We start from the raw sequence: 144179 nt of genomic DNA on the forward strand, positions 1-144179 counted from the left end.
GGGATTTTGCATCCTATGGAAGTAGAAAGATTTGCTGCAGGTCTCCTGACTATTTCCTGCTGTGGGAATGTAGAGAAATGTTTTAATCTAAACTCTAAGTCCTTGTTTGTCTCCTGCAGATGCTGAGCACTGTGAGAAGTGCCCAGAGGGTGAATATCCCAATGAGCAGAGAGATAGATGCCTCCCCAAGTTTGTGACCTTCCTGGATGTGAATGACCCTTGGGGGAAGGCAGTGACAGCTGTAGCTCTTTCACTCTCATTGCTCACAGCCCTGGTTCTGTGGGTCTTTGTGAAATTCCAAGACACTCCCATAGTCAAAGCCAATAATAGGAATCTCAGCTACCTGCTCCTCATCTCCCTTTCCTCTTGCTTCCTGTGCTCCTTGCTCTTTGTGGGCCGTCCCACCACTGCTTCCTGCCTTTTCCGACAAACAGTATTTGCAGTTGTGTTCACAGTGGCTGTTTCCTCCATTTTGGCCAAAACTATCATAGTGGTTCTGGCTTTCAGGGTTACAGGACCAGGGAGCAGGATGAGGATATTCCTTCATCCTAGAGTGCCCTATTGTGTTGTTCTCATCTGCTCCGGAATTCAAGGGCTTATCTGTGCCATCTGGTTGGGGACATACCCCCCCTTTCCAGAAGCAGACACACACTCTGAATCCAGACACATCATCCTCACATGTAATGAGGGCTCCGCCTTTGCATTTTGCTGTGTCCTGGGCTATATGGGCTTTCTGGCCCTGGGCAGCTTCACCATAGCCTTCCTGGCCAGGAACCTGCCTGATGCCTTCAATGAAGCCAAGTTCATCACTTTCAGCATGCTGGTGTTTTGCAGTGTCTGGATCTCTTTCCTCCCCACATACCAGAGCTCCAGAGGGAAAGCCGTCATGATTGTGGAGATCTTCTCCATCTTGGCCTCTAGCACTGGGTTACTGGGCTGCATTTTTATTCCCAAATGTCTTGTGATTCTCCTGACATCATGGGAAAATACCATAAAACAGAACAAGAATCAAAGGGGTTCCAGGAGCAAGGATTTTTCTTTTTTTTTAAATTTGATATCTTTATTTGCCTCAGTTTCATGTAAAACACTAATTTTATCTTTATTTTTAAAGCTTTGACTTTCACATTCTCTCCTTTCTTCCCCAACCCCAGAAGCATTGAGCTTCCACATGTGCAGTTACTATTTAAAAAGCTTCTTTCTCTGGTACCTCCTGGGACCCTCACAACAATTTGTCCCATTTTCCTACTTTCTACTCACTGTAGAGCAGAGTTCTGTCTCTCTTCCCACCTGAAGGCCTGATACAAGGTGAGGCTCTAGCCAAAATTGTTCCTGTTAGGGCGTGCCACTTGTAACTCTCTTAATGCTACCCTAACCTTGTAGCTCCCCTTTGAGGTACTCTTAATACCCATCTTTTGATGGCACGGCTAGTCCACACTTACTTGTCCTTGGGCACCAACCTGAATAACATAGAGACAGACCACCAGGAGGTAGGGTTGAAGTGAAAGAGAATTTTATTCTTAAATAGCATGTATTTATACTCCTCTGAGGATCTGGGGGAAGGGGAAGTCCTCTAGGACTGGCATAACAGTATTGGTTTGAGAAGAGAGAGGGAGGCATCCTAGGCTTTGAGAGCAGTAAAGAGGGAGATGTGGTACCTGGAGTCAGACACCACCTCTTGGACTATGCCCTATGGCTCCAGGCAGAGTGATTTGTGAAGCTGAATGTGGGAGGTTTTGGCCTTTTGCATCTCCAGTCATTTGGAGTCTCTGAAAGTCACCTTTTTGTGCCCTTTCCCAGGATTTTACCCCTTGGATTGGACCCCAGTAGGCATTATTTTTATGGAGCTAAGAATAAAAACTGTATAGGGAGGTTGCTTGTAAAAAATCCTTCTATCAAATAATCATGATAAATTCATGACAAAGGGATAACATGACTGATTTTTGGTGTTACCAAGTGGCTAAGGCATGTCAGAGTTCCCATAATTCAGTGCTTGCTTAATTCCCCCCCCCAAAAAAAAAACACCAAAATTGGAAAGTTCTAACAGTAAGATATTCATTGGACCATAGAGCTAGAGCAGGAAGGGGCTTTTGAGTCTAATCTAATTCAACCCTTTGCAGACAAGGAAACTGAGGTTTAGGCAGGGGAAATACTTGACTAAGAGCACATAGCAAAAATCTGTTTTGGACAAAGGTTCTGTCACCATATGTTCAAAATAGCTAATCTAGGTCCCTTTCACCTTCAGCACATAGCCTTTCCAGAAGGGCAATGCCTTCCATCTTCTCAAATGGAAAAAGTCATCCCCTGGGTGCTGCTTGCCCTTCCTCCTCCATAACTGGCCCTGTAAAGTAAAGTAAAGTAACTATCAATTATAAGAGATGAGTTGACTTAACCTAGTCCCCATTTCCAGGTGTGCTTCTTATCATCAGAAAGCTTAATGCAGTCCCTGAAGTGATGAGGCAAATTGCTTAATTGGTTGAAAAAATCTTACACTGGATTATTTGAATAAACTGCTTCTCCGACATATGAAATGTCAGTTTCTTTTATATCTGCCTGTGCAGGGAATTGGTGCCAAATCACTATCCTGGTGTATTTAGGCATCTGAAATGAATATCCAATTCTTTTTCATAATAGCACCGCCCATGCATCTGTTGGCGGAGCTGGAAATGGGCTTTGGGATAGCTTGATAAAGACATAAGGTTATCTGCTCCATCTCTCCCATTGTTATGTTGTCTTGGTGGGATTTTTCATTGTGCAACTCACCTTCTAAAGCATGCTCAAAGCTGTCTTGAATAACTGAAAGAGAAAGTGGAAAATGTTGGAACCTGGAAAATGCATTCATCCTATTCCCGTGAAGTATGAAAAGAAAATGGCGATCAAAACCCTTCCCATCAGGCACTTTCACAGAGCCAGGCATTTTGTTGTGTCTTTGTGTGGGGATGTGATCCCAATACAATGGCCCTATGGTAGCAGAGACCCAAAATCTTTTTATGTTTCAATTAAAGGAAATTCCTCCAAGTCACCAAAATAATCTGCCTAAGACACAGGTCTCTCTCCTACTCAAAAATATTCAGGGGCTCCCTGTTCCCTTTAGGATAAAATATACTTTTCTCCACCTGGAATTTAAAGATTTTACAATTTGGCCCCAATTTTCCACCCTGATGTTGTTCCTTATAATTCCTTTGCCAGCCAAATTGTTCTACTAGACTTTCCCTGTACTCCAATTTCTCTCTTCGGTCATGCATGATGCATTCACATAAGCCATAGCCCATACCAGGAATGTTCTCCTGCCTTATCTCTACTGTTGTCTCCTCCCTCAAAATTAGCCTGCATTGACTTTGTGTGTATTTTGTATATATTTGCCTGGGTTTGAGTCATTACCCACATTAGGATGTAAGCTCCTTAAGGTGGGGGACTGGTTTTGCTTTTTGTCTTTGTATTCTCAGAACATTTCGTATTGACCAGAATGTAACAGTGTTTAATAAATGCCCACTGTTTGATTGCCTTTCTTTAACATTTGTTACGTTTCCAAATTCTCTAGGAAGTTTGTTCTGATTCCTTTTCTAAGTATTCTCTCTCCCTCTCCCTCTCCCTCTCCCTCTCCCTCTCCCTCTCCCCCCTCTCCCTCTCCTTCAACCTCTCTCTCTCTCTCTCTCTCTCTCTCTCTCTCTCTCTCTCTCTCTCTCTCTCTCTCTCCATCTGTGTGTCTCTGTCTCTTTCTTCTCCCTTCCCCTTCTCTTCTTCAAACAATATTTCTCACATGTACCATAAGTTATTTTGCACATAAAACATCTCTTAAGGATGTAATGACTTTATCACAGAGTTTGTAAACTGAAAAGGCACCAAAAGCCAACTGGTCCAATCAATAAATAAAGGAACTTTCATTCCAATGTCCCCAACAAGAGGGCTAAGCAAATAGAGAACACCATTTTATTTAACCCTGATATTTCCTATAGATACAGATGGATGGTATCAGAAGTGTTCTCACTTAGGTGTTCCCTCTATCAATGGAAATAAAAGGTTCAATCCTTAATTAATTTGTGTGTGTATATGTGTATGTAAATATGCATATACATCATGTACATATACATATACAGAAAAGTATAGAAACATATATCTATATGCATAAGTATATATACATGTGTATATATGCATTACTTATGTATCTTGTATGGTATACATATTGTATAATCGTATATATAGTATAGTAGCAAGCTGCATTGGTACTACTATACAAAATAATATGCTATATATTCTATAAATATATACATATATACACATCCATACACATATTAGTATAGTGAATAGCAAATTTTATGGTCAGGAAGACAAGGCTTCAAGACCAGTTTTGTGAGATTGGGACTGATTGATTAATTCATTTATTCATTTAAATTCTAAGTGTTAGCTGGTAACTCTAGAAATTGCTGAGCATGCATACATCTGCATTGACAGAGACTGTTTCCTACACTGATGAAAATTTTAGATAGAGATTCCTTGTTTCTTTCCTCACATGTGTATACGTATATACAAATATATATATATATATATATATATATATATATATATATATATATATATGTGTGTGTGTGTGTGTGTGTGTGTGTGTGTATGTATATGTATACATATATATATGATACATATATATGTATACACAATCATATTTGAAAATGAATCTCTAGGTAGACTTAAATGATCTGGTAAGAGGGAGGTAATTAAGTACTGTTCTTACATGGACCTTTATGCTAAAATAGATTGGTGATCTCACAGATAGGAGCCTTATTTTTTGTTTTATTCATTTCCTTTCTTTTTTCTCTTTCCTCCCCTCCCCTCTTCTCTCCTTCCATTCTCTCTTCTCCTCTCACTTATCCTTGAGTCTCCTCTTCCCTTCTTTTTTTTCCCTTCTTTCAAAGAAATTGAGTTTGAAGGATGGCTTATATTCAACCCATTAAAGTCCATCTCAAGTCTCAGGTTCAGGGTACAGACACCCTATTCATCTTTTCATCTGCCTCCTTTTGTCTGCTTTCCCCCATCCCCAGATCCATCCCACAACTAAGAGAGAGCTCTATGCACAGCAGGTATTGAATGCATATTGTGTGAAGAGAATTGAAACTGAATGTGATTAGCTTCTACTAGGAAGATGAGCTAGTTATGAGAAGGGCCAGAGCCACTCACTACCTTGTCTTATTCTCAGAAGGCAGTGTTATTCAGCAGAACTTCCCTGTGAACCTTGTCAAATGTTTCTGCTACAGAATACATGTAGACTGGCTTTTTCTAATTTAGCCTTCTCTCTCTCTCTCTCTCTCTCTCTCTCTCTCTCTCTCTCTCTCTCTCTCTCTCTCTCTCTCTTGATTTTTAGCTCATTCATTTAAAAGCTATTTTTATTCACCTGTTTTCAGAGAACAGAGAGACATAGTTAGAGCACACATTTCCTTGTCCATCTGTAACACAGTAACTAATTCCTTTTCTTCAGTTCATTGTAATTGCCAGGAAATGGGCAGGGACTTAACAGTCCATTTCCAAAATCACTAGGGTAGAACTGAGTATCAGGACTCAGAAACCACAGAAAGAGTTACCTAGGAGATCAGATGGCATCCTCTGGAGAATGTAGGTTAGTGGTCAGAGACCAAAGAATTTTCATGATGTGATGTGATTATAAGGTGACTGACTCTCCTTGAAGCTTGATGGAATGGAGAGAATGGGAAAGAAGATTTGAATCTGAAGCTGGGCCAGCTTGGCTATTTAAGTTATTTTGGGCTGTTCAATCCCTTTTTCACTTAACTGGATGACTCAAAAAGTCCTTTTCAGCTATAAAAGTTCAAGACCCAGGAGTCTATGAAAAGGTCAGAATCAATATTCTGTCTTTTAGTGTCCATGTAGTCAGAAAGGAATCTATTAATTTTCTTCCTCTTATAGAGAATTTAACATTCAATTCTATTTACCCTCCATGAAAGGGAATTATAGAATTCATTTTAAGACTTTAGGGTATACATAAAACATATGTGAATGATAGAATATTTTCTAAGAAGATTGAGTCATAGATTAGGTCAGGGGTTTTCAAAACTACGGCCCGTGGGCCAGCCCGCTGAGGACATTTATGTGGCTTGCCAGGTTATGGCAAATGGGCTGAGGGGTGGAGACAGAGTGTGAGTTTTTGTTTTTACTATAGTCCGGCCCTCCAACAGGCCCCCTATTTAAAAAGTTTGAAGACCACTAGGTTCTAACAAGGTGGAGAATCAGTAATCATTGAGGAATTATAGAATACCTTGTTACTATACATATGTTTGTGATAGAACCGGTTTTGTAATGACATGCATAAGGTGATGCTTTTGTAGCCATAAAGCACTATGCATCATTGTAACCACATAGTAATTAGTAGATACTTTCTAATTGCAAGGTTTAGAGATGGTGCTTCTTATAAATAAAGGTCCTTATAGAATATGATGTAATAGTGTAGCAATTAAAGGTTACTTTGTCAGAGTATGTGTTGTTTTATAAAGTTGTATATGAATATTTTAATTAAACAAATTTAATAAAATAAAATAATATTTTAATAAAAAATGTAGATACTTTTTGGAAACAAAGATGGTCATAGGCTATTTTGTAACAATATAGAAAACACTTTTGTCTTTGAAACTCAGTTCTTTGTATCCTGAGAAAAGGAATCTTCAAATCATTTTGGAGAAACATACAGTAGGGTGGTCCTTCCATCAAAAAAACTGGGAAGTCTGCAAAGTTCTTCAGTCTATCTTTTATGTGTTTTTTACCCCCACCTCCTGCCCCTATAAAATTCAGTATTCAGGTAAGAGCTTTTTTTAAAAAATCAATTACACTAAGTCATAAGTGACTTACTAAGCATTCCCCTTACCTTTCCTGCAAATATTTGGTTTTTGAAATAGCCAAATGAATGAGTTTTTAATAGTATAATTTTTTTCCTAATGATTATTTTTATTGATTTCAAAAAAATTAAAAATGTATGCAAGGATATTTTTTTCATGTGACCATAAATAACATTAATTTTTTTAATAATATTATCCCTTGTATTCATTTTTCCAAATTATCCCCCCCTCCCTCTACTCCCTCCCCTTGATGACAGGCAATCCCATACATTTTACATGTGTTACAATATAACCTAGATACAATATATGTATAAATACCATTTTCTTGTTGCACATTAAGTATTAGATTCCGAAGGTATAGATAACCTGGGTAGATAGACAGTAGTGCTAACAATTTACATTCACTTCCCAGTGTTCCTTCTCTGGGTGTAGTTATTTCTGTCCATCATTGATCAATTGGAAGTGAGTTGGATCTCTTCCATCAGAATACATCTTCATACAACATTGAAGTGTACAGAGATCTTCTGTTTCTATTCATTTCACTCAGCATCAGTTGACGTAAGTCTCTCCAAGCCTCTCTATATTCCTCCTGCTGGTCATTTCTTACAGAGCAATAATATTCCATAACCTTCATATACCATAATTTACCCAACCATTCTCCAATTGATGGACATCCATACATCTTCCAGTTTCTAACAACTACAAAAAGAGCTGCCGCAAATATTTTGGCACATACAGGTCCCTTTCTGCTTTTTAGTATTTCTTTGGGATATAAGCCCAATAACAGCAATGCTGGAACAAAGGGTATGCACAGTTTGATAACTTGCTGGGTATAGTTCCAAATTGCTCTCCAGAATGGCCGGACTCTTTCACAACTCGATCAACAATGTATTAGTGTCCCAGTTTTCCCACATCCCCTCCAACATTCATCATTATTTGTTCCTGTCATCTTAGCCAGACAGGTGTGTAGTGGTATCTCAGGGTTGTCTTAATTTGCATTTCTCTGATCAGTAGTGATTTGGAACACTCTTTCATATGAGTGGGTATAGTTTCAATTTCATCATCGGAGAATTATCTGTTCATATCCTTTGACCATTTATCAATTGGACAATGGTTTTGGTTTCTTATAAATTAGGGTCAGTTCTCTATATATTTTGGAAATGAGACCTTTGTCAGAACCTTTAACTTTAAAAATATTTTCCCAATTTGTTACTTCCCTTCTCATCTTGTTTGCATTAGTATTGTATGCACAGAAAATTTTTTGTTTGATGTAATCAAAATCTTCTATTTTGTGATCAATAATGATCTCTAGTTCTCCTCTGGTCATAAATTCCTTCCTCCTCCAGAGGTCTGAGAGGTAGACTATTTTCTGTTACTCTAATCTATTTGTGATCTCATTCTTTATGCGGAAATCATGGACCCATTTTGATCTTATCTTGGTATATGGTGTTAAGTGTGGATCCATATCTAATTTCTGCCATACTAATTTCCAGTTTTCCCAACAATTTTTTCCAAATAATGAATTTTTATCCCTAATGTTGGTATCTTTGGGTTTGTCAAAGATTAGATTGCTATAGATGTACCCTTTTTTTGTCCTTTGTATCTAATCTGTTCCACTGATCGACTGGTCTATTTCTTAGCCATTACCAAATGGTTTTGGTGACTGCTGCTATATAATATAGCTTTAGATCAGGTACACTTAGACCACCTTCCTCTGACTTTTTTTTCATTAGTTCCCTTGCAATTCTCGACCTTTTATTCTTCCATATGAATTTTGTTATTTTTTCTAGGTCATTAAAATAGTTTCTTGGGAGTCTGATTGGTATAGCACTATATAAATAGATTAGTTTGGGGAGTATTGTCATCTTTATTATATTTGCTCTGCCTATCCAAGAGCACTGAATGTCTTTCCAATTATTTAAATCTGACTTTATTTTTGTGGCAAGTGTTTTGTAATTTTTCTCATATAATTCCTGACTTTTCTTTGGTAGATGGATTCCCAAATACTTTATACTCTCAACATTTGTTTGGAATGGAATTTCTCTTTGTATCTCTTGCTGTTGCATTTTGTTGGTGATATATAAAAATGCTGAGGATTTATGTGGATTTATTTTGTATCCTGCAACTTTGCTAAAATTCTGAATTATTTCTGATAGCTTTTTAGCAGAGTCTTTGGGGTTCTCTAAGTATGCCATCATGTCATCTGCAAAGAGTGATAGTCTGATTTCCTCATTTCCTACTCTAATTCCTTGTATCTCTTTCTCGGCTCTTATTGCCGAGGCTAGCATTTCTAGTACTATATTGAATAGTAATGGTGATAGTGGGCAATCTCGTTGCACTCCTGATCTTACTGGGAAAGGTTGCAGTTTATTTCTATTGCATATTATGCTTACTGACAGTCTTCAATATATGCTCCTGATTATTCTAAGGAATAGTCCATTTATTCCTATACTCTCAAGCGTTTTTAGTAGGAATGGATATTGTTTTTTATCAAATGCTTTTTCTGCATCTATTGAGATGATCTTATGGTTTTTATTAATTTGATTATTAATATGGTCAATTATACTAATAGTTTTCCTAATATTAAACCAGCCCTGCATTCCTGGTATAAATCCTACTTGATCATAGTGTATTATCCTGGGGATGATTTTCTGAAGTCTTTTTGCTAATATCTTATTTATGATTTTAGCATTAATATTCATTAAGGAAATCCCCCTCCCTACAAGTCCCTTCCCTTATTCCCCTTTTCCTTTTCCCTTTTTTCTCTCCCCCTTTTTAATGAGGTGAGAGAGAATTCTCTGAAAAACAAATATGCCAATTATTTACTCTTTGAGCCTCTTCTGATGAGAGTAAGAGATTCACACAATGTTTCTCCCCCTCTCTAAATTCCCTTAGGTATGGTATATTTTCTATGCCTCTTCCTGGGATGTAGTTTCCCTCTTTTTATCACTCCTTCCCCTTTTTCTGATACTACCCCCTTCCCTTTACTACACACCCCCTTTTTATATCAGCAAAATCAAATTATCCATGTGTACTTTCTATATATCCACAACAGAGATACAGTTCTCAAGGGTTCTATGTACCTTTTTCTATTTCTCTTCAGTCTTGTGGATGTAGATCAAATTTTTTGTTTAAGTCTGGTTTTTTTCTTAGAAACATATGGAATTCTCTATTTCATTGAATGACCATCTTCTTCCATGGAAAAAAATGCTAAACTTAGCTGGGTAGTTTATTCTTGGTTGCAATCCTTGATCTTTTGCCTTTCAGAACATCAGGTTCCAGGCCCTTCTGTCTTTTAATGTGGAGGCAGCCAGATCTTGAGTGACCCTTATTGTGGCACCTTGGTATTTAAATTGTTTTTTTCTAGCTGCTTGCAGGATTTTCTCCTTTGTGTGGTAATTCTGCAGCTTAGCCACTATATTCCGTGGTGTTCTTTTTTTAGGGTCTATTTCAGAAGGAGTTCGATGAATTCTTTCCACATCTACTTTCCCTTCTGTTTCTATTATCTCTGGACAGTTTTCTTTGATGATTTCCTGTAAAATAGAATCTAGGCTCTTTTTTTGGTCATAGTTTTCGGGAAGTCCAATGATCCTCAGATTATCTCTCCCACATCTATTTTCCAGATCTATAGATTTTCCCAGTAAGTATTTTACTTTATTCTCCAGCTTTTCATTTTTCTTTTTTTTATTTGTTTGACTGATTCTTGGGTTCTCAATGAATCATTCATTTCTATTTGTTCCATCCTGAATTTTAAGGAGTTATTTTCTTCATTCACAGTTTTTGTTCTTTTTGTATATGCCCAATTGAGTTTTTAAATGAATTTTTTTGCTCTATTGAATTTTTTTCCATTTCCCTAATTTTTTTAGAGAATTATTTTCTTTTTCCAATTCAGAAATCCTATTTTCTTGAGACTTTTTTATCTTTTCCAATTCAGAAATCCTACTTTCCTGTGATTTTTTTAACCTTTTCTAATTCACAAATTTTGTTTCCCTGCATCTCCTGTGAATTCTTTATTTTTTCCAACTCAAATTTCAGAATGTTGTTATTCTCTATCATAGCTTCTCTTTCCTTTCCCCATTTTTCTTCAAACTCTCTTAATTTTTAATAGTCTCTTCTGGGAGAGAGTTATGTGATGGGGGGCAGCTATCATTCCCCTTTAGGCTGTTATCTGCTGACTCTCTGCTGTTAACTTCCTCGGGGTTGGATACCCGCTCTTTCTCTGTGTAGAAGGAATCAATGGTTTTCTTTAGCTTTTTACTCATGGTTAAAAAATCTTTGGGGGTCTTTCCCTGGGGTAAGAAGTTTCTTTCTTTCTTTCTTTACCAGCTTCCTCTCCGACTGGATGGATGCAGAGGCTCCTGCGCCTGAGCTAAGAGAGGGCTCTGGGAGAGAGTTCCCCACCCCCTCCCTGGAAGTGTCTCAGAGGTGATTAGCACAGCAGTGCTTTGAGGGCGTTGTGTGTCCTAGCGACTTCCCTGAGGTTTAAGACTGAATAGTATAGGTGACAAAAAGCCCGGCCTATGAGTCCTGGTGGGGCGTGGATGTCAGCAGCTGACTTGAAAAGACCCTGGGCTCAAACTGGAAGTGTCTGCCCAGAAACCTTGGTCCCTATTTCAAAGGTTCTGCTTCTCTGGGACTTCTGGGACTGAGTTCCCCAGCCTCCAGTTGAATCAGGCACTATGTGTTGCCTCGGGCCATGTCCACCCGCATTTCAATCTCCTAACTACCCCCAGGTGAGGCCCTGGACAGCCTAAGTCGGCCACATCCACAGTGCCGAGATCTGTTAGGTCACTTCCAGTTTGGGGTGGTTTTAGTATCTGGCTTTATATTTTAAAGTGGCTTGATTTCTCTTCTGAACTGCTGTTTTATAAGCAGAGAAGAGCTAACAGCCTGTGCCAGATTCTTCTATCTCAGTGGCTTCTCTGATCCCAGAACCCTCCCCAGCCCTATTGTCGCAGTGTGCCAGCACCCAAACGTCTGTGCTGTCCTCTTTTTTTTTTCCCTCCCCTGGGAACCGACCTTTTCTGTTGTAACTCCAGTTTCTCTTCAGCTGGTAAATTGGGCTTCCAATCCTTGTGGTTTCTCTCAGTCCAGCGTTATTTTTGAGGCTGATTTAACTAATTGGTATTGAGGGAAGAAGGGAGCTCACAAAATCGCATGTATCTTCTTTGCCATCTTGGCTCCACCCCCTTAATAGTATAATTTTAACAATCAATAAGCAGCATGAGTAAATACTTTTTTTCAGGGATGGAAGCTGGAGAGGGACTTATCCACCACCTCTTCAATTCTATTACAAAGATAACTGACTACTCCATCCATATGCATCCTTTTTATATTTGTGCATTTTTACTTAAGGGGAAATTGTATGGTATACTAGAAAGATTCTTCTAGGTCTAGAAAAAAGAGAACCCAAATTTAAAATTTAATAATTCTGGAGCCTGCCTCCTGAATGACCTTGGTCATGACACTTAATCTCCATAGGTCTCAGTTTCTTTGTCTATAAAATGAAGAGGTTGATGTAGAGGACCACTGGGACCCCTTCCTGTTCTAAATCTAAGGTGTGAATTACAATAAAATTTCCCCTACTCTTTTAGAGGCAAGTTTCAGAGTGGCATTGTGTGGGGAGAGATTATTGGGTAAGGTGTCAGGAGACATGAGTTTAAGCTCTGACTCTGCCATTGATTCATTGTGTGACCTCATGGAAATAATTTCCATTTTTGGACTTTATTTTCTCCTATAAAATGAGGAGTTTAGACTAGATGATTTCTAAGATCACTAGCTTCCAGATAATATTCTATGTTAGAAGGTTTTAGCTAGCTTTAAAAATCATCTGCTTTATGTTCTATTTACAAGGTATGAGTACTGCTCAGCTCTGGACTCCCTGGAACCATGTGCCATATTTTTCATCCTGATCCTTCACATAATTCTTTCCAGCCTCAGCAATCTCCTTCTGAACTCTTCTCTCAGAATTGTTATTAAATAGCCACAATATAATATTATTTATATATATTATTTTATATTATAATAATTATATATAATGATATATTATATATAATAATATAATATATTATATATAATTATATAATATTTATATAAAAGATAATTAAATATAAACCATAAACCAGCTATCATAGTGTTTGGAAAAGGCTGTGATAATGGACCATTTTATTGTAATAGTCACCATCTTTCTTAATCCCCAGTACAAATTTCCTCTCTGGACATATTCTGTTTTATCTATCTATCTATCTATCTATCTATCTATCTATATCTATCTATATACACAAATCTATAAATCTATATATCTATATCTCTCTATATCTATATATCTGTATCTATATACATCTATATCTATATCTATCTATCTATCTATCTATCTATCTATCTATATAGATAGATAGAGAGATATCTATATCTATCTATCTATATCTATATCTATCTATCTATTATATCTATATCTATCTATCTATATCGATATCGATATCGATATAGATATAGATATAGATATAGATATAGATATATATATCTTCCCCTAGTAGAAAATCTCTGAGGTAAAAAATGGTCTGTCTTTTGTATTTATAACTCAGTAATTAGTCAGTGAATAAGCATTTATTAAGCTACTATTATGTGTGATTTGCAGGCTAATATTGTGCTTGGTACAGAATAAGTATTAATAATTTTTATATTAATTACTTCATTCAAGATTCCTTTCCAGCTTTGACATTCTGAGATAACAATCATAACCAGAATAATCTCAGGAATCTGGGAAGTTGATGCCTTTTCTATGTCTGAGTGTCCCTTCTATGTGGCCATGATTAATGGCCACAGCTCTTTACCTTTACAGATAGGTAGTGGTCCACTCCAGTGGGAAGGCTGACCCAAGATGCATTTGAAAGTCACTTCTCCCATCAGCTCGAAATCTTCATAGCACATGAATGTGAGGGATTCACCTGGCAGGTAAAGCTGCTTGTATAGTATCTGGTAGCCATTTTCAGGCACCCCTGGATTATCACATGCCAGAGTCTCTTCAGCTGTAATAAAAGCAAGATGTAACAGTTCATTAGGTGACGGTGTCATCCAGGGACTCAAGGACTTGTTATCTGGAGGACTACAAAGCCTATGGTAATTAGCCAACATGGCTAGTGGCAATTAACCCTGATAGTAAATCCAGGATCTACCTAGCTTCAGAGCAAGAGGTTTTCAGACAGATTACCTTCCTGAGGCAGTAATGTTATAGTCCCCATTTCTAGAGGGCTTTATAATTTATGAAGTACTCTTCTTTCATTTTTGCATTCATATGTACAATGTATAATGGGTAACATATTGCTTGCCTTCCCAATGGGTGGGGAGGGGCTGGAGGGAAGAAAAAAATTAATGGCACACTTTCCTTGGAGTAGCCTTGTGAAGGAACAAGTATTAAGTAATTGTTATTGATTGCTCTTTATCCATATTTTACCAATGAGAAAAAGCAGCCTAGAATGAGGATATGATTTATTTATGGTCATACAGCTAGCAAATGTCAGATCTGGGACTCGTGTAAAAGCAAACATTGCTCCAAATGTTTCTTGTTAATATTAAGTTAAAAAATAATAACAAAACTTAGCAAAGATCCCTCTGCACATAGGAAGATTGAGCTTCAAACAGGCACATGATCTGTTAGCCCTTGCTTCAGTGTGTAAAAGATCAATTCCAAAGCACCAAATAAGCCATTTATTCTCTCCACAAGCTTTTATTAAGCAGCTACTGTATGCCAAAAGCTGCTGTAGGCATGGGGGATTCAGAGGGAAAAAAGGAAACCTTCCATCCAAAGCAATGTGATACCAGAGTTCCATTAAGAAAGACAGCACTAACTATGGGAAAGCTGGAGATTAGTCCCTCTGGAGTCTTCCCAGATCAGTTCCTCTCTGGGATATCATGTTAAATCATACACAGCTGCTTAGGAAGAATATTAATAATCCAGAGAACATCCAAGGAATGCAACCAAGATGAAGAAGGGAATCAATTTCATGCCTGCCATCATTAAGATCAGATTAAGGAATTGGGAATGGTTAATCATGGGGGATATGATAGCTGCTTCAAGTATTTAAAGAGCTATAGAATGGAGAGGTAAAATTATAAGTAGTGGGTTAATGTTTCAAATAAGTAAATTTAACCTAGGTGACAAAGGAAAAACAAAACCAAATCTCCAAACAATCTAAACTATTCTGATTTGAAAGTGGATTGCACCAGGAAGACTTGGTAGATTCCTTTTTCATCGGAGATCTTTAAACAAAGTTTTAGAGACTACATAAGCGTGTTGGAGGGAGGGACTGAGTTGGTCTCAATGGTCTCTGATCTCCCTTCCAATTCTGTAATTCTGTACTTTTCCAGTTTATAGAGGGCTGGAACTCTGAAAAGGTGTATTTGAATCTAAGACAGCAGAGCACTTAAGGCTAATTATCTACTCAAGGTGTGGTAATGGTTCCATACACATATGGTGATGTGATGGCTCTCCTCATGATTGGCTGCTGAATGTGTTGTGATGACATAATTGTAGGCAAGGATTGAAGGGCTGAGGGAAAGGGTCAGAGTCTCTCTGTTGCAACACACTGAGGAGAGAGGATTTCATGCTCCAGACTCCAGAGACCAAGATTTATCTTTGGCAAGCCACATGTCAGCTTGCCTGCCTCCTTCACTTCTCCTAAAGACCAAGCACTTTGACTGATCCTGACTCTGACTGATCCTAAGGCCCTCCAGAGAGCTAGGCTGGACATTATACCAATTGGGCAAGGAAATTTCAGAGGGCTTCTGTATTTGTGGAGGGTTTACATCTCTTTTAAAATCTCCACAAAATAGTAATATTTACACACACATACAAATACATGCATATACACACATAATACACATTAAGTGTTTACTTGTCAAAAGATCCAGTGTTGTGTAGTGAAAATTATACTAGACTCAGAGTCAAAAGACTTCATCTTTGGGGTTCAGATTCTGTAGCAAATAATTCATTAGTTTGAGTGATGAGGGGAAAGTGACTTCCTTTCTCTGATCCCAAATTTGATCCCACTATAAAATAATGGACTTGGCCTCCATGATTTCTGAAGTCTCTTCCAGTTCTAACATTGTGTGTGTTTGTGTTTTTGTGGCCAGATAAATGAGACTACATTATGTCAGAATGAATGTTAATATTCAAGTATGCAAAAATAGGAATATCTCTATCTCCAGCCAGTGTTTGTTGATGGGATGTCTCTAGTTTTCTTCTAGCTTTTAGAGATGTATTTATTTGAGGCAGATTTCCTTATGAGTACAAACCCCTTGGGCAACCAAGGAAGGAATTGGAAGAAAACACAGAGTGGAATGAGAAGCATCAAGCTTTACTTGCTCTATAACTGACATCAGGATCATAATGTTACTAGTTGCTCTTGCTGCTCTACACTGTGGACTGCTCAGACTCTCTATCTCTTCTCCTGTATATGCTGTCTCTTCTATTAGAATGTGAGTTCCTTGGGAATGGCGATTGTTTGACTTTTCAAATTGTATATCCAGCACTTAGTACAATGCCATAAATAAATGCTTTTTCTCTCATTCATTCTTGTGATCACTTGCTTCATTTTATGGTATGTGTGTGTGTGTGTGTGTGTGTGTGTGTGTGTGTGTGTGTGTGTGTGTGTGTGTAAGTGTGGTGTTTCTTGGAGGCAGGAATATTTCATAAATGGTCTCTGTGGGATTCTATAAGCCCCCTGCTGCTGGGAAAGAGAAAATTACAGAAATCCTTCAATAAAGCAGGGGCAGAATGGTTGAGGCACTTGTCGTATTTTACAAATCCCAGCAAGTAGGTAAGTGATGTGGGACCTTGGATAGATGAGATTTACTGTAGGGTTCCCCTCCCTCCTTACAAGACAAACTATGGAATTTATTAGATGACTTGGTGACATGGTTATCTACACAGCAAACCACTGGGCTTAACAGTTTGCCAAAAACTTTGAGTTCTAGGCTAATTTGATCTTAAGCCATGTACAGAAAGGTAGAGTTTTTAAGAGTAGAGTGTCAATAGTTCCACTAGTGTTTTTTAGTTTTTTGTTTTCATCAGATCCCATTAAGTGTCTTACCTGAATTCCATGGATTAAGAAAGATATTGATAAGTTAGTGAATATCCAGAGAAGGCAACCAGGATAGGGAAGGGCTTTGAATCTAAATCATATGAGGATCAAGGAATATAACTGGGCATGTTCATCTTAGAGAAGAGAAGATGCAGGAGGGGCCATGACAACTCTTTAAGTATATGAAGGAGGAGGAGGGATTAGAGCTGCTATGTTTAACTCTAGAAGAAAGCATCAAGAATAATGGTTGGGAATCTCAAATGAGCCAGTTGCAGCTTAAAGTCAGGAAAGACTTCCTAAGAATCAAAGTTATCGGAAAGTGGAATAACCTCTCTTGAAAGGGGGTGGGTTCCTCTCTCCTTGAAGATATCCAGGAAGAAACTGTATAATATTGTTCATTGTTCCACTGTATACAACTCTTTGTGACCTTTTGGGGGATTTTCTTGGCAGAGATACTGGAATGGTTTGTTATTTCCTTCTCTCATTTATTTTACAGATGGGGACATTGAGGCAAATAGGGCTAAATGACTTGCCTGGGGTCATGCAGTTAGTAAGTGTCTGAGGCCAAATTTGAACTCTGGAAGATGGGTCTTTGTGACTCGAGATCTGATGCTGCTCCAAGTTGACAATACGCTCAACGTGGGAATGGGTTGGACTAGACAATCACTCCAACTCTCCAGGTCTGATTCTGTGATTTCTTTCTCGAACCAGACAACTGGCCTGGAAGAGTCCTCTCCCAGCCATAAAGCTCACTTTTAGGCTTTGTGAATTAAAAAGGTACCTTAGAGATAAAGCACATCCAACCTCCCACCTCATAAAGAAACCCCTTTGGTGTCCCATTTTTCTTTTGGAGGCTACAAGACCCCTCAGCTACTTGATAAGAGGAGATTTGGATTAGGAATTAGAAGGAACTCTCTAGGCTAATGTGCACTGATGCCCTTCCCTAGGCAGCTGAATCATAATGAGAGCAGACTTTTCCCATATGCCATTCTGTACCACAACATTTGCTTGGAATTACTGTTACTTCAGGCATATACTCTGGAATATCTTTAATTTTTAACTAAACTGTGCAGTGCTGTTAAGATGCCAGCAGATGGCATGGAATACTAAAACTCAGAATCATAAAATCTCATAATAGAATGTGGCAATCCTAGAATCTTAGATTTGTATGGAAGCAACTCTAGAAGCTATCTGGTTCAACACCTTGATTGAAGGATGGATCTCCTTGGAGACATTTTGGAAATATAGTCCTTCAGCCTCAGTAGAAGTCCTTCAGTCCCTCAAGCCCTATTCTTCCATTTCAGGAAAGCACCAATTTTCAGAAAGCTCTTATTTAAAATAAGCAAAATTACCTCCTTGAAATTGTCGCCTACTTAGTTTACTTCTCCCCACGGGGACCAAGAAGAAGAACTCTGATCCATATGATGTCCCTCTAAACATTTGAAGGTAACTCTTTGGTGTGATGGATTGTCTGGTATTTGGATTCAGAGAATCTAGATGAAAATTCTATCCCTGACAGGTGCTATCTGAGTGGCATTTGGTAAACTACTAAACCTGGCTGTCCCCCAGTTTAGGTTGGATTAGATCTCTTAAATTTTAGCTATCTTCTACTTCTAGTTTTGATTTTTATCATTCAATTTTAGGACTGAGGTCCAAATCTTAGCTTTACCACTCAGCCCTTTAACTTTAGCCCACTTAGTCTTATGAAACCCAGAAATCACTTAATCTCTCTAGATCTGGGTTTCTGTTAGCAGATTGAAGTAGAAGATTCCATGCTTCTTTGAAGCTCTAACTGTATGATCTCATTTCTTCCACTCATCCCATCCCTCAAAAACATGTTCTAAGTTTTCTCTTTTCTAAGGTAAACATTCTAAGATCCTTTAATCAATTCCTACTTGACATGGATCAACTCTGTTTTGTCATATTAGTTACCTCCTTGGACTAAGCCCTGGCTTTTCAATGTTCTCTCAAAGATGCAGTACCCAGAACTAAACACAGGATTCCATATGATGAAGGTTGAGAAACTTTTATCCACCAAAGAAAATACAATTGTTTCAATAATGAAAAATCTAACCAAGTATAATCTGTAGGGACAAGTCTGAGGACATATGTAATCTACAACGTGTACATAGCTATTTGATTGCTTGGAACTCTGAACTGCCATAGATCTTCTGATTCATGCCATTGTTCCAAGAATTCTTATTTAAAGTATAATTATTCATTAAATAGGCAGCTAGGTGGCACCACAGTTGATAAAGTGGCAGGCCTGAATTCAGGAAAACTCAAGTTCAAATCTGGCCTCAGATTTGAGGTCTGCTGGGAGCAGCAGAGACCTGGGCTTTAGAAAACACAGCAAGTCTCTTGGGTCCTGGAGGGCCATCACACTGCTACTTCATTCTAAAATCCCCAGCCTCCACACCTTTTACAACATCTCACTGTTTAGCATTTCAAAACAGGCTTATATTTATAATTTCTCTTCCTGGATCTTTGGTGCCTTCATTTACTGAATTAATTCCTGATGATTTCTACCATGTGGAACAGATTGGTGGGGACCTCCTTCAGTCAACAGAAGCAAACGTTCAACCTAACAAGAGCTGATCAGCTGGTTATAGTTTTTTAAAGGAGCTGAATGTGAATTTGAAGGAAAGGGAATTGGAGAAGAGGAAATTCCTTCTGAGCTTCAATTTTCTTCTCTGAAAAAAGGAGCTTTAGATTTGATACTGTATAAGTTCATTGTTTCAAAGTCCTTTCCAGCTCTCAATTTTCTCTATTCTAAGGTTCCACTTTTGACATTGGTTTTGTAGCCCCTTATAGCTCTGATATTTTCTACTTCCAGGCCTTCCTTATGTCCTCTGTTTTAAGAATAGTCTGCACTAAGGTTCTTCCTCCTTCTGACAATCTCTGTTTTGAGGCCCCTCCCAGCTCTAAATCCCAGGATTATGAAATGCAGAATTCTCTTTAGAAATCTGAGGAAGGACTCTTCTCTATGATATTTGCTAAGGCCATTTTTCCCTTGCCACAAGACATCATGTGCCTTTAGATTATCCCAACACTTAAGAGTTAAAAAGCAAAGCAAAGCATTTCTTTTTTTTTTTTATTTTAATTTTATTTTATAATTACAACTTTTTTTTTTGACAGTACATATGCAGGGGTAATTTTTTACAACATTATCCCTTGCACTTACTTCTATTCAGATTTTTTTCCTTCCTCCCCCAACCCCCTCCCCCAGGAGGAAGTCTTATATATGTTAAATATATTACAGTATATTCTAGATACAATATATGTGTGTAGAACCGAATTTCTTGTTACACAGGAAGAATTGGATTCAGAAGGTAAAAATAACAGTTTACACTTATTTCCCAGTGTTCCTTTTCTGGATGTAGCTGATTTTGTCCATCATTAATCAATTGGAATTGGATTAGCTCTTCTCTATGTTGAAGATATCTACTTCCATCAGCATACATCCTCGTACAGTATCATTGTTGAAGTGTATAATGATCTTCTGGTTCTGCTCGTTTCACTTAGCATCAGTTGATGTAAGTGTCTCCAAGCCTCTCTGTATTTCTCCTGTTGGTCATTTCTTACAGAACAATAATATTCCATAACATTCATATACCATAATTTACCCAACCATTCTCCAATTGATGGACATCCATTCATCTTCCAGCTTCTAGCCACTATGAAAAGGGCTGCCACAAACATTTTGGCACATATAGGTCCCTTTCCTTTCTTTAGTAGTTCCTTGGGGTATAAGCCCAGTAGTAGTATGGCTGGGTCAAAGGTTATGCACATTTTGATAACTTTTTGGGCATAATTCCAGATTGCTCTCCAGAATGGTTGGATTCTTTCACAACTCCACCAACAATGCATCAGTGTCCCAGTTTTTCCACAGCCCCCCCAACATTCATCATTATTTGTTCCTGTCATCTTAGCCAATCTGACAGGTGTGTAATGATATCTCAGAGTTATCTTAATTTGCATTTCTCTGATCAATAGTGATTTGGAACACTCTTTCATATGAGTGGAAATAGTTTTAATTTCATCATCTGAAAATTGTCTGTTCATATCCTTTGACCATTTATCAATTGGAGAATGGCTTGATTTCTTATAAATTAAAGTTAATTCTCTGTATATTTTGGAGATGAGGCCTTTATCAGAACCTTTAACTGTAAGAATTTTTTCCCAATTTGTTACTTCCCTTCTAATCTTGTTTGCATTAGTTTTGTTTGTGCAGAAACTTTTTAATTTGGTGTAATCAAAATGTCCTATTTTGTGATCAATAATGGTCTCTAGTTCTCCCTTGGACACAAACTCCTTCCTCCTCCACAAGTCTGAGAGGTAAACCATCCCATGTTCCTCCAATTTATTTATGATTTCGTTCTTTATGCCTAAATCTTGGACCTATTTTGATCTAATCTTAGTATGTGGTGTTAAATGTGGGTCCATGCCTAGTTTCTGCCATACTAATTTCCAGTTTTCCCAGCAGTTTTTTTCAAATAATGAATTCTTATCCCAAAAGTTGGGATCTTTGGGTTTGTCAAACACTAGATTGCTATTTTTATTCACTATCTTGCCCTGTGAACCTAACCTATGCCACTGATCAACTAGTCTATTTCTTAGCCAATACCAAATGGTTTTGGTGACTGTTGCTTTATAATATAGTTCTAGATCAGGTACAGCTAGACCACCTTCACTTAATTTTTTTTCATTACTTCCCTTGAGATTCTCGACCTTTTGTTGTTCCATATGAATTCTGTTGTTATTTTTTCTAGGTCACTAAAATAGTTTCTTGGGAGTCTGATTGGTATAGCACTAAATAAATAGATTAGTTTAGGGAGTATTGTCATCTTAATTATATTCGCTCGGCCCATCCAAGAGCACTCTTTAAATCTGACTTTATTTTTGTGGCAAGTGTTTTGTAATTTTGCTCATATAATTCCTGACTCTCCTTTGGTAGATGTATTCCCAAATATTTTATACTATTGACCATTATTTTGAGTGGAATTTCTCTTTGTATCTCTTGCTGTTGGATTGTGTTGTTAATGTATAAAAATGCTGAGGATAAAGCAAAGCATTTCTAATATAACTTCTATCTGAACAAAAACCTGCTCTCCAACCTGCCCCAGAAGTAGTCTTCACCTTGCTTCTGTTTTAAGATCTCCAGTGAAGAAGAGAGAAGATGCATCAGTCCCCAAGGCAGCTTATCCCACTATCCCATCTAGGGACAGCTGTTATTGTTGGAAGCTCGCAACTTTACACCATCACTCCAAATTTTACCCTTTGGGGCTGAGCACATCTCCCAAATTAATTTCCTCACACATGATAGCCCTTGAAATACTTATTCAGAACTACTAGGCAGCCACATGAAGCTTTCTCTCCTCTAGGCTACATTTCCTAAGTTCCTTTAATTGATCCTGATGGGGCCAGACCTTAGGCTCTCTACCATAGCTCCCCAAAAATACAGCTCTCAGAATAGAAGACAATACACTATATTTGCTCTTCTTCAGGACTCTTCACTCCCTTGGGGTAGATACTAAGCTTCTCTTAATGGATCTTAATGATCAAAGATTACATTTGCTTCCCTAACTTTCACCTTCAGCAATAAATATTTCCAAGTCCCCATCTCAACCCTTACTGTGGCCTTCTCTCCATGACAACTTTGCATTTACACAATATATATTGTGCATATACATAGTTGTTAGCATCTTTCCATTTTAATTTGAGCTCCTCAAAGCCACAGTTTTTGCTTTTCTTTGTATTCCCCAGTGCTGAGCACAAAACCTAGCACACTGAGAATGGTTTTGTATAATTCACCCACCCTGCCCCCTCAATGTTTTAATGAATATTTTTGATTTATCAGGATATTCACTAATTCTCCAGAAGTAGGGTGATAAAAGACAAGGCATATTGGGGGAGGGAGTGGTCAGTAGTAAAACCTTTTTGAGCAGAGACAGGGTAAAGGAGACAGAGAATAAATGTGGGGAAAATACAATTAGCAATAGTAATTGTAAAAAAAATTGAAACAAATTTCTCTGATGGAATATTATTGTTCTCTGGGAAATGATGAACAGGAGGCTCTCAGGAAAAACAATCTGGAATGTCCTGTATACAAAGTAATGGCAATGTTCTGGGAATGACTAGCTGTAAATTATTTTGCTATTCTCAGTAGTACAACCACCCCCAACTACTCTGAAGGACTTATGATGAAAAATCCTATCCATACTCAGAGAAGGAACTGATGGAGTCTGAATATAAATTGAAGCATTCTTCATTTCTCTCTTTTCCTCTCTCTTTATTTTTAACTTTAGTTTTTCCTTTAGGGTTTTAATTTTCATTAGTGCAGGAAATCTATATTTTATTTAACAACTTGACTTTTTGGGAAATGTTTTATATTACTTCACATGCAGTTTCTTAATTGTAGGTGGGGAAAAGGAAGAGAACCTAGAACTCAAAAATATTAAAAAAACTAATGAAAAATAGACCTGAGGGAAATATTAGATAAATAAAATTAGAATTGAAAAAAAAGAAAATCTGAGGATCCCATCATTAAACTCAATGTATTCTATTTAGACACTCAAACTACAGAATCTAGCTACAATCAGACTATTATTGAGCCAGGAAAAAAAAAAAACTTAGACCTGTCTTACTTTTCTCACAAAAGGGTGGATCACTGCTCCATGTCAGGTCTCACTGGCAAGTGAGGGTGTCGTTGCCTACAATATCATAGCCAAGGTCACATTGGTAGGTGATCTTTGCTCCTCTCACCAGCTCTGTGTGAGATGTGGTTTTCCAGCCATTCTGAATCTCAGGCAAATCTGAACAGGAGTCATTCCTTGATACCTCTTTAATAGAAAGATACACATAATTGACTTCAATTATTTTATTTTTTATTGTTGTTATAATTATTATATATTTTATATCTTGTATTATATTATTATATAAAATAATTTAAAATTAGTATTTATATTATTATGAGTCAGATATATTACTCATTTAATAATGTTTATAAGAGCCATAATTTATATAGCATTTTAAAACTTATAAAATGCTTTTAAGTGTTACCACATTGGAACTTCACCAGAATCCCTTATGAAACCAACACTGCTAGTGTCATTATCTCCATTGTCTCTTCCAGTGTTACCTTGTATTTGCTTTATATGGTGTTGGCAATACCTATGCATGAGCACTGCTATCTTTTTCAATATATCTTTTTCCCCCTGACATTTTAATCAACACAGCTGAAAGCAGTGATAACCCTGGGACTGGACCTGTGATTGTGGTTAGAGAGAATTCCTGCAGCAGGAACAATCTCTACCTAAGAAGGTCAGGCATTTAGCTGGGCCTTGTTTTCTGGGGTCACATTGTGGAGCAGAGTGACTTCCACAGTATTAAAAGTCCATCTGCCCCTTCATGTCCCTCACCTGTTTTCATCACATTGCACATGGAGTGACATCAGATAACTAATCAGCTCAGGAGGTTAAGAAATGAGGCATGAGGGGCAGTTAGTTAGTGCAGTGGATAGAGCACCAGCCCTGAATTCAGGAGGACCAGAGTTCAAATCTTGTCTCAGATACTTAACACTTCCTAGCTGTGTGACCCTGGGCAACTCACTTAACCCCAGCCTCAAGGGGAAAAAAAAAGAAATGAGGCATGGGATAAGTAAATCACCTCGTGGGTCACAGGGCTTGTGGAGTCAACACTGACTCATAAGCTCAAAGCAGAATGGATGCTGCCATGGCTTATTCAATAGCACTGCATTTATACAATACTCAAATAGTATTTGAGCCTGGCCTAACATGGTTTTGAATTCAAGAAAGAAGGCAAAAGAGGAAAGCAGAGAAAAGGCTGCTACTATGAGAAGATCCTACAATGGGTCTCTCCATTGCAATGAAGGTAAACTCTTGATTTAGTGACAAGAAGGATGAGGATGATGGTGGTAAAAATTGTAAAAAAAAAATGTAAATAGAGGCTCAATTTTGTGCTATATGTTTTCTCTCCTTTGATGCTTATAATAACCTTATAAAGATGGTGTGATTATTATCCTTATTTCACTGAAAGGAAAACAAAGGCACACCAAAGGATATTAATTGCCCAGAGTCACATAATAATTGTGTTTCTGACACAGGCTGTAAACTCTGACTTTCTTGACTTCAAGTCCTATTCATTCACAAGTAGTCATGTACTTACTGATAGTGCAGAGTAAAATTGAAACAGCTGATGGCAACTTGTGACATAGCTAGCATGTCTCTTGGGGTTTTCACTGCAGATGTGTCGGGGGTAATCAAAGATTTTTGAAGATCTTAGAAAAGGGGAAGACTCAATAAGGAGAAAAAATAATTTTTAGGCAACAGAGAGACTTCTGATAGAAATAAAGGGTCTAGTGGGTCACTGAAGTGGTCCAGATGCTAATTTCAGGTTTCATGGATCTGAAAGCTACCTTTAAAATAAGGTCAAGCCAATATTCCAAATACTAGTGAAAAAATCCCATTGAGGATCCAAAAAAGAATTTTTCTTTAAATTAATTGATGAAATGAAGGTATTAACAGGTTATCATTTTCACTATTGAATATATCCTGGGAAGGCTTCATTTCCAAAACAAAAGAAACAGATTTTCTATAAGAAACTTGCCAGCTATTTAATAAGTCATTAATCAGTTCATCAATAGTTATTTAGTATGAGAAGAACTTGGTCATAAATAAAGGGTTAGAGTGATGAAAAAGAATTGAATCCTTCATTCAAGGAGCTTCTATTCCAATAGAGACAAGAATATATGCACTGTATCTGCCAAGGAAATGTTTAAAATCCATATCAATTGGTTGTGGAAAGGTGTAAACTGGGAGCTGGAAAGAGTGAGGAAGTATTGATACAGGCAGCTCTTCAACTTGAGTTGTTGCCCAACACAACACAGAAGTAGTCTGGATATTTGATACTGAAGGGCTCCACTGTCTAAGCTTACTGTCCTTAGTGATTAGGTTAAAAAGAAAAGGTGACATCACTTACAAAAAAGAAATGAAAAGAATGTGAAAGAAAGCCAACCAGAGATTAAGGGCATGGATAGATTTGATCTGGCCAGTATACCAAGTGAATTAGCAGTGACTGTGTCATCAGTAAAGAGAGAATGGGGTTTTGTGTTCTATGGAAGCAGAAGGACTTGTTGAAGCTCTCCTGACTATTTCCTGCAGTGGGAATGTAGAGAAATGTTTTAATCTAAATTTTAAGTCCTTGTTTGTCTCCTGCAGATGCAGACCAGTGTAGGAAGCGCCCAGAGGATGAATATCCCAATGAGCAGAGAGATTGATGCCTCTCCATGACTGTGACCTTCCTGGATGTGAATGAACCTTGGGGGAAGGCAGTGACATCTGTAGCTCTTTCACTCTCATTGCTCACTGCCCTGGTTCTGTGGGTCTTTGTGAAATTCCAAGACACTCCCATAGTCCAAGCCAATAACAGGAACCTCAGCTACCTGTTCCTCTCCACCCTTTCCCCCTGCTTCTTCTGCTCCTTGCTCTTTGTGGGTCGTCCCACCACTGCTTCCTGCCTTCTCAGACAAACAGTATTTGCAGTTATGTTCACGGTGGCCATTTTCTCCATTTTGGCCAAAACTATCATAGTGATTCTGGCTTTCAGGGTTACAGGGCCACGAGCAGGATGCGGATATTCCTTCATTGTAGAGTGCCCTACTGTGTTGTTCTCATCTGCTCCGGAATTCAACTGCTCTTCTGTGCCATCTGGTTGGGGACCTCTCCCCCCTTTCCAGAAGCAGACACACACTCTGAATCCAGACACATCATCCTCACATGTAATGAGGGCTCCGCCTTTGCATTTCACTGTGTCCTGGGCTACATGGGCTTTCTGGCCCTGGGCAGCTTCACCATAGCCTTCCTGGCCAGGAACCTGCCTGATGCCTTCAATGAAGCCAAGTTCATCACTTTCAGCATGCTGGTGTTTTGCAGTGTCTGGATCTCTTTCCTCCCCACATATCAGAGCTCCAGAGGGAAAGCTGTGGTGATTGTGGAGATCTTCTCCATCTTGGCCTCCAGCGCTGGGTTACTGGGCTGCATTTTTATTCCCAAATGTCTTGTGATTCTCCTGACATCATGGGAAAATACCATAAAGCAGAACAAGAATCAAAGGAGTTCCAGAAGCTAGAATTATTTTTTTTTTAATTTGATGTCTTTATTTTCCCCCATTCCATGTAAAATAATATTTTTCCTTTGTTTTTAATGCTTTGACTTCCACATTCTCTCCCTTCTTTTCCAACCCCAGAACCATTGAGAAGCCACATGTGCAGTTACACCAAATATTTATATAAATGTCTTGTTGAGAAATATACATGCACCATTCCTTGGGTTAATAAAAAGAACCCTTAAAATAATATTTTACAAACTGTGTGATGGTTCATCATAAAGCCTTTCAGAGTAGTTTTGGATCATTGTGTTGTTGAAAAAGCAAAGTTATTTGCTGGTGACCAGTCCACTCTATTGCTTGACTTTGTACACCTTATATTTTACTTTTCCTATGTTCATGTATATCCTTCCAGATTTTTCTGGTCATCATAGTTACCGAATCATCAAAGTATTCCATCACAATCACATACCACAATTTCCTCAGTCATTCTGTATTTGATGAGAATTCCCTCAATTTCCAATTCTTTCCCCGAGAACAGAGGTGACATCAATATTTTTGTATATATATTTCCTATTCCTTTTTTCTTAATCCCTTTTGTATATCAAGCTATGTAGTGTTAGTTTTAGGTGAATGAATTTGCATAATTTTAGGGACTTTTCTTTTTTTTTTAATTTTTTTTATTCATTTTTCCAAATTATCCCCTCCCTCCCTCCACTCCCTCCCCCCATGACAGGTAATCCCATACATTTTACATGTGTTACAATATAACCTAGATACAATATATGTGTGTAAATACCATTTTCTTGTTGCACATTAATTATTAGCTTCCGAAGGTATAAGTAACCTGGGTAGATAGACAGTAGTGCTAACAATTTACATTCACTTCCCAGTGTTCCTTCTCTGGGTGTAGTTATTTCTGTCCATCACTGATCAACTGGAAGTGAGTTGGATCTTCTTTATGTTGAAGATTTCCACTTACATGAGAATACATCTTCATACAGTATTGTTGTTGAAGTGTACAGCAATCTTCTGGTTCTGCTCATTTCACTCAGCATCAGTTGATGTAAGTCTCTCCAGGCCTCTCTATATTCCTCCTGCTGGTCATTTCTTACAGAGCAATAATATTCCATACCCTTCATATACCACAATTTACCCAACTATTCTCCAATGGATGGACATCCATTCAACTTCCAGTTTTTAGCTACAACAAAAAGAGCTGCCACAAACATGTTGGCACATACAGGTCATTTTAGGGACTTTTCAATAGATATAACATATTTTAATCAATATCAATTGGGGATTGGCTCATATTTTAATATATTCCATTCCTTTATCTATACATTTCAGAAGAGCTGGCTGCATCAAAGAAGGCTGTTTCAAAATTGTTTTCACAATGACTATTGCTAACTGCATTTCCCCATTTATTCATTTATTTTTCTTTCAATTTATCCTTTTACGTTTCACCACACATTTCCCAATATTTCCTCTCTTTTCTTACCCTAGCCCCTGCTCATATTCCTTTATCCTCCTATTACCTTGCAAAATAAAATGGATTTCTATATCTAGGTTGAATGTGTATGTTATTTCCTCTTAGACCCAATACAAATGAAGACAAATTCACTCCCTCTCTCTCCTTTCCTTCCTTCCCCTCTACTAAATGCTTTGTTTCCATTTTAGTAGAAGATAATTTATGCCATTCTACTTCTCCTTTCCCTTTCTCCCAATATATTCCACCAACCCTTTAATTTAATGCTATTTCTTTCATAAAGTATTCTTTCATATTCATATTCAGTTCACACCTATGCACTCTTTTTTATACACTTCTTCTAACTTCCCTAATAATGGGAAATTTCTCATGAATTACAAGGATCATGCTCTCATGTAAGAATGTAAAAAGGTAAATCAGGTTAAGTCCCTTATGATTTCCATTTCCTGATTAACAACTTGTGCTTCTTCTAAATTCTGTATTTGAAAATCAGAATTTTTGTTTTGTTCTGGTCTTTTTATCACAAATACTTGAAATTCTTCTACTTCACTGAGTTGCTACCTTTTTCCTGAAGGTTTCTCATCAGTTTTACTGGGCAGTGATTCTTGTTTACAATCCTAGCTCCTTTGCTCTAAGAAATTCACATTCATAATACTCTGATCCTTTAAAGAAGAAGCAACAATATCTTATGTGTCCTGACTTTCTTCTCACTATATTTGAACTCTTTCTTACTAGATATTTACAATATTTTCCCTTTTACCTAAAAGTTTTGGAATTTGACAACCCCATTTCTGGACATTTCCTTCTTGAATTCTTCAGAATATGATCAGTGCATTCATTCAATTTCTCTTTTACCCTCTAAAATACCAAGAGTTTTCCTTGATAATATCGCACCAGAAGATTTCTAGGAAGTCCCATAAGTTTAAAATGATCTCTGCTCAGTCATAATTTTTCCAATAGATATATCACATTGTTTTCTACTTTTCCATTATTAACATTCTGATTGATGGCGTCTGGATTTCTCATAAAGGCATTAGCTTACATTTGGCCAATAATACCTCATATTTCTGCCAAGACAGCAGCAGATTCAGAGTTATTACATCTTGTTTGCTGGCATCAAGCCAGGGCTGTGACTTTTCTGGCTTCATCAATACTGATGAGGAGTAAATGATGAGGAGTAAACCATGGTCTAAACCGAGATGGGTCAGTTCCTTTTCTCTCTCTCCTTCCTTCCCCAAAGTAACCAAGGGCTGGTTCGGCAGCAAATGAATTTGCTACTTAATGCTCTATGGAAACATAGTCTTTATTGATTACAATGGAAACACCGGAGAGCCGGTGGGCAAAATGGCTGCATGGTACAAGGCCCATTTTGCAAAAAAGTAGATTTTTGAGTTGTCTCTTTTATACAAGAGCACAATCATTCAGCCTGAGAGTGATGTAAATAAGATAAGGATTCTCTTGTTATCTTTTGGAGACAGACAGATGTCTCTTCCAAAAAAGGAATTTCCTGATGCCATTTCGTCTATCTGAGAAGATTAGAATGGGGGCTGTAAAACCCTGGCCAGCTCAGAGAGCCCAAACTAGTTTGACCACATCTTGTATCAAAGGTCCAAGTCCCAAAGGAAGTTGGAGATCAAACAAGGAATATCAAGGGGCTACCGCCCTCAACAATACCACTACTGAGCTCCTATCTCACAATGGACCTTCCTTGATGGGAAGTTGTCTTAGATTAGAAAAATGTTCCAGTCCATCTTTTTTATGGGTAAAATGTATTTATTATCAGTTTAAAATAATTTGGAGCATTTGGGGTGAGATCTATAGTGAGTTACCTCTTTATTTGGTCTTCTCAGCTCTGTTTTTAAGATGTTTTGGGAGCATAGAATAGCTCTTCTTTTTCTTTCTTTCTTTTATTTTTTTTCTTTATTAAAGCTAGTTAGTTTTAAAACATATGCATGAGCCCTCTTTGTAGTGGCCAGAAACTGGAAACTAAGTGGATGCCCATCAATTGGAGAATGGCTGAATAAATTGTGGTATATGAATATTATGGAATATTATTGTTCTGTAAGAAATGACCAGCAGGATGAATACAGAGAGGCTTGGAGAGACTTACATGAACTGATGCTGAGTGAAATGAGCAGAACCAGAAGATCATTATATATTCAACAACAATACCGTATGAGGATCAATTCTGATGGACGTGGCCCTCTTCAACAATGAGATGAACCAAATCAATCCCACTAGAGCAGGAAGGAACTGAACCAGCTACACCCAGTGAAAGAACTCTAGGAGATGACTATGAACCGCTACATAGAATTCCCAATCCCTCTATTTTTGCCCACCTGCATTTTGGATTTCCTTCACAGGCTAATTGTACACTGTTTCAAAGTCCGATTCTTTTTTGTACAGCAAAACAACTGTTTGGACATGTATATGTATATTGTATTTAACACATACTTTAACATATTTAACATATATTGGTCAAACTGTCATCTGGGTGGGGAAAGGAGGGGAAAAATGGAACAACAGGTTTGGCAATTGTCAATGCTGTAAAATTACCCATGCATATATCTGGTAAATAAAAACTATAATTAATAAAAAAAAAACATATGCATGAACAATTCTTCAACATTGACCTTTACAAAACCTTGTGTTCCAATTTCCCCCCTTTCCTCACCCCCTTCTTGAGATGGCAAGTAGGCCAGTATATGTTAAACATGGTAGAATTATAGGTTAAAGTCAATATGTTCACACATATGTATACAATTGTCCTGCTGTGCAAGAAAAATCAAATCAAACCAGAAAATGTTATTGACAAAATAAAATGCAAGCAAATAACAACAAAAAGTGAAAATGCTCATTTTTGAACCATACTCAGTTCCCACAGTCCTCTGTCTGGTTGTAGATGGCTCTCTTTATCAGTAAAGCACTGGATCTGAAGCACCTCATTGTTGAATAGACCCACGTCCTTCAGATGATGATCATCATATAACCTTGTTGTTGCCGTGAACGATGATCTCTTGGTTCTGCTCTGTTCACTCAGCATCAGTTCATGTCAGTCTCTCCAGCCTTTTTTGAAATCGTCCTGCTTGTTGTCTATTATAGAGCAATAATTAGAATAGAATTGCTGGAAATATTTCTGAGATAAGAGGCTTGATGAATGTCATAGGAGCAAGGCCTTCAGGAAGTACACAATTTGTTAGGTTCTTACTAAGTGCTAATGAGATAATGAGATATTAGGTTCTTACTAAGTGCCAAGTCTGTACTTAACAATTCTCTAGTTCTGGTCTTTATTAGGAGTTTAACCCCTTTGAGTTCCTGGGGAGGAGCTTGCATGCTTAGGAGGAGCAAGTTAATTGGTTGAAGTATTTCTTCCCAGTATCCCTTGCGTTATCGCCCACCCATTCTCTGGGAGGATAAAAGAGGGCAGCACTCAAGACTCAAAGGGGTTAAACTCCTAGTAAAGACCAGTACTAGAGAATTGTTAAGTACAGACTTGGCACTTAGTAAGAACCTAACAATTTATGACTCTGTTACAATAAGTAGACTGTTACTGCCAAGTGCTACAATTGATGATTGTTACAATAGGCAGACTTACTGCTAATCACTGTTTAATGTTCATGTTAAGCTGCAAGGAAGGGCAGGATGTGTATCTGTAATCTTGAAATATTCACTAAGTAACCTGAAGACTCTAGTGTCATTGCAATATTAGCTGAGAGAAAATATAGACCCTGGCTCTCAGATCAATAAATGAAATATTTAGATGGTACTTGGCTGGCTTCTTTGTGCTGCTGCATAGGTCTTAGTTTTATGCATTATCATGATCAATTATCTTTGCAAATCCTTCCTTTCCATAGCAGGATCTCAGTATATAGCCATGCAATACTCAGATATAACCGTTTGTAAGTCTGAGCTGTAGCAAAAAAAAATTCAGACTCCTCCACCAATTTATGGATCATTTTCTTCTGTCACATCAGAGGAGAAGCTCATCAGCTATTTACTGTGTCTTCTGCTTGTTGAAGACAGACCATGAGTTTCACTAAAAAGTTCTTTGGCAGATAAGGATTCTTTTCTGGACCTTGTTATAGTCTTATGCCATTATTTAATCCCTCTGGATTTTTTTTTTCATTTCATTTTGTACTTATAAATAAAAATTCTCTATGAATCAATATTCATAAATTATAAATATAGTCTTAAAATTGTGTATATTTTTTGTCTAAGAAACAAGGCCATTCAATGATATGAGTTATTGGTTACCTCTTTAATGCTTTAGTATACTTGTTTTTGTTCTATTTGTTGTTCAGCATCTAGGAAAATTAGGAAATTTGACCCAGAGCAAGGAGTGTCACCACCTATTGATGAAACATTAAATAACAATCCTGTTCTAAGTCAAATGCCCTTTTATGTTTTATGAATTACTTGATTTTTACCTTGAGAACTGAATCCCAGGGAGAAAGCGATGACCCCATATTGTCAACATCAATGATAATTTGATGGAAATTGAATATAAGTGAGTATAATGTCACACTAACCTTGTCCAGCCATTAAAACAAGCCCAGAGTGTCTGAGAGGTAGTCACCATTGCAAATAATGTACAAGGTTTGGTCTATTTTTTAAAATTGCCTAGAATAATAGAGGTTCTTTGCTACTGGGCTCCTGCTTGAAGATCTGGTACTAAATCAAATTCTTGGTACTGACTTCTCTTCTCAGTCCCTGAGAGAAAAGGAAAAATTGAGGAAAGAGAAAAGCCGAACCAGGAACTCATTTGTCAGGGAGATGTTAGATAGGATCTGTATAAAATATTGGTGGCTGGATATGTGGCACCTTCTCTTCTCACACTTATTTCAATTTATGTGTGTAATTTCCTCCTTTTAAAAGGACCTCTTTGCCAAATATCCAGATATCAAATTCTCCCCAGTTTTCATAGACAATGATGAGCTTTCTTCCCTTATTTCTTCAGGGAAATGGAGTTTTACTCTACAGTTTCCATATATAAGTGATGATTATTCTTTTCCCCTCTTACATCATAGTAACGTATTTCTCCCTCCCATTATATTCTAAGGCGTCTTGAGTCAACAACTATCCATGTCTTCTTTTGGAATGAGTGAATGACTGAAGGAAGCAGAGTTTCATTAGGACATACAGTCAGTAGACCTCACCATTTAAGAAATTACAAAAAGAAAAGAATATTGGAACAATGTGTATGGACAGAGGCTAGTTTGAATTCAAATGGAAGGAGCTAAACTGCTATTGGAGTCCTTAGTTTTGACTAAATGTTGGAAAAGTCCCTCTTCTGAAATGAATTCTGTGTGAAGGTTGTATTAATGTTCTGTAACATTTACCATTAATTCTCAAGACATAATGAAAAAAATTACCAGCAAATGCTCATGCCTGTCTTCACTGTACGTCAGATTAACAGTGATACCAATCTGTTGCCCAACATTTCCCTGGGATATCATATGTACAACACCTATTCCAGTGAAGAAAGCACCTTGGGGAACTACCTGTGGTGGCTGTCTGGAATAGACCAGCCCCTCCCTAATTCCAACTGCAGAGAGCCAGGAAAGGTTGTGGCTGCCATTGGAGGAGCCACATCAGCTCTGTCTGTTCAGATGGGGACCTTGCTTGACCTCTACCGTTTACCCCAGGTGAATGAGATAGAACCTAAAAAATTCTCTGTTCTTCTGTACAAGCTAGGAGTCACAGCAGTAGTATTGGTAGTATAAGTAGAAGGAGCAGCAGCAGTAAAATTAAATGCATCTATGCATACCTGTAAAAAAACTTTTAAAATGTTTTAAATATGTATTTCTTTTGATCTTCACAACAAACTCATAATGAAGACATTTTTATAACTCCCATTTACAGTGGAAACTAGTGTGACTGAGAAAAGTTAAATTGTTATCATGCAGCTAATGATTGACTGGGATACTAATTAATCTGCATTTTCTTAGATCAGTTTAGCTCTAGTGACTGAACAAAGCCACTGTCCTCATCATCAGGGAATTTGAACAACTCCTAGAACATCAGCCATATTGTAAGCCAAGAAGCCATTTAGCTTTCAACCCAAGAAAGGATCTGAAAGCAAAACTAGTTCTATTTGCCCATTACACAGATAAGTTCAATAATGATTGGAGAAGTTAAAGTGTTTATTCAACACTGCACAATTCACTGTTGGAAGAGAACTGATTAGATCTTATCATTTTGACTTTAAGTTGAATGATCTTGCAGTCTTTTACATCTCATCCTATGAGCTTCATTCTTCATAATCACTTATCCCCTCACTATTAGTCCAGAATTTATTGAGATGAGAATTATTCATAAAAGGAAACTGAGCCTGAGTAGTGATGTGCTTGTTTTAGGGAGCACTGGGAAGCTTATGCACAGAGATGTCCTAAGTACTTCATATTTACATTTATGAATGGACAAGAGTTTGAGAACATTCCTGACACTCTTCTCAGAGAGGATCCTAACTTTATTAATGGGCACAGAAGGAAAGCAGAAACATTCGGTGCAAGGAGTGACATTTCAGAAAGCACCTCATCTTTTCCAAATTGAAAAGAGACCTCTCTGAGCACTGCAGTTTAAGCTGGCTGCTTAGTGAACTTTGTCACTGTTCAGTCAGATGAGTGGCTGTTTTGTGTGTTCAGAAGAAAAAAATAGGGGATGATTTCATGGAAGAGAAACAATAAAAATTTAGATGGTTTCCTTTAAAGGAATGGAGGTCAATTTTGAATATGGAACTACTCATATGAAAAGGGGAAGGACTGGAAGCCTCTCTCCATTTAGATCCACATTCCTTATTTTAAAACTCTCCTGATTTAACCTAACATTATTCAATTATAATTTCTTTAATATTCAATATTTAATGGTCTTGTTGAAAAATCACTTGTGATCTTCGTCGTGTCACTAACATTTAAATTATAAATAGTCCTGACCATATACTTGGAGAAAAGTAAAAACAAAAACTTACAAGCTCAAAGAGCATAGGAATTAACTCTAGATGTCCTTGTGGAAACATGACTGAACTGCGTAGTTGAGGGATTCATGAGAAAGGGTTCATCTAATAACTTTGTTGCCAGATAATATAATAACAGGAAATCTGGTGCAGAGTAGAGGCAACCTGTTCCCCTCTGGGATTATTTTTCCTTAATCCTGATCAGACAGAGCATGGCAGGATAAATTGGATAAGTCTTCTTCACCAAATGGGCCAATTCTTTCCTACTGTGATGTGTGGGTATATATGTGACCCTCAGATCTGAAACACTGTTTGTCATAGAGGATTTGAGTTTTTATCATTCCTATAATCCATGAATATCTGCTTTTTGTCAATGAGACAAATATTCTTGCCAAAGATTGTGGTAATGATCATCACATTTTGGGACAGGCCTTCTGATGTGTCTTAGAGAACAAACAATACATATCAAGTTGTGTCTGATGATAGTTAATGTGGGATCATCTGTACAGTAGAGTAATGTTAGGTATAAAGAGTCATGAATGTTTGATATGGTGTTAAACCGTGCTCTTTTTCCATAGTTTTCATGTGTATGAGAACTTTAGAGAAGCTTTAGGCCACTTGTGTGCAGTTTATGCAGTTTTGTGTGCCTAGATATTCCTTGCAAACTTATTTTCTTTAAATGTTAGCACACTGCTCTTCTATGTTTTTTTTAACTCCAAACTATCAAATCTCTTTCAATCTATGTTTTTATTTTGTCCTTTCTCTCCCTTTTCTCCCTTTTCCCCACATGACTACTGCAGTTAACCAGAGACAGAGAAAGAGAGAGAAAGTCTGTTTTTCAAACTTGTTTTTTCAAACTTCTTTCCTTGCCTGAGCCACTCTTGAAAGAATTACTTCTCTGAATGAATTCCACTTCAAACAATTCAGCCTGATATTTTTCTAAGTCTGCAACACAGAGGCTGAATTCTTATCTCTTACAAGGTTGCTAATTTTTAACACAGAACAAAAATGAAAAGCAAACAAACATATACACAGATACATGCAGAGCTCCATTTTCACCTTTTACATAACTTTTTAAAGTCTGTTGCTTTTGCTTACAAATTAGTGCAACAGATTAAAAATGGGCAATTTTATCTTAAATCTTTAACGGGGCTCTTCAACCAACAGACAATCAAACATACAGAACACACAGGGCAAGAACCACAACCAACAGAGAGACAGACAAATCACACAGAACACCCAGGACACAGACTGCAAGCAACAGAACACACAGACTAATCACACACAGGCAGAACACAGAATACATATTGCCAGGGAACCAGATTAGACCGGACCATCACACAGCGTCCTGTGGAGGTCAACAAGGGCTTTGAGGTTAAGTCCAACTTAGCCACTTGTTTTAGGAGTACTCACCAGACCAGGCGGCTGCAGGATAGTCAGGCAGCTGCAGGGGCCCCTCAAGATCTTATTAAGCAGAACTGGATTTCAGGAAGCTCTGTGCCAATTTTGAACCGAATTCAAAAATTTGGGTCTCAATCACCTGGTCGGCAGAAAGAGATTTCTAGAAACTGGGGCCAAGAAACATCTCTCAGTGGTGACCCTCCATAACCTCTTTCACCCTCCAGGGAGAGGGACTGGCTGTCAGACTGAGGCAAAGGCTTATCTCTCTGCGGTCTCCAATGAAATGGACAGACACCAGATAGCTCTGATCAGATTATTAAATTTAAAGCATCATTTATTAGCTGGCCAGCGACTGACCCCACTAGACAGGCTAGTAGAGATCAGCCCTGAACCTTTAGTGAGGTACAATTTTAAGTCCATTTACCTTGCGGTTACAAATTTTGGGAATAGCTGAGGCAGTTTCTCGTTTACAATGGGGAAGTGTCTGCACGAGAGTGTTGACATGTTTTGCTATGTTGTGACTTTGTTAGACACCTACTTCTTGGAAAGTCTAGGGTCTCATGAACCGGGGGATGGGGCCCGGTCTGAACATAACACTTCCATAATTGAGTTTAAGCAACATTTTCCTATAAGCCTGAGGTCCCCTGACCTAGGGATGAGGGGGCCAGTCTTTTGTCCATTTCACTCCCACCACCCAAAGGGCAAAGGTGTGTCTGTAGACCCTGTGATTTTAACTTTTTCAGGTGGGGAATATGATGAGGCCGCAGGTGTCTTTGTTCGGGTTGTTGGAGAGTGGAAATCTGTCCTCAAAATCCTGGACTGAGGAACCTCTGAGGCTCCTTTCATCTCTAGCAGACGGATGTTATAATCCTACAGAAAGAGGGAGACCCACTAGCAGAGGAAAACTATGAGCACTGGACTGTCTATAATGAATCTTCTAAATGGATTTCACTGCGCCCTGAGCCTGGGACCTGGCTCACGTGGACCCTGGTGCAGGGAACTTATGAGCATCAAGGATACAATTTTACTGACTTTTAGGGAAATTGTCATCACTGAAGGATTTAATAAATCTTGAGTCCTACAATAGAATATTTCTCGAGGTTTCTCCAGCACAGGCTGAAGTCAGGTCACAAAACTATTTTCCTACAAAAGGCACTTCTGGGATGGAGCCTGACGGCACAAGGGAAAGAGAGGTCAAAATATAATTTTGCACTTATGATTTCCCTGGATGCAGGGACTCAGCTGGAGATGCCCCAGGCAGGCTGGTCCCCAGAATTCTTCTGAGACTGAGACTTCTCTGAGGAAAATCGAGTAAGACGAATGGACCCAATAACTATCTAAAAATAAATGTACCTGGAGACAGAGAAAAAGTATATAATGGTGCCTCATCTTACACCTTTGTCCTTGTCTTGCACACGGACCTCACTAATGTCCCTCTGTTTCCTCCAGTGTGACCTGGAGATCAGAGCCCGGGCTTCTATACATAGACAGGCCGTGTCTGGTGCTGAAAAGTTCCTCCTCAGTCCCTGACTCCAGCAGCTGACTTGGCTGTAGCAGGAGCAGTCGCTCCATTGCCTCAGAGTTAAAACTTTGGTTACTGTTCAGGGAGATGTGGCCCCACATAGTGAGAAGCATTTCTCACCTCATTTCTTCCCTTGCTGTGTCTCTGCTGCTGCAGCTTCCAGGGTCTGGGCAGGACTGCTATGAGGATCAACCCATGCTTTACATCCGTGGAGATGTGGAGATCGGCTTCTTTCTCCCCCTAAAGTCACCTGAAGTGAGCAATGTCACAGGAGCAGAGCGGTTTCAGAGGCCTCCTGACAGGGCTTGTAGGGATTATAGGTAAGTGTCTCTCTCTGCCTGTGCTCATTTCCACTGCGAGGATGCAAGAAAAGTCCTCATTGTTCAGTATGAGTCTCTCTCCTCTCCCTGTCTCTTCATGTTTGTATCTTCTTGGCAGCTTTCATTGTGTCTCCTTAACATCAGAGTTGAAGAAAGAAAACCTCTCTCACCTCCTTTCCTCTTCCTATTCCCCATCAAACAGGCCATCCCCAGGTTTCCCAGTCCCTACCAGGGTCAGTGTTTTCTCTCCCTTCCTTCCAGGCCATCCTGACTTCATGTAAATAGTGTAGGGTTAATGGCCTGAAGCAGCAGAAGTACTTGGGCCCTGCTGCCTTTCTATGCTAGGACAGAGTTCTTGCCGAGTGTCCAGATCCTGAACAAGGAGAAATCTGCTCTGTTCATGGGAAGGGAAGCTGTGTCTCCTCTCCAGCTTTGCCTATCTGACAACAAGAGAGCGCCCCTTGTTAGGAAGTCATGGGACCCCTTCTTCAGGAAATTTAGGGTCAGGGATACTTCTACTCCTCCCACCTCATTTATGAGTTGGAAATAAAATAAGTTACTCCTTCCTGTGGGTAAATAAATTTATTACTGTTTTCTATTCTTTTTGGAAGAAGTAATATTGTCACAAAAGTCAGAATATCCTAGTTTAGGTAATCTCAAAGGTACTGAATAAGTAAGGACTGATGGAGCTGGATAATGAGGTTCGGGAAATTTGACTTTATTGGGAAAAGACAGAATTGTGCAGGATGGAGAGCTAGCAAGTGCTCAGACTTGCAAATGGCTTTATGAAATGCCTGTTCCCTCTCACTGATGTCTGGAGAATTCTGTTTTCTGGAGGTGGTGTGATTGGGGCTTCTTTTCATTTCTCAAGCTAACTCTTCCTGAACTGGATGAATCTGGGTCAGAGAGATGGTATTTACTTTCTGGGATTTCCCAAACATCCTGACCTTTGTGCTGCTTCCATAGCTCTTAGTTTTATGCATTATCACAATCAATTCTCTTTGCAAATCCCTCCTTTCTATAGCAGGATCTCAGTATACAGGCATGCAACACTCAAATATAACCGTTTGTAACCCTGCGCTGTTGCAAAAAAATTCAGACTCCTCCACTGATTTATGGATCCTTTCCCTCTGTTACATCAGAGGAGAAATTCATTGGCTATTTATTGTGTCTTCTGCTTGTTGAAGACAAACCAAATGTTTCACTGATTGGTTCCTTGGCAGATAAAAGTTCTTTTCTGAACCTTGTTGTAGTCTTATGTTATTATTTAATCCCTCTAGATTCTTTTATCATTTGTACTTTTCTTTGGATGTATAAATAAGAATTCTCTAGAAATCAATAATAATAAATTATAAACATTTCATTACAGTTGTGTATATTTTTGTCTAAGGAACAAGGCCATTAAATGATATGAATTATTGGTTATCTCTTTAATGCTTTAGTATCCTTGTTTTTGTTCTATTTGTTGTTCAGCATCTAGGAAAAGTGGGAAGTTTGGCCTAGAGGGGAAGTGTCCCCACCCATTGGTGAAACATTAAATAACAATACTGTTCTATATCAAATGCTCTTTTATGTTTTATGAAATATTTGATTTTTCCGTTGAGAACTGCAGCCACGGAGAAGGCAAGGCCTCCATATTGTCAACATCCATGATAATTTGATGGAAATTGAATATAAGTGAAAATAATGGCACTCTAACCTTCTCCATCCATTAAAATAAGCCCAGAGTGTCTGAGAGGTAGTCACTATGAAGAATATTGTACAAAGTTTGGTCCATTTTTAAACATGGCCTAAAATAATAAAGGTATAGGTTTTTTGCTATTGGGCTCCTGGTTGAAGATCTGGTCCTAAACCAAAATCTGGGAACTGACTTTGCTTCTCAGATCCCGAGAGAAAAGGAAAAAGTGAGGATAGAGAAAAGCTAAACCAGAAACTCATTTTATAGGTGATATTCGATAGGATCTGAGTAAAATATTACTCGCCTGGATCTGTGGCACATTCTGTTCTCACACTTATTAGAATTTAGGTGTGTAATTTCCTCCTTTTTTAAAGGACCTCTTTGCCAAATACCCAGATATCAAAATATCCTCAGTTTTCATAGACAATGATGATGTTTATGAAATCTTCCCTTATTTCTTCAGGGAAATATGGTCTCACTCCACAGTTTCTATATATATCAGTGACTCTAACCAATCTAATTACTCTTTTTCCACCTTGCCTCACAGTACCATATTTCTCCCTCCCATTATACTCTAAGGCTTCTAGAGTCAACGACTATCCATGTCTTCTTGTGGAATCAGTGAATGACTCAAGCAAGCAGAGTTTCACTGGGACGTAAAGCCAGTAGTCCTCACCCTTTAAGAAATTACCAAAAAAAGTATACTGGAACAATGTGTATGGAAAGAGGTTATAAATGTTGGCAAAGTCCGTCTTCTGAAATGAATTCTGTGTGAAGTTTGCATGAATGTTCTATAACATTTACCATTAATTCACCAGAGTTATTGAAAAAAATTACCAGCAATACGTCATGCCTGCCTTCACCCTGCATGAGATTAACAGGAATCCCAATCTGTTGCCCAACATTTCCCTGGGATACAGTATGTACAACTCCTATTCCAGTGAAGAAAAGACCTTGGAGAACTACCTGCAGTGGCTGTCTGGAACACACCAGCCCCTCCCTAATTACAACTGCAGAGAGGGAGGAAAGGTTATGGCTGCCATTGGAGGAGCCACATCATCTCTCTCTATTCAGATGGGGACCCTGCTTGACCTCTACCGTTTACCCCAGGTGAATGAGATAGAACCTAATACATTCTTTGTTCTTCTGTACAATCTAGCAGTCACAGCAGTAGTATTAGTAGTAGATGTAGCAGGAGCAGCAGCAGTAAAAACAACTGCATTTGTGTATATCTTTCAAAATTAAAAAAAAAGTTTATATATGTATTTCTTTTGATCCTCACAACAACCTCATAATGAAGATATTCTTATAACTCCCGTTTATACCAGAGACTACTGTGACTGAGAAAAGTTAGATGGTTGTTATGCAGCTAAAGATTAACTGGGATACTAATTAATCTGGGTTTTCTTAGATCAGTTTAGCTCTCTAGTGACTGAACAAAACCACTGTCCTCATCATCAGAGAAAATAAGCAACTCCTAAAAAAGCAACCATATTGTGAGCCAAGAAGGCTTTTAGACTTCAACCCAAGAAAGGATCTGAAAGCAAAACTAGTTCTATTTGCCCATTATACAGATGAGTTCAGTAATGATTGGAGAAGTTAAAGTGTTTACTCAACACTACACATTTTACAGAAGGAAGAGAACTGATTAAATCTTACTGTTATTGGCTTTAAGTTGAATGAACTTTCAGTGGTTTCTACCTTATTCTATGAGCTTCATTCTTCATAATCTCTTAGTCCCTCACTATTAGTCCAGAATTTATTGAGATGAGAATTATTTATAAAAGGAAACTGAGCATGAGCACTGATGTATAAGGTGCTTGTTTTAGGCAGCACTGGGAAGCTTATGCACAGAGCTGTCCTAAGAACTTCATATTTACATTTACGAATGATAAGAGTTTGAGAACATTCTTATTATTATTAACTTTAATAATGGGCACAGAAGGAGAGCAGAAGCATTCGGTGCAAGGAGTGACATTTCAGAAAGCACCTCATCTTTTCCAAACTGAAAAGAGAACCCTCTGGGCACTGTAGTTTAAGCTGGCTGCTTAGTGAACTCTGTCAATGGTCAGTCAGATGGGTGACTGTTTTGTGTGTTCAGAAGAAAGAAGAAATTTGGGGATGATTTCATGGAAGAGAAATAATAAATATTTAGATTGTTTGCTTTAAAGGAAATAGAAGTCAGTATTGAATGTGGAAGTATGCATATGAAAAGGTGAAGGACTGGAAGCCTCTCTCCATTTCTATCCACATTCGTTATTTTAAAGCTCTCCTGATTTAACCTAACATTATTTAACTATAATTTCTTTACTGATACAGATTCAATATTTAAGGCTCTTGGAGAAAAAGCAATTGGGATCTTTGTTGTATCACTAACATTAAAATTATAAATAGTCCTGACCATATACTTAGAGAAGAGTCAAAACAAAACTTTAAGCTCAAAGAGCATAGGAATTAACTCTAGATGTCCTTGTGGAAACATGTCAGAGCTGTCTAAGTGAGGGATTCATGAGAAGCCTTCATCTAGGGCCTTTGTTGCCAGATGATATAAACAGCAGGAAGTCTGGTCAAGAGAAGAGGCAATCTGTTCTATTCTGGGATTATTTTTCCTTGATCCTGATGAGACAGAGCATGGCTGGATAAGTTGAATAAGTCTCCTTCACAAAAAGGCAGAATCTTCCCTACTGTGACGTGTGGGTATATATGTGATCCTCAGCTCTGAAATACTATTTGTCATAGAGGATTTGAGTTTTTATCAGCCCTCTTATGCAATCCACGAATATCTGTATTCGTCAGAGACAAATATCCTTGACAGAGATTGTGGTAATGATCATCAAATTTTCAAACAGGCGTTCTGATGTGTCTTAGAGAACAAACAATACATATGAAGTTGTGTCTGATGATAGTTAATGTGGGCTCATCTGTAGAGTAATGGGGTATAAAGAGTCATGAATGTCTTACATGGTGTTTCCATGTTTTCCATAGTGTTCATGTGTATGAGAACTTTAGAGAAGCATTAGACCACTTATGTGCAGTTTAGGACATGTTTCAGCTGTTTTTAATCATTTTAAAATTGTATTTATTTATTTTCTTAAATGTTTACAAGCAATTGTTACTATATCATATTTCATTGCTTCCAATAATAGCATGTCAAAAACAATTTTTTAATGTTCTGAGCTCCCCATTCTCTTTCTCTTTCTTCCTTTATGGTGTCCCTACTTAAACTGGTAAGCGTGCAGATATCAGTTATACATGTACAATCATGAAAAACATTTGCTATTCATTCATTTTTGTAAAACAGAACTCAAAAGAAAGAAATAAAAAACAAGAAAAATAGTATGCTTCATTCAGGATTCAGACAATATCAATTCTTTTTCTATTGATGAAACATATGTTTCTTCATTAGTTCTCTCAGAATTTCTTGATTCATCGTATTGATGAGAATTTCTAAATCACTCAGAGTTCCTTATGGTACAATAGTACTATTTCAGTGTAGCATGCTTTCCAGGTTATGCTCCCTACACTTTACAACTTTATACCTAGAACTTTCCAGGGATTTTCTTTTCCTTCTCATTTATATCAAACTATCTACATTCCCTAATCATCATACACTGTAGTTAGTATAGCCATTTTACAATAGAAATATGTGCATTTGACTTCCAATCTTTAGCCATATTTTTGCTATGGCTAAAGATTGGAAGTCAAATGCACATATTTCAACACAACTGCTTAAAGAATTTAGTTCAAATTAGTCCTTTCTCACTTTTGTAATAATATTGGTATATAGATTGATCAAAGGTATTGCTGGATGGAAGTATATGAACAGTTTTAAAGCCTTTTGATCATCTTTTCAAATTTTTTCCCATAATAATTGGAGCAGATTACAATTCCAGCATGTTATGTCCCCAGTTTACAATATGCCTTACAGGATTTTTTATGATTCTCTTTTTCGTTATGGTAATCAATCTAATAAGTGGGATGTGGTACTTCAGAGTTGTTTCAATTTGCACATCTCTAAAAATAGTGACTTAGAATTTTTTCATATGCCTGGAGATAACTTTATATTTAAGAAATGAAGTCAATCTACAATACACATTGCCCAGTTTGCTGCTGAATTTTACCAGAGACACTTCTTACAAAAATTTTCCACGTTTTCTGCTTTCCTTTTATGTTTTTGGGATATTTGTAAATCTGATAGGATTCTTTTCCTACATCCAACTCGTTTTGAATTGCATTTCTCTAATGTTGAAAAAACATTTTTTTGTTTCCTGTTTGTTTTATTTATAGCAATGATACATGAAGAAGAATGAGCTTTATCATTATACTTGAAAAGTCATATTCTTGGACATCTTTAGTGATTGGGAGGATGTCAGCTACTCAGCTACATTGTACTGGGGGTGTCTTTCCTGTATCACTCATTTAGATCTCACTAAACTCCTTTAGCAATCTCAGTTTTCTGATTTCATAAAGCCAGAAATACATATTCAGGGTCTACTGGAAACCAGTTAGATTTTCTTGTTGAAAATACCACAATTAAAACCCATAATGACATCTATAGGTGAATATTATTTTGTCCCAAATTTAAAAAGTACACAGTTCTGATCATGTGGTTTCCTTTCATTCACCAAAGAAAACCTTGTCTTCAGCCTCAATCATATAGAGCTGGTTTACTCTAGAAATTTGTTCTGGGCCAAAGATCAAATGAAGAAATAATTTATATATTCTGGTTCCCTTGGGAAGCTTAAGGAAGTTTTGTTACTTGAATACCTTCAATAAGTCAGTGTCTTTTTGAGAGCTCACAGAGACTTAGACTTTCAGAGAGAAATTGTCATTTATGATAAACTACAATAAAATCTAAAACTTTCTTCTAACAATAAATACGCCCATTTGACTTTGTATTTTACTTAAGTTCTTCTAACAATAAATACGCCCATTTGACTTTGTATTTTACTTAAGTTCTCTCAGGAGCAGCATGCACCTGCTCATCCATATTTTTTCCTCAGCCAGATTACTTCCGGTCCATTTGATCGCAGTCTTGCTGACAAAGTCCAGTTTCCTTCCCTCTATCAGATGGCCCACAAATCCTCTTCTCTTCACCGAGGAATTGTCCGCTTATTGGCATATTTTCAATGGAACTGGATAGGTCTGATTGTCTTTGATGACATGAGAGGTGAGGAATTCCTCAAGGAAATGAGAGAGGAAATGAAAAAGAACAGAGTTTGTGTGTCCTTCACAGAGAAGATCCCTCTCAGTGAGAGAAAAGTTAGGGAGACCTCTGAGGCCTTCACGTCCAGGATCCTAATTTCAGAAGTCAAAGTCATTGTCATTCATACTGACACAGACTCATTAACAATTATGGGAACCCCACCATCAGTTTTATTTCCAACCAAGAAGGTGTGGATTGCCACATCTCATTTAGACATTACAAGGAGAGCCCTGTACCATTATGGTTTCACTTTCCATGCTTCTCTCTTCTTTTCACACTTGACTAGTCCACTCCCTTGGTTTGAGACTTTTATCAGGATGATTAATTCTCCTTTAACTATGAGGAACAGTTTTATTCAGGCACATAGGCCATCACCTTTGAAATGCTCAGATCAACCAGATATCCCAGAGCAAGATTTATATTTACCAAATGCCTCCCTGAAACATTCACCTTTTTACCCTGTGGACATGACCCCATCCGCCTTGGGTTACAACATCTACAATGCTTTTTATGCTGTGGCTTGGGCTCTCCATGAAATACTGATGAAAAGATCTGAGAAAAGATCCTTGGGAAATGAAGAATCTGCATTGCCTCGTCCATGGCAGGTAATACGGAAAGAGTGGTGCCTTTTTAGCTATGATTTTTTGAGTATGTATTTTAGTATGAAATGGGACATGGGAGACATTGAAGATTTTTCAATTTCTAAAACTATTCTAATTGTGTATTCCAAAAAGTTTTTATTGTTGGTTTCCAATATTTGTCAAATAGCATATAAAGTTCAGAAGAAAATTCCTTCCTAGAGTCTTAGAGTTGTAAATAATCTTAGGTTTCATATTTCCTATTCAGCTCTGGACTTCTTTTATCAGAAATATTTGAAGGCCCTTTATTTCATTAGGAACCCATTTTTTTTCCTGAAGGACTGAACTTAGGATTTCCAGGTAGGTGATTTTTACTTGTAAGCCAGATCCTTTTTTCTCCAAATTAGGCTGTTCTCTGCACTCTGATCTTTCCATTAAGAAGGTGGGGATTCTTTTTTCTTCCTCAATGTGGTTCCAATATATAGATGTGTTTCTTTCTGCATCCTTGCACTATTTCCTCCTTCACCTTGGAAGTCTAGAATTGGGCTATAGTATCCCTGGTGAGGTCCTTTGGGGATCTTTTTCAGTAGATGATCTGTAGTTTCTTTCATCCTCTATTTCCCCTTCATATTCTAGAAAGCAGGAGAAATTTACTTGATACTTTCTTGAAATATAGAATCCATGTTCTTTTTGATTGTAGAACTCATGTAGTCTCATAATGTTAAATGATTTCCCTTCCTACTCTTTTCCAGGTCAGCATTTTCCATTGTGATACTGCATACTGTTTTTCATTCTTTTTCCTTTTGGTTTTGTCTTTAATTTCTGAAAACATCATTACCTTCTACCTTCTTAGTTCTAATTTTTAAGGAAATATTGTCCTCAATGAACCTCTACATTTCCTGTTCAATTTGTTGAATTCTGAATTTTAAGGCTTTTTTCTCTTCTAAGTCTTTTTCTGCTTCCTTTTACATCTCTCTCATTTTTATTAATACTTTTTTCTCTACTTCTCTGACTTCATTTTGAAAATTCATTTATAACTCTTTTGTGGCTTTAAACCAATTCTTACTTTCCTTGAGGATTTTGGATATAGGAGCTTTGACTTTATTTTTTTCTTAGTATAGATTTTTCATCTTCCTGTTCATCACATTAATTTTCAAGGAACAGGATAATTTTTGGTTGTTTGCCAATTTTCCCAGCCTATTCTTTGATTTTACCTGTGTATTGGAGAAGTGCCCTGTTTCCAGGGTAAAGGGGCCAATGTCCCAAGCTTCAGGAATTTTGTGCAGTTATATTCAGGGATTCTTCTAGGGAGCTGGACATTTCACTTCTCTTCAGGTTGTCTGATCTTGGAAGAAATCTCTTTATTAATGTCTTGGCCTCTATTCTGTTCTGTGAATCTTGTGTGATAATTGTTAGGATTACCAGGTGAGAACTCAGGTTGTCTGGACAGTGACAAGGTGACAACACGATGACAAGGTGAGAATTCAGCTTGTCTGGACAATGACAAGGTGAGAACTCAGGTTGACTGGACAGTTCTCTAGCTCAGACCTTTGGTTCGGGCCTTTAAAGGGAGTTTACACCTTAGGAATTCTAAGAGGAACAAGTTCATTGGTGGAAGTATTTCTCCAAGCCCCATTGAGTTCTCACCTGCCTATTTTCTGGGAGGATAAAAAAAGGGCAGCATTGTGTCTGAGAGAATTGACTCTGGGCTGAAAGGACAAGAACTGGAGGAGATTCAGAGCTCCCAAGAAACCTGCACACAGAGGAAAAGATTTTACAGATCTCCTCCCAGAGAAGGATTATGATTGAGCAGACGACCAGACCCTCACAATTCAAGAACTTTACAGATAATTATCTTCCTAACTCTCCAACTGTGAGTCAGGAAGATATGCTCGATCTGGGTACTGGCAAAACAACCAAGTCATGCCCCAGGGCTTTAAAAGAGACCCCTGTAATACCCTTCTGACAAGCTCTTCAACCCTCTTAACATCTGTGGTACAAGAACTGCTGCAATGACTGCCACTTCTGCAGCCTCTTCAGGTGTTCTTTATTCAGTGGCTAAGGTATTGAGCTCCTGGTTGTCTTTGAATGTCACACAAATGGTTTGATAGTCTATCCTGGAGATGGCAGAAAACCACTGGAGATAATCAAGGATGGGAGTGTCAGGGACTGGCCTGCACTTCAGAACAATCCCTTCCCAGGCAGGATGGAAGGTAGAAGAGTAGAGGTTTAGTCAGAGGCAACCAGCAGGAGGATATTGCAATAATCCAGGTGTGAAGTCATGAAGATGTTCCAGTAGCAGAGAACAGGAGGGGAATATATTAGAGAGATTTTGCAAGCAGACCTTGGCAATACATTATATATAGGGGGCGAGAAACAATGAGGACTTGAGTGTGAAACTGAAACTACAGACCCAGGAGATGCAGGCAACCCTGCAGGTGGCAGAGGTTAATTTCTGTGTCCCAGAAGAAACCCAGATTTGACCCCACCTAAAAATCAGAGCACAAGACTCCATAAATTCTCATGTCCAATTGCCTTTCCTTGAGGTACCGCTTACTGATGAGCATTTCTCTTCTTTTTCAGCTGCACTCCTACCTGAAGAACACCCAGTTTAAGAACATTGTTGGTGAGCAGGTGTTTCTGGATGAGAACAGACGGACAGAGGCCCAGTATGCCATTATGAACTATGGATACTTCAATTATGATAATGATCATCTTCTGTATGTGGGGGACTTTATCCCAGAAGCTCCGCCCGGTCAAGATTTTACAATTTGTGCAAATGTCATAGTGTGGAACCTGTGGAGTTCAAAGGTCAGAGACATTATTATTATTTATGCTGCTACACAGGAAGAAACCTTGACTTATGTGGTGTACTCTCCATTATTGACAGGTGCAGCTGGGTGGGAAAATGGCTAGAATGTAAGACCTGGTTGTCTTTCACTTGTCATAAGTTCATACATGTGTCCCCTGTTTTCTCTGCAGCAATCCTCTTTATCATTTTTATAACATTATAATACTTTATTATATTTACAACATCTACATAAGTATATTGTTAAATGCACAGAGAAATTTAATTGCATATATATATATACATATATGTAAAGTTATATGTATGTGTTCACACAGATATCTATAAATATAATATGTAGTTCAACAAATCTCCAATTTCATATTCCCATTTTTTGCCATTTTGAAAGCAGGCATAAATATAATTTTAATTTGTATTATTTCAACTTATATAGCAAAGAAGGAAAAAACCTTTAACTTTACACAGCACAACATAGAGATTCAATATATAACCATGACTTTCCATTACTTATTGTTTACTTTCTTCCTACAAGATGTATATATGTATCTATATATCTATTTGTATGTGTTTGTGTGTGTGTGTGTGTGTGTGCGTGCAAAACAAAAGTATCCATGTTCTATCTCTTTGCAGGTAAATTGTTTATACTTGCATCTGTCCTTTGTAATTGATTTTAGAAGGTATAGCACACAAAATGTCTTAGACTTCAAAAGTTGTATCAGAAAACCATTGCTGTTACTGTCCACAATATTTCTTAGTTCAAATCAATTTATTTTTTATTATTTCATGCAAATTTTCCCCTCTTTTTCTAAAATCAACCAGGTCACCATGTCTAATAGCACAACACTATTTTCTCACTATTTTATACACCAAATCTTATTTAGTCACAGTGGATAGAGCACCTACACTAGAGCCAGGGGGACCTGAGCTTACATCGAGTTTGAGACACTGAACACTGCTTAGATGTTTGACTCTAATCAAGTTGCTTAATCCCAATTCATGCACACACACACACACACACACACACACACACACACACACACACACACACATACATTCACTCACAACCAAATAAGACCAAACTCTCTTAGAATTATCTTTTATTATCTCATTGCTGAAATGAATCAAGTCCATCAGAGCTGATCATAATCTTACTCCTCTGTAAAATGTTCTCAGGGTTCTGTTCATTTCACTCAGCATCAGTTTAATTCAATCTTTCTGAAATCATCCTAGTCATTCTTTCTTACAGAACAATAATATTCCAGTAGACTCCTATGCTATAACTTATTTACCCCTTCCCCACCTGATGGGAATCGACTCAATTTCCAGTTCCTTGTCCCTATAAAAAGAGTTGCTTGAAACCTTTTTTCATATATGTGTTCTTTGCCCTCTTTTATGATCTCTTTGAGAGAGATACTCAGTAGAGACACTGCTGGATAAGAGGATATGCACATTTTCTTAGTCCTTTGAACATCATTGCTCTCAAGAATGGTTGAGTCATTCCAGAACTCCACCAATAATAATTAGCATCCAAGTTTTTCCATATCTCTACCAACATTAATTATTATCTTTTTCTGCCATCTTACTCAATCAGAGAATGTTAGGTTCTCACTAAGTGCTACGTTGGTACTTGACAATTCTCTAGTTCTGGCCTTTACTGGGAGTTTTCCTTGTGAATTCCTGGGGAGGAGCTTGCATGCTCAGGAGGAGCAAATTCATTGGTTGAAGTAATTTTTCCCTGAAGCCCTTGTGTTATCCCAAGCCCATTCTCTGGGAGGATAAAAGAGGGCGGCATCTAGAGATAGAGAGTCTTGTCGAAGCCAGACTTGAGGTGGCTCTCTGGAGGGAGAGAAAGAGTCTCTACACCAGGTCAGAATTGGAGGCAGTTAATGACAGTAGATCTCCTCCCAGAGAGTGATTAACAGTCTCTGGAGATGACAGCACATTACAAGAGAAAGTTTCCTTTATTTGGACTTTCATAGTCAGTATTGATTTAGAGCAGTAGTCTTCAAACTTTTTAAATAGGGGGCCAGTTCACTGTCCCTCAGACTGGTGGAGGGCTAGACTATAATAAAAACAAAAGCTCACACTCTGTATCTGCCACTCAGCCCATTTGCCATAACTAGGCCGGCCACACAAACCTGGTCAACGGGCTTCTTCTGGCCCACAGGCCATAGTTTGAAAACTCCTGATTTAGAGCATATTTTCATATGACGAGAAATGGCTTCAATTTCTTCATTCTGAAAATAGTTGATTCATTCTTTTGACCATTTATCAATTGGGGATTGGCTTATATTTTTATAAAATTGACTCATATACATACATAACATATATATATGTATATATATATATACATATGTGTACATACATATATAAATCTATGTATTTATGTATTGAGAAATGAGACCTTCAAAAGAGAGAGTGCATTAAAAAAAAAATTTCCAAATCTTACTGGTTCTATTCAAATCTTGGCTATCCTGTTTGTTTTTTTTTTTTTTTTTTTGTTTTGTTTTTGTTTTTTTTTTTGTTTTTTTGATTTTTTTGTGCAGAATGTTTTCCATTTGATTTACTCAAAATTATCTGTTTTGCATGTTTAATGTTCTCCATTTCTTCTTTGGTCATAAATTCCTCCCTTCTCCAAATATCCAAGGGATAGATCAGCCTTTATTCCCATAATTTGCTTATAGTATCACCATTTATGTCTAAATAATGAATCATTTTTTTTCTTATCTTAATATAATACTTTGGATGTTGTTTAATGTCTAGTTTCCAGGTTTCCCAGCACTTTTAGTCAATGAGTGCATTCTTCTCCCAGAACATCGAGTCTTTCATTTTATCAAACACTAGATTCCAATAATTGTTGACAATTCTGCATTGTATACTTATTTTATTCCACTGATCCACTATGTTTTTTGCCAATACCAAGTACCTTTGAAAGGTACTGTTATAATGGTTTTATTTCTATAAGTTCTAGACCTTATTTGTTTGCATTTTTCATTATTTCATTAATTCCTGACATTTTGTTTTTCCAGATGAATTTTTAAAATTATTTTTCTGATTCTAAAAAGCAAGGTCTTGGCAGGAGGATTAGAATGGCACTGAATAAGTAGATTAATTAGAATTAACATTTGATTAGATTAGCTTGGCCTACAAATGAGCAATTGATATATTTCTGATTGTTCAGATCTCACTTTATTTGTAGGAAAAGTGTTTTGTAATTCTGTTCCTATTTTTCCTGCCTTTATCTTAACAGACAGACATCCAAATATTTTATATGCCTACCATTATTGTCTTTTTCCTTTCCATACCTTGCTGCTAAGATTTATTGGTAACATATAGAAATACTGATAATATATTTGTTTATTTTACATCCTGTGGAACTGATAATGTTGTTAATTGTTTCTAGTAGCTTTATAGTTGATTCTCTGGAATTGTATAAATATAACATCATGTTATCTACAAAGTGTGATAGATTTTTTTCCTGCACAAATTACCAGATTCATTCAAAAATTTCTTCCATTCTATTTGCTTAAATTAACACTTCTAGTACATTACTGAATAATAGTGGTGAGAATAGGTAACCCTATCTTATTGTAGATGTGTTGAGCTTATCCTCATAAACATATAATATTTTCTGAAAGGTTTAGCTAGATGCTATTTATAATATTTAAAAGAACTCCATTTATCCCTATGCTCTCTAGTGTTTTTAATAAAAAGTAGATGTTCTATTTTCCAAAATAATTTCTCTGCATGGATGGAGATAATTGTATGACATCTGTTACTTTTGTTTTTGATATAGACGGTTATGCTGATAGTTTTCCTTATACTGAGCCAGCCTTGCATTTCAGATATAAATCCCAGTTGGGCATAATGTATTATGTTTCATGACAAGCTACTAGAATCTCTTTTCCCTAGGTTTTTGCATCAATATTAATTAGGGAAATAGGTTTGTAATTTTCTCTTTCTATTTTGGAGTTTTTTGGTTTCCACATCAATACAATTTCTATGTCATAAAAGAAATGTGGTAGAACAACTTCTTAAATCATTTTTTTCCAAATAGCTTACACAATATTAGAATTCATTGTTCTTTAAATGATGAAGAGAATTCACTTGTTCAGGAAATTTTTTTGAGGGGATTGAGTTAACTGATTTTCCAATTACATTTTCTAAAATGAACCTCTTTAATTATGTTATTTCCTTTTCTATTATTTGGGATGAGCTATATTTTTCTAAGGATTCATTCATATCCTTTAGATTCATGTCATTTTTATTAGCATAAGTTTGGGGAAATTGTTCCTAATTTTTGCTTAAATTTCTACTTCATTCATGATAAGTTCATGCTGTTCATGATTCATACTGGTAACTTGATTTCCTTCTTTCCTTTTTCTAATCATATTAACCAAAATTTAATCTATTTTGTTGTGTTTTTTTCATAAAACTCAAATTTCAATTTTATTATTAATTCAAGTTTCCTCCCTTTCAACTGTATCGATGTCTAATTTAATTCAGAATTTCTGTTATTTAATTGGAAATATTTAACTTGTTCTAACTCTATCTTTTTTACTTGAACCCCCAGTTCGTTGGTCTCCTCTTTATCTATGTTATCCACAAGAACATTTAGAGACATAAATATTCACCATTTACTGTTTGGCTGCAATCCATAATTATTGGCATGCCATCTTATTATTGACATTTTCTTGGAAGAAATTATTGACTTTTCTATCATCTGTTGTTAGACTTACTCATTATTAATGATTGAATTATTTACTTTCTAATTAATTTTGGGTCTACTTTTCCATGGTCATTTATTAGAAGTATTTTTTATTGCATCATGATCTGAAAAGCATACATTTCGCACATCTGTCTTTCTATATTTGATTCAGAAGATCTTATGCTCTAAGAAGTTTTTGTAGAAGTGCTATGATCCACTGAGAAAAAGATCTATTCTGCTCTATCCCTTTTCAATAGTCTTCAGAGCTCTATCTTACCTAATTTTCTAAAGTTCTATTCACCTTCTAAACTTCTTTCTTGTTTACTTTCTGGTTGGATTTATCCACTACTTACTATTTTGTCGATCCTGGTTCTATTTTCCACATCATTAGTTTCTTCAGTGAAATATTTTATGTTTTCTTCAAAATTTTCACTTAATTTTTACTTTTGTTTCATTGATTTTATTTGCCTACTTGAGTCATTCGTTTCCATCTGTCAGATTCTAAGTTTTAGTAACTACATTTTTTTTTTCTATCAGTGTTTCATCTTCTTTTGCATTTGGCCAATTATAAAAATGCCCATGGACATGGAAATGGAAATTTTGTTCCATGGCTTTTTAAAAATTTCTCTAATTTTATTTTTAAGGTATTATTTTCTTTTTCAATTTGCTCAAATTGATTTTCATTTTTTAACAATTTTTTTTAATAATAGCTTTTTATATACAACACATATGTGTGGGTAATATTTCAACACTGGCCCTTGCAAAACCTTCTATTCCAACTTGTCCCCTCCTTTCCCCTCTCCTCTATATGGCAGGTAGACCAATACATGTTAAATATCTTTTTTTGTGTGTGTGTGTGTGTGTTTTTTTTTTTTTGAGGCTGGGGTTAAGTGACTTGCCCAGGGTCACACAGCTAGGAAGTGTTAAGTGTCTGAGACCAGATTTGAACTCTGGTCCTCCTGAATTCAGGGCTGGTGTTCTAGTCACTGTGCTACCTAGCTGCCCCACATGTTAAATATGTTAAAGCATATGTATTTAACACATGCAATACATATATATATATATATATATATATATACACACACACACACATATATATATATATATACATATACATATACATAAAAGGATCTTAAAAGAGAGCTAGAAAAAAATGGGTAAAGGAAAGCTTTGCAATAGGTTCAGGATAACATATGTAGCTCATTAAAAGATAGAGTAGAAAAAGAAATCAACTCCCTGAAAAACAGAATTGTGAAATGGAAAAGATAAACAACTCCCAGGAAAACAGAATCTGTGAATTGGAAAAGGTAAACAATTCCAAAGAAAAGAGAATTTATGAACTGGAAAAAGAAAATAATTATTTTTTAAAAAACTTGGCAAATTGGGGAAACATTTCATAAAACAATACAACTCACTAAAAAACTCAATTGGACAAATACAAAAAGAAATAAAAAAGTTAACAAAGAAAATCATGCTATGGAATATTATTGTTCTGTAAGAAGTGACCAGTAGGATGATTTTAGAGAAGACTGGAGAGACTTACAAGAACTGATGCTAAGTGAAATGAGCAGAACAAGGAGATCATTGTATACTTCACCAACAATACTATATTATGATCAATTCTGTTGGACATTGATCTCTTCAACAATGAGAAGATCAAAACGTCTTCCAATGAACAGAAGCAATTACATCCAGAGAAAGAACAATGGGAAATTAATATGGACCACAACATGACATTTCTGCTCTTTCTGTTATCGTTTGCTTGCATTTTTGTTTTTTTCTCTCAGATTATATTTACCTATGTGGTAGGGACGAGATCAGATCCACCTTTAGGTCTAGCGCCAATCTGATTTTGGCTTCCACAGGGTCTGAAATCTGCTCTTTCCCTATAGAAATTATCAACACTTAGTTAGAGCTTGCATTGCCTTTTTGCTCATTTTAAGGAAAAAAACACAAAAGCTACAGTCTACTTATGGGAGGCAATGTCTTATGTCCAAGCTGCCTCTGTAGACAATAGCAAGTGGCAATGAAGCTGCCTTGAGATTAGCCATTGTGCTGAAATCAGTGGCAGAGGGAAGGCAGTATCTGCACTGGGAGCAGTGACTGTGGCTGCACTTGGATCATTCTGAGTCACTCCATTTGTTGGGTGGGTGTGTCCAGGTCTCTAGAGACTCCAGCATTTTGGGGTTATGGCCTTTACCCCTGTGTTTATAGCTTCTCTGCTGATCTACTGGCTTGCTGCCAGGGCAGAGTGGCAGCCACTGTGCTAAAGTGCTCCCCCCAGATTTTCCACCAGCAGAGACCACACCCCGCCCCTTTCCAGTCTGCTCAGCATGAGCTGTTTCTTGTGGTCTCACTGCCTGCCTGAGGTCTGTGCCTGGCCTAACCCCAGTCTGTCCCCATGCACGAGCAAAACAGATCTTTTCTGGAGAATTTCGAGAATATTTTCAGTTGGCAATATGTTGTACACCCAATATCCACAGGTTCTGACAGTCAAGCACTAATTCTGAGACTGAATTTTGTTAAAATTGATTCAGGGTAAAGGAGAGCTTAGGAAGACTCATGTGTTCTCTCCAGCATCTTGTTACCCCCCCCCCCAACCAAATTGATTTTTAAGAAATAATTAATTTCTATATATTTTTATTTTTGCCAAATTCGTTTTTTAAAGAGTTGTTTCTTCTAGACATTTCCATATTTCCTCTTCCAAGCTTAGGTTTTTATTTTCGCCATCATTTTCTTTCATAATTCTCATTCCTGCACATTTTTTCTGTCATCTCTTTTTTAAGATATTTTTTGAGCTTTTTCAGGAGAGCCTTTTGAGCTTAACAAGAGTTCATATTCCCCCCTTAGATTTTATTCATAGGCATTTTCTCATTGTTACCCTCTTCCAGTCTTCTATTATGATTTTCCCTGACTGATATCTCTTTATGGGCAGAGCTTTTTTTTTTCTTTTGCTCCTCTTTTCACTTCTAAAATTTGAGCTCTGTTGCTTGGACACACAAGAGATATCCTCAAGCTTCTTTTGCATAATAACAGGGGTCTCTCATTGACTGTGTGGGGCCAATGGTGCTGCAGGCTTTGCCACTGGACTGGCTTGCTGAGGTTCACTGACTCCCAGGTTCTCTTCTATGTTTGCCCTGGATGTCTCACAGCTGAACTGCTGATGCACTGGCTTTCTAGAGGAGGACACAGTAATCACTATTACTGTACTTTGGCTAAGTGACTCACACTAAATTCCCAATGCTGGACTTCTCCAGGCTGTCCTAGATGTACCCTATGTCTGCCACAAAGGTCTGTCTTGAAGGCATATTTGAAGCTCAAAAATTACATTCCAAATGTTTCTGGGTTCTGTCATCGGGCACTTGTTCTGCCAAAAGTGTACACCACTCCTTCACCAATTCCTTCAATTTCTCTTTCATCATCTATTATTGAAGAAAACATTTCCAGTACAATATTGCATAATAATGGTGTTAATGGGCACCCTTGTTTAACCCTTGACTATATTAGGAATACTTCTAGGCATATAACATTCACATTACTTTGGGAACAGTACTTGCAATACAATGGCCACCCCCAAGAAGAAGCTTCAAGGTCTTTTTTGGGATCTCTCCCACATCTATGACTGAGACAAGGGAAGTCATCTTCTCTGTAATTGGCCAACATATAGACTATCCTTAAATGATCAGGGTGTGAAATACATTTTTGTGAATGGTTCAATAGGAGAAGGTTTGTCACTGAGTGTTGCAGAAGAGTGGGTGACAAATGCAAAGAATAAGTTGGATCATGTGATAATTCAAATACACTTTTAATTCTGTATCTGTGGAGGTTGTTCTCAAAATCAGAATGGCAAAAAACAGCTGCGTTTTTCTTCACAAACATAAATAGCTATCAGTTAAAAATGTTTATTCTCATCTCCTGTCACTATCTTAGGTTCCCTCTGCAGTATGTAGTGCCAGTTGTCCTGCTGGATTCAAGAAGTTGCCTTTGGAGGGGAAGCCACCTTGTTGCTTCAGCTGCTCCCCATGCTCAGAAGGAGAAATCTCCAGTCATAGGGGTGAGTTACTGCAAGGAACCCTACTTCTTGGTAATTTGGGGCAGTACTAGCATGTCTCTTTGGGTCTTCACTGTGGATGTGATAGGGCAATAAAAAAGTGAAGATCACAAAAAAGAGGGAGAAACAATGAGGAGAAAAATATTTTTTAGGAAACAGAATGCTGAAAGCAAGGGTGGATCTGGTGTGTCACTGAAGCATTCCAGATGCTAATTTCAGATCTCATGGACCTGAAAGATAGGGTGAAAATAAGGCGAATCCAATATTTGAAATACTAGTTAAAAAATCCAATGAAGGATCCAAAGAGAATTTTTCTTTTAATTAATTGATGAAATGAAGGTATTAAAGGGTTACCTTTTCATTGTTGAATATATGCTGGAAAGGGTTCAATTCTCTTGGGATTTTGAAAAGGAAAAATGACAAAACAAAAGAAACATGTTTTCTGTAAGAAACTTGCCAGATATTTGTTAAGTCATTATTCAATCAATCAATCAATAGTCATTTAGTATGAGAAGAAGTTGGTCATAAATAATGGGACAGAGTGATAAAGAGGAGGTGAATCCTTCATTAAGGGAGATTCTATTTCAACAGAGGAGACAAGAAGACACACACTGTATCTACCAAGAAAATGTTTAAAAATTCATATAAATTCAACAATAGTAATTGTTGAAAGATGTAAACTGGGAGATGGAAAGAATGAGGAGTATTGATATAGGCACCACTTTAACTTGAGTTGTTGCCCAACCCAACACAGGAAAAATCTGGATGTTTGATGCTAAAGGTCTCCACTGTCTAAGCTTACTGTCCTTAGTGATTAGGTTAAGAAGAAAAGGTGACATCACTTTATGTAAAAGGAATAAAGAGAACTTGAACCAAAGCCAACCAGTGATCAAGGGCAAGAATAGTTTTGATCTGACCGGTGTACCAAGTAACTTACCAGTGACTGTGTCATCCCAGTAAAGAGAGAATGGGGTTTTGTGTTGTATGGAAGCAGAAGGACTTGTTGCAGCTCTCCTGACTATTTCCTGCTGTGGGAATCTAGGGAAATGTTTTAATCTAAATTTTAAGTCCTTGTTTGTCTCCTGCAGATGCTGAGCAGTGTCAGAAGTGCCCAGAGGATGAATATCCCAATGAGCAGAGAGATCACTGCCTCCCCAAGACTGTGACCTTCCTGGATGTGAATGAACCTTGGGGGAAGGCAGTGACAGCTGTAGCTCTTTCACTCTCATTGCTCACAGCCCTGGTTCTGTGGGTCTTTGTGAAATTCCAAGACACTCCCATAGTGCAAGCCAATAACAGGAACCTCAGCTACCTGCTCCTCACCTCCCTTTCCTCCTGCTTCCTCTGCTCCTTGCTCTTTGTGGGCCGTCCCACCACTGCCTCCTGCCTTCTGCAACAAACAGTATTTGCAGTTGTGTTCACAGTGGCTGTTTCCTCCATTTTGGCTAAAACCATCACAGTGGTTCTGGCTTTCAGGGTTACAGGGCCAGGGAGCAGGATGAGGATATTCCTTCATCCTAGAGTGCCCTACTGTGTTGTTCTCATCTGCTCCGGAATTCAAGGGCTTTTCTGTGCCATCTGGTTGGGGACCTCTCCCCCCTTTCCAGAAGCAGACACACACTCTGAATCCAGGCTCATCATCCTCACATGTAATGAGGGCTCTGCCTTTGCATTTTACTGTGTTCTGGGCTACATGGGCTTTCTGGCCCTGGGAAGCCTCACCGTAGCCTTCCTGGCCAGGAACCTGCCTGATGCCTTCAATGAAGCCAGGTTCATCACTTTCAGCATGCTGGTGTTTTGCAGTGTCTGGATCTCTTTCCTCCCCACATATCAGAGCTCCAAAGGGAAAGCCGTCATGATAGTGGAGATCTTCTCCATTTTGGCCTCCAGCGCTGGATTACTGGGCTGCATTTTTATTCCCAAATGTCTTGTGATTCTCCTGACATCATGGGAAAATAACACAAAACAGAACAAGAATCAAAGGCCTTCCAGGAGCAAGAATTTATCTTTTTTTAAAATTTGATATCTTTATTTGCCCCAGTTTCATGTAAAACACTATTTTTATCTTTATTTTTAAAGCTTTGACTTTCACATTCTCTCCTTTCTTCCCCAAGCCCAGAAGCATCGAGCTTCCACATGCGCAGTTGCATAAAATATTTTATAAATATCATAATGCCTACATGCATCATTCCTTGGCTTAATAAAAAGAACATATATATATATATATATATATATATATATATATATATATATTAAAACCTGTGTTACATCATCAGTTTCATCATAAAGCCCTTGAGAGTACTTTTGGATCATTGTGTTGTTGAAAAACAAAGTTATTTGCAGGTGACCAGTCTGCTATATTGCTTGACTTTGTACACATTACCTTTTAGTTTTCATATTTTCATGTATATCTTTCCGGATTTTTCTGGTCATCATACATAGAGAATCATCAAAGTATTCCATCACAATTACATACCACAATTTCTTCAATCATTCTGCATTTGATGGGAATTCTCTCAATTTCCAATTCTTTCCCCAAGTGACATCCAGATTTTTGTACATATAATTCCTTTTCCTTTTTTCTTAATCCTTTTTGGGTTTCAAGCCATGTTAGTTTTAGGTGGCTGAATTTGCCTAATTTTATGGCCTTTCAACATAGATCATATATTTTTATCAATATCAATTGGGGATTGACTCATGTTTTAATATATTTCATTCCTTTATCTATACATTTGAGAAGAGCTGCTACATCAATGAAAGTTGCTTCAAAATTGTTTTTACAATGACTGTTGCTAACTGTATTTCTCCCATTAATTCCATTTTTTTTCAATTTATCCCTCATCAAAGGAGTTTACTTCTCACCACACTTTTCACAATATCCCTTCTTTTCTCAGCCTACCCCCTTCTCATATTCATTTTTCCTCCTACTAGCTTGCAAAATAATATGGATTTCTATAGCTATATTGAGTGTGTATGTTATTTCTTCTTACAGTCAGTTTGACTGATTGTAATATTCACTCACTGTCCATCCCCTCCTTTCTTCCCCTCCACTAAATGCTGTGTTTCCTCTTTAATAGAAGATAATTTATGCCATTCTCCTTCTCCTTTTCCCTTTCTCCCAATTCTTTCCTCCAACCCTATAATTTAATGAAATTTCTTTCAAAAAGAATTATATCAATTCACACCTATGCACTCTCTTAATACACACTCCTTCTAACTTCCCTAATAATGGGAAATTTCTCATGAATTACATGGAAGAATGTCAGCAAATAAATCAGGTTAAGTCTCTTATCATTTCCACTTCCTGATTAATTACTTGTGATTTTCCTGAGTCCTGTAAGTGAAAGTCAAATTTTCTGTTCAGCTCTGGTCTTTTCCTCACAAATACTTGGAATTCTTCTATTTTCCTGTATTTTTCTGTTTTCCGTAAGGTTTCTCATCAGTTTTACTGGGGAGGTGATTCCCCACAATCCTCTCTCTGGTTATACAAGGCTCTCTTTATCAAAACCATTGGACCTGGTCTGAAGCATCTCATTGTTGAAGAGAGCCACATGTTCCTGAATTGATCATCATATAACCTTGTTGTTGCCATGCACAATGATCTCCTGGTTCTGCTCTGTTCACCATCATCAGCTCATATAAGTCTCTCCGGGCCTCTCTGAAATCTTCTTGCTGGTCCTTGTTATAGAACAATAATTAGAGTAGAATTGCTTGGGATATTTCTGGAATAACAGGCTTGAAGAATGTAATAGGAACAAGGCCTTCCTGAAGTACACAATATATGACTCTGTTACAATAAGTAGAATGTTACCACCAAGTGCTACAGTTTATCATTGTTACAATAGGCAGACTTACTGCTAATCTCTGTTTAATATTCATGTCAAATTGCAAGCAAGGGCAGGATGTGTATCTGTAATCTTGAAACATTCACTAAGTAACCTGAAGAGTCTAGTGTTTTTGCAATATGAGCTTAGAGAAAATCCAGATCCTGGCTCTCAGATCAATAAATGGAATGCTTAGATGGTACCTGGCTGGTTCCTGCACTTTTGTTTCCACACTCATCCTAGTTGGGGGAGCGGGCATCCACATTGGGACTCAAGTAGACCTGAATGCCATTGCAGAGGAGAGGGACCCCTTGTTGAGCTCCAGGATTAAGGTAAGAAGTAAAATCACTCTATCTCCCGGCTAACACAAGAATTAGGTAGAAGTAATACTGAGTTTTGTACCACTGATACCTATGTAGTGCACATATTGAATCAGAATGGGGCAAAAGCAATTAGGAGACAGGGACCTAGGATGTTACCTGAAAGTATTAAAGAAGCTGGGAAAGGAAAGAGAATTGGGAATTACTACAGGACAGTTACAGGAATTTTTAGAGTTTATAGAAAAATGCTGTTTTTGGTTTTCACAAGAAGGAATAATTCATGTGGAGAAATGGAAGAGAGAGGGAAAATCAATGAGTGGATATTTTAGAGAAACAGGGCCAGGAGTTTTTCCAGTTATTATATTTTCTAGCTGAAACATTTTGAAAATCTCTCTTCTGCCTCCAGAGGGGGCTGTTTTAAGTTCTAGAGTGCTTAAAGTAGATTTATCTGCTAGTTCTGTGGAGGAAGAAGACTTGCCCCAAGTTATAGAATGTGTAAATGTTAACAAAAAGGATAATTCACAAAACCTACAGATCCCTGGGTAGAGGAACAGATCTGAAGGGAAACTAAATTCTTACAGAAATGAATTAAGTAGATGAGTTCAGGAGGCAATTAAGAGAGCTAAAGAAAGAAGAGAAGACATCTTTTTAGAAATGCAGTTACCTTTGCCTGTTATTGAAACCGCAGATCCAAGTAATCCAGGACAAAATAGGAGAAAATATCAAGCTCTGGACTTGTAATTACTGAAAGTGTTACATCAGCTGCTTCCAGTGATGGTTCCAATAGTCCACATGACTTTACCCTGTTAGATTCAGTCTCATGAAGCGCCTCGCCTCCTTTAACCAGGTGTTCAATGGCAAAAACCACCTTAGAAGGAGGACATTATTTAATATGGAAGGCAGCCGTTTTTTCGGAATGGCAAGACCAAGTCCAGATCAATGATCACACCGTGGTCAGAATCACCTTTGAGATTCTCACTGGAATGGGAGTATTTAGTCAATTAAGAAATCAATTAAATGATGAAGTGTTAGCTTATGAACAAGTGATGAAGACAGCTAGAGCAGCATGGGTAAAGATACTTGGGAAACCTGGCAGAGAGACATCAGATACAAAAATCATTCAGGGACTTAATGCGGCCTTGGCTGAGTTTGTCAGTCACTGAATGACAGCAGTTCAGTATTCTCTCAGGGATGGGGAGATAGCCCAGATTTGATTGAGACAACTTGCCCTTGAAAATGCTCATGGAGATTGTAAAAATGCATTATCTGGGGCCAAACCAGAAATGTCTTTAGTAGAAATGTTCTAAAGCTGTCAGAAAGTTGGAACTCCTTTCAAGCCCCAGCAATGACTGCTGCGCTGAATCAGGATAATCACAATCTCAGAATTTTTCAAACTCCCATGGATGCTATAATTGGGGACAAAGGGGTCATATGAAGATAAATTGTACTACCCAGAAGGTTTCACCACGTTGCAATTCAGCAGATAAACTTTTGAATTTATGTCTAAAATGTTGGAAGGGCCCAGAGTTGTGCTTTTCAATGTCCTTCTCAGTATAACATGCAGGCTAATGAGATATTGGAAACTCTCCTCAGGGCCAGCTCCAGCCCCAGATGATGGAAACCACACTTTCCCTTATTCTCCCTCCTACTGTGTCTGCAAGCAATACCTTAAATCCTACTTATTGACAATAGCAGCGGTAATACATGTGACTCCGGGAAGGACAGGCCTTGATTTATGTTTCTCGATGTCACATTGAGTGACTGACCATGTGGGAAGATGTTCTCTCTCAACAGTAGAGTCTCGCGTCTTCTTCCTTTGGGCATAGGAGGGCTCATGTCAGCACTTAAGTCACAGTCACTGCAAGGATTTATGGCTATTCCACAAGCAGTAGATTCTGATTTCTGAAGGGCAAATGTGTATTCCTCGCTTGCTGCTCCTCACCAGGACATTAAGTAAAAAGCAGGAAAGGACAGCACAGTTACTGATAATATCTTACAAAAGAGTAGAAAGAGAATATTAAAACGTTCTGGAAGTACAGGAGAAGAGGAGTTCGGGATGCAATCTATAGCTGATTCTAGGCCACTTTTATGGTTGGAAATAGAAGGAAAACTCTTTGAAGGGTCGGTGGACACAGGAGCTCATAAGTCGGTGATGTCACAGTGCTTTTGCTCAAGCTTGGCCAACATACAAGCGCACAAACCTTTATTAGGCATAAGTGCTACATGGTTATTGCAGACAAAGGAGGATAAAAACGGCTGTTCAAATCTGAGGCTTCCTACTTCACTGTGCAGAGGACGGGCCAGGCCCCTCCCTGTGCAGCTCAGGGCCAGGGACAGCCCTCTCCTTGGCAAAGGAAGCTGGACTCTCTCTCAGGGACATCTAGCAAGGGGGGGATGTGAGGGTACCTAAAAATGCCCTGGGCCTTCACTGGAGCTCTTTATCCTGGAACTAAAGGAAAGCCTATGGCTCCCTGACCCCTACTTTTGGGGCCTTCCCAGCTCCATTTTCTAGGTCTTCCTCCCCTTCCCCAGCTGCAGCCAATGGGATCCCCAGCATTGCCTGAGTCTCAGGTCCTGTGGGGCCACCATGTTCTCCCCTTCCTGGCTGCTCCATCCCAGAAGCCCCTTCTCCCTTTGCTGAGTGGGTATGATGAGAATAATTCCAACAACAACAACAACAACAACTGGCATTTTTTGGCCCTTTAAGGTGAGAAAAATCCCCTGTGTGTATATAGTGTACCTGTATATGTATGAAGTTGTAAAAATGCACATGGACATATATTCTTACACACTTTTTGTTTCCTTTGAGCTCTGGAGCCACGTGCTTCCAGAAGACCTCTTCTGCCCCCCAGGTGTGTTCTCTGTTTTTTATACACAAGGTCCTGACACACAGTAGGGGCTTAACAAATGTTTCTTCCATCACCCTCCCCTTTGTACTTCAATTTTCCTTTGGCTTTATTTTGCTTTTCTTGCTCAGCCATTGTTTAATCACGTCCCTCTCTTTCTGGCCCCATTTGGGATTTTCCTGGCAGTAATACTGGAGTGCTTTGCCATTCCCTTGTCTACCTCGTTTTAGACATGAGGAACTGAGGCAAACAGTGACTTGGCCAAGGTCACACAGATAGTAAATGTCCGAGGCCAGATTTGATCTTAGAAAGATGTTTCCCTGACTCCAGGCCAGGGCTCCCACCCCTGCCCCACCCAGCTGCCCCTTCTTCCTTTAGTTCTGTACATGTTACATCTCCCCCAGAGGAAGGTAAACCAGAGGGGGAGGCCTGTCACTTTTACTAGGCATCTAATAAATGTGTGAGGGGTGAATCGAAGGCCTCTCCAGCTTTTGGGGGGTACACAGAAGGAGTGTCCCAGGAGGAGGAGGCCTCCAGGGCTGGTGAGCTGCTAGAATGGACCCACGTCCCAGGGAGACCCCGAATCCTGGGAAACCCGAGTGTGCAGGGAATGGCCTGGAGCGTCCCGCTCGCCCCCCGGGCTGCAGTAGTAACTGCCAGGTATAAAGTGCCCACTGTGGGCCGGGTGCTGTGCTGAGCCATTCACAGACATTAACTCATTTACTACTAATCATGGTTGTGGCCAGAACTGGGAACAGAGCAAGGGGCTGAGTCAGTGGGATTGACAGAGACAATGGTTCCCTCCTTCAGCCTGGCTCAGGGGGATTGGTCTGACCCTACAAGGAGATGGTGGGCCGGAACCGGAAACAAGGCCCTGAGTGGGATTGAGGAGAAGTGGTTAAACCCAGGTCAGCATTGATTTAATCCTACAACAAAGAATGGTTCCCAGGGGTGTCATGACAGGGGTGTGCTCAGTGAGGGGCACAGAAGGACGAGCTCTCAGGCACAGAAGAGACAGAAGCACCAGAAGCTCCCGGGGCAGGGACAGATTCATCCCATCGTCCCTCCTTGGTGGTGGCTGAGGCTGGAGCACAAACCTGTGGAGTCGGGGGAATCAGAGGCAGAGAAGGAGGCGGGAGCTCAAGCTCTGGGATGGAGGAGAGAGAGAGGCCCCCAAGAAAGCTAACGGGGCCAGGAAAGGAGCCGAGACTTGGAAAGAGACAAATAAGGATTTGGACTTTAACCCCCGGCTGCACTTGTGGTGATTACTGAAGTGAAAGGAAGCTCCCAGAGACCCCAAGGAAACCGAAACCAAGAACATTACAAATAATAATAATAATTACTACTGTTTATGGAGCACATCCTATGAGCCGGGCCCTGTGCTAAGGGCTTCACAATCACCTCATTTGATCCTCACTGCACCCCCAGGAGGTAGGTGCTATTATTATCCCATTTTACATCAGGGCAAACTGAGTCAATCAGAGGGATTTCCCAGGGTCCCACAGCCAGCAGGTGCCTGAGGCTGCAGTGGGACTCGGTTCTCCCTGGCTCCAGCCTGAGCTCCATGTTCTGCCCCCTTAGCTGCCCCTTTGTTCAGGCCAGGTGTCCCTGGAGCTCCTGACTTAGCCCTTGCCCTCCCCCTTAGCTTGGCTCTCTCCCTTCCCAGAGAACAATAGACTTGGCCAGAACCATGGAGAGCCCTGGGCCCCTCCCCCACAGGCCCCCACTGTTCTGCCTGAGGCTGAACTAGATCATGGACCTGGAGCCAGGAGCCCTCCGAGGTCAGGAGTCTGACCCCCTCCTGCTCCAGAAGACACCCAGGGAGGTCAGAGATCTCAGGCAATCACGGAGGTCAGCTGGGATCCCCCTGGGGGTAAATGATGGGGGATCAAAGGAGCCTGTGCTGAGAACTCCCTCTGTGCCGGTCAGTGTGTAAATCAAAAGCCACATGGGAGGTTTGGGAGCTCCTGGTCCCCGGTTCTAATGGCAAAGAGGCCCAGAGAGGGGATTGAGCTGCAAGGCCTGGGAAAAGGTGCTCAGGGAGCCCTGGCAAAGCAGGGGCAATGTGGCCTGTTCTTGTGTATTATTCCCATTGATGCAGTGACACAGGTCAGATATGGGCGCTCCTGAGCCCTCGGGAATCACCATTTCCTTCTGTTTTAGGAGCTGTGATTACTGAGGAGGCAGAGCCCTGAAAGTCCTTCCCTTCCAGGAGGATGATGGGAACATATTAGATGCATCTCAGATGCCTGGTTCTGAGTCCTTGCTGTTGGGCCTTCTCTCTGTGGAAGGAAATGAAGAGCCGGCCTGCTGCCAGTCCCTGTGTGTCTCCTGTTCCCTTTTCTAGCCAGGATGGCAGTCGTCTCTTCAGTGTTCTGGATGGGCTGCAATGGTCCCCTCAGGACCTGGAGCATCAGTTCCCCCTTGTCTTTACCAGAAATTCACTCCAATATCCCCAGACAAAAGCAGTCCCTGAGGAGGGTCAAAGTCAAAAGAGACAAAGTCCTGTGGAATTCCCAGAGTTCTCTGCCAGAGGGGGAGGGCTGACTGAAGTCTCCTTGTCCAAAGGGGCTCCCAGCAGGATCCCAGATGAATCCACCTGGAAACAAAGTCCTTACAAACCACTGGTCTCTACCACAGCTTCTTTATTCAGAAAATGTCCCAGGAAATGTTGTGGTTCTTGTGTGTGTGTGTGTGTGTGTGTGTGTGTGTGTGTGTGTGTGTGTGTGACTGAAGCCTCCCTCATTCCCCCAATATCCTCTGCTAGGAGCACTTTGAGGAGACCCCACACAGGAGTCATAATGAAGCTTTGTTTTAACATTATTTTTTCCCTCAGATTATTCCAAAGTGGGAAGAACAAGCCCCAGAGAGGACCCTGACCTCCTTATTTGGAGGGGCAAGTTCCCTGAAGGTCCAAGAGTGGATCTTCCATTGGAAGGGACTCAGATTGGACAGGGACAGTTAGGGGACAGGAGGCAAGTTCTAATCCGGCCTCAGGTACTTACTGGAACCACTTTGTGACCCAAGGCAAGTCCTTCACCTCATTTCCTTCAGTTACTTCATCAATCAAAGGCCTTGGAGGGGGAGCGGCAAAGCCCTCTAGGAAACCCTCAAGATGAGGTCACTGAGAATTAGACCTGACCAAAATGACTGAACCTTGCAGGGCCCATTTCCTAGATCTAGAGAAGGAAGGAACCAACCTAGAATCACCAGGTCTCTGAGGTCTCTTCTGACTATATGCTCCTTTATCTTGTGATAGGTAATCAGGTGGGGAAGATGGCCTAGGATCCAGCAGGCAAAGGCAGATTTACCAAAGTGTTTTATTTGATTCTCTTCATTTTTCATCCTCAGCTCTGACTGGTTTTCACTGCCAGGAGCAACATCCCCTCCCCCAGGACTAAACTGATTTCCTGAAGTGGAATCACTGAGCAATATGTCCCCATCTCATGCACTCGGGGGCCTCTCCCTCAGACTGGAGGCTGAAGGATGGAGCCACAAGCTCTGCTCCAAAGGCTTTCTGACTGCAGGAACTCCCCCTGTGACCTTCTCTAAGGGCAGTGGTTGGGAGTAGGAGGGAATTAGCTTTGGGGTAAAACCTCAGGATTGTTCTGCTCCATATTGTGTAAATGCAGGCAAGTCATTCTAATCCCCTGGGAGTCATTTCCTCATCTGTAAAGTTGAGATTTCATGAAAGATTTTCCCCAAATGTCTCTGGGACTTCAGAAGTCTTTGCTCCCACCGCCCAAAGTGCAAAGGTGAAGCTGAAGATCCTGTGATATTAATCTCAGGTGGGGAAGATGGGCCTGCAGGTGTCTTTGTTCTCCTTGTTGGAGAGAGGAAATCTGTCCTCAAAATCCTGGACTGAGGGGGGGGCGGAGCCAAGATGGCGGAGAAGAAACACACAACTCAGTGAACGTCCTCACTCCCTCACAACCAATTAGATAAATTAAGTCTCAAAATTAGCTCAGGACTGATAGATATCACAAGGACTGGAAGCACGACTTACCAGCTGAAGAGAATCTGGAGTTTCAACAGGAAAGGTCAGTTCTCAGGGGAGGAATAAGAAAGACCATCACAGACGGTGGGGTAGGGGCACACTGCGCCCATTGCGCTGGGAAGGGCTCTGGGATCAGAGAAGCCACTGAGGTAAAGGAATCTGGCACAGGCTGTTAGCTCTTCTCTGCTAATTATTTAGCAGTTCAGAAGAGAAAGCCAAAATATTTTAAAACTCAGATTAGATTTTCCCCGATCCTGGGGGGTGACTCAGCTGACTCGGCACCAGGGGGTGTGGCCACAGCTACCTCCTGAGAATAGTTAAGAGACTGACAAGTGGGTGGATATGGCCCAAGGCAACACACACTGCCTAGCTTAGCTGGAGGGAGTGGAACTCAGCTCCAGGAAGTCCCAGAGAAGCGGAACCTTTGAACTAGGGACCGCGGTTTCTGGCAGACACTTCCAGTTTGAGCGCAGGGGCTTCTCACGTCACCTGCTGCAGACACCCACTCCCCACCCGGACACATACGCTGGGCTTCCTACAGTCTTCACTATTCTACGCCCTCGAAGCACAGTAGTGCTAATCACCTCTGAGGCACTTCCAGGGAGGGGGTGGGGAACTCTCTCCCAGAGCTCTATCTTAGCTCAGGTGCAGGAGCCGCTGCATCCATCTGGTCTGGGAGGAAGCTGGTAAAGAAGTAAATAATTTCCTACCCCAGGGACAGACCCCAAAACATTTTTTAAGTATGAGCAAAAAAGCTAGAAAAACTATAGATTCCTTCTATACAGAGAAAGAGCGGGTATCCAACCCCGAGGAAGTTAACAGCAAAGATTCAGAAGATAACAACCTAAAGGGGAACGATTCCTGCCCCCCATCACATAACTCTCTCCTAGAAGAAGCTCTTAAAAAATTGAGGGAGATCGAAGAAAAATGGGGAAAAGAAAGGGAAGTTATGATAGAGAGTAACAACGTCCTGAAATTGGAGTTGGAAAAAATAAAGAATTCACAGGAGATGCAGGGAAACAAAATTAGTGAATTAGAAAAGGTTAAAAAAACACAGGAAAGTAGGATTTCTGAATTGGAAAAGATAAAAAAGTCTCAAGAAAATAGAATTTCTGAATTGGAAAAAGAAAATAATTCTCAAAAAAAAAAAATTAGGGAAATGGAAAAAAATTCAATAGAGCAAAATAATTCATTTAAAAACGAAATTGGGCATTTACAAAAAGAACTAAAAACTGTGAAAGAAGAAAATAACTCCTTAAAAGTCAGGATGGAACAAATAGAAATGAATGATTCACAGAGAACCCAAGAATCAGTCAAACAAAACAAAAAAAAATGAGAAGCTGGAGAACAACGTCAAATACTTACTGGGAAAATCTATAGACCTGGAAAATAGATCTAGGAGAGATAATCTGCGGATTATTGGACTTCCAGAAAACTATGACCAAAAAAAGAGCCTAGATTCTATTTTACAGGAAATTATCAAAGAGAACTGTCCAGAGATAATAGAAACAGAAGGGAAAGTAGATGTGGAAAGAATTCATCGAACTCCTTCTGAAATAGACCCTAAAAAAAGAACACCACGGAATATTGTGGCTAAGCTGCAGAATTACCACACAAAGGAGAAAATCCTGCAAGCAGCTAGAAAAAAACAATTTAAATACCAAGGTGCCACAATAAGGGTCACCCAAGATCTGGCTGCCTCCACATTAAAAGATAGAAGGGCCTGGAACCTGATATTCCGTAAGGCAAAAGATCAAGGACTGCAACCAAGAATGAACTACCCAGCTAAGTTTAGCATCTTTTTCCATGGAAGAAGATGGTCATTCAATGAAACAGAGGAATTCTATATGTTTCTAAGAAAAAAAACCAGACTTAAACAAAAAATTTGATCTACATCCACAAGACTGAAGAGAAACAGAAAAAGGTACACAGAACCCTTGAGAACTGTAACTCTGTTGTGGGTATATAAAAAATACTCAAGGATAATTTGATTTTACTGTTATAAAAGAAAAAAAGGGGGGTGTAGTAAAGGGAAGGAGGTCGGTTCAGAAAAAGGGGAAGGAGTGATAAAAAGAGGGAAACTACATCCCAGGAAGAGACATAGAAAATACACCATATCTGAGGGAACTTAGTGAGGGGGAGAATCATTGTGTGAATCTTACTCTCATCAGAAGAGGCTCAAAGAGTAAATAATTAACATATTTGTTTTTCAGAGAATTTTCTCTCACCTCATTAAAAGGGGGGAGAGGAAAAGGGAAAAGGAAAAGGAGAATAAGTGAAGGGACTTGGAGGGAGGGGGGAGGGATCCTAAAAAAAAAAAAAAAAAAAAAGAGGGAGGGTTGCGCGTCACAAGGGGGGTCTGTAAATTAAATATCGGGGAGGGGGATCAGGGGGGTCAAGGGAAAAAAGCATAATCTGGGGATAATACGATGGCAGGAAATACAGAATTAGTAATTTTAACTGTAAATGTAAATGGGATGAACGATCCCATCAAACGGAGACGGATAGTAGATTGGATCAAAAAGCAGAACCCTACAATATGTTGCCTACAGGAAACACACTTAAAGCAGGGAGATACATACAGAGTAAAGGTAAAAGGTTGGAACAGAGCCTATTATGCTTCAGGTAAAGCCAAAAAAGCAGGGGTAGCTATCCTTATCTCAGATCAAGCAAAAGCAGAAGTAGATCTCCTTAAAAAAGATAAGGAAGGAAACTATATCCTGCTGAAAGGTAGCATAAATAATGAAGCCATATCAATACTAAACATATATGCACCAAGTGGTATAGCATCTAACTTTCTAAAGGAAAAGTTAAGAGAACTGCAAGAAGAAATAGACAGTAAAACTATAATAGTGGGAGATCTCAACCTTGCACTCTCAGATTTAGACAAATCAAACCACAAAACAAACAAGAAAGAAATTAAAAAAGTAAATAGAACATTAGAAAAACTAGGTATGATAGACCTTTGGAGAAAACTGAATGGCAATAGGAAGGAATATACTTTCTTCTCAGCAGTCCATGGATCCTATACAAAAATTGACCATATACTAGGACATAAAGATCTCAAAATTAAATGTAGGAAGGCAGAAATAATAAATGCCTTCTTCTCAGATCACAATGCAATAAAAGCTACATTCAGTAAAAAGTTAGGGGTAAATAGACCAAAAAGTAATTGGAAACTGAATAATCTCATCTTAAAGAATGACTGGGTGAAAGAGCAAATTATAGAAACAATTAACAATTTCACCCAAGATAATGATAATGATGAGACATCATATCAAAATCTTTGGGATGCAGCTAAAGCGGTAATAAGGGGAAATTTTATATCTTTAGAGGCTTATTTGAAGAAAATTGAGAAAGAGAAGATTAATGAATTGGGCTTACAATTTAAAAGGCTAGAAAAAGACCAAATTATAAACCCCCAACCAAAAATTAAACTCGAAATACAAAAATTAAAAGGAGAAATCAATAAAATTGAAAGTAAAAAAACCATTGAATTAATAAATAAAACCAAGAGTTGGTTTTATGAAAAAGCCAATAAAATAGATAAACCTTTGGTAAATTTGATCAAAAAAAAGAAAGAGGAAAATCAAATTGATAGTCTTACAAATGAAAAGGGGGATCTTTCCACCAATGAAGAGGAAATTAGAGAAATAATAAGGAGTTACTTTGCCCAACTTTATGCCAATAAATTTGATAACTTAAGTGAAATGGATGACTTCCTCCAAAAATATAGGCTCCCTAGATTAACAGAGGAAGAGATAAATTGCTTAAATAGTCCCATTTCAGAAAAAGAAATAGAACAAGCTATTAATCAACTCCCCAGGAAAAAATCCCCAGGGCCAGATGGATTCACATGTGAATTCTACCAAACATTTAAAGAACAATTAGCCCCAATGTTATATAAATTATTTGAAAAAATAGGGGATGAAGGAGTCCTACCAAATTCCTTTTATGACACAGACATGGTACTGATACCTAAACCTGGTAGATCGAAAACTGAGAAAGAAAATTATAGACCAATCTCCTTAATGAATATTGATGCTAAAATCTTAAATAAGATATTAGCAAAAAGACTTCAGAAAATCATCTCCAAGATAATACACTATGATCAAGTAGGATTTATTCCAGGAATGCAGGGCTGGTTTAATATTAGGAAAACTATTAATATAATTGACCATATTAATAATCAAATTAATAAGAACCATATGATCATCTCAATAGATGCAGAAAAAGCATTTGACAAAATCCAACATCCATTCCTACTAAAAACTCTTGAGAGTATAGGAATAAATGGATTATTCCTTAGAATAATCAGGAGTATATATTTAAGACCGTCAGTAAGCATAATATGCAATAGAAATAAACTGCAACCTTTCCCAGTAAGATCAGGAGTGAAACAAGGTTGCCCACTATCACCATTACTATTCAATATAGTACTAGAAACGCTAGCCTCGGCAATAAGAGCCGAGAAAGAGATTCAAGGAATTAGAGTAGGAAATGAGGAAATTAAACTATCACTTTTTTCAGATGACATGATGGTATACTTAGAGAACCCCAAAGACTCTGCTAAAAAGCTACTAGAAATAATTCAAAATTTCAGCAAAGTGGCAGGATACAAAATAAATCCACATAAATCCTCGGCATTTTTATATATCACTAACAAAATGCAACAGCAAGAGATACAAAGAGAAATTCCATTCCAAACAAATGTTGAGAGTATAAAATATTTGGGAATCCATCTACCAAAGAAAAGTCAGGAATAATATGAGAAAAATTACAAAACACTTGCCACAAAAATAAAATCAGATTTAAATAATTGGAAAGACATTCAGTGTTCTTGGATAGGCCGAGCGAATATAATAAAGATGACAATACTCCCCAAACTAATCTATTTATTTAGTGCTATACCAATCAGACTCCCAAGAAACTATTTTAATGACCTAGAAAAAATAACAACAAAATTCATATGGAAGAATAAAAGGTCAAGAATTGCAAGGGAACTAATGAAAAAAAACTCAGAGGAAGGTGGTCTAAGTGTACCTGATCTAAAGCTATATTATATAGCAGCAGTTACCAAAACCATTTGGTATTGGCTAAGAAATAGGCCGGTAGATCAGTGGAACAGATTAGATACAAAGGACAAAAAAGGGTACATCTATAGCAATCTAATCTTTGACAAACCCAAAGATTCCAACATTAGGGATAAAAATTCATTATTCGGAAAAAACTGTTGGGAAAACTGGAAATTAGTATGGCAGAAATTAGATATGGATCCACACTTAACACCATATACCAAGATAAGATCAAAATGGGTCCATGATTTAGGCATAAAGAGGGAGATAATAAATAGATTAGAGGAACAGAGGATAATCTACCTCTCAGACTTGTGGAGGAGGAAGGAATTTATGACCAGAGGAGAACTAGAGATCATTATTGATCACAAAATAGAAGATTTTGATTACATCAAACTAAAAAGTTTCTGTACAAATAATACTAATGCAAACAAGATTAGAAGGGAAGTAACAAATTGGGAAAATATTTTTAAAAACAAAGGTTCTGATAAAGGTCTCATTTCCAAAATATATAGAGAACTGACCATAATTTATAAGAAACCGAACCATTCTCCAATTGATAAATGGTCAAGGGATATGAACAGACAATTCTCAGAGGAAGAAATTGAAACTATATCCACTCACATGAAAGAGTGTTCCAAATCACTACTGATCAGAGAAATGCAAATTAAGTCCACTCTGAGATACCACTACACACCTGTCAGATTGGCTAAGATGACAGGAACAAATAATGACAAATGTTGGAGGGGATGTGGGGAAATTGGGACACTAATACATTGCTGGTGGAGTTGTGAAAGAATCCTGCCATTCTGGAGAGCAATCTGGAATTATGCCCAAAAAGTTATCAAACTGTGCATACCCTTTTACCCAGCAGCGCTGCTGCTGGGATTATATCCCAAAGAAATACTAAAGAGCGGAAAGAGACATATATGTGCCAAAATGTTTGTGGCAGCTCTTTTTGTTGTAGCTAGAAACTGGAAGATGAATGGATGTCCATCAGTTGGAGAATGGTTGGGTAAATTGTGGTATATGAAAGTTATGGAATATTATTGCTCGGTAAGAAATGACCAGCAGGAGGAATACAGAGAGGGTTGGAGAGACTTAAATCAACTGATGCTGAGTGAAATGAGCAGAACCAGAAGATCACTGTACACTTCAACAACAATACTGTATGAGGATGTATTCTGATGGAAGTGGAAATCTTCAACATAAAGAAGATCCAACTCACTTCCAGTTGATCAATGATGGACAGAGGTAGATACACCCAGAGAAGAAACACTGGGAGGGGAATGTAAATTGTTAGCCCTACAATCTGTCTGCCCAGGTTGCATGTACCTTCGGATTCTAATGTTTATTGTGCAACAAGAAAATGATATTCACACACATGTATTGTACTTAGACTATATTGTAACACATGTAAAATGTATGGTATTGCCTGTCGTCGGGGGGAGGGAATAGAGGGAGGGGGTGTTAATTTGGAAAAATGAATACAAGGGATAATATTATAAAATATATATATATATATATAATAAAAAAAAAAAATCCTGGACTGAGGAATCTTTTAGGCTCCTTTCATTTCTAACAGACGGATGTTACAATCCTACAGAAAGAGGGAGACCCACTGGCAGAGGAAAACTCTGAGCACCAGCTTTCTATAATGACTTTTCCAAATGGATTTCACTGCGCCCTGAGCCTGGGACCTGGCTCACGTGGACCCTGGTGCAGGGAACTTATGAGCATCAAGGCTACAACTTTACTGACTTTTAGGAAAATTATGATCTCTGAAGGTTTTAATAAATCTTGTGTCCTACAATGGAATATTTCATGAGGTTTCTCCATCACAGGCTGAAGTCAGGTCACAAAACTATTTTCCAACAAAAGGCACTTCTGGGATGGAGCCTGACTTGGCACAAGGGAAAGAGAGGTCAAAATATAATTTTGCACTTATGATTTCCCTGGATGCAGGGACTCAGCTGGAGATGCCCCAGGCTGGCTGGTCCCCGGAATTCTTCTGAGACTGAGACTTCTCTGAGGAAAATCGAGTAAGACGAATGGACCCAATAACTATCTAAAAATAAATGTACCTGGAGACAGAAAAAAAGTATAAAATGGTCCCTCATCTTACACCTTTGTCCTTGTCTTGCACATGCACCTGACTAATATCCCACTGTTTCCTCCAGTGTGACCTGGACATCAGAGCCCGGGCTTCTATACATAGACAGGCCGTGTCTGGTGCTGAAAAGTTCCTCCTCAGTCCCTGACTCAAGCAGCTGACTTGGCTGGAGCATGAGGAGTTGCTCCATTGCCTCAGAGTTAAAACTTTGGTTACTGTTCAGGGAGATGTGGCCCCATATTGTGAGAAGCATTTCTCACCTCGTTTCTTCCCTTGCTGTGTCTCTGCTGCTGCAGCTTCCAGGGTCTGGGCAGGACTGCTATGAGGATCAACCCATGCGTTACATCCCTGGAGATGTGGACATTGGCTTCTTCCTCCCCCTACAGTCACCTGAAGTGAGCAATGTCACAGGAGCAGAGCGGTTTCAGAGGCCTCCTGACAAGGCTTGTAGGGATTATAGGTAAGTGTCTCTCTCTGCCTGGGCTCATTTCCACTGCTAGGATGCAAGAAAAGTCCTCATTGCTCAGCATGAGTTGGGGTGCTCTCCCCTCTCCCTGTCTCGTCATGTTTGTATCTTCTTGGCAGCTTCCATTGTGTCTCCTTAACATCAGAGTTGAAGAAAGAAAACCCCTCTCCCCTCCTTTCCCCTTCCCATTTCCTATCAAACAGGTCATCCCCAGGCCACTCAGTCCTTACCAGGGTCAGTCTTTTCTCTCCCTCCCTTCCAGGTCATCCTGACTTCATGGAAATAGTGTAGGGTTAATGGCCAGAAGCAGCCGAAATACTTGGGCCGTGCTGCCTTTCTATGCTAGGACAGAGTTCTTGCTGAGTGTCTAGATCCTGAGCTAGGGGAAATCTGCCCCTTTCACAGGAAGGAAAGCTATGTCTCTTCTCCAGCTTTGCCTACCTGACAAGAGAGCACCCCTTGTTAGGAAGTCATGGGTCCCCTTCTTCAGGAAATTTAGGGTTAGGGATAATTCTACTCCTCCCACCTCATTTGTGCATTGGAAACATGAGCTTATGTTACTCCTTCCTGTGGGTAAATAAATTTATCACTGTTTTCTATTCTTTTTGGAAGAAGTAATGTTGTCATGAAGGTCAGTGTGTCCTAGCTTAGGGAATCTCAAAGGTACTGAATAAGTTAGGCCTGATGGAGCCGGAAACTGAGGGATGGGAAATTTGACTTTATTTGGAAAAGACAGAATTGTGCAGGATGGAGCTCTAGCAAGTTCTCAGCCTTGCAAATGCCTTTATGAAATGCCTGTCCCCTCTCAGGGATGTCTGGAGAATTCTGTTTCTCGAGGTAGTGTGAGAGGGGCTTCTTTTCATTTCTCAAGCTAACTCTTCCTGAACTGGATGAACCCGGGACAGATGGTGTTTATTTAGTTTCTGGGATTTTGACAAACATCCTGACCTTTGTGCTGCTTGCATAGCTCTAAGTTTTATGCATTATCACAATCAACTCTCTTTGCAAATCCCTCCTTTCTATAGCAGGATCTCAGTATACAGGCATGCAACACTCAAATATAACCGTTTGCAAATCTGTGCTGTTGCAAAAAAAAAATTCAGACTCCTCCTCCGATTTATGGATCATTTCCCTCTGTTACATCAGAGAAGTTCATTGGCTCTTTACTGTATGTTCTGCTGGTTGAAGACAAACCATATGTTTCACTGAATGGTTCCTTGGCAGATAAAAGTTCTTTTCTGAAGCTTGTTGTAGTCTTATGTTATTATTTAATCCCTCTGGACTCTTTTTTCATTTGTACTTTTCTTTCTACATATAAATAAAAATTCTCTACAAATCAATATTAATAAATTATAAACATTTCATTGCAGTTGTGTATATTTTTGTCTAAGAAACAAGGCCATTAAATGATATGAATTATTGGTTATCCCTTTAATGCTTTAGTATCCTTGTTTTTGTTCTATTTGTTGTTCAGCATTTGGAAAAGTGGGAAGTTTGACCTAGAGGGGAAGTGTCCGCACCCATTGGTGATACATTAAACAAAAATCCTGTTCTAAATTAAATGTCCTTTTATGTTTTATGAATTATTTAATTTTTACCTTGAGAACTGCAGCCATGGAGAAGGCAAGGACTCCATATTGTCAACATCCATGATAACTGGATGGAAATTGAATATAAGTGAGTATAATGTCACACTAACCTTCTCCACCCATTAAAACAAGCCCAAAGTGTCTGAGAGGTACTCGCTATTAACAATATTGTACAAGGTTTGGCCAGTTTTTAAACATGGCCTAAAATAATAAAGCTATAGGTTTTTGCTATTGGGCTCCTGGTTGAAGATCTGGTAATAAATCAAAATCTTAGAACTGATTTTTCTTCTCAGATCATGAGAGAAAAGAAAAAAGTAAGGAGAGAGAAAAGGTAAACCAGGAACTCATTTTATAGGAGATATTAGATAGGATCTGCGGCACATTGTGTTCTCACACCTATTGGAATTTAGGTGTGTAATTTCCTCCTTTTTTAAAGGACCTCTTTGCCAAATACTCAGATACCAAAATATCTTCAGTTTTCATAGACAATGATGATGTCTATGAAATCTTCCCTTATTTCTTCAGGGAAATATGGTCTCACTGTACAGTGTCCATATATATCAGTGACTCTAACCAATCTAATTACTCTTTTTCCACCTTGCATCACAGTATCTTATTTCTCCCTCCCATTATACTCTAAGGTTTCTAGAAGCAACAAGTATCCATGTCTTCTTGTGGAATCAGTGAATGATGCAAGCAAGCAGAGTTTCATTAGGACATAAAACCAGTAGTCCTCATGCATTAAGAAATTACCAAAAAAAGAATACTGGAACAATGTGTATGGAAAGAAGTTATTTTTAATTCAAATGGAAGGAGCTAAACAGCTATTGCAGTTCTTACTTGTGTCTGATTGTTGGGAAAGTCCCTCTTCTAAAATGAATTCTGTGTGAAGTTTGCATCAATGTTCTATAACATTTACCATTAATTCACCAGATATATTGAAAAAAATTACCAGCAACTCTTCATGTCTGCCTTCACCCTTCATGAGATTAACAGGAATCCCAATTTGTTGCCAAACATTTCCCTGGGATACCGTGTGTACAACTCCTATTCCAGTGAAGAAAGGACCTTGGAGCACTACCAGTGGTGGCTGTCTGGAACATACCAACCCCTCCCTAATTACAACTGCAGAAAGCCAGGAAAGATTGTGGCTGCCATTGGAGGAGCCACATCAGCTCTCTCTGTTCAGATGGGGACCCTGCTTGACCTCTACCGTTTACCCCAGGTGAATGAGATAGAACCTAATACATTCTCTGTTCTTCTGTACAACCTAGGAGTCACAGCAGTAGTATTGGTGGTAGAAGTAGCAGGAGCAGCAGCAGTAAAATAAAATGCATTTATGTATATCTTTAAAAAATTAAAAAAATGTTTTACAAACGTATTTCTTTTGATCTTCACAACAAACTCATAATGAAGATGTTCTTATAACTTCCATTTACACTGGAGGTTATTGTGACTAAGAAAAGTTAAATTGTTATCATGCAACTAATGATCAACTGGGATATTAATTAAACTAGGTTTTCTTAGATCAGTTTAACTCTCTAGTGACTGAATAAATTCACACTTGTCATCGTCAGCGAAAATGAACAACTCCTGGAAAATCAACCATATTGTAAGTCAAGAAGGCATTTAACCTTCAACCCAAAAAAGGATCCGAAAGCAAAACTAGTTCTATTTGCCCATTATACAGATTAGTTCAGTAATGACTGGAGAAGTTAAAGTGTTTACTGGACATTACACACTTCACTGGTGGAAGAGAACTGATTAAATGTTACTATTCTGGACTTTAAGTTAAATGAACTTTCAGTATTTTATACCTCATTCTATGAACTTCATTCTTCATAATCACTTAGTCGCTCACTATTAGTCCAGAATTTATTGAGATGACAATTATTTATAAAAGGAAACTGAGCATGAGCACTGATGTATAAGGTGCTTGTTTTAGGCAGCCCTGGGAAGCTTATCCACAGAGCTGTCCTAAGAACTTCATATTTACATTTACGAATGGACAAGAGTTTGAGAACATTATTCACATTATTAACTTTAATAATGGGCACAGAAGGAGAGCAGAAACATTAGGTGCAAGGAGTGACATTTCAGAAAGCACCTCATATTTTCCAAACTGAAAAAAGAGAACCTTCTGAGCACTGTAGTTTAAGGTGGCTGCTTAGTGAACTCTGTCACTGGTCAGTCAAATCGGTGACTGTTTTGTGTGTTCAGAAGAAAGAAGAAAATTGGGGATGATTTCATGGAAGAGAAATAATGAAAATTTAGATTGTTTCCTTTAAAGCAAATAGAGGTCAGTATTGAATGTGGAAGTATGCATATGAAAAGGTGAAGGACTGGAAGCCTCTCTCCATTTCTATCCACATTCCTTATTTTAAAGCTCCCCTGACTTAACCTAACATTATTTAACTATTATTTCTTTACGGATACAGATTCAATATTTAAGGCTCTTGGAGAAAAAGCAATTGGGATCTTTGTTGTGTCACTAATATAAATAGTCCTGACCATATACTTAGAGAAGAGTCAAAACAAAACTTTAAGCTCAAAGAGCATAGGAATTAACCCTAGATGTCCTTGTGGAAACATGTCTGAGCTGTCTAAGTGAGGGATTCATGAGAAGCCTTCATCTAGGGCCTTTGTTGCCAGATAATATAACAGCAGGAAGTCTGGTCAAGAGAAGAGTCAATCTGTTCCATTCAGGGATTATTTTTCCTTGATCCTGATAAGAGAGAACATGGCTGGATGTTAGGTTCTTACTAAGTGCTAATGAGACAATAAGATATTAGGTTCTTACTAAGTGCTAAGTTGGTACTTAACAGTTCTCTAGTTCTGGCCTTTCCTGGTAGTTTGACATATGAATTCCTAAGGAAGAGCTTGTGTGCTTGGGAGGAGCAAGCTCATTGGTTGAAGTGGTTCTTCCCAGAAGCCCTTGCATTATCCCACGCCCATTCTCTGGGAGGATAAAAGAAGACAGCACTCCAGAAATAGGAGAAGACTCTTCACTACATCAGGCTTGACAGGGCTCTCTGCAGGAAGGGAAGTCACTTCTCTGGATGAGAGTTAATGGCAACTGCCTGGAGACAATGGTTCTCTACAGGAAGAAGAATCTGTCTGAGAGATTTGAGTTGACACAGCAGATCTCTTTCCAAAGAGCGATCGGCAACTTCTAGAGACATCAGCACATTACAATTGGTGCCCAATGTGGGGCCAGGACCTTTCCTTATTCTGACAAGGATTTATTCTGAGCCCTTCAGAAGAGCTAGACTGGACCATAAGAATTTAGCGCCTGAACAGGGACCAACACAGTCCTGATTCCAGTGGAAAAGCCTCCAGTCCAGATCTCAGTCTCTCTGACCCTGAACCGTGAGTAACAAGGAAACTTTGTTAAAGATTAAGTGAGTATCCTAATAAATAAATAAGGAACTTAACTTGTTAAGGGCTAAACCAGCAATCTCTTATACCTGAAATGGGGCAGGTGTTAGCTAAATACAATCCCTTGATCTCAGCTGACTCAGCCCCAGCCCCAGAGGCAGCCTCAGCTCCAGCCCCATTCAGGAGTGGTACTATAGAGAGTATAATTAAGATAATTGAGGAGCAGAGTTTACTTGTAACCTGGGTACAGATTGCTAAACTCTTGGCTGCATTAAGACGCACATCCCCTTGGGTCTTAGAGGAAGAAAAGATAGATGTAGATAAATGGAAGCCAATGGGATTTGAAATGAAAGAATTTCATGCAAAAAATGGGCCTCGTTCAATTTCTGCAGAAGTATTTTATATCTTCAATATAGTTCAATTAGCCTTAAACTACCGAGCAAGTTGTAGGAGAAGGAAAAGTTTTAAAAATGAACAGAGGATTAAGTGTGAAGAAAAAAGGAAAGAAACCAAATCTTGCCCTAGAGCAAGAGGATTTAAATGAGGAATTAGGGTATGATTCTCTTGAAGAAGCTTCAACCCTGCCTAGAGAGCAGATTATTGACAGGCCCACATCAACTCCACCTTCAGAGGTGGAGGAAGAAGAAGGAGGGGAAGAGGCAGAAACACAAACAGAATTGCCTGTGAAGCAGCCTAAACCTATGAGAAGATTAGAAAAAGCATTGGTTAAAGCTAAGAGAGAAGGACAGGATATAAGTGATTTTATACATGCATATCCTGTGATTGAAGAGATTGACTCTGTAGGTCAAAAAAGGAGAAGATATGGACCTTTAGATTTGAATAAAATTAAGTATTTGAAAAAAGGTTGCACCCTTTATGGGGCTACATCAGCTTATGTTAAAATGTTACTAGATGGTTTGTCTTATAAAGTCATAACCCCAAATGATTGGAAATCCATAGCAAGGACATTCCTGGAAGCTGGAGAAAATTTGCTATGGCTTGCAGAGTTTCATGAATTATGTAAAATTCAAGGCAGATGCAATTTGGAATTAGGAGTTAACACACAATTCACTTTTGAGCACTTAGCTGGTGAAGGTCGGTATGGAGAGAATTCAGAACAGATTAATTATACCATGACAATATATGAACAAATTGCCAAGGCTGCAATAAAAGCTTGGGTTGTCCTCCCTGGACAGAAAGATTGGGGAGAGGCTTTCACTAAAATAGAGCAAGGTCCCAATGAATCTTTTTCAGATTTTGTGGGATGTTTGCAAACTGCTATCAAAAGAACTATTGGAGAAAATGCAGCTGCAGAAATCATGACCAGACATCTGGCTAAGGAAAATGCCAATTGTATTTGCAAAAGAATTATATGGGGATTAGACAAAGATGCTCCTTTAGAGGAGATCAAAAGATGCTGTGCTACAGTGGGAACAAATGATTTTTACACCCAGACAATGATGAACATGGAAAGACAGGGTCCCTCCTGGCAAGGGACTTCTAGAGAAACTCGGCAATGTATTCAATGTGGAAAAATTGGACATCTAAGAGCTCAGTGTAGATATGGAGATAGAGTGAGAAGATAGGGTGAGAGAAGACCTAAAACTCCATGTCCAAAATGTCACACGGGTCTCCACTGGGCCTCTGAATGTAGATCCCAGGGAAATGAGAGGTGGGGCCCAGCTTCAGCCCCCCAAGTGGGGCATGAGGGCAGCCGAGGTTTCATCCAGAGAATTTTAAGACATGATCAATCAGCCAAAAGGCAATCAGATGGAAAAAAGGAATTGCAATTAGGAAAAATAGAGTTGTGTGCAGTAGAGACTACTGAGATACTCCCTGGAGAAGTGAAATCTGTTCCTGTTGAGCCTATGGATCCTTTGCCTCCAGGTACAGTAGGCTTGACCATTTCACCTTCTGAGAGTGCCTACAAAACAGTGTCCATCCATACACTGATGAGGGAAAATGGAGAATGTGTAGCTAATATCCCAGTCACTAACATAGGTAGACAAAGTGTGATTTATCAACCAGGAGAAGTAGTAGCATCAGGCTTATTGTTACGTACCCCTAATAAGCAAAACTGGTGATAGTCGCCTAGATTCTGACTCCAGTGAACAAAATCCAGGAATATATTGGACAGCAGCTGTGACAGCTGACTGACCTATGCTTCCTATTTATATACATGGAATACCATTTGAAGGATTGGTAGACACGGGTGCAGATCACACAGTTATTAGAGGTGCCAATTGGCCCAATCACTGGCCAAAGATTAAGGAAGACACCTACAAGTCTGGGGTAGGAGGATCAATAGCAGCAGAAGTTAATGCTAGGCCTTTGAGATGAATATTTGAAGGTGAAATGGAGTTTTTACTCCTTTTGTGGTTGAAAAAATCCCCATCAATCTGTGGGGAAGAGACATTTTACAGCAGATAGGATTACAAATAAGCACTTTGGCTTTTTAGGCAGGGCTTCTGTTGAAGGCCTGCCTGCACTTTCACGAGTTCCTATTCAGTGGAAGACTGATTCACCAGTGTGGGTAGAACAGTGGCCCTTAAGAAGTGATAAAATTCAGGCCTTATTAGACAGAGTGAATGATCAACTTGACCAAGGACACTTGCGGCCTTCTCTAAGTTTTTGGAATTCCCCAGTATTTGTGGTGAAAAAGAAATCTGGGAAATGGAGGATGTTAACTGATCTGAGAAGAGTAAATGAACAGATGGAAACTATGGGAACTCTTCAGCCTGGACTTCCATCTCCTACTCAGTTGCCAAGAGAATGGCCTCTATGGGTTATAGACATTAAGGATTGTTTCTATTCTATCCCTATAGATAAGGAGGATATGAAAAGATTTACTTTTTCAGTGCCTAGTGTTAATTTGGCTGAGCCTTATAAAAGATAAGAATGGACAGTTTTGCCACAGGGAATGAAAAACAGCCCTAGTATGTGCCAAATGTATTTTGCTGCTGCTCTTGCTCCAGTAAGAAAAGCCTTTCCAAAAGTAATATTGTTACATTATATGGATGATATTTTGGAATGTGCACCTGAGTAACAAATGTTAGAAGCATATCTACAAAAAACCATGGAAACATTAAAGAACCATAAACTGCATGTAGCTACAGAAAAAATTCAAAGACATGCTCCTTTTCAATATTTAGGACATGAAGTATATCCTAAGACGCTCACATTATAAAAGCTGTCTTTAAGAACAGAGAAGTTGAACACCTTAAATGATTTTCAAAAATTAATAGGAGATATCCAATGGATGCGTCCAGTGTTAGGCTTAACTACCAATCAACTACAACCTCTATATGACATTTTAAGGGGAGACAGTGCTTTAAATTCATCACGCCAGCTTACAAAAGAAGCACAAGAGGCTTTGAGAGAAGTTGAACTGGCTTTATCCAATGTGGTTGAAAGAGTCACTCAAAAACCCTTGGAAATATCAGTTTTTGCTACAAAAGAGGCACCCACAGCAGTCCTTCATCAAGGAGACAGTGTGATTGAGTGGGTGAACCTCCAAGCACAACCAGAACAAAGCCTTACTCCTTACCCAGTGCTTGTGGCTAGGATTTTATTAAAGGCTATTAGGAGAGTAACACAATTATCTGGAATAAGTCCTGAAAAAATATACACATTTTATACTAACGCACAAATTAATGTATGCTGTGAGACCATCCCAGAATGGCAAATTTATTGGCCACCACTCCAAATTTTGCACATGGGTCTCCATGAAAGATAACCAGGCTACTACATAATTGGCGATGGATTTTTGAAGAAAAGGTTTCTAAGGTTCCTCTTAAAGGACCAACAGTTTTTACAGACGCCTCCAAAGAAAATATTTGTGCTGTATACTCTCATGATTTAACCATAAAGAGAGTAGTCAGGACTCCTTTTCAGTCCACTCAACAGAATGAATTATTTGCTATCATGCTAGCTCTTACTTATTACCCAGGAGATGTAAATATAATTACTGATTCAGCCTATTCAGTAGGTGTAGTACAAAGAATTACCACAGCCCAAATAAAATTTGCAGCCTCTAATATTTATCAGCTCTTTAAGGAAGGTCAAGAGCAAGTGAGAAAACATCCAGGCAAGATTTATGTCTTGCATGTCCATTCACATAGTGGACTTCCAGGTCCTATTTTTGATGGAAATTCAAAGGCAGATAGCCTTCTGACCATGTTACCTAGTAGTCCTTTATTTCAGGAAGCACAAGAATCTCATTCTAAATATCATCAGGCTGCTGGAGCTTTATGTTTACAATTTGGAATCACAAGAGAGGAAGCTAGGAGCATAGTCAAAAGCTGTACAGCTTGTCTTCCTTTCCACGCTCCTACACTCCCTCCAGGGAAGAATCCTCGTGGTTTGAGACCCAATGAAATCTGGCAAATGGATATGACCCATTATAAATCTTTTGGTCGTCTATCTTTTATCCATGTCGTGGTAGACACCTTTTCAGGATTCACATTTGCAATGCCAGCAGCAAAAGAGACAGCCCGAGAGGTCACTGAATTTCTTATACAAGCATTTGCAATTATGGGTGTGCCACAAGCAATAAAAACAGACAATGGACCTGCATATAGGTCCAAACATTTTACACACTTTTGTGCACAGTATAAGATTTTTACATACCACAGGCATACCCTTTAATCCTCAAGGGCAGGCAATAGTAGAGAGAAGAAACAGAGATATTAAGACACTCCTCCAAAAACAAAACAAAGGGGGAGCCACAGGTAGCCCTAGGGAACTTCGAAATTTAGTTCTCTATACCATTAATTTTCTAATTTTTGACAAAAATGCACTGGCTCTGGCAGACAGGTTTTATAACCCACCAGAAGGGCAGTGTCCAGTGCGAGCAGCTCCACTGTCTTTAGATAATCGCCAGGTGATGTGGAGAGATCCAGAAAGTGGTGAATGGAAGGGACCAGATAGGTTAACTGCCTGGGGGAGAGGGTTTGCTTGTATTTCTTCAGCAGGCGAAGGAATCAGATGGGTGCCAATGAGTTGTATTCGCCTTGTCCATCAAAGAGAGACAGAAAAAGAGAAAGACCTCAAAATAAAGGAGAAAATCTAAGAAACATCTGGCACTGAAAGAACATGGCTAATAAGAAGACTGCTAAAGAACTTTAAAAACCAGCAGGAATCAATGGCTTTCTTAACACAAGATGAGACTAAGGGACCATGGACTTATGGACATTTATAAATTTTCAATTTATGATTATTTGATCATGTTATTTGTTATATACTTCTAGCATGTATTATGTTACTATGTTACTATATGCTTATGTAATTTATGTAATTATGTGTAACGCCTCCCATATTGATGGATTTATGTTTCAAGGTCATGACCTCCCTATGTTCTAAATCAAAAGGAAGGGGGCAATGTTAGGTTCTTACTAAGTGCTAAGTCGGTACTTAACAATTCTCTAGTTCCAGCCTTTCCTGGTAGCTTGACTTGTGAATTCCTAAGGAAGAGCTTGTGTGCTTGGGAGGAGCAAGCTCATTGGTTGAAGTGGTTCTTCCCAGAAGCCCTTGCATTATCCCACACCCATTCTCTGGGAGGATAAAAGAGGACAACACTCCAGAAATAGGAGAAGACTCTGCACTACATCAGGCTTGACAGGGCTCTCTGCAGGAAGGGAAGTCACTTTTCTGGACAAGAGTTAACGGCAACTGCCTGGAGACAATGGTTCTCTACAGGAAGAAGAAACTGTCAGAGACACAGCAGATCTCTTTCCAAAGAGTAATCGGCAGTTTCTGGAAACATCAGCATATTACAGCTGGATAAGTTGAATATCTCCTTCACCAAATGGGCAGATTCTTTCCCACTGAGATGTGTGGGTATATATGTGACCCTCAGATCTGAAACACTATTTGTAATACAGGATTTGAGTTTTTATCAGGCCTCTAATGCAATCCACGAATATGTGTATTTGTCAATGAGACAAATATTCTTGCCAAAGATTGTGGTAATGATTATCAAATTTTGGAACAGGCCTTCTGATGTGTCTTAAAGAATAAACAATACATTTCAAGTTGTCTCTGATGATAGTTAATGTGGGCTTATCTGTACAGAAGGGTAATGTTAGGTACAAAGAGTCATGAATGTCTTACAAGGTGTTAAACCATGTTCTCTTTTTCCATAGTTTTCATGTGTATGAGAACTTTAGAGAAGCATTAGACCACTTATGTGTAGTTTAGCACATGTTTCAGCTGTTTTTAATCATTTTACAATTGTATTTATTTATTTTCTTAAATGTTTACAAGCAATTGTTACTATATCATATTTCATTGCTTCCAATAATAGCATGTCAAAAACAATTTTTAATGTTTTGAGTTCCCGATTCTCTTTCTCTTTCTTCCTTTATGGTGCCCCTACTTAAATTGATAAGCATTCAGACATCAGTTATACATGTACAATCATGAAAAACATTTCCAATTCAGTCATTTTTGTAAAAGAGAACTCAAAAGAAAGAAATAAAAAACATGAAAAATAGTACAGGATTCAGACAATATCTTTCTCTATTGATGAAACATATGTCTCTTCATTAGTTCCCCTAGAATTTCTTGATTCATCGTATTGATGAGAATTTCTAAATCACTCAGAGTTCCTTATGGTACAATAGTACTATTTCAGTGTAGCATGCTTTCCAGGTTATGCTCCCTACACTTCACAACTTTGTACCTAGAACTTTCCAAGGATTTTCTTTTGCTTCTCATTTATATCAACCTATCTACATTCCCAAACCATCATACACTGTAGTTAGTATAGCCATTTTACAATTGAAATATGTGCATTTGAATTCCAATCTTTAGCCATATTTTTGCTATGGCTAAAGATTGGAAGTCAAATGCACATATTTCAACACAACTGCTTAAAGAATTTAGTTCAAATTAGTCCTTTCTCACTTTACTTTTGTAATAATATTGGTATGTAGATTGATCAAAGGTATTGCTGGATGGAAGGATATGAACAGTTTTAAAGCCTTTTGATCATCTTTTCAAATTTTTTCCCATAATAATTAGATCAGATTACAATTCCAGCTTGTTATGTCCCCAGTTTACAATATGCCTTACAGGATTTTTTATGATTCTCTTTTTCATTATGTTAATCAATCTAATAAGTGGGATGTGGTACTGCAGAATTGTTTCAATTTGCACATCTCTAAAAATAGTGACTTAGAATTTTTTCATATGCCTGGAGATAACTTTACATTTAAGAAATGAAGTCAATCTACAATACACATTGCCCAGTTTGCTGCTGAATTTTACCAGAGAAACTTCTTACAAAAATTTTCCACATTTTTTGCTTTCCTTTTATGTTTTTGGGATATTTGTAAATCTGATAGGTGTCTTTTGCTACATCCAACTTGTTTTGAAAATTGCATTTCTCTAATGTTGAAAAAACTTTTTTTTGTTTCCTGTTTGTTCTATTTATAGCAATGATGCATGAAGAAGAATGAGCTGTCATTATACTTGAAAAGTCATATTCTTGGACATATTTAGTGATTGGGAGGATGTCAGCTACTCAGCAACATTGTACTGGCGGTGTCTTTCCTGTATCACTCATTTAGATCTCACTAAACTCCTTTAGGAATCTCAGTTTTCTGATTTCATAAAGCCAGAAATACATATTCAGGGTCTATTGGAAACCAGTTAGATTTTCTTGTTGAAAATACCACAATGATAACCCATAATGACATCTATAGGTGAATATTATTTTGTCCCAAATTTTAAAAATACCCAGTTCTGATCATGTGGTTTTCTTTCATTCACAAAGAAAACCTTGTCTTCAGCCTCAATCATATAGAGCTGGTTTACTCTAGAAATTTGTTCTGGGCCAAAGATCAAATGAAGAAATTATTTATATATTCTGGTTCCTTTGGGAACCTTAAGGAAGATTCCTTGCTTGGATGCCTTCAATAAGTCATTGTATTTTTGAGAGCTCACAGAGACTTAGACTTTCAGAGAGAAATTTTCATTTATGATAAACTTTACAATAAAATCTAAAACTTTCTTCTAACAATAAATATACCCATTTGACTGTGTATTTTACCTTAGTTCTCTCTGTAGCATCATGCACCTGCTCATCCATATTTTTTTCTTATCCAGATTACTTACGGTCCATTTGATCCCAGTCTTGCTGACAAAGTCCAGTTTCCTTCCCTCTATCAGATGGCCCACAAGTCCTCTTCTCTTCACCGAGGAATTGTCCGCTTATTGGCATATTTTCAATGGAACTGGATAGGTCTGATTGTCTTTGATGACATGAGAGGTGAGGAATTCCTCAAGGAAATAAGAGAGGAAATGAAAAAGAACAGAATTTGTGTGTCCTTCACAGAGAAGATCCCTCTCAGTGAGAGAAAAAATAGGGAGACCTCTGAGGCCTTCATGTCCAGGATCCTAATTTCAGAAGTCAAAGTCATTGTCATTCATACTGACACAGACTCTTCAACTATTATGGGAGACCCATCAGGATTTTCATTTCCAACCAAGAAGGTGTGGATTGCCACATCTCATTTAGACACTACAACTAGAGCCTTGTACCATTATGGTTTCACTTTCCATGCTACTCTCTACTTTTCACACTTGACTACTCCAGTCCCTGGGTTTGAGAGTTTTATCTGGAAGAATAATTCTCCTTTAAGTATGAGGAACAGTTTTATTCAGGCACGTATGCCATCACTTTTGAAATGTTTAGAACAACCAGACATCCCTGAGCAAGATTTATATTTACCAAATGCCTCCCTGAAACACTTACCTTTTTACTCTGTGGACATGACCACATCTGCCTTGGGTTACAACATCTACAATGCTTTATATGCTGTGGCTTGGGCTCTCCATGAAACACTGATGAAAAGATCCGAGAAAATATCCTTGGAAAATGAAGAATCTGTATTGCCTCATCCATGGCAGGTAATAATGAAAGAGGGGCACTTTTTTAGCTATGATTTTTTGAGTAAGTATTTTAGCAAGAAGTGGGACATGGAAGATATTGAAGACTTTTCAATTTCTAAAACTATTCTGATTGTATATTCCTCAAAGATTTTATTGGTTTCCAATATTTGTCAAATAACATATAAAGAATTGGGCTATAGTATCCCTGGTGAGGTCCTTTCTGGATCTTTTTCAGTAGATGATCTGTAGTTTCTTTCATATTCTATTTGCCCTTCATATTTTGGAAAGCAGGAGAAATTTACTTGATACTTTCTTGAAAGATAGAATCCATGTTCTTTTTGATTGTAGAACTCATATAGTCTCCTAATGTTAAATGATTTCCCTTCTTTCTGTTTTCCAGGACAGCATTTTCCATTGTGATACTGCATACTGTTTTCATTCTTTTTCCTTTTGGTTTTGTCTTTAATTTCTGAAAACAACCTTACCTTCTACCTTCTTAGTTCTATTTTTTAAAGAAATATTCTCCTCAATTAACCTCTATATTTCCTGTTCAATTTGTTGAATTCTGATTTTTAAGGCGTTTTTCTCTTCTAAGTTTTTTTCTGACTGCTTTTATATCTCTCTCATTTTTATTAGTACTTTTTTCTCTACCTCTCTGACTCCATATTGAAAATTCATTTAGAACTCTTCTGTGGCTTTAAACCAATTCTTACTTTCTTTGAGGACTTTGGATATAAGAGCTTTGACTTTATTTTTTTCTTAGTATAGATTTTTCATCTTCCTGTTCATCACATTAATTTTCAAGGAACAGGATAATTTTTGGTTGTTTGCCAATTTTCCCAGCCTATTCTTTGACTTTACCTGTGCATTTCCAGGGTAAAGGGACCAATGTCCCAAGCTTCAGGAATTTTGTGCAGTTATTTTCAGGGATTCTTCTAGGGAGCGGGACGTTTTACGTCTCCTAAGGTTGTCTGATCTTGGAAGAAATCTCTTTATTAATGTCTTGGCCTCTGTTCTGTTCTGTGAATCTTGTATGATAATTGTCTTCCTAACTCTCAAACTGTGAGCCAGGAAGATGTGCTCCATCTGGGTACTGGCAAAACAACTGAGTCCTGTCCCTTGGCTTTAAAAGAGACCCCTGTAATACCCTTCTGACAAGGTCTTTACCCCTCTTAACATCTGTGGTACAAGAACTGCTGCAATGGCTACCACTCCTGCAGCCTCTTCAGGTGTTCTTTATTCAGTGGCTAAGATACTGAGGTTCTGGTTGTCTTTGAATGTCACACAAATGGTTTGATAGTCTATCCTGGAGATGGCAGAAAACCACTGGAGATAATCAAGGATGGGAGTGTCAGGGTCTGGCCTGCACTTCAGAACAATCCCTTCCCAGGCAGGGTGGAAGGTAGAAGAGTAGAGGTTTAGTCAGAGGCAACCAGCAGGAGGATATTGCAATAATCCAGGTGTGAAGTCATGAAGATGTTCCAGTAGCAGAGAACAGGAGGGGAACATATTAGAGAGATGTTGCAAGCAGACCTTGGCAATAAATTATATAATGGGGGTGAGAAATAATGAGGATTTGAGTGTGAAACTGAAACTACAAACCCAGGAGATGCAGGCAACCCTGCAGGTGTCAGAGGGTAATTTCTGTGACCCACAAGAGACCCAGATTTGACCCCACCTAAAAATCAGATCACAAGACTCCATAAATTCTCACATACAATTGCCTTTCCCTGAGGTGCCTCTCACTGATGAGCATTTCTCTTCTCTTTCAGCTGCACTCCTACCTGAAGAAAACCCAGTTTAAGAACATTGTTGGTGAGCAGGTGTTTGTGGATGAGAACAGACGTACAGAGGCTCAGTATGCCATTATGAACTACATATACTTCGAGTTTTATAATGATCGTCTTCTGTACGTGGGGGACTTTCTCCCAGAAGCTCAGCCCGGTCAAGATTTTACAATTTGTGCAAATGTCATAGTGTGGAACCTGTGAAGTTCAAAGGTCAGAGACATTATTGTTAATTTATGCTGCTAAACAGGAAGAAACCTTGACTTATGTGGTGTACTCTCCATTATTGACAGGTGCAGCTGGGTGGGAAAATGGCTAGAATGCAAGATCTCGTTCTCTTTCACTTGTCATAAGTTCATGCATGTGTCCCCTGTTTTCTCTGTAGCAATCCTCTTTAACATTTCTCAGTACTATAATACTTTATTATATTTATGCACATCTACATAAGTCTCTTGTTAAACACACAGAGAAATTTAGTTGCATATATAAATATACATATATGTAAAGTTATATCTATGTATTCACACAGATATCTATAAATATAATATGTACTTCAACAAATCTTCAATTTATAGATACCATTTCATATTCCCATTTTTGCCACTTTGAAAGCAGGCATAATTATATTTTAATTTGTATTTTTTTCAACTTATCTAGCAAAGAAGGAAAAAAACCTTTAACTTTACACAGCACAACATAGAGATTCAATATATAACCATGACTTTCCATTACATATTGCTTACTTATTTCCTAAAAGATGTTTCTGTGTATCTATCTATCTATGTATCTATCTATCTATCTATCTATCTATCTATCTATTTGTGTGTGTGTGTGTGTGCGTGTGTGTGCATGTGTACTTGTGTGCAAAACTAAAGTATCCATATTCTATCTCTCTTTGCAGGTAAATTGTTTATAATTGCTTTTGTCCTTTGTAATTGATTTTAGAAGGTATAGCACACAAAATGTCTTAGACTTCAAAAGTTGTATTAGAAAACCATTGCTGTTACTGTCCACAATATTTCTTAGTTCAAATCAATTTATTTTTTATTATTTCATGCAAATTTTTCCCTCTGTTTCTAAAATCAACCAGGTCACCATGTCTAATAGCACACCACTATTCTCTCACTATTATATACACCATATCTTGTTAAGTCACAGTGGATAGAGCACCTACACTGGAGCCAGGGGGACCTGAGTTTACATCCAGTTTGAGACACTGAACACTGCTTAGATGTTTGATTCTAAGCAAGTCACTTAATCCCAATTCATGCACACACACACACACACACACACACACACACACACACACACACACACACACACACACACTCACGCATACATTCACTCACAATGAAATAAGACCAAACTCTCTTAGAATTATCTTTTATCATCTCATTGTTGAAATGAACCAAGTCCATCAGAGCTGATCATCATATAATCTTACTACTCTGTAAAATGTTGTCAGGGTTCTGTTCATTTCACTCGGCCTCAGTTTAATTCAGTTTTTCTAGGTTTTTCTGAAATCCTTTCTTACAGCACAATAATATTCCAGTAGACTCCTATGCTATAACTTATTTACCCCTTCCCCACCTGATGGGAATCGACTCAATTTCCAGTTCCTTGTCCCTATAAAAAGAGTTGCTCGAAACCTTTTTTCATCTATGTGTTCTTTGCCCTCTTTTATGATCTCTTTGAGATAGACACTCAGTAGAGACACTGCTGGATAAGAGGATATGTACATTTTCTTAGTCATTTGAACATCATTGCTCTCAAGAAAGATTGAGTCATTCCAGAACTCCACCAATAATATTTAGCATCCAAGTTTTTCCATATCTCTTCCAACTTTAATTATTATCTTTTCCTGTCATCTTACTCAATCAGAGAAAGTTTCCGTTCTTTGGATTTTCATAGTCAATATTGATTTAGAGCAGTAGTCTTCAAACTTTTTAAATAGGGGACCAGTTCACTTTCCCTCAGACTGTTGGGGGGCTGGATTATAGTAAAAACCAAAGCTCAGACTCTGTATCTGCCACTCAGCCCATTTGCCATAACCAGGCCGGCCCCACAAACCTAGTCAGCGGGCTTCTTCTGGCCCACGGGCCATAGTTTGAGAACTCCTGATTTAGAGCATATTTTCATATGATGAAAAATGGCTTCAATTTCTTCATCTGAAAATAGTTGGTTCATTCTTTTGACCATTTATCAATTGGGGAATGGCTTATATTTTTATAAATTTGACTTGTATACATACATAATATGTACATATACATATGTGTACATACATATATAAATCTATGTATTTATGTATTTGAGAAATGAGACCTTCAAAAGAGAGAGTGCAGGAAAAAAAAATTCCCCAATCTTACTGGTTCTATTCAAATCTTGGCTATCTTGGGGGGTTTTTTTGTGCAGAATGTTTTCCATCTGATTTACTCAAAATTATCTGTTTTGTATATTTAATGTTCTCCATTACTTCTTTGGTCATAAATTCCTTCTCCAAATATCCAAGGGATAGATCAACCATTATTCCCATAATTTGCTTATAGTATCACCATTTATGTCTAAATCATGAATCATTTTTTCTTATCTTAATATAATACTTTAGATGTTGGTTAGTGTCTAGTTTCTGTTGTAGTATATTCCAAGTTTCCCAGCACTTTTAGTCAATGAGTGAATTCTTCTCCCAGAATGTGGAGTTTTTCATTTTTTGAAACACTAGATTAATATAATTGTTGACAATTCTGTACCTAACTTATTCCAATGATCCACTGTGTTTTTTGCCAGTACCAAATACCTTTGAAAGGTACTGTTATAATGGTTTTATTTCTACAAGTTCTAGACCTTATTTGTTTGCATTTTTCATTATTTCATTATGTGGATAGTTTTCCTTATACTGAGCCAGCCTTGCATTTCAGATATAAATCCCACTTGGGCATAATGTATTATGTTTCATGAGAAGCTACTTGAATCATTTTTCCTAAGTTTTGGCATCAATATTAATTAGGGAAATTGATTTATAATTTTCTCTTTCTATTTTGGCCTTTTTTGGTTTGCACATCAATACAATTTCTATGTCAGAAAAGACATTTGCTAGGACACCTTCTTCAATCATTTTTTCCAAATAGTTTACATAATATTAGAAATCATTATTCTTTAAATGATGAAGAGAATTCATTTGATCAGGAAATATTTTTGAGGGGATTGAGTTAACTGATTTTCCAATTACCTTTTCTAAAATGAACCTGTTTAATTATGTTATTTCTTTTCTGTTAATTGGGACAAGCTATATTTTTCTAAGGATTCATTCATTTCATTTAGATTCATGTCATCTTTATTAGCAAAACTTTGGAAAAATTGTTCCTAATTTTTACTTAAATTTCTATTTCATTCATGATAAGTTCATGCTGTTCATGATTCATACTGGAAACTTGATTTCCTCCTTTCCTTTTTCTAATCATAGTAACCAAAATTTAATCGATTTTGTTCTGTTTTTTTTTCATAAAACTCAAATCTCAATTTTATTATTAATTCAAGTTTCCTCCCTTTCAATTGTATCCATCTATAATTTCATTTTCAGAATTTCTATTATTTAATTGGAAATTTTTAACTTGTTCTAGCTCTATCTTTTTTATTTGAACCCTCAGTTCATTGATCTCCTCTTTATCTATGTTATCCAAATGAACATTTAGAGACATAAATTTTCACCATTTACTGTTTGGCTGCAATCCATAATTATTGGCATACCATCTTATTATTGACATTTTCTTGGAAGAAATTAATGACTTTTCTATCATCTGTTGTTAGACTTACTCTTTATTAAGGATTCAATTATTTACTTTCTAACTAATTTTGGGTCTATTTTTCCATGGTCATTTATTAGAAGTAATTTTTATTGCATCATGATCTGAACAGCATATATTTTGCACATCTGTCTTTCTATATTTCATTCAGAAGATCTTATGCTCTAAGAAGTGGCCAGTTTTTGTAGAAGTGCTATGATCCACTGAGAAAAAGGTCCATTCCGCTCTATCCCTTTTCCATTGTCTTCAGAGATCTATCTTACCTAATTTTCTAAAATTCTATTCACCTCCTAACCTTCTTTCTTGTTTACTTTGTGGTTGGATTTATCTACTACTTACTATTTTGTAATTACTATATTGTCACTTTTGGTTCTATTTTCCACATCATTAGTTTCTCCAATGAAATATTTTATATTTTCTTCAAAATTTTCACTTAAGTTTTACTTTTATTTCATCGATTTTATGTCTACTTGACCTAAAAAACTTGGCAAATTGGGAAAAAAATTCCATAAAACAATACAACTCACTAAAAAACTCAATTGGACAAATAGAAAAAGAAATAAAAAAGTGAATGAAGAAAATCATGTCATGGAATATTATTGTTTTATAAGAAATGACTAGCAGGATGACTTCAGAGAAGGCTATAGGGACTTACAGGAACTGATGCTATGTGAAATGAGCAGAACCAGGAGATCATTGTACACTTCAACAATTCTGATGGACATTGATCTCTTCAACAAGGAGAAGATCCAAATCTCTTCCAATGAATAGAAGCAGCTACATCCAGAGAAAAAACACTGGGAAATTAATATGGACCACAACATGACATTTCCACTCTTTCTCTTATTCTTTGCTTGCATTTTTGTTTTTTCCTCTCAGATTATATTTATCTATGTGGTAGGGACCAGATCAGATCCACCTTTAGGTCTAGAGCCAACCTGATATTGGCTTCCTCAGGGTCTGAAATCTGCTCTTTCCCTCTAGAAGTTATCAACACTTAGTTAGAGCTTGCATTGCCTTTTTGCTCATTTTAAGAAAAAAACACAAAAGCTACAGTCTGCATATGGGGGGGCAGTGTCTTATGTCCAAGCTGCCTCTGCAGACAATAGGAAGTGGCAGTGAAGCAGCAGTGGGGACAGCACCCAGAGGCTGCCTTGAAATTAGCCATTGTGGTGAAATCAGTGGCAGAGGGAAGGCAGTATCTGCACTGGGAGCAGTGACTGTGGCTGCACTTGGATCATTCTGAGTCACTGCATTTGTTGGGTGGGTGTGGCCAGGTCTCTAGAGACTCCAGCATTTTGGGATTATAGACTTTACCCCTGTGTTTATAGCTTCTCTGCTGATCTACTGGCTTGCTGCCAGGGCAGAGTAGCCCACACTGTGCTAAAGTGCTCCCCCCAGATTTTCCACCAGCAGAGACTACACCCCGCCCCTTTCCAGTCTGCTCAGGGTGAGCTGTTTCCTGTGGTCTCACTGCCTGCCTGAGATCTGTGCCTGGCCTAACCCAAGTCTGTCCCCAAGCATGAGCAAAACAGATCTTTTCTGGAGAATTTTGAGAATATTTTCAATTGGCAATATGTTGTACTCCCAATATCCAGGTGTTCTGACAGTCAAGCACTACTTCTGAGGCTGAATTTTGTTAAAATTGATTCAGGGTAAAGGAGAGCTTAGGAAGATGCATGTGTTATCTCCAGCATCTTGTTACCCCCCCCAACCAAATTGATTTTTAAGAAATAATTAATTTCTATATATTTTTATTTTTGCCAAATTTGTTTTGAAAGAGTTGTTTCTTCTAGACATTTCCATATTTCCTTTTTCAAGCTTAGGTTTTTATTTTCAAATTGTCATCATTTTCTTTCATAATTCTAATTCTTGCACATTTTTTCTGTTATCTCTTTTTTAAGATATTTTTTGAACTTTTTGAGGAGAGGCTTTTGAGTTAGACAAGAGTTCATACTCCCCCCTTAGATTTTTTTTTTTACAGATGATGAAATAATTTTAATTATATAACATCAAAATATTTTTGGCACAAAACAATGAAACTAAAATCAGAAAAGCAAAATTTTATTTTCTTTTATTATGAGACAATTTTTTAAATTTAATTTTTATTTTATTTTATAATTATAACTTTTTTTTGACAGTACATATGCATGGGTAATTTTTTATAACATTATCCCTTGCACTTACTTCTGTTCAGATTTTTTCCCTTCCTCCCCCAACCCCCTCCCCCAGATGGCAGGCAGTCTTATACATGTTAAATATATTACAATATATTCTAGATACAATATATGTGTGTAGAACCAAATTTCTTGTTGCACAGGAAAAATTGGATTCAGAAGGTAAAAATAACAGTTTACACTCATTTCCCAGTGTTCCTTTTCTGGATGTAGCTGATTCTGTCCATCATTGATCAATTGGAATTGGATTAGCTCTTCTCTATGTTGAAGATACCACTTCCATCAGAATACATCTTCATACAATATCATTTTTGAAGTGTATAATGATCTTCTGGTTCTGCTCATTTCACTTAGCATCAGTTGATGTAAGTCTCCTCAAGCCTCTCTGTATTTATCCTGTTGGTCATTTCTTACAGAACAAGAATATTCCATAACATTCATATACCATGATTTACCCAACCATTCTCCAATTGATGGACATCCCTTCATCTTCCAGCTTCTAGCCACTATGAAAAGGGCTGCCACAAACATTTTGGCACATACAGGTCCCTTCCCCTTCTTTAGTATTTCCTTGGGATATAAGCCCAGTAGTAGTATGGTTGGGTCAAAGGGTATGCACATTTTGATAACTTTTTGGGCATAATTCCAGATTGCTCTCCAGAATGGTTGGATTCTTTCACAACTCCACCAACAATGCATCAGTGTCCCAGTTTTCCCACAGCCCCTCCAACATTCATCATTATTTGTTCCTGTCATCTTAGCCAATCTGACAGGTGTGTAATGATATCTCAGAGTTGTCTTAATTTGCATTTCTCTGATCAATAGTGATTTGGAACACTCTTTCATATGAGTGGAAATAGTTTTAATTTCATCATCTGAAAATTGTCTGTTCATATCCTTTGATTGGAGAATGGCTTGATTTCTTATAAATTAAAGTCAATTCTCTGTATATTTTGGAGATGAGGCCTTTATCAGAACCTCCCCCCTCAGATTTTATTCATAGGCATTTTGTCATTGTTACCCTCTTCCAGTCTTCTATCATGATCTTCCCTGACTGATATCTCTTTAAGGTCAGTGCAATGTGCTGTTGTCTCCATAAGCTTCCATCACTCTCTGGGAGGAGAGCTGCTGTGTCAACTCAGAACTGTTGTCTCCAGACACTTGCCGTTAACTCTTGTCCAAAGAAGTGACTACCCTTCCTGCAGAGAACCTTGTCAAGTCTGGTCTAGAGCAGAGACTCCCTTTTTCCTCCAGAACTGCCCTTTTTATCCTCCCAGAGAATGGGCCTGGGATAATGCAAGGGCTTCTGGGAAGAATTGCTTCCACCAATGGACTTGCTCCTCCTAAGCATGCAAGCTCTTCTCTAGGAAAGGCTGGAACTAGAGAATTGTCAAGTACTGACTTAGCACTTAGGAAGAACCTAACAGGTCAGAACTCTTTTTTTGCTCCTCTTCTCACTTTTAAAATTTGAGCTCTGTTGCTTGGACACACAAGAGATTGTATCAAGCTTATTTTGCTGAAGAACAGGGGTCTCTCTTTGACTGTGTGGAGCCAATGGTGCTGCAGGCTTTGCCACTGAGCTGGCTTGCTGAGGTTCACTGATTCCCAGATTCTCTGTTATGTTTGCCCTGGAGTTCTCACAGCAGAACTGCTGATGCACTGGCTTTCTGGATGAGGACCCAGTAGACACTATTGCTGTACTTTGGCTAAGAGCCTCACACTAAATTCCCAATGCTGGACTTTTGCAGGCTGTCCTAGATGCACCCTACCTCTGCTGGGCCGTAATGCACCCTCTGTGGTCCACAAAAGCCTGTCTTGAAGGCATATCTGAAGCTCAAAACTTACATTCCAAATGTTTCTGGGATCTGTCACTGGGCACTTGTTCTGCCAAAAGTGTACACCACTCCTTTACCAATTCCTTCAATTTCTCTTTCATCACCTATTATTGAAGAAAACATTTCCAGTACAATATTGCATAATAATGGTGTTAATGGTTACCCTTGTTTAACCCTTGACTATATTAGGAATACTTCTAGGCATTTAACATTCACATTACTTTGGGAACAGCACTTGCAGTACAGTGGCCACCCCTAAGAAGAATCTTCAAGATCTTTTTGGGATCTCTCCCACATCTATGACCGAGACAAGGAACGTCATCTTCTCTGTAATTGGCCAATATATGGACTATCTTTAAATGATCAGTGTGTGAAATACCATTTTGTTAATGGTTCAATAGGAGGTTTGTCACTGAGTGTTGCAGAAGAGTGGGTGATAAATGGAAAGAATAAGTTGGATCATGTGATAATTCATATACACTTTAAATTCTGTATATGTAGAGGTGGTTTTCAAAATGAGAATGGTAAAAATCAGCTGAGTTTTTCTTCAGAAACATAAGTAGCTATCAGTTAAAAGTGTTTATTCCAGTCTTCTGTCACTTCTTAGGTTCCCTCTGCAGTATGTAGTGCCAGTTGTCCTGCTGGATTCAGGAAGTTGCCTTTGGAGGGGAAGCCTCCTTGTTGCTTCAGCTGCTCCCCATGCTCAGAAGGAGAAATCTCCAGTCATAGGGGTGAGTTACTGCAAGGAACCCTACTTCTTGGTAATTTGGGGCAGTACTAGCATGTCTCTTTGGATCTTCACTGCAGATGTGACAGAGCAATAAAAGAGTTGTGAAAATCACAAAAAAGAGGGAGAAACAATGAGGAGAAAAATATTTTTTTAGGAAACAGAATGCTGAAAGCAAGGATGGATCTGGTGTGTCACTGAAGCATTCCAGATGCTAATTTCAGATCTCATGGACCTGAAACATAGGGTGAAAATAAAGTGAATCCAATATTTGAAATACTAATGAAAAAATCCAATGGAGGCTCCAAAGAGAATTTTTCTTTTAATTAATTGATGAAATGAAGGGATTAAAGGGTTACCTTTTCATTGTTGAATACATCCTGGAAAGGGTTCATTTCTATTTGGATTTTGAAAAGGAAGAATTCCAAAACAAAAGAAACATGTTTTCTGTAAGAAACTTGCCAGATATATAGTAAGTCATTATTCAATAAATCAATCAATAGTCATTTAGTATGAGAAGAAGTTGGTCATAAATAATGGGGCATTGTGATAAAAACGAGGTGAATCCTTCATTAAGGGAGATACTATTTCAATAGAGGAGACAAGAAGACACACACTGTCTGTATCTACCAAGAAAATGTTTAAAAATTCATATAAATTCAACAATAGCAATTGTTGAAAGGTGGTAACTGCAGCTCTTCAACTTGAGTTGCTTCCCAACACAACACAGGCAAAATCTGGATGTCTGATGTTAAAGGTCTCCACTGTCTAAGCTTTCTGTCCTTACTGATTAGGTTAAGAAGAAAAGGTGACATCACTTATGTAAAAGAAATAAAGAGAACTTGAACCAAAGTCAACCAGTGATCAAGGGCAAGAATAGTTTTGATCTGGCCAGTGTACCAAGTAACTTACAGGTGACTGTGTCATCCATTAAAGAGAGAATGGGATTTTGCATCCTATGGGAACAGAATCCTATGCTGCAGCTCTCCTGACTATTTCCTGCTGTGGGAATGTAGAGAACTGTTTTAATTTAAATTTTAAAGCCTTGTTTGTCTCCTGCAGATGCTGAGCAGTGTCAGAAGTGCCCAGAGGGTGAATATCCCAATGAGCAGAGAGATAGATGCCTCCCCAAGACTGTGACCTTCCTGGATGTGAATGACCCTTGGGGGAAGGCAGTGACAGCTGTAGCTCTTTCACTCTCATTGCTCACAGCCCTGGTTCTGTGGGTCTTTGTGAAATTCCAAGACACTCCCATAGTCCAAGCCAATAACAGGAACCTCAGCTACCTGCTCCTCACCTCCCTTTCCTCCTGCTTCCTCTGCTCCTTGCTCTTTGTGGGCCGTCCCACCACTGCTTCCTGCCTTTTCCGACAAACAGTATTTGCAGTTGTGTTCACAGTGGCTGTTTCCTCCATTTTGGCCAAAACTATCATAGTGGTTCTGGCTTTCAGGGTTACAGGACCAGGGAGCAGGATGAGGATATTCCTTCATCCTAGAGTGCCCTACTGTGTTGTTCTCATCTGCTCTGGAATTCAAGGGCTATTCTGTGCCATCTGGTTGGGGACCTCTCCCCCCTTTCCAGAAGCAGACACACACTCTGAATCCAGGCTCATCATCCTCACATGTAATGAGGGCTCCGCCTTTGCATTTTACTGTGTCCTGGGCTACATGGGCTTTCTGGCCCTGGGCAGCTTCACCATAGCCTTCCTGGCCAGGAACCTGCCTGATGCCTTCAATGAAGCCAAGTTCATCACTTTCAGCATGCTGGTGTTTTGCAGTGTCTGGATCTCTTTCCTCCCCACATATCAGAGCTCCAAAGGGAAAGCCTTGATGATAGTGGAGATCTTCTCCATCTTGGCCTCCAGCGCTGGGTTACTGGGCTGCATTTTTATTCCCAAATGTCTTGTGATTCTTCTGACATCATGGGAAAATACCATAAAACAGAACAAGAATCAAAGGCCTTCCAGGAACAAGGATTTTTCTTTTTTTAAATTTGACATCTTTATTTGCCCCAGTTTCATGTAAAACACTAATTTTATCTTTATATTTAAAGCTTTGACTTTCACATTCTCTTTTTTCTTCCCCAACCCCAGAAGCATCGAGCTTCCACATGTGCAGTTATATAAAATATTTTATAAATGTCATAATGCCTACATGCATCATTCCTTGGCTTAATAAAAAGAACATATATATATATATATTTGAACCTGTGTTACATCATCACTTTCATCATAAAGCCCTTGAGAGTAGTTTTGGATCATTGTGTTGTTGAAAAACAAAGTTATTTGCAGGTGACCAGTCTGCTATATTGCTTGACTTTGTACTCATTACCTTTTAGTTTTCATATTTTCATGTATATCTTTCTGGATTTTTCTGGTCATTGCACATAGAGAATCATCAAAGTATTCCATCACAATTACATACCACAATTTCTTCAATCATTCTGCATTTGATGGGAATTCTCTCAATTTCCAATTCTTTCCCCAAGAAAAAAAGTAGACATCCAGATTTTTGTACATATATTTCCTTTTCCTTTTTTCTTAATCCCTTTTGGGTTTCAAGCCATGTTAGTTTTAGGTGGATGAATTTGCCTAATTTTATGGCCTTTTCAACATAGATCATATATTTTAATTGATATCAATAGGGAACTGGCACATAGGTTAAAACATTTCATTCCTTTATCTATACATTTGAGAAGAGGTGCTACATCAATGAAAGTTGCTTCAAAATTGTTTTCACAATGACTGTTGCTAACTGTATTTCTCCCATTCATTCCATTTTTTTTTCAATTTATTCCTCATCAAAGGAGGTTACTTCTCACCACACTTTTCACAATATCCCTTCTTTTCTCACCCTACCCCCTTCTCATATTCATTTTCCTCCTACTATCTTCCAAAATAATATGGATCTCTACATCTATTTCGTCTTACAACCAGTTTGACTGATTGTAATATTGACTCATTCTCCCTCCCCTCATTCATTCCCCTCTATTAAATGCTGTGTTTCCTCTTTAATAGAAGATAATTTATGCCATTCTACTTCTCCTTTTCCCTTCCTCCCAATTCATTCCTCCAGCCCTTTAATTTAATGAAATTTCTTTCAAAAAGGATTCTTTCGATCCGCCGAGGACAGGAGTTGACTCTGTTGTTCAGTGTGTGTGTCGCCTTCGCCACCGCTTGACAATGCAGATCTTTGTGAAGACCTTGACTGGCAAGACCATCACCCTTGAAGTGGAGCCCAGTGACACCACTGAGAATGTCAAGGCCAAAATTCAGGACAAGGAAGGTATTCCCCCGACCAGCAGAGATTGATCTTTGCCTGAAAGCAGCTGGAAGATGGGCGAACCTTGTCTGACTACAACATCCAGAAAGAATCCACCCTGCACTTGGTCCTTCGTCTCAGAGGTGGGATGCAGATCTTCGTGAAGACCTTGACTGGCAAGACCATCACCCTTGAAGTGGAGCCAAGTGATACCATTGAGAATGTCAAGGCAAAGATCCAGGATAAAGAAGGCATTCCCCCAGATCAGCAGAGATTGATTTTTGCCGGAAAGCAGCTGGAAGATGGTCGCACCCTGTCTGACTACAACATCCAGAAAGAATCCACCCTGCACTTGGTCCTTCGTCTCAGAGGTGGGATGCAGATCTTTGTGAAAACCTTGACTGGAAAAACCATCACCCTTGAAGTGGAGCCCAGTGACACCATTGAGAATGTCAAGGCCAAAATTCGAGACAAAGAAGGCATTCCCCCAGACCAGCAGAGATTGATCTTTGCCGGAAAGCAGCTGGAAGATGGTCGCACCCTGTCTGACTACAACATCCAGAAAGAATCCACCCTGCACTTGGTCCTGCGCTTGAGGGGAGGTGTCTAAAATTCCCTCAAGTTTCTTTCAAGCTTTTGAGTAATTTCACTGCACTTTTCTTTCAATAAAGTTGTTGCATTCCCAAAAAAAAAAAAAAAAAGGATTCTTTCATATTCATATTCAATTCACACCTATGCACTCTGTTTATACTCACTCCTTCTAACTTCCCTAATAATGGGAAAATTTCTCATGAATTACATGGAAGAATGTCAACAGATAAATCAGGTAAAGTCTCTTATCATTTCCACTTGCTGATTAATTACTTGTGCTTTTCCTGAGTCCTGTAAGTGAAAGTCAAATTTTCTGTTCAGCTCTGGCCTTTTCCTCACAAATACTTGGAATTCGGCTATTATCCTGTGTTTTTTCTGTTTTCCTTAAGGTTTATCATCAGTTTTACTGGGGAGGTGATTCCTGGTTACAATCCCAGATCCTTTGCTCTACAGAAATTCTACTTCCAAATTCTCTGATCCTTTAAAAAAGAAATAACAATATCTTATGTATTCTAACTGGCTTTTCACTATACTTGAATTCTTCCTTTCTAAATACTTGCAATATTTTCCCATTTACCTAAAAGTTCTGGAGTTTGACTACCCTATTTCTGGACATTTTCTTCCTGAGTTCTTCAGATGATGATCAGTGTGTTCATTCCACTAGTCTTTTTCCCTCTAGAATAAATACCTAGAGTTTTCCTCAATATTATCTTACCAGAAGATGTCTTGGAAGTCCCATAATTTTAAATGATCTCTGTGGCACCATTATTTATCCAGTGAGATATATCAGATTTTTTTCTACTTTTTCATTATGTATATTTTGAATGATTATATCTGGAAGCATTAGCTTGACCAATTATACCGTATATTTCTGCAAAGACAACAGCAGATTCAGAGTTGGTATTCCTTCATTGCTGGGATCAAGGCAGGGCTGGGACTTTACTGGCTTGACCTATACCACTATTGTGATCTAACTCACAATAGACCTTTCCAAGTTGTCATAGATTAGAAAAATATACCACTCCATCTTTTTTTTCTGAGTAATAAACTCTAAAATGCATTTATCATCATTTTAAAGGCATTTGGAGGATTTAGGGTGAAACTGAAATGAGTTCCTTCTTTATTTGGCTTTCTGAGCTCTGTGTCCAAGATGTTTTAGGGAACATAGAGTAGCATTCCTTTTTCTTTCTTTCTTTCTTTTTTTCTTTCTTTCTTTCTTTCTTTCTTTCTTTCTTTCTTTCTTTCTTTCTTTCTTTCTTTCTTTCTTTCTTTCTTTCTTTCTTTTATTTTTTCTTTATTAAAGCTTGTAACATATGCATGGGCAAAATAACTGTATGGATATCTATACATATATAGTGTTCAACATATACTGTAATATATTTAACATGTATTGCTCTATCTGCCATTTAGAGGAGGGGGTGGGTGGAAGGAGGGGAAAAGTTGGAACAGAAAGTTTTACAAGGGTCAATGCTGAAAAAATACCTATGCATATATCTTGTAAATAAAAAGGTAAAATTAAAAAAATATGCATTGACAATTCTTCAACATTAAGCCTTGTTCCAATTTCCCCCCTTTCCTAAACCCTTCCCGGGATGGCAAGTAGTCCAATATATGTTAAACATGGTAGAAATGTGGGTTATGATATATATTTATACAATTATCTTGCTGTGCTAGAAAATTCAAATCCAACCAGAAAAAAAGTGAGAAACAAAATAAAATGCAAGCAAATGACAACAAGAAAGTGAAAATTTTCTATTGTGAACTACACTCAGTCCCCACAATCCTCTCTCTGGTTATACAAGGCTCTCTTTATCAAAACCATTGGACCTGGTCGGAAACATCTCATTGTTGAAGAGAGCCCCATGTTCCTGAATTGATCATCATATGACCTTGTTGTTGCCATGCACAATGATCTCCTGGTTCTGCTCTGTTCACCATCATCAGCTCATATAAGTCTCTCCGGACCTCTCTGAAATGTTCTTGCTGGTCCTTGTTATAGAACAATAATTAGAGTAGAATTGCTTGGGATATTTCTGGGATAACAGGCTTGAAGAATGTAATAGGAACAAGGCCTTCCTGAAGTACACAATTTTTGACTCTGTTACAATAAGTAGAATGTTACCACCAAGTGCTACAGTTTATGATTGTTACAATAGGCAGACTTACTGCTAATCTCTGTTTAATGTTCATGCCAAGCTACAAGGAAGAGCAGGATGTGTATCTGTAATCTTGAAACATTCACTAAGTAACCTGAAGACTCTAGTGTTCTTGCAATATGAGTTTAGAGAAAACCCTGGCTCTCAAACAATAAATGGAATGCTTAGATGGTACCTGGTTGGCTCCTGTACTTTTGTTTCCAGACTCATCCTAGTTGGGGGATCAGGCATCCACACTAGGACTCAAACAGGACCTGAATGCCAGTGCAGAGGAGAGGGACCCCTTGTTGAGCTCCAGGATTTAGGTAAAAGGTAAAATCACTTTATCTCCCGGCTAACACAAGAATTAGGTAGAAGTAATACTGAGTTTTGTACCACTGATACCTATGTAGTGCACATATTGAATCAGAATGGGGCAAAAGCAATCAGGTGACAGGGACCTAGAATGTTACCTGAAAGTATTAAAGAAGCTGGGAAAGGAAAGAGAATTGGGAATTACTGACCTGTCCAGCAGGTCTTCAACGTGGGTCAAAAAAAGAAGGACATAGACCGAAATTAAGGCAAAAGCCTGCGGGGGCTAAGACAGCCCGGGAACAGGATCTAGAGAGAGAGAGAGGGGAGACTACTCAAAGCAATGGTCAAGCATGTCTCGTTTATTGGCTTACAGTTACAGAATTTATAGGCAGAAAACCGCAATGCCATGTATGCATAAGGATTGGGTAGCATGATAGATGAGTCAAATATTTTTGTAACATTTACCAGGTGCAGATTATGAGACGGTTAGGGGCCCAAGGACGGGGTGGAACAACGTAGTTTTGTCTATTCCATATCAGTTCTGGGAACTGTGGTCTTGACATTCCTCAGAAATCATCAGCCTCAGGGCCGTGGTGACCTGGGTTTGTTCAAGAGGGGGGAAGAGCAAGGGGAAAGGTTGGGGAAGGTTCCTGACAAATTACTACAGGACAGTTACAGGAATTTTTAGAGTTTAGAGAAAAATGCTGTTTTTGGTTTTCACAAGACAGAGGGAAGACAGAGGGAAAATCAATGAGTAAATATTTTAGAGAAACAGGGCCAGGAGTTTTTCCAGTTATTATATTTTCTAGTTGAAATATTTGGAAAATCTCTCTTCTGCCTCCAGAGGGCGTTGTTTTAAGTTCTAGTGTGCTTAAAGTACATTTGTCTGCTAGTACTGTGGAGGAAGAAGACTTGCCCCAAGCTATAGAATGTTTAAATGTTAATAAAAAGGATAATTCACACAACCCACAGTTCCCTGTTTAGAGGCTACTCTTAATACAGATCTGAAGGGAAACTATATTCTTACAGAAATGAATCAAGTAGGTGAGTTCAGGAGGCAATTAAGAGAGCTAAAGAAAGAGAAGACATCTTTTTAGAAATGCAGTTAGCTTTGCCAGTTATTGAAACCGCAGATCCAAGTAATCCAGGACAAAATAGGAGAGAATATCAATCTATGGACTTGTAATTACTGAAAGTGTTACATCAGCTGTTTCCAGTGATGGTTCCAATAGTCCTCATGCCTTTACCCTGTTAGATTCAGTCTCATGAAGGGCCTCGCCTCCTTTAACCAGGTGTTCAATGGCAAAAACCACCTTAGAAGGAGGACATTATTTAATCTGGAAGGCAGCCATTTTTTCGGAATGGCAAGACCAAGTCCAGATCAATGATCACACCGGGGTCAGAATCACCTTTGAGATTCTCACTGGAATGGGAGTAGTTGGTCAGTGAAGAAATCAATCAAATTATGAAGTAATAGCTTATGAACAAGTGATGAAGACAGCTAGAGCAGCATGGGTAAAGATATTGGGAAACCTGGCAGAGAGACATCAGATACAAAAATCATTCAGGGACTTAATGAGGCCTTGGCTGAGTTTGTCAGTCACTGAATGACAGCAGTTCAGTATTCTCTCAGCGATGGGGAGATAGCCCACATTTGATTAAAACAACTTGCCCTTGAAAATGCTCATGGAGATTGTAAAAATGCATTATCTGGGGCCAAACCAGAAATGTCTTTAGTAGAAATGTTCTAAAGGTGTAAGAAAGTTGGAACTCCTTTCAAGCCCCAGCAATGACTGCTGCGCTGAATCAGGATAATCACAATCTCAGAATTTTTCAAACTGCCATGGATGCTATAATTGGGGACAAAGGGGTCATATGAAGATAAATTTTAGTAACCAGAAGGTTTCACCACATTGCAATTCATCAGATAAACTTTTGACTTTATGTCCAAAATGTTGGAAGGGCCCAGAGTTGTGCTTTTCAATGTCCTTCTCAGAATAACAGGCAAGATAAAGAGATATCAGAAACTATCTTCAGGGCCAGCTCCAGCCCCAGATGATGGGAACCACACTTTCCCTTATTCCCCCCAAACTGTGTCTGCAAGCAATACCTTAAATCCTACTTATGGACAATATGGGATGGAATACAGGCAACCCCCCAAGGAACTACAAGCCTTGATTTATATTCCTCGGTGTCACACTGAATTACTGACAATGTGGGAAGATGTTCTCTCTCCACTGGAGTCTCAGGTCTTCTTCCTTTGGGCATAGGAAGGCTCATGTCAGCACTTAGATCACAGGCATTGCAAGGGCTTATGGCTATTCCTCAGGTAGTAGATTGTGATTTTTGAAGGGGAAATGTGTATTCCTCACTTGCTGCTCCTCACCAGGACATTAAGTAAAAAGAAGGAAAGGATAGCACAGTTACTGATAATATCTTACAAAAGAGAATATTAGAATGTTCTGTAAGTATAGGAAAAAGGAATGTTCTGGAAGCAATTTATAGCTGATTCTAGGCCACTTTTATGGTTGAAAATAGAAGGAAACCTCTTTGGAAGGTCGGTGGATAAAGGAGCTGATAAGTCGGTGATGTCACAGTGCTTTTGCTCACAAGCTTGGCCCACAAACCTTTACAAGGCATAAGTGCTAAATGGTTATTGGGGAGAAAGGAGAATAATGAACGACGGTTCAAATCTGAAGTTCTCCAGACATTCCCTGTACATTTACGGGGGAGAGATTTTGCTAAAAGGGATGAATGTCATACAATTCTTCATAGGGGTCCCTGACAGAAAGAATAGGCACAATAACAAAGGGGCCTAAGATCAAATGGAAAGGAGAGCCCCAAAGGGGTGGATTTTCGGCCTCTAACAAATGATAAAACAGAGGCCCTTTGGGAAAATTGTCAACAATTACAAACTGGTCACATAAAGCAATCTACTAGTCCATGGAATCCACCCAGATTCACTACCAAAGAATAATCAGGGAAATGGAGAAAGTTAAACAATTTATTCATATTAACAATAGAATGGAATGTATGGGCAGCTTTTAGCCAGGACTTCCCTCACCCAATGATATCACTAGGAATGACACAGATGGATCATGGACATCCAGGACTGTTTCACTCTATTCATTTAAGATGGGAAGACTGTCCTTATTTTGCATTTTCAACACTCTCCACCAATGTGAAGGAACCTTACTGAAGATTTCCACAGAAAGTCTTTCCACAGGATATAAAAACACACCTACTGTGTGTCATCAGAACGTGGCAGAAATTAGAGCTCCTGTCAGAACCAAATGAAAACGAGCCCGCATTGTGCATGACATGGATGGCATCCTATGTGCCCGTTAGGATCAGGAAATTATACAACAGACACTGAGACCCAGCTTCCGTTCTGGAAATTGTCCTCGGATCCCAGGTGGAGAATATGAATCTACATCCAAATCATTTCTGCAGAGATTTCCACACTGGCAGCACTGCCCCCAACCCCCAACCCCATTTCCCCACCCCTGTCCTCCCAGCAACATGACTATATGCCTGGAGACCAAGTCACAAACATAGGAAACACTGCAGGAGAAGGTCACCCGTGTCCCAATGCCATTCTCGGAAACATTCCCAAAGGGCAGAATAACCGCCTCCCTGTGACCCCCCATGTGTCTGGGACCCTCCTCTCCAGGGTCGGGGTGCTCTGGGTCTCCCCAAGGAGAACAATCAGATTCTGGCCCAGCGGACGAAGAGCAGGAAGCTCCCCTTCCCAGGTATGAGACCACATCCCCTCTAGATTGGGCAGCTCCCAGCAGGGGGAGGGAAGGCAGGGATCACCTTACAGAAAGTACATGGGGCATAATTCTTATCCTATATCCCTAAGAAAGGTGATTTCTGGAGTTTTCTATATTGTACTAAAGCAGGAAGAACGTCTGCATTTGGCAGGATGGCTTTAGGGCAAAGAAATTGTATTTCTAAGTATATCCTCTTTTCCACAAAAGGAGCTTTTCAAAGTTTTGTTACTAGAATTAGTGGGAAAGGCTGAATCATGACTTCCCATGTCCCCTGGAGGTGCTCAGAGGAGAGCCTGCCCCACTGGGGGCCACACATCCTGCTCTGGTTCCACTTTCCCAGAAGTCCCCACTGCTTTTCCCCCTCAGGGCTCTAAGGGCAGCTCTATGTGGGGGAGGGGATTCCTGTAGCCATCCTTCCTCAGAAAGAAGGAAGGAAAGGAGCATTTCTTCAGGGCTTCCTGCAGGTAAAGAGCTGGGGATCCAGAGAGAAAAGACAGCCCTGCTCTTTGAGAGGGGCTCCTGCACCTCAGAGAGGGCCCAAGGCCCCGGGAAGGCCTCCTGCTCCCTGCCATTGCCCCCAATAAAAGCACTTTGTTCCTGAGACTGAACCCCTGCATGGGCCGAGTGTTAGTCCTGGTCTGAGGCAGAGAACCTTTGTCCCACCGGCCCCACTGAGTCAGCCCCCAGGAAGGAGCCTTGTTTCCAGTACTGAGTTCTGGCCCAGAGCAGGTAAATGTCCCCAGCTGCATGTCAGGAGTGTGTCCCTGGCCTGAATGTTTTCCCTGACTAAGGAGCCCTGCCTCCCACTGCATGCTTGATAATGAACCTCCTGCCTCAAAAGCTTGAGAACTTCCTCCTTTTTAATGAGGGAAAGGAAAGGGGGACCCCATTTCTCAGCGCATAGATAGTCCCATGAGGCTCAGTGTCTCCTGTAAAATGAATTTACAGGCCCGAAAACCTAGATTGATAAATAAAAGGTTTATTGTAGGAATTTGGAAGTAAAGCTCAGTTAGAAAGACGCCAGGGCCGAAGGTGGCCGTTGGCGGGCAGGAACCCTTACGTGGCTGGAAGGATACCATGTGTTGGCTGGGAGGGCTCCTGCAATGAGGGCATTCCCGCTCACCTCAATTTCTCCTTATATATTTCTCCTTCCAATCTGGTTCATTACTCCTTTAAAAATTTAGATCCTCCAGTAGTAGGGTAAAAATGGATAACTGATATATTCAATAAGATTTTGAATTAAATAAGTAAACCTCTTTGAAGTATCATTGACGAATTACCATTTCAGTTAAAACTGGAGCAAGAAAGACCTGGAAAAGTGACTAGGACTGATTGGTGGGATTAAGAATTGGAGTATTCAAAATAGCTCCCTACTTGTGCTTATGGTGAGGATGTAATTTCTTCTGATTCTCTTCTCTTGGAATGAATGAGGAAAAGACTATATGGCATCATTTGTTCCAGTGACTTTTCAGTGTCCGTAAGGATGCAGCAGTTTTTAGAAAGCAATGTTAGGTGTTTCTAAGAACAGAAACTGAAATCCTGACCAAGTCAAAGCAAGTTGAGGGTTATCTGGTCTCAAAGATTGGCCATACAAGGCTCCTTTCAAGCTCAGTCAAATGTGAGTAGCTCTGAAGCCCTCTGCTGGGTACTGGGAGCTTCTTTTACATTCTGACAAGAGGTTTCTGAATTTCATCTGACCCAGTATCAAATGGAGTTGCCAGTGTGGTTGTATGTCACCGATACTGGAGTAGTGAGCTTCACATCCACCTGGTCCTGTGGTCAGCCAGGGTAGGTCATAAACTTGTTTTGCCACAACACTGTGGTTTGCTTGAGAGTCATAACCCTCCCAATAGGTAATCATCTGCCCAGGCTCCCACATCTGGCCTTTTGTGATTACACCTATCCATACTCCCAAGCCTTTCCTTTGCATAGAACAAATCAACTTGCTTAAAACCTCAATTGAATAATGAGAAAAAGATATAAAAAAGTGAGTGAAGAAAATAATTCATTAAACATCAGAATTGAACAAATGGAATTGAATGACTCGAGGAAACACCCAGAATCAGTCAAGCAAAACCAAAAAATTGAAACAATGGACAAAAATATCAAATATCATCTTGGGAAAACAAAGGACATAGAAAATAGATCTAGGAGAGAAAATCTGAGAATTATTGGACTTCCTGAAAAATATGATGAAAAAAAGAGCCTGGACAGCAGGAAATTATCAAAGGGAACTGCCCAGATGTTATAGAAACATAAATTCAAAGAGTTCATCAATCACCTACTGAAAGGGACCCTAAAATCAAAACACCAAAAAATAATCGTGGCCAAATTCCAGAAAAATCAGATGAAGGAAAAAGTCTGCAAATTGCTAGGAAAAAAATCAATTACTGGATTACCCAGGAGCTAGCAATGTCCATAGTAAAGGATCGCAGGGCCTGGAATATGATATTCTGAAAGGTAAGGAACTGGGTATACAGCCAAAAATATCTTAAACTGCCAAAATGAGCATTTGTTTTTTCCAGGGAATAAGATGGACATTCAATGAAATAAATGAATTTCATCTATTTCTGATGAAAAAATTGGAACTAAACAAACGTTTGATCTACAAATATAGAACTCAAGAGAAATTTAAAAATGTAAAAAAAATCTTAGGAACTATACTTCTGCTATAAAAATATATAAAGAACACATGTATACTTTGTTCTAGAAACCAGAGGTGGAAAGGCAATTGTACCAGAAAAACGGTAAAGTGGGGTTTCTACATCTCACGAAGAGGAAATGGAAACCTATTCTATCTGAAAAAAGAAAGGAGGAGGATGAACATGGAGTGTAACCTACTCTCATCAGAATTGACCAAAAGAGGAAAATATTAGACATATTTGATTTATGGCAAAACTTCTCCCACCTCATTGAAAAGTAGGAGGGGAAAAGTGAAAAGGGAAGGAGTAATCAAAGTGGAAGGGAATAAAAAAATTGTGAGGAAAAGGGGTAAGATAGGGGGATTAACTCTAAGGTGGGGAGAGAGAGGCCTGTGAGAAGCAAATGGTGCTCACAAGTTTAATATTGGGGAAGGGAATAAGGGGGAAGGAAAGGAGAAAAGCATAAGCAGGGGATAACAAGATGGTAAGCAATACAGAATTGGATATTTTAACCATAAATGTGAATGGGGTAAACTTCCACATAAAGAGGAAGCAGCTAGCAGACTGGATTAAAACCCAGAATCCTACAATATGTTGTTCACAGGAAACACACTTGAAGCAGGGTGATACATAAAAAGTAAAGTAAAAGGTTGGAATAGAATCTACTATGCTTCAGGTGAAGTCAGAAAAGCAGTGGTAGCCATTCTGATCTCAGATCAAGCAAAAGCAAAATTTGCTAATTAAAAGAGATAAAGAAGGGAACTATATCTTGCTAAAGGGTAACATAGATAATGAACCAATATCAATAGTAAACATATGTGTAACAAGGGGTGTAGCATCTAAATTCTTAAAAAAGTAATTAAGAGAGCTGCAAGAAGGAACAGACAGCAATACTATAATAGTAGGAAATCTCAACCTTGCACTCTCAGAATTAGAAAAATCAAACCACAAAATAAATAAGAAAGAAATTAAAGAAGTAAACAGAATACTGGAAAAGTTAGATATGATAGATCTTGGGGAAAAACAAAATGGAGACAGAAAGGAGTACATTTTCTTCTCAGCCGTTTCTATTTTGTTCATGTTGATTGGTATAGCATCGAATAAGTAGATTAATTTAGGCAGTAAATTTTTATTATATTAACTTGGCCTAACCATGAACACTTGCTATTTTCCCAAGAGATTAGATGTGACTTTATTTATGGCGAAAGTCTTTTGTAATTGTATTCATATAGTTCTTCACTTTTCCTTGGTAGATGTAATACCCAGGCTATCTTTCTGGAGGTCCTCCAGAAGGCCTTCATCTCAGCAGGATAATCATCATGAGGATGGACAGAAATAGACTCTAAAGTCTTTACTGAGTCTTTTAGAAGTCTGTGTCTGTCACAGTCTGACCCAATTTCAGTTTGAGCCCATCTCCTTGAGCAGTCTGCCAGTCCACCTGTCTACACCAGTCTCAGTCTGAGTCTGACTTTGTCCCAGGTCTCTCAGCCCTTAAATTCCCTATTACAATTATAGCAACATCACCATACTAAGTACTGAGGATATGTAAACTAAAGAACCAATATCTCATCAATTCCACTAAATAAACATCTTGTTGTAAGTATCCTTATTTCAAGCCTACTTCTCTAGAATTGTGACTCTACAGGTAGACTCCTAAATATTTTATATTTTCTACAGTTAGTTCAAATGAAATTTCTCTTTATATTTCTTGCTGCTGGATTTTGTTTGTTGGTAATATATTACAATGCTGATGATTTGTATGGATTTATTTTGTGTCATGCAATTTTGCTAAAATTGTGAATTATTACTAGTAGTTTTTAGTTGATTCTCTAAGTATATCTTCATATCATCTGCAAAGAGTGATAATTTGGTTTCCTCCTCACCTATTCAAATTCCTTTATACTCTTTTTCTTCTCTTATTGCAAAAGCTACCATTTCTAATACAATACCGAATAACTTTATTGCCAGTACAAATCCCACCTCTGTGTCTTTTTATTTCAAGTCAATCTTATGAAAAAAAATTTATTGTCAGATTTTGTTTGGCAATTCAATCTGCTATATCTATTTTATAGGTGACTTCATTCAATTCACATCTACACTTATGATTATTAATGGTGTATTCCATTCCATCCCATTCTCTTCTATTATCTTTTCCCATTTTTTAATCTTACTCCTTCCTTCAAAATCTGTTCCCCTTCTGATCACTGCCTCCCTTAATTTACCTTCTTTCTCAATATTTCCCCCTTTCTCTTCTACCCTTCTTCTATGTTTCTGTTAGGCAATATAATGCTTGTTCTTGGCTTTAGATAGATACTACATATTAGTTTAAGAAAAGCTTCATTTTTCTTGAGCTTTCTAATAGTTTTAATAGAAATTGGTGTTGTGTCTTGCAAGGAGTTTTTTTGTATCTATTTAGATAAATTAAAAATTTTGTTGATTTGGTTATTGATATGCTCACTTATATTTGTATGGCTTTAAAAATATTGAAATAGCCTTGAATTTTTGTATAAAATGCACCTTGTCATTATGTATGATTTTGTGATACGTTTTGGTGACTTCCTTGCCAATATTTTCCTTAAAAATTTTGCATTACTATTTGTTGTGTCCAGAATAGCTCTCTGGAGGACCTTGGTACCAGCCCGAGGCCTTGTTCATAAAAAAGAAGTGATGACGCGAGACTCACGTGGATAATCAAACATGGTGTCCGTTTATTCCAAATTCTTTCTTCCTTGTATACCCTAACACCCTCATATAACCAAAGCCACACTGCATGTGTTAAATATATACTGCTCATATGGAATCATATAATCAATATTTTATGTAGATGACTCTTCACCTTCTGGTATCCTTCTGCTTCAATCACAACACAGTTGGTCACTGCCCCCTGTCTTCCCAGGAAGGCCAAAAGCCCTTAGCGGAGATGGGGAGCCAAACCAGATGTTGTCAGCAGGAGCCCTCTGGCCTGAAGGGTCTTATACCTCGCTCAGATTTCAGAGTTTCCACTCAGGAAATAAAAGATACATCAAACCTTAACAATCATGAGTAGCAGAATTTAATTTTTTTTAAAAAAGGATAGTAATCGTTGATTTCAGATAAAATCAAAGCTAAAATAGTCTTAATTAAAAGAGAATAATAGGGAAAACACGTTATAGGTCTGCTTTATTAATCAATATTAAAAAACTAGAAAGATAAGATTGGGATATTATTGTGGTAAGGCGATGATGAATTGATAGATTTAGAAAGACATGGAAAGACTTGGTCTTTTGAAAGATGATGTTTCCCATCTTCAGAAAAACAGAGGACAAACAAGCATAGTATAATCTTACAGAGATGCATATGAATGTATGATTCTAGATATCTATATGTATGTGTATATAGACATAGATATCTGTGCTTAATTGTAGTTTTCTTGACGGAGTGAGAGGAGGAGGGAAAAAGAACAAAGTAAAAAGTACACAGCAGAAAACAAATGGAAAGCTACAAGGAAGCAAAGATGGACAAGTCTGAGCCCAGTGTATAGAATTTATTATATAGACTCTCTTGAAATGGAAATGGATGTCTCACATTTTGAAACCTCTTATGTTCCACTATGTACATAGCAACCTTTTCTTTTTCTTCTTAAAGTTTTTTAAAAATTAAAAAGATTGTTAGCTCCTTGAGGGCAGGGCTATCTTTATTTTTCACAGTTGTATCCCTAATACTTAGAACAGTACCTGGTACATTGTAGGTGTTTAATAAATGTTTATTGATTGACTGACCCTCATCATTTATACTTTTTTATATGACTCTTAATGACATCAGATTTCTGAGATCTTATTTGTTTTATCTCATTCTATTAACATATGAATCATACTTCTCCAAATATTTCCTTCCTATTAAATAAATTTGTGTGTGCATCTTTCTTTTGATGTCTGTTTCTTATCCAGAAATTTTTCTGATCATAATACTCACATAGTCTGATAAATCTTAAATTGACTTTTGTATATTTTCCATATCACTTGTTTTTTATATTTCTTACATTTTATTTTTTTTTTCTTTTTTGACTTTGTTTGGATATTTCTTGTTATCTTATCAAATTGCTATTCTTGGACCCATTCTAGCTATCAGGACATTGAGTGAGGTTTTCCACTGTCAGTTATAAGTTATCTGTTTTCCTTGCCACTTTTACCATTCTAGTCTTTTAATCCTGTATCTTATATCATTTCCTTTATTTCATGTTACTAAAGTCCCTGCAATAGTTTTTTTTTTTTCTCTAAAGCTTGGAGAAAAGGCTTTATTTCTCTTGGACTTGCTGTGATGTCACTATCCTCTTAAGGAGTTTGGCTCCTGAACTTCTCCCAAAACAAAATATTTCCATGATGGCATTAAGAGCTAATCCAATTCCAATTGATCAATGATGGACAGAATCAGCTACATCCAGAAAAGGAACACTGGGAAATGAGTGTAAACTGTTATTTTTACCTTTTGAATCCAATTCTTCCTCTGCAACAAGAAATTCGGTTCTACACATATATATAGTATCTAGAATATATTGTAATATATTTAACATGTATAAGACTGCCTGCCATCTGGGGGAGGGGGTTGGGGGAGGAAGGGAAAAAAAATCTGAACAGATGTAAGTGGAAGGGATAATGTTGTAAAAAAAATTACCCATGCATATGTATTGTCAAAAAAAAGTTATAATTGTAAAATGAAATAAAAATAAAATTAAAAAAAAAAAGAGATTTCTTTGGTTTGCCCAGTAGAAACTTTCTACATTAGATAGAGCTCTTCAGATCAATAGTGTGGGCAAGACTTTCTTGACTCTCAGCAGAAAGGTCCAGATGTGAATCTTCCTTCAAGGGCTTCTGGGACTGCTTTGATGTCAGTGCACAGACGACCTTCTTGTCACAGGGCTCTGGGAACTCTCCATTCCATAGATTCTGCTCGGGTTCCCCTCACCTTGTTGCTGAGCTCAGGGTATACTTCCAAACTGACCTTGACAAAACATGTTCTTGCTTTTGGGGTAGTGAACTCTGTAGGATACAGAGTGTATATGAAGCACACTCAAAGCAGTTCTCAGGGGAAGTTTTATATTTCCAAATAAGTATATCAATAAAATACAGGAAGAGTGCATCGCTGAACAATGCATGCAATTAAAAAGCTCGAAAAAGAACAAATTAAAAACACGAGTTAAATGCCAAATTAGAAATTCTGAAACTCAAGGAGAGATTGATGAAATTGAAACTAAGTATTGAACTAATAACCAATGCTGAGAGTTTTATGAAAAAAATTTAACAAAATAGATAAACCTTTTATTTTCAATTTCCTGAGATAAAGGAAATAAGAAAACCAAAGCACTAGCATCAAAAATATAAAGGGTGAATTTACCACCAATGAAAAAGAAATTAAAGCACTAATTAGGAGCTATTTTGCCCAACTGTATGGCAGAAAGTCTTAAAAACTAGAATAAATGGATGAATATTTGCAAAAATATAAATCCCCCAGGTTAGCAGAAAGGAAATAAAGCATGTAAATGGCCTCATTTTAGAATAAGAAATTGAACAAGTCATTAATGAAAAAGTCTCCGGAGCCAGATGGATTTACAAGTTAATTCTACCAAACATTTAAAGCACAATTAATTCCAATGCTATGTAAATTGGAAAAATAGATAAAGAAAATGTACTTCCAAATTACTTCTGTGATGCAAATATGCCTCTGATACCTAAATCAGGAAGGGCCAAAAGAGAGAAAGAAAATTACAGACCACTCTCCTTAATGAATAATGATGCAAAAAATTTAAAGGAAATATTAGCAAAGTGATCACAGCAATTTATCAGAAGAATAATACACTATGACCAACTGGGGCTTATACCAGGAATGTAGGGATGGTTCAATATCAGGAATATTAATACCATAATTGACCATATCCATAACAACACCAACAGAAATCATATTATAATCTCAATAGATAGAAAGTAAGCTTTTGACAAAATACAGCATCATTCCTATTAAAGCACTACAGAATATAGGGATAAAGGAAGATTTCCTTAAAATAATAAGCAGTATCCTTCTAAAATCTACAGCAACAAATATTTGAAATGGAGAGAAGTGTGGCTATTTCCCAATAAGATCACAAGTGAAACCTCTCAGACTTGTGGAGGAGGAAGGAGTTTGTGTCCAAGGGAGAACTAGAGACCATTATTGATCACAAAATAGAAAATTTTGATTATGCCAAATTAAAAAGTTTCTGCACAAACAAAACTAATGCAAACAAGATTAGAAGGGAAGTACCAAATTGGGAAAACATTTTTAAAGGTAAAGGTTCTGATAAAGGCCTCATCTCCAAAATATACAGAGAATTGACTTTAATTTATAAGAAATCAAGCTATTCTCCAATTGATAAATGGTCAAAGGATATAAACAGACAATTTTCAGATGATGAAATTAAAACTATTTCCGTTCATATGAAAGAGTGTTCCAAATCACTATTGATCAGAGAAATGCAAATTAAGAGAACTCTGAGATATCATTACACATCTGTCAGATTGGCTAAGATGACAGGAACCCATAACGATGAATGTTGGAGAGGATGTGGGAAAACTGGGACAGTGATGCATTGTTGGTGGAGTTGTGAAACAATCCAACCATTCTGGAGAGCAATCTGGAATTATGCCCCAAAAGTTATCAAAATGTGCATACCCTTTGACCCAGCAGTGCTACTACTGGGCTTATACCCCAAGGACATACTGAAGAAGGGAAAGGGACCTGTACGTGCCAAAATGTTTGTGGCAGCCCTTTCTGTAATGGCTAGAAACTGGAAAATGAATGGATGTCCATGAATTGGAGAATAGTTGGGTAAATTATGGTATATGAATGCTATACAATATTATTGTTATGTAAGAAATGACCTACAAGAGGAATACAGAGAGGCTTGGAGAGATTTACATCAACTGATGCTAAGTGAAACGAGCAGAACTAGGGGATCATTATACACTTCAACAATGATACTGTATGAGGATGTATTCTGATGGAAGTGGATATCTTCAACATAGAGAAGAGCTAACTCAATTCCAATTGACCAATGATGGACAGAATCAGCTACACCCAGAAAAGGGACACTGGGAAATGAGTGTAAACTGAGAGCATTGGTTTTTTATTTGTTTGTTTTGTTTTGTTTTGTTTCTCTTCCCAGATTATTTTTACCTTGCGAATACAATCCTTCCTTTGCAACAACAACAAAATTCGGTTCTGCACATATATATTGTACCTAAGATATACTATAAGATATTTAATATGTATGGGAAAGTCTGCCATCTAGGGGAGGGGGGGGGAGGGAAGGAGGGAGGGGAAAAACTCGGAACAGAAGGGAGTACAAGGGATAATGTTGTTAAAAAAAAAAAAAAAAACTACCTATACATATGTACTGTCAAAGAAAATGTTATAATTATAAAAATTAATTTAAAAAAAAAGGAAAAAAAGAAAGAAGAAGAAGAAGAAAGAGGGAAAGGACTTTTGGCTCTAGGTAAGTTCCAGCTTTGACAGGAGCCAAATCAAATTTGTGGCCTGAATATCTTTTCTGAAGTTTGCTCAAAACTGTCTACTCCTTGCATTTTTTTTTCCTGAGGAGTTTTCCCAATGCATCTTGTTTTATTACAGCTTTTTATTTACAAGATACATGCATAGGCAATTTTTCAGCATTGACAATTGCAAAACCTTTTGTTCCAACTTTTCCCCTGCTTCTCCACACCCCTTCCCCCAAATGGCAAGTTGACTAATACATGTTAAATATGTTAAAGTATAAGTTAAATACTATATATATATATATATATATATATATATATATATATACACACACATATATATATATATATATATATATATATATATACACACACACATATATATATATATATATATATATATATATATATATATATATATATATATATACACATATCCAAACAGTTATTTTGCTGTACAAAAAGAATCGGACTTTGAAATAGTGTACAATTAGCCTCTGAAGGAAATAAAAAATATAGCGGACAAAAATAGAGAGATTGGGAATTCTATATAGTAGTTCATCTCCCAGAGTTCTTTCTCTGGGTATAGCTGGTTCAGTTCATTACTGCTTTATTGGAACTGATTTGGTTCATCTCATAGGTGAAGAGGGCCCCATCCATCAGAATTGATCATCATATAGTATTGTTGTTGAAGTATACAATGGTCTTTTTGTCCTGATGATTTCACTCAGCATCAATTCATGTAACTCTCTCCAGGCCTTGCTGAAATTATCCTGCTGGTCATGTCTTACAGAAGAATATTCCAGAATATTCATATACCACAATTTATTAAGCCATTCTCCACTTGATGGGCAGCCACTCAGTTTCCAATTTCTGGCCAATACAAAGAGGGATACCACAAACATTTTGCCACATACAGGTCCCTTTCCCTTTTTAAAAATCTCTTTGGCATATAAGCCCAGTAGTAACACTGCTGGATCAAAGGGTCTGCACAATTTGACAACTTTTTGAACATAGTTGCAAATCCAATGCATCTGTTTTGAGGAGTGGAAAAATAAATTATAGTTCTGAGACTCCACCTAATCAACCACTCAGGGATAGAATATTCTTGGCATCAGAAACACCTCAATTTTGATCTTTCCTCAGACCATTAGTACTTTACACAATCTTGGAAAGTTGTTTAATTACTTAGCCTCTTTCAACTCTTTTATTATCTGTAAAATGGGTATAAATGCTTCTATTTGAAGAGATCATTATCCAATGATCTAATTTAGACCAATTCCAATGATACAATGAGCGATAAGGAGAATCATCCACACCCAGAGAGAAGAATGTGGAAAGTGAGTGTGGCTCACAACATTGTATTTTCACTTTTTGTTATTGTTTGCTTACATTTTATTTTCCTTTTCCTTTCCTTTTCTGATGTGATATGATTTTTCTTGTACAGAAAGATAATTGTATAAATATGTATGCATATATTGGATTTAACATACAAAATAATTATGCAAAAAATAGTTGTAAAATACAACTGAAATCAGACTTTTCAAGGGACATTAGTCAGGCTTAAAATACCACCTAATCAATATTGGTTATTAGCATAGACATAGCTGTGTCTGGGAGAAGACTGAGGTTTCTGAGTCATTGCTAGGTATTTGTCTTGAAATGATCATGACCCTTCTGAGCCATTGCTTTTGTGTTTTACTTTGAAATGATCAAGACTCTTATCATAAGGAACAGGACCAGACCCAGTCATATTCATCCTGGTGGTTGCCACAACTGTTTAGATTTTAAAGGAAATCTCTAGCTTGAACTGAATCCTTAGATTTCACTAGAACTTCAGCCATCTCCTGCTAAAGAATCTTCCTGACCTCAGGGATGCCCTTTTGTTGCTGTCTGCCTCTGGGACCTTGCTTCCTTTTAAAAAAATATTTTTAATGTTTATACATGTACATTGATTTTTAATGAACATTTCTTTGTGAATCATGTTGGAAAAGAAAACTCAAAGCAAAAGGGACAAAGCAGAGAAGGAAAATAAAAGAGAAGAGAAAAAATTAGTGAATGCTGCATATTGATTTATTTTTACTTTCCATAGTTCTCTCTCTGAAGGCAGATGGCCTTTCTTTGCAGAGATGACTGGAACTGTGTGACATCACGGACCTTTTGAAGTTCAGTCAAAAGTTCAGTTCACTCAAAGACTTGACTCTTCCCTAGTTGATGATCATACAATCTTGCTGTTTCGGTGTATAATATATACTTTGTTCTACTTATTTCATTCAACATCAATTTGTGTAAATATTTCCAGGCCTTTCTAAAATCAGCTTGTTCATCAATTTTAATAGAATAATAACATTCCATTACTTTCCTATACCATAACTTATTCAGCCATTTTCTAACTGATAGGAATCTACTAGCTTTCCAGTTATTTGCCATGGCTAAGAGAACTGCTACAAACATTTTTGCCCATGTGTTTCCTTTCCCTGCTTTTATGACTTCTTTCCAATAGAGGCCTAGCAATGGCACTGTTGAAAGGTATACAGGTTTATTGCTCTTTGGGCATGGTTCCAAATTGCCTCCAGAATGGCTGGATTAGAACCTTGTTTCTTGATTCCACGGCGGCACTGCATGGACCTTGGGGAGACTGAGAATAATTTGACTGTATCCATCAAGCAGCTGGTAATTAGTCTAAAAATCAGAAAAGGCAAAGCTTGAGCTTTGGCTGCATTTTCCAGATTTGCTGCCATGCAGCTATCAGACCTGCATGTATCTATGTAAACATTTGATATGAAAGGTCTCTTCACTCCCTAAAAGAAAGCAGTCCTTCATTCCCTGAGACCTTGGGACTCTACAAATGCTTAGATGACTCCTGAGATAAACTAATCAAGACTAATTGTTTCTGGGTAGTAAATAATTGAATTGCTCTCAAGAAGTATATCAGAGTTGAAGTTCCCTGGATGAGGTGCTAAAGAGAAAGCAAAATGCAAAGGGGAAAGAAAGCCCAGAGGGTGTGGAGGGAATGGGATTCACACTTTCAAAATGTAATTAGGATAGGGCAAGAGATCCCTGGAGGAAAAGTATATAAAAGGCCAGCACTGGCTCATTTTCAGTGATTCCAGCTCAAAGGGATTCCCGCTGCCACTGTGTTCCTGGCTGAGGAACCTCTTGGGAGCACATCAAAGGGAAGACATCAGACCAATTTTTTCCTTCTGGGGAAATACCTGTTTCTTTGCTTTCTACAAAAATGGAGAGATACCTGAAGAAATGAAGACATAATCTATTTAGGGAACTCAGAATCTTCTACTAGACTAGAAATGCCTACTGGGTTAGACTCAGTGCTTGAGATTCTCAATGCTCACTGAGAATTCTTTGATATAGAGAAAGTCAACTTTCCCATCCTACCTAATCTTCAGTTTGCTGCTCTATCAAAATATGGCATTTCCTCATTCCCACAGTCTTTTGGTGTCAAATATGAAAAGAGAAATAGCTCTAGGTCAAGAGATAAGCAGGGTGATGACAGGAGACCCGGGTCATTCAAGGGAGCAGCTTCTGGATTTCTCTCCTCTGCTAATTAGATGTGGAGGACTTGGACTAGCTGCCATAGGTATTCACAGAGGATTCCTGGGAAAGCTCCTCAACCAGGCCCCAAAGGATTTTAGTGTGATAGGCACGTTCTTTGACCATAGGGGGCAGCCAGTCAGCCATTAGTATAAAGCAATTAGCCTGAATAAAAGCCTTTGTAGTGCCCTTCACATGTATTAGCCTGTGGGATAAATCAAGGGGATTTATATGAAGAAGCATCCAAGAAAACTGGGAAGACAGAATCAGACTCCTAGGAGGAGACCTAGGAGAAAAATGTCACCAGGGAGGGTTTGTTCAAAATTGAGAGGGGATAAAACTGTGTGTAGGCTAAGAGCCAACACAGTGGAAGCAGATGAAAAATAGAGACATGTTCCAGGGAAGGAAGGAAGGAAGGATTGTGATCTGGGCTGGATGTAGAGAGGTTTGTCCTGCCATGAAGAAAGGTTACAAGAAAGAAAGAAAAGTTGAGAGACAGACAGAGACAGAGACAGAGACAGACAGAGAGAGAAATAGCAAGACATCAAATGGATTTGAGAGGAAGAAAATAGGCAGAGACCATAATCCAATGTCTTTGGGGTCAACCGATTAAGAATAAGGTTCTGTTCTTGAGCTGAGTAAAGAGAAAAGACATGCTAAAAAAAAGCTGAAGGGCAGGGCTAGAAATGTTAAGGATAGCTGCTATGGGCACTGAGATTATGATTCCAGTTACAGAGTTGAAAAAGGACTGGCCAATACTCACAAAATTTAAAGGAAGTCAATATTAATACTCTATTTTCTTATTTCACCAGGACATTTTCCCCTGTATTTTATTCATAGCTGAGTACACATAATGCTAACCTCTAGTGAAAATTCATTTCCTCCTTCATTCTTTTCAGTCATAACCTCTAGAAAAAGGCACTTTCTTTACCTGGCAGAGATATTTCGCTATTTCAAAAGACAAAATGTAGAAAGCAGTGACAAACTTGTAGAAGAGGGAGAAAAGAAAGAACTGCAGAAAGAGAAGGAATCAAGAAACCTATCTGAAAACAATCAAGTCTTCTCCTCAGGCTCCATGGTGGACATCGATGCTGCCATGGCAGTTACACGTGATCTGGAGAATAGTGGAAGTGAACAGAGCTCTGAGGAAGAATTCTTCTTGGCACCAGAGTTTGTCCCGAGACATTTGGCATATTTGGAAGATGCCCTGATGTGTCCTGACCTCCCAACTGCCTCCCAGATTTATACCAGTGATGACAACAACAATGATGACAGAGGAGGTGACAATTCTAATGAAAGCAATGAGACCCATGACAGCAGCAGTTATTACAGTGCCAATCAAAGCTATGATGATGAAGGCAATGATATCTACAACAATGACCATGGCGAGCATGGAGAGGGGACTTGAGGAGGACTCAAAATGTTGGGAATCTATTCGTATAATGAGTGGGAGAGTGAACCTTATAGGAAGCATCAACAGGATTAAATTGGAAATTATTCCAAAGTATTGATATTGACATTTTCCTCATTTTCATATATGGTTTTCCCTACATAATTTTGTTCACTAGTTTAGACCATTTAAATGTGTCCTCTACTGACATAATCCATGCTCCATGTTCCATTTTCTCTTTCACAGTCCTCCTCCAGAAACAAGAAATGGACAGCGGTGACTTCCATCTTCACATCCTGCAGAGTAAGTTAGAAGACTACTACGCAAAGGTGCTTGAAGGAAGTGGAAAACTTGTAGAAGGGAAAGAGGAGCAGGAAGAAGAACACAAAGAGTACAAAGCAAGAAGGCAATGGAAAGATGAGGAACACCCACTTTCAGGCACCACTTTGGTTGATGGTGTCCCCATGTCTGCTTCAAGACACCCAGAAATAGGTGTTACAAATGAACAGAGCACTAATGAAATAATCGTTGATGTTCAAGATAATCTTTCCTTGATTTCCAGTCCTGATCTTGTTGAAAAGGTGGAGGCAGATCCCTGCCCTAGATGCTGTTCCTGTTTTTGCTTTCCCTGTTTTCCTTTGTAGAGTTGAGGAACACCTGGTGACAGTTTCCAATGCAGCAGGAAAGCCCAGGCAGCCAACGTGCCCTCAGATTCTAGGGCCTCCTAGTGACTTGCACTGATGCTGTCAAGGGGTTGATAATGTCAATTTGGACATTGATTTCTGGGGTTTTCATCAAATTTTCTTCCTCTTTTTCTTCTTTTCTTTTTTCTCAAGTGGCTAGCTGGGCAAAAGGAAAGTTTTGACATTAGGGAAGCCAGCTTCTCCCTTTTTGAGGTAATTTTTAAGAGGACTAAAACTTCAAGTCAGACCCACCTCAAAACAATAATAGTGAATGGGACAAAATGATACTGAAAAACACATTCTCAATTAAAAGATATATATGTATATATACCTTATATATATATAAAGATATAAGACCTCTCATGCCAATTTGCAGATATAGGAGGGGTGTGTGTGTGTGTGTATGTGTGTGTGTGTGTGTGTGTGTGTGTGTGTGTGTGTGTATGTGTATGGTATGTTACTAATTTTTGCTGATTTTCCCTTTCACCCTTTTTGTAAAACTCATTTTTAATCTGAAATGTCCGTCTGGAGAGGATGAGGGAGGAATGCTGGTTTGGTGATGGAGAAAAGCATTTCAATAAAATCTATTTTTTCAAATATTATCATTCTCTGAGGTTACTGCTTCAGCGTTTTCTGTATATATTTCTGACAGTATGCTAAATAGGTAGAGTCAATCCATGTTAATTTGGAAGGAATTCCAAATTATTGATATTATATTAACATTTCCTTCATTTGTGCATATGGCTTTTACTTACATAATTGTGATCCCATGTTGAGACCAGTTGACCATTCTCACATGGAGAATGAGAGTAGGACTAAGAGTCAAGGAAAGACTATCCTGAAACAGAGTTTACAAAGTTTATTTAACCCAATTTAGATATGTCAGTGTTACACTCTGGAGGTTTGCTGCCACTTACTTCCCTGAGATTAAGAAAGCATTCTTCAGGGTGTGAGACATTTGCTAGTTCTGTGTCCCTGGGGCATTCCCATGACTGTTTTCTGCCTTTCTCTGGTATAGTTTTGAAGTCTACCTCAAAGGTTTTGTTTGTTTGTTTGTTTTTCCATCAAAATAAGTTAATACCTTTGAATGCTTAGCACAATGGAAGGCACTGGTAACTATTACTTTTTGCTTAATTAATGCTTCCTTCTTTCCTTTATTCTTTGTTGCTAGATTTCCTCCCACATTCCCTCCTACCTTTCTTGTCAGAGTAAAATCAGGAATTACTTATTCAAAGGAAAAATCATTATTCGATTTTTTCCCCCCAATCTAGCCTATCTTGATAAAGAACCGTGTTATTTTAATGCATAGTTTAAAATTTCAGCTCCTGACAATCCTAGAAAACTTGTGAGGACTCCAAATTTGACTGGAATTTCCAAGTGTAATTTCCAGTTTTGGGGGAAGTACGTTTTTATTAATCCATGCGAAAAATATTGTTTGTCTATGTGGATTATTTAAAAACTCATTATTTCAACCAATCGAATGACGGTTTCATTGCTCGTGCATTGGAAATCCTTATTACATACAATTCCAGGGGCTTCAAAGGGAACAGCATCTATTTAAGTTCTCCTTCTTTTGGACAATTTAAAATTTCTTCCTAAGTCTCTTAGGGTTCTGTGTTTTGTCCTTAGCCTATAAATTAATGGTATCTAGGGCTCTTTCAATTTCCAAATGAAAATATTCATCAAAAGAAATCAAGATGCAAGAGGAGGGAGTAGGACTCCAATCAGCACATCTTGCCCCTCTCATTAACTTCAGAAAAGTAAAGGAGAATAAGGAGGAGCTATGTCTTGTAGGCCAGCACGGTAGGCCAGGGGAGGTCCCCATTTTGTGGAGATCCAGCCGGCCAATCACAGCTACGGTGATCATAGCGAGGCTGTCTCCATTGTCTGCGGTGGTGAGTATGGGGGGGAGCATCGAGAGAACTGGAGGAGGCCTCCAAAGCTGGGGAAGTATCGGGGAGGGAGGGAAGGGTTCAATGGGTGGGCTCTTTTTCAACTTTGGGGAAGTCATTGCCCTGGATCCCCAGGGACGTGGCCTTCATTTGGTTTGAAAAGACAATGGTCCAGAGGAGAATTAGAGATAATTATTGATCACAAAATAGAAGATTTTGATTACATCAAACTAAAAAGTTTCTGTACAAACAATACTAATGCAAACAAGATTAGAAGGGAAGTAACAAATTGGGAAAATATTTTTAAAAGGAAAGATTCTGACAAAGGTCTCATTTCCAAAATATATAGAGAACTGACCCTGATTTATAGGAAACTAAACCATTCTCCAATTGATAAATGGTCAAGGGATATGAACAAACAATTCTCAGATGATGAAATTGAAACTATTTCCACTCATATGAAAGAGTGTTCCAAATCACTATTGATCAGAGAAATGCAAATTAAGACAACTCTGAGATACCACTACACACCTGTCAGATTGGCTAAAATGACAGGAACAAATAATGATGAATGTTGGAGGGGATGTGGGGAAACTGGGACACTGATACATTGCTGGTGGAGTTGTGAAAGAATCCAGCCATTCTGGAGAGTAATTTGGAACTATGCCCAAAAAGTTATCAAACTGTGCATACCTTTTGACCTAGCATTGCTGTTATTGGGATTATATCCCAAAGAAATACTAAAGAGCGGAAAGGGACCTGTATGTGCCAAAATGTTTGTGGCAGCTCTTTTTATTGTAGCTAGAAACTGGAAGTTGAATGGATGTCCATCAATTGGAGAATGGTTGGGTAAATTGTGGTATATGAAGGTTATGGAATATTATTGCTCTGTAAGAAATGACCAGTAGGAGGAATACAGAGAGGCTTGGAGAGACTTAAATCAACTGTTGCTGAGTGAAATGAGCAGAACCAGAAGATCACTATACACTTCAACAACAATACTGTATGAGGATGTATACTGATGGAAGTGGAAATCTTCAACATAAAGAAGATCCAACTCACTTCCAGTTGATCAATGATGGACAGAAATAACTATACGCAGAGAAGGAACACTGGGAAGCGAATGTAAATTGTTAGCACTACTCTCTATCTACCCAGGTTACTTATACCTTCGGAAGCTAATAATTAATGTGCAACAAGAAAAAGGTATTTGCACACATATATTGTATCTAGGTTATATTGTAACACATGTAAAATGTATGGGATTACCTGCCATCGGGGGGAGGGAGTGGAGGGAGGGAGGGGATAATTTGGAAAAATGAATAAAAAATAAATAAATAAATAATTGCTCATGCATATGTACTGTCAAAAATGTATTATTGTAAAATTAATAAAAGAAAATAAAAGAAAAAAAGAAAAAAAAAAAGAAAAAAAACTGAGGCCCAGTGAGATGAACGACTCCAAATCCAAACTCCTTGGGAATAAGATTTATTTGTTTCATTCATTTTCTTTGTATCCCGATTCCTAGCATACAGTAGGTGCTCAATAAATGCTCTTTAGCGTTTATTGCCAAAATGAGTCAGCATTTGAACTCAGGTCCTCCCACTCCAAGGTTCTTGTATTTTCCCACTGGTGGAAAACCAGCTTCTGGAGAGACCTCAAGGTCAAGCTCTGGGTGGACACAAGAGGCCACAGACAAGCTGCCAGTGACTCTGGTCTGGAAGGACTGCGGGGGGGACCACTAGGAACTCCAGACTAGGAGCAGCTTCTAACCCAGGCCACAAGATAAAAGTAAGAGTGCCCCCTGAGCAGAAAGATGGGGGAGTGAACCTCAGCAGGTTGGAAGGGTCCTGCAGTGACTTTAGACAACCAGCAGAGGGCAGCCCTCTCCTGGCAAAGCCCAGTGTAGACAGCCAGCATGGGCCAAACCCAGAGGCAGCCGGGGTCACTCTCCTGCCCTGACATAGGGTGAGCCCAGTGACGGCAGGAAAAGCAGGAGTGACATCGGGCGTCCCGTCCGAGCATGAGGTATTCACAGTCACTGATGTAAACAGAATAAAAATAACGTTACCAGCTCACGGAGCCACACGACTGAAGACTTTCAAGCCCTTTCGCCGAGGGCGCCATTGCTCTTAGAGGGCACAGAACAAACATTGTTGTGCCCACTTTACAGAAGAGGAAACTGAGGTTCACAACTAGGAAGCATGAGCACTCAGATCCTATTCTAATTATTTATTAAGCGCCTACTGTGTGCTGGAGGTATGGAAGGAGGCAGTATCCCTGCCTTCAAGGAGCTCCACTGCTACAGCAGGAGTTCTTAATCAGAATCCCTGTTCAGGACAGATTTCAGAAGCTCTATGAGCTACGTCTTTATTTTCACTAAATTCTAACTGAAAGTTATTCCCTTTCATTTTTTTTTACATGCATGTGTGTATGTGTATGTGCATTCATTGTTTTGGTTGAAAAGATTATGCTTTTATTATATTATTATTATATTATACTATATTATATTATGAATATAATATAAATTATATTGCATAAAGAAAAAAAAAGACGATGGTCGCCCCGGGGGTTTGTTCCCCTCTTGAGATCCGCAGCCTGTAAGTCTGCTCACCTGCTTCATCCCCCCTTTTTCTCTTTCCCAGGCCAAGGGCAAGAACGGAGAATGCCCCTGGTGGCTGCCGCCTTCACAGGAGGCGCAGGATGCGGAGACACAGCGGCCCCCTAGGTGCGGAGCCGAGGGAGCTGGGAGGGCAGCGGGAGTGGGAAGGGAGACCCGAAGGCCGAGATCCGCGAGCGTTCTTCCCCGGCTCCGAACTCGAAGACGGGGAGGCCGCGGCAGGATCCGGTCAAGTACGAAGCAGGGCCGCTGAAGGGCTTTCGTAGGGAGGGGCCCTTGCGCCTCCTTCCTCCCCGCGGTTCGTCCCAGCACAATGGCAAGATGTGGAATCGGCCTTTCCACGTCCCGAGCTCGCAGCCGAGCGCCAGAGGTGCCACGGGAGGCCTTGCCTCGGGGCTGTACGGGAGGAGCTGGAGCTGTGGCCCAGCTGCTCTTCCGATCCGGACCTTGGCCGGAGCTGGGGAAGGCCGGGCTCCACTTCCCGAGGCCTGGGGCATTGCCCAGCCTGCCAATGAACGCACGGATTCTAGAGGCTGACAGACCTCCAAGGGCAGGGGGCAAGATGCTGAGGAAAACCGTCGTGCCCGCACAGGGCAGAAGGGAAGGCGGCCCTGCCCGGGAACTTGGCACAAGGGCAAAGGCCTTGGCGATGGGCTTTTGCGAGTTGCCTTGAGAGCGGAGCCCCATTTTCGGACGTTTCCCTTCCCCTTTCAGGCTTTGCTTTGCTTGCCATAAAAAGCCATTGTTTATCTGAGATGCCTCCGGGAGGGGAGGGGAGGGGGCACGGGTGGGGGAATGCTGGCAGAAATTGTGCTACACTTCAATAAAATGTCCTTGCCAAAACTCTCCTGGCTTTGTTCGTGTTACTCTTTCGCGTATTCTTGGTTTCATTCGGGCTAGGGATGAGCTTTGCCATCTGTGTCACTTCCACATACTACAATGGGACAGCAGGTGGCACTGGCAACCAAGGGAAGACTATCCTGAGGGGGGGGGGAGGTAGGATTTTTGAGTAGCTCCTGTCCCACGTGCCAGGCCCCAACTCCACGGAGATTTCAGAGCTTCGCAAAAAAGACAATGCATTCAGGGAGGACCCAGCCTTGACTGACCTCTTAACTGCCGTGCACCTCACCTTCCTCATCTGGCCAGTGCCCGGAAAGTAGCCCCTGCCTCAGAAGCTTGCTTTGAAGAGCAAATGAAACAATGGCAATCAGTAAGCCTCAGACTCTGGCAGCTGAGAAGGTGGTGCTTAGTGTTCCCAGATTTCCTCTGTTCTTTCCTCCCTCCCTCTCAGGGTCTCTCTCTGCCTCTCTTGGTGGCTCTCTTTGTCTCTCTTTCTGTCTCTGTTTAAGCGGAGGACTGTGTGTCTAGTTTCCCAAAACAGGAGCCTACTCTAGGCCACAGGAAAAGTGGCTGGGAAGGATATAGGACACAAGATGATTGGAATGGACCAGAACTCTGGAGAAGTGTACTTGAAACAAAGGTTCTTCCAAAAGGAGTTAACATTCAGAAGAAGATGGGTATCTAGTTGAGCATGGTGATAAATAGTTCTCTGGTTCAGTATGATTGAATGAATCTTATGACATATAATGGTTTCCTGGTGATATGATAGGCTTATACTCAGTATGATGAATGGATTAAATTGTAATAGAGTATTTAAGAGGTCAGACAATGCAGTGGCCTCTCAGTCAGAGAGGTCACAGAACAACTGGCTCTCAGTCTCCTTGTATCATCCTCTCACAAGAGATGTATTCCAGCAGGACTGTCAGGTGACTCCAGTGCATTCCAACAAATGATGACTTGTGATTTATTTATTTTCCATGATTAGCAAGGTATGCATAAATGACTGACAGGTTCACGAGCAACTGTCCTTTCTTGATACCATGTTAGCCCATAAATTCAAAAGAATAATAAAATGAAAGAAATGTTTTGGGGCTACTTCCAAATCAGGATTCATCTATGTTGACTTTCCTTTTGCCCTTTAACTGATCCCAATCAAATCCCAGAATACCCACAAAACCCTTCCATTGTTTATCAAAATTGAGGGAAACTCCTGATGCCCTCTAACCTTTACCTCACAGTCTAATGGGCCTTTCCAGAGAGAAGACATCACCAGTATGGTTGATTCTAGAGAAAGACATGCAGGCTGGGGGAAGCAATCTCAGTCCCTTTCCAGGAAAGGAAGCAAGAAGACAGTACCTTCAAGTATACTTCTCCAAAGTCCAGCCCGCTCCATCCGCTGTCTTTGCCTGGGAGGAGCAGTCCCCCGCGCCTGAGAGGAGCAGTCCCCAAGCCCGGTCTTTATTTGTGGCTGAGAGGGCCCTGGGCCTTGGTTCTCGGTGGGTGTCTCTTCTTGACATCCTGGGACTGCTGCACCTCTCCCACGCTTTCTCTTCTGACATCACCCTCTTGCTCCCGCTCGTGCCGTGTCCCATCCCCTCAGGGTGTGGGCGAGAGTGGGGTTGGAAAAGCACCCGAGCCATGGAGGTGGAGATCCTTCCCACAGCCAAGAAGATAGATAAGATGGTGCACAACGAGAACGCGGCCGGGGCACTGGAATTACTAAAGGAACTTCAAGACGTTCCCATGACTCTGGAATTATTGAGGTCCACAAAAATTGGAATATCGGTAAATACTGTGCGCAAGCAGAGCACAGATGAAGAAGTCACATCATTAGCCAAGTCTCTCGTCACACGCTGGAAGAAGTCGGTCTCCGGGCCCTCCAAGACTGAAGAAACCAAAAAAGGGACCTGCTCACTCTTCCCAATGCAGGCCTGAGGCAAAACGAGAAAGGAGCTGCAGGAGCAAAGCAAAGGAAGAGACAAAGGCTTCTGATTCCTTCATTAAAGCTTTCCCCCGGGCACCAAGCACTTCAGGTTCGGTTCCCATCAAGTGCCGAGAGTTGCTTGCTGCAGCCCTCAGAACTGGAGGTGACTACTTCGCTATTGGCGCCGATGTAGAAGAACCGGGCGCTCAGATTGAGGAAGCTGTATATCAGGAGATACGGAACAGGGACATGAAGTATCAAAACAGGCTACGGAGGAGAACAGCAAATCTCAAGGATGCAAAGAAGCCAAACTTAAGGAAAAACGTACTGTGTGGGAACATACCTCCAGATTCCTTTGCTAGAATGACTGCAGTCGAAATGGCTAGTGAGGAACTTAAAGAGATGCGCAGAAACCTGACCAAAGAAGCTATTAGAATACATCAAATGGCCCGGACGGGTGGGACCCAAACGGACCTATTTCGATGTGGCAAATGTAACAAGAAGAACGGTACCTAGACCCAGTTTCACACCCTAAGTCCTTATGAACCTATGACAACATATGTTTTCTGTAACGAATGTGGAAATAGATGGAAGTTGGTTTAGAAGAAGAAATTCGCCAGTTACCTGGACACTTACAAAGGAAGATTTTGAATTAGCTTTAAAAACTAAGTCAAGAATCTAGTTTCCCTGCAAATGAGATTTTGTAAAGCATAAAAAAATCCTCGGGGTTAGTTTTTGTTTTTGTTTTTGTATTCTCTTGAAAACATTCTTAGAGAGTCAGTGTTAGGTCAGATAGTGTATGGTGCATGGTGTATGTTTAAAACTTTTTTTTCCCATTTTGATAACGAAGTCAACATTAAAGTTTTATCAATTTCAACTGTTGGTAACTTGTTTCTTTTTCTTCCAAATGGGAAATGAACTTTAACTTTTTTTTTTTTAATCTGAAACATACACAAAAACGATTTTGCTTTTCTGTTCATGTGAAAGTGGAATTTGCATTTGTTTCTGTACTGACATGTTCCTACTTTATTAAAGGAGAAGAAAGATTAGTGTAATTTTGGGATTGCCAAATGTAGTGTGGTAAAGAAATCATATTTGGACAGCTGATCTAGTTTGTAGATACCATTTTCAATGAGTCTCTCCCTTTGATCATAAGGACTGTTAATAAGCCTTAGTGATTAGATATCCTTTTGCATCTGTGACTAGCTGTGACCAATTGCAATTCTTGTACTTCTTAACTCTAAATTACTGCTCTTAATAGATCTTCCATGGGGGAAATTGATTTTAAATAAATTGTTTGTTAAAAGTGATCAATTGTCCTTTTTTCTTTGTTTGATAGCAGATTTTAAATTCAAATTTTAAATTTAAATTAAAAACTTTAAATTTAAACTTAAAAAAAATCCTTAATCTTGTTTTCTGTGTGATTTTGGGCAAGTCAATTAATTTCTCTCAGCTACAATTTCTTGAACAGTGAAAGGAAGAATAATAACGGCACTTACCTCCCAACATACTTCTAAAGGTCAAATGCTGTATTTAAAGCTCTTAGAACACGTATAGCACATAGACAGCACAAAATAAAAGTATGGTTTCTTCCCTTTATCTTGTTTGATTTTGGACATGTTTCCTTTAAAAAAGGGGGTACAAGTTGTCACAGACTCTTATCTGTGGGAATCTGAAGAGCTCCAGTAGTGTCCCTATCTGGACAGAAAGAGCAGGCATGGCTCCTCCAATAATAGCTATTACCTTGTCCTGCCTCTCACAGCTAAAATATGGAGTGGAGGTCAGGCCCTGACCTGACAGCCAATGCAGGGAGCTCTCCAATGTCCTGCAATCCTTATAGTAGGTGTTGTAGATGTGAAACAACTGGGTAATGTTAGGGAAAACTACATCCGAGGAAGAGGCATAGAAAATACACCATAACTGAGGGAACTTAGTGAGGGGGAGAATCATTGTGTGAATCTTACTCTCATCAGGAGAGGCTCAAAGAGTAAATAATTAACATATTTGTTTTTCAGAGAATTTTCTCTCACCTCATTAAAAGGGGGGAGAGGAAAAGGGAAAAGGAAAAGGAGAATAAGTGAAGGGACTTGGAGGGAGGGGGGAGGGATACTAAAAAAAAGGGAGGGTTGTGCGTCACAAGGGGGGTCTATAAATTAAATATCGGGGAGGGGGATCAGGGGGGTCAAGGGAAAAAGCATAATCTGGGTATAATATGATGGCAGGAAATACAGAATTAGTAATTTTAACTGTAAATGTGAATGGGATGAATGCTCCCATCAAACGGAGACGGATAGCAGATTGGATCAAAAATCAGAACCCTACCATATGTTGTCTGCAGGAAACACACTTAAAGCAGGGAGATACATACAGAGTAAAGGTAAAAAGTTGGAACAGAGCCTATTATGCTTCAGGTAAAGCCAAAAAAGCAGGGGTAGCTATCCTTATCTCAGATCAAGCAAAAGCAGAAGTTGATCTAGTTAAAAAAGATAAGGAAGGAAACTATATCCTGCTGAAAGGTAGCATAAATAATGAAGCCATATCAATACTAAACATATATGCACTAAGTGGTATAGCATCTAACTTTCTAAAGGAAAAGTTAAGAGAACTGCAAGAAGAAATAGACAGTATAACTATAATAGTGGGAGATCTCAACCTTGCACTCTCAGATTTAGACAAATCAAACCACAAAACAAATAAGAAAGAAATTAAAAAAAGTAAATAGAACATTATAAAAACTAGGTATGATAGACCTTTGGAGAAAACTGAATGGCAATAGAAAGGAATATACTTTCTTCTCAGAAGTTCATGGATCCTATACAAAAACTGACCATATATTAGGACATAAAGATCTCAAAATTAAATGTAGGAAGGCATAAATAATAAATGCCTTCTTCTCAGATCACAATGCAATAAAAGCTATATTCAGTAAAAAGTTAGGGGAAAATAGACTAAAAAGTAATTGGAAAATGAACAATCTCATCTTAAAGAATGACTGGGTGAAAGAGCAAATTATAGAAACAATTAATAATTTCACCCAAGATAATGACAATGATGAGACATCATACCAAAATCTGTGGGATGCATCTAAAGCAGTAATAAGGGGAAATTTTATATCTTTAGAGGCTTATTTGAAGAAAATAGAGAAAGAGAAGATTAACAAATTGGGCTTACAACTTCAAAGGCTAGAAAAAGACCAAATTATAAACCCCCAACCAAAAATTAAACTTGAAATACAAAAATTAAAAGGAGAAATCAATAATATTGAAAGTAAAAAAAACTATTGAATTAATAAATAAAACCAAGAGTTGGTTTTATGATAAAGCCAATAAAATAGATAAACCTTTGGTAAATTTGATCAGAAAAAAGAAAGAGGAAAATCAAATTGTTAGTCTTACAAATGAAAAGGGGGATCTTTCCACCAATGAAGAGGAAATTAGAGAAATAATGAGTTACTTTGCCCAACTTTATGCCAATAAATTTGATAACTTAAGTGAAATGGATGACTTCCTCCAAAAATATAGGCTCCCTAGATTAACAGAGGAGGAGATAAATTGCTTAAATAGTCCCATTTCAGAAAAAGAAATAGAACAAGCTATTAATCAACTGCCCAGGAAAAAATCCCCAGGACCAGATGGATTCATATGTGAATTCTACCAAACATTTAAAGAACAATTAGCCCCAATGTTATATAAATAATTTGAAAAAATAGGGGATGAAGGAGTCCTACCAAACTCCTTTTATGACACAGACATGGTACTGATACCTAAACCAGGTAGATTGAAAACTGAGAAAGAAAATTATAGACCAATTTCCTTAATGAATATTGATGCTAAAATCTTAAATAAGATATTAGCAAAAAGACTTCAGAAAATCATCTCCAGGATAATACACTATGATCAAGTAGGATTTATTCCAGGAATGCAGGGCTGGTTTAATATTAGGAAAACTATTAATATAATTGACCATATTAATAATCAAATTAATAAGAACCATATGATCATCTCAATAGATGCAGAAAAAGCATTTGACAAAATCCAACATCCATTCCTAATAAAAACTCTTGAGAGTATAGGAATAAATGGACTATTCCTTAGAATAATCAGGAGCATATATTTAAGACCGTCAGTAAGCATAATATGCAATAGAAATAAACTGCAATCTTTCCCAGTAAGATCAGGAGTGAAACAAGGTTGCCCATTATCACCATTACTATTCAATATAGTACTAGAAACGCTAGCCTCGGCAATAAGAGCCGAGAAAGAGATTCAAGGAATTAGAGTAGGAAATGAGGAAACAAACTATCACTTTTTTCAGATGACATGATGGTATACTTAGAGAATCCCTAAGACTCTGCTAAAAAGCTATTAGAAATAATTCAGAATTTTAGCAAAGTGGCAGGATACAAAATAAATCCACATAAATCCTCAGCATTTTTATATATCACTAACAAAATGCAAAAGCAAGAGATACAAAGAGAAATTCCATTCCAAACAAATGTTGAGAGTATAAAGTATTTGGGAATCCATCTACCAAAGAAAAGTCAGGAATTATATGAGAAAAATTACAAAACACTTGCCACAAAAATAAAGTCAGATTTATATAATTGGAAAGACATTCAGTGCTCTTGGATAGGCCGAGCGAATATAATAAAGATGACAATACTCCCCAAACTAATCTATTTATTTAGTGCTATACCAATCAGACTCCCAAGAAACTATTTCAATGACCTAGAAAAAATAACAACAAAATTCATATGGAAGAATAAAAGGTTGAGAATTGCAAGGGAACTAATGAAAAAAAACTCAGAGGAAGGTGGTCTAAGTGTACCTGATCTAAAGCTATATTATATAGCAGCAGTCACCAAAACCATTTGATATTAGCTAAGAAATAGACCGGTAGATTAGTGGAACAGATTAGATACAAAGGACAAAAAAGGGTACCTCTATAGCAATCTAATCTTTGACAAAACCAAAGATACCAACATTAGGGATAAAAATTCATTATTTGGAAAAAAACTGTTGGGAAAACTGGAAATTAATATGGCAGAAATTAGATATGGATCCACACTTAACACCATATACCAAGATAAGATCAAAATGGGTCCAAGATTTAGGCATGAAGAGTGAGATAATAAATAGATTAGAGGAACAGAGAACTAGAGATCATTATTGATCACAAAATAGAAGATTTTGATTACATCAAACTAAAAAGTTTCTGTACAAACAATACTAATGCAAACAAGATTAGAAGGGAAGTAACAAATTGGGAAAATATTTTTAAAAGCAAAGGTTCTGACAAAGGTCTCATTTCCAAAATATATAGAGGGAGAAAGGGAGGGAAGGAGAGAGGGAGAAAGGGGGGGAAGGAGAGAGGGAGAAAGGGGGGGAAGGAGAGAGGGAGAAAGGGGGGGAAGGAGAGAGGGAGAAAGGGGGGGAAGGAGAGAGGGAGAAAGGGGGGGAAGGAGAGAGGGAGAAAGGGGGGGAAGGAGAGAGGGAGAAAGGGGGGAAGGAGAGAGGGAGAAAGGGAGGGAAGGAGAGAGGGAGCAAGGGAGGGAAGGAGAGAGGGAGCAAGGGAGGGAAGGAGAGAGGGAGCAAGGGAGGGAAGGAGAGAGGGAGCAAGGGAGGGAAGGAGAGAGGGAGCAAGGGAGGGAAGGAGAGAGGGAGCAAGGGAGGGAAGGAGAGAGGGAGCAAGGGAGGGAAGGAGAGAGGGAGCAAGGGAGGGAAGGAGAGAGGGAGCAAGGGAGGGAAGGAGAGAGGGAGCAAGGGAGGGAAGGAGAGAGGGAGCAAGGGAGGGAAGGAGAGAGGGAGCAAGGGAGGGAAGGAGAGAGGGAGCAAGGGAGGGAAGGAGAGAGGGAGCAAGGGAGGGAAGGAGAGAGGGAGCAAGGGAGGGAAGGAGAGAGGGAGCAAGGGAGGGAAGGAGAGAGGGAGCAAGGGAGGGAAGGAGAGAGGGAGCAAGGGAGGGAAGGAGAGAGGGAGCAAGGGAGGGAAGGAGAGAGGGAGCAAGGGAGGGAAGGAGAGAGGGAGCAAGGGAGGGAAGGAGAGAGGGAGCAAGGGAGGGAAGGAGAGAGGGAGCAAGGGAGGGAAGGAGAGAGGGAGCAAGGGAGGGAAGGAGAGAGGGAGCAAGGGAGGGAAGGAGAGAGGGAGCAAGGGAGGGAAGGAGAGAGGGAGCAAGGGAGGGAAGGAGAGAGGGAGCAAGGGAGGGAAGGAGAGAGGGAGCAAGGGAGGGAAGGAGAGAGGGAGCAAGGGAGGGAAGGAGAGAGGGAGAAAGGGAGGGAAGGAGAGAGGGAGAAAGGGAGGGAAGGAGAGAGGGAGAAAGGGAGGGAAGGAGAGAGGGAGAAAGGGAGGGAAGGAGAGAGGGAGAAAGGGAGGGAGACAGGGAAGGAGGCAGGGAGCTCTACACAAGAAGGAACTTCAGACACATTCTAATGCAGCTCGTTCATTTTACAAAGAAGGAAGCTGAGTCCCAGGGAAATTGAATTACTTTCTAAGGGTAATAAATAATAAATAATAATATATATATTTATATAACACTTTATGATATCTCATTTATGAAAGAAAAGCCCTGAGAAGTAATATATCATTATCCCCTTTCTACAGATGAGAAAACTTAGTCTGAGGGAGATTAAGTGACTTGTCCAGCCAGTAAGTATCTGAGGCTGAATTTGAATATATACAATATATAGGAAGTTTTTAAGATAGGATTTGAATTGTATTCAACAAGACCAGAGTTCAAATCCCACCCTAGATGCTTCCTAATTCTAATTCCAGGCCTTCCCTCTGTTAATTATTTTCTATTTATTCCAAATATAGCTTATTACATATGTGTGTATATATGTGTGTACACATATGTATGTATATATGTGTGTATGTGTATATATATATATATATATATATATATATATATATATCCCTCTCTTTCCCCAGGGTGATAATCCTAATACTCCCCAATCTCAAGGGTGGTTCCACACTTTCCTTTCCTAACTGAGCAGTCTCGATTTTCCAATGAGTTACCAAATCCATCCCCACAGCATCTGTTCTATCACTCCCTCTTCCCTCCACTCACACAGACCTATTCTACTTCTCCATTCCTCTGTTCTTGCCTGGAATGCCATAAGCTACTCCAAAGTGGTCTCCCATTCTCCAGAAAACCACAAAGCTGATATTAAAAAAAAAATACAGCTAACCATAAAATCCCCCTACTCAAGAATCGCTGATAGCTCCCTATTACTCTTAAACTAGAGACCCTTCAACCTGGCCTACACTATTGTTCTCACCTGTCTTTCCCATTATATTTCCTATTACTCTCCTTCCTACAAGGTTAAGTTCTTTATTCTAGTTAAATTGGCTTGACAGTGGGGCAGCTAAGTGGGGCAGCTAGGGGGCGCAGTGGATAGAGCACCAGCCCTGAATTCTGGAGGACCCGAGTTCAAATGTGACCTCAGACACTTAACACTTCCTGGCTGTGAGACCCTGGGCAAGTCACTTAACCCCAGCCTCAGAAAAAAAAAAAAAGCCCACCCCAGCCTCAGAAAAAAAAAAAAAGCCCAGAAACAAAACAGTTCCTGAACTCAAAAAACTTGCATTTCATCAAAGAAAAATTTGAAAAGAATATAAAAGCATTGCGGGATGCAGTTAGATCAAAGGCAAGAGATGCAGCCATGTATTTGTTGTTCAGTCATGTTTCAATCCAGCCTGCCACTTCTTGTGACCCATTTGAGGTTTTCTTGGCAAAGATATGAGAGCGGCGATTTCATTTCTTTCTCCGGCTTATTTTACAGGTGAGGAAGCTGAGGCAAACAAGGCTTAGTGACTTGCCCAGGGTCATACAGCTAGGAAGTATCTGAGGCCAGATTTGAATTCAGAAAAATGAGTCTTTCTAAAGCTCTGTGCAAAATGGCACCACCTAGTGGCCCCCAACTGCCATGCATAGGGAATACCTAGTTAAGGAAGAGAGAAAAGAGAGAAGAGAGAGAGAGACAGAGACAGAGACAGAGACAGAGACAGAGACAGAGAGAGAGAGAGAGAGAGAGAGAGAGAGAGAGACAGAGACAGAGAGAGACAGAGAGAGACACAGAGAGAGACACAGAGAGAGACACAGAGAGAGAGACAGAGAGAGACAGAGAGAGAGAGAGAGAGAGAGAGAGAGAGAGAGAGAGAGAGAGAGAGAGAGAGAGAGAGAGAAAATGAGAGAAAGGGAGAGAGAGACAGAGAGAGAGAGAAAAGAGAGAGAGAGGAAGAGAGAGTGAGACAGAGAGACAGAGACAGAGAGACAGAGAGACAGAGAGAGAGAGAGAGAGAGAGAGAGAGAGAGAGAGAGAGAGAGAGAGAGAGAGAGAGAGAGAGAGAGAGAGAGAGAGAGATTGAGAGATGCTAAAGAAGTAAAATAGACATACTTGGTAATGGGTGAAAGATAGTGATAAGTCTATGATGACTAAAGTTGTGAACCCACGAGACTAGGAGGAAGGTGTTACCCTCAACAGTAATCAGGAACTTAAAAGAGCAGGCTTTGGAGGAGAAAGATAATGAGTTCTCTTTTGGACGTGTTGAAGTTGAGATGTCTACTGGACATCCAATTCAAGCTATTTAAAAAGTAGTTGGAGTTGTGAAACTGGAGGTCAGAAGAGAGGTTAGTGCTGGACAGGTAGAGCCAATGGCCGTTTCCTTTGTACCACCCTGCATGGCCCTAGATGTAGCACAGGACTTCTCTAGTCTAGGCTCCCTCCCCTCATGTCTACAGATACAGACCTAACAAGATTAAGTGACCTACGCAAGATCTCAAAGTAGTAAGTGGCAAAACCAGGATTTGTCTTCAAATCCCTTATTACTCTACTTCCTCCCCTGGCCATCCCTCCTATCCCTGCATAGCCACCAAACCACAATGTTTGCATTCCATTACTATCCCATTTTATGCAAATAATCCATCCCATAATTTCTTGAAAGAGGAGTTACCTAGGAGATACAGGAATCCACAGGTTAGTTGTATGGTGGAGGTCATCCTACTCCCATGCTAATTTCTTCTTCATAGGGGTGTATTAAAAGAGGCATCATGACTAGGACTAAGGAAAGGACTAGCTCTCTTACTGTGCCTTGGTCAGACAACACCTAGAGCTTCATACCGAGTTCTAGATCCTACATTTCAGGAAGGGTATTGATGCCAAGGAAAACATCCAAAAGAGAATGATCAAGATGGGAAGATCAAATGCAAATTTTCAAGGGCAAATCCTATTTTATTTGACTTTAAATCCCCCGTCCCTATACACAATGCCTGCATGTAGCAGGCATCCTAATAAACCCTTCATGAATTACTGAATTGCATGTATTGTGAGAAAACTTGGAATGATAAACATGAAGAAGGGAAAGCTTCAAGGGGGGGGGGGTGATAGTTGATTTGGCGTACTAGAAGGGCTGCGGCCTAGAAGAAAGATTGGACGTATTCTGCTTGGCTCCAGAGGACAACACCGAGAACTGTGGGTGCACAATGAGAAGAAGCCGATATGGGCTCGATGTGCTTCCTAACCATTAGAGTAGTCAAAAAGTGGAATGGGGCTCCTTCGGATGGCTTCCATTGCAGGCCTTCAAGCAAAGGTTGGTTTTGTCACTTACTACTTTGGGATCTGAGTAGATCGCTTAATCTTGTTACGTTTTGATTTTCATACCTGTAGACATGAATGGAGGGAGTCTAGACAAGAGAAAATATAGATCAGCATTGGTAGGGGAAACTTTCCAATGAAATCATAGACCCAATCCCTCCACCTAATCATACAATAATAGCTTTAGAGCAAAAAGAGTTCAACCCCCACATTTTTCAAATGAGGAAACTGAGGCTTGAGACATTAAGTTACTTGTCCAAAGTAATTGTATCAAATTCACACCAAGGTTATTTAATTCCAAATTCTGTTCATCTTTAGTCATCAGACTGGGGGCCAAAGAACATCCATAGGTTTCATCTAAAAATCAAACTCAGCCCAGAGGACAAAGGTTTCCTTTAGCCTCTACTTCTGAAGCAACAAGATGGCAGGTAAAACTGGGCTTGAAAATAACATGTCATCCATGAATGTTCTGAGCTAACATTTCTAAAGCACTTTACAAACCTTAAAAGTATTATTTAAATGTTGACTATTAGTTATACAAGAGGCAGTGCTCTATTCACTGAGCCAGGAGGCAAGAAGCTCTGATTTCAAATTTAGCCTCAGCTACTTACTAACTGTGTGATCTTAGGCAAGTCACCTAATTTCTGCTTGCTTTAATCCACTGGAGAAAAAAAAAAAGGCAAACCGATCCAGTATCTTTGCCAAGAAAACCCCGTGGATAACATAATCCAAGGAGTTGGACACAACTCAACAAAAAAGAAATGAGTAATGGAATTGAACTCCTTGAGGACAGGCGTGTTTTGTCTTTGTCTCTCTAGTGTCTGGCACGTGATAAAAAACACTTGTGGAATTAAGCCTACCTGGGACTCTTGTAAGATTTCCTTG

At 38.7% G+C, this 144179-nt stretch overlaps 3 protein-coding genes and 1 pseudogene across 3 annotated transcripts; all 4 read left to right on the plus strand.

Moving 5' to 3' along the window:
* Window positions 1-26563: 26563 nt before the first annotated feature.
* Window positions 26564-76077, plus strand: LOC141551841 (vomeronasal type-2 receptor 26-like). Its single transcript, XM_074284380.1, has 9 exons — window positions 26564-26857; window positions 33938-34174; window positions 38561-38724; window positions 41221-41512; window positions 48770-48997; window positions 57634-57757; window positions 58843-59748; window positions 61822-61910; window positions 75997-76077. The coding sequence occupies exons 1-9, from the start codon at window positions 26564-26566 to the stop codon at window positions 76075-76077; spliced, it is 2415 nt and encodes an 804-aa protein (XP_074140481.1).
* A 187-nt stretch (window positions 76078-76264) lies between these two features.
* LOC141552743 (vomeronasal type-2 receptor 26-like) lies at window positions 76265-102607 on the plus strand. Its single transcript, XM_074284967.1, has 5 exons — window positions 76265-76389; window positions 78918-79209; window positions 92030-92201; window positions 100477-100587; window positions 101646-102607. The coding sequence occupies exons 1-5, from the start codon at window positions 76265-76267 to the stop codon at window positions 102605-102607; spliced, it is 1662 nt and encodes a 553-aa protein (XP_074141068.1).
* Window positions 102608-103686: 1079 nt separating this feature from the next.
* LOC141556207 (polyubiquitin-B-like) lies at window positions 103687-104539 on the plus strand. Its single transcript, XM_074289978.1, is given in 2 exon segments — window positions 103687-103876; window positions 103879-104539. Coding segments are annotated over 2 exon segments (687 nt in total). The 5' UTR covers window positions 103687-103764; the 3' UTR covers window positions 104454-104539.
* Window positions 104540-133419: 28880 nt separating this feature from the next.
* On the plus strand, window positions 133420-134308 carry LOC141553869 (transcription elongation factor A protein 1 pseudogene; annotated as a pseudogene).
* Window positions 134309-144179: the final 9871 nt, after the last annotated feature.

Source organism: Sminthopsis crassicaudata, chromosome 1 (assembly GCF_048593235.1).
Source record: "Sminthopsis crassicaudata isolate SCR6 chromosome 1, ASM4859323v1, whole genome shotgun sequence".
Classification (NCBI taxonomy): domain Eukaryota; kingdom Metazoa; phylum Chordata; class Mammalia; order Dasyuromorphia; family Dasyuridae; genus Sminthopsis; species Sminthopsis crassicaudata.

Excerpts from the sequence above, each read along its gene's own strand:
- LOC141551841 (XM_074284380.1), top strand. The coding sequence starts at position 26,564 with ATGCGGATATTCCTTCATTGTAGAGTGCCCTACTGTGTTGTTCTCATC. Across the intron at positions 26,858-33,937 it reads TCATCACTTTCAGCATGCTG|ATTAACAGTGATACCAATCT; the intron begins GTGTTTTGCAGT and ends ACTGTACGTCAG. Across the intron at positions 38,725-41,220 it reads AGGGCTTGTAGGGATTATAG|AGTTATTGAAAAAAATTACC; the intron begins GTAAGTGTCTCT and ends TTAATTCACCAG.
- LOC141552743 (XM_074284967.1), top strand. The coding sequence starts at position 76,265 with ATGCGTTACATCCCTGGAGATGTGGACATTGGCTTCTTCCTCCCCCTA. Across the intron at positions 79,210-92,029 it reads ACCTCTACCGTTTACCCCAG|CTGCACTCCTACCTGAAGAA; the intron begins GTGAATGAGATA and ends CTTCTCTTTCAG. Across the intron at positions 100,588-101,645 it reads AGAAATCTCCAGTCATAGGG|ATGCTGAGCAGTGTCAGAAG; the intron begins GTGAGTTACTGC and ends TGTCTCCTGCAG.